The sequence below is a fragment of the Stigmatopora argus genome, chromosome 12, assembly GCF_051989625.1.
Source record: "Stigmatopora argus isolate UIUO_Sarg chromosome 12, RoL_Sarg_1.0, whole genome shotgun sequence".
NCBI classification, from domain to species: domain Eukaryota; kingdom Metazoa; phylum Chordata; class Actinopteri; order Syngnathiformes; family Syngnathidae; genus Stigmatopora; species Stigmatopora argus.
Window position 1 is genome coordinate 14,585,014 of NC_135398.1, and position 128,029 is coordinate 14,713,042.

The 128,029-nt window shown below is 39.4% G+C and overlaps 5 protein-coding genes across 7 annotated transcripts; 3 read left to right on the forward strand and 2 right to left on the reverse strand.

Moving 5' to 3' along the window:
• Window positions 1–9,777: 9,777 nt before the first annotated feature.
• klf17 (Kruppel like factor 17) lies at window positions 9,778–12,230 on the forward strand. The gene is made up of 3 exons (XM_077616355.1): window positions 9,778–9,965; window positions 10,082–11,066; window positions 11,494–12,230. The coding sequence occupies exons 1-3, from the start codon at window positions 9,885–9,887 to the stop codon at window positions 11,667–11,669; spliced, it is 1,242 nt and encodes a 413-aa protein (XP_077472481.1). The 5' UTR covers window positions 9,778–9,884; the 3' UTR covers window positions 11,670–12,230.
• Window positions 12,231–13,468: 1,238 nt separating this feature from the next.
• ppp1r35 (protein phosphatase 1, regulatory subunit 35) lies at window positions 13,469–18,234 on the reverse strand. Its single transcript, XM_077616269.1, has 6 exons — window positions 17,976–18,234; window positions 16,942–17,152; window positions 16,769–16,829; window positions 15,403–15,524; window positions 15,234–15,321; window positions 13,469–13,911 (listed from the first exon to the last, which is right to left on the reverse strand). The coding sequence occupies exons 2-6, from the start codon at window positions 17,122–17,124 to the stop codon at window positions 13,607–13,609; spliced, it is 759 nt and encodes a 252-aa protein (XP_077472395.1). The 5' UTR covers window positions 17,125–17,152; window positions 17,976–18,234; the 3' UTR covers window positions 13,469–13,606.
• Window positions 18,235–27,520: 9,286 nt separating this feature from the next.
• Window positions 27,521–80,779, forward strand: slc6a9 (solute carrier family 6 member 9). 2 transcript variants are annotated; one of them, XM_077614502.1, is made up of 14 exons: window positions 27,521–27,644; window positions 29,532–29,815; window positions 62,640–62,796; window positions 63,405–63,536; window positions 64,640–64,907; window positions 65,791–65,923; window positions 66,051–66,185; window positions 68,196–68,299; window positions 69,812–70,049; window positions 70,266–70,400; window positions 72,959–73,058; window positions 74,524–74,624; window positions 75,329–75,499; window positions 76,897–80,779. In XM_077614502.1, exons 2-14 carry the CDS (start codon window positions 29,786–29,788, stop codon window positions 77,137–77,139), a joined length of 1,947 nt encoding a protein of 648 aa, XP_077470628.1. In that variant the 5' UTR covers window positions 27,521–27,644; window positions 29,532–29,785; the 3' UTR covers window positions 77,140–80,779. The 2 variants fall into 2 exon arrangements, with proteins under 2 accessions (XP_077470628.1, XP_077470626.1); XM_077614500.1 differs by lacking the exon at window positions 27,521–27,644 and adding an exon at window positions 45,555–45,673 and having other exon boundaries at window positions 29,797–29,815.
• A 16,193-nt stretch (window positions 80,780–96,972) lies between these two features.
• Window positions 96,973–114,369, forward strand: lrrc24 (leucine rich repeat containing 24). 2 transcript variants are annotated; one of them, XM_077616078.1, is made up of 6 exons: window positions 96,973–97,361; window positions 107,372–107,449; window positions 108,684–108,866; window positions 110,778–111,056; window positions 111,158–111,326; window positions 112,580–114,369. In XM_077616078.1, the coding sequence occupies exons 3-6, from the start codon at window positions 108,708–108,710 to the stop codon at window positions 113,812–113,814; spliced, it is 1,842 nt and encodes a 613-aa protein (XP_077472204.1). In that variant the 5' UTR covers window positions 96,973–97,361; window positions 107,372–107,449; window positions 108,684–108,707; the 3' UTR covers window positions 113,815–114,369. The 2 variants fall into 2 exon arrangements, with proteins under 2 accessions (XP_077472204.1, XP_077472205.1); XM_077616079.1 differs by lacking the exon at window positions 107,372–107,449.
• Window positions 114,370–117,779: 3,410 nt separating this feature from the next.
• On the reverse strand, window positions 117,780–123,316 carry pigr (polymeric immunoglobulin receptor). The gene is made up of 8 exons (XM_077616091.1): window positions 123,189–123,316; window positions 121,439–121,780; window positions 121,254–121,335; window positions 119,672–119,913; window positions 118,452–118,572; window positions 118,223–118,308; window positions 117,971–118,020; window positions 117,780–117,894 (listed from the first exon to the last, which is right to left on the reverse strand). Exons 1-8 carry the CDS (start codon window positions 123,235–123,237, stop codon window positions 117,865–117,867), a joined length of 1,002 nt encoding a protein of 333 aa, XP_077472217.1. The 5' UTR covers window positions 123,238–123,316; the 3' UTR covers window positions 117,780–117,864.
• Window positions 123,317–128,029: the final 4,713 nt, after the last annotated feature.

The window sequence follows — 128,029 nt, forward strand, 5'->3', positions numbered from 1 at the left end:
CTCAGTATTTTTTAATTTAGTTTTTTCATTGTGCAGTTGTCAATTGTCACACAGTGGATTTGATTTCTAATGTATGCATAATTAATAACCACAAAATTAGAAGGAACTTTGATGACAATATGCTTCTACAAAAGTTTCAACAACAAACATAGTGGTGGTAAAAGTTTTTTTTTAAATGAATGAAATATTTCTAAACCTGTTTCCAATGAAGCCTGGATATTGTTTTTCATTCCATGAGTCACGGTAATCAGTGTCAGTGCATAAACTGAAAGACATCAGTAAATCCATGAAAATCCTAATCCCTTCACCAACTCATTAATGGACTGACAGACACTTAACCATCTGAGTTGCCTTTTGTCTTGTCTTTTGGGGAGGGTGAGAGGGGTAAATGGGTGTAATTGGCTGGGCTTCTCTGCTCAGGTGAAAGCACAACTCTTGTCTAAGGACACAAGACTGTCTCCGTGTGTCTCCAGCATGGCAAGGTCAAAAAGACACAGGATGTTTGGACCAACACAAACGCAGTCACACACAGAGCCCTCTTCACTCATGCTCAGCCGCAACAATCAGCCCAGATACCTGGGAAGGGTAATTATTTGCACTCCTGTCTGTCTTCCACGTTTCAAAACACTTAGCTGCAATGTCTGAGAAGAAACAGAAACTAGAATGGATGTCAGAATGAGCTAAAACCACCAATACTGTTAAGAAATCCTAGTTTGAAGCATAAATACCACAAAGTCACCTCTCATTTATATGTTTTTTTAATTGCAAAGACAAACAAATGGTAGTATAAATCATAGGATGAATCCTCAACAAAAGTGTCTGAAAGACCTTTAAACTTGAAAGCAGAGCCACCAGATTCTTTCTCCTTGAGTATGTAAAAAACAGTCATGTTATTTCAGCAACCAATATTGTGTGGGGGAAAAAATCTGTAAATCATTATTTGTCAGCATTTTAACATCCTAATTGACTATTTTTATATCCATGCGTGGCTTCGATGGAAATGGCACTCGGAGCTGAGCAACACAAAATACCCAGTGTTGCACTACAATATATGTATCCCTTCTTGACCTTTTGCTCAACCATGTAGTAAAGAAGCTGTCTTTAGTTTCTCTGTAGCCCGTACAGTAAAGGAGACAATAGTTGTATTTTTAAAGAGCACTTCATCATCATTTGACGCATGTAACCTTTCTTAAAGTTGAACAGGTTGGCTGCAATTGTGCCACAATTAGCGTGTTTTTTTTCTGATGAGTCTAACAAAAGGATAACAATGGATCCGATTTTGACCCTTTGGCGTGCGTCTAGAATGTCACGGTTAGTTAGCAGTAAGGCATCTAAGCCAATGAAAGACGAACTATATTAGCCAAGATAGATGAGACACTATGCACCCCCCACTAAAAGAGAAAATAGTGCACAGATTGCACCTGAACACATTATAATTCCACAGCAACCCAAAACCATTTCCCTGTTTTAACTCATACTACCTCCTGAAAAAGAAACCAAAAACTACCTTACGTCAGGGTTTGTGTTTATTTAGATGGTATTAGTTCAGTTATAGTTTTGGTTGTTCCCTTGTTATGTTGTATGTTGGGTTTAGTGACATTCTGGTTTGTTGTCTGCTGTATCTCATCCAAATTTATGTCACCAGCGATTGCCTGCTCTATGTGTGCTGGGCCAATCAGACATTTTCTGTTCAGTCTTGTTGGTCCATTGTCGCTCTCAGCACCTGGTCAATATCACTTTAGGTTGTGCTCCTCGATACTTGTTTTTTTTTTTGGCAACATTGTTTTGAGGATTCAACTCTATTATTTTTGTTCAAATAGGTTGGTGTTAAATAGTAATAATGAATCCTTGTGCAGGGCTGTGGCTTAAATTATTTTGTACCAGATTTTAAAAAAATCAAAGTTTCAGGGCTTCAGTGTGAGAAGGAACAAAAACTTTTAATGATAGAATGTAATTACAGCAGCTGTGTCATAACTAGACCAAAGTACTCAACAAGACATAGTTTTAAATCAGATTAGAACATGTGCAATAAAACTCCTTGCAAGATGCATGGTTATGAATAGATATGCTCGCACACAACTAGCTATACAGTGGTACCTCGTCATACGACCGCTCATCATACAAAATGCTCGTCTTACGGGGGAAATTTCGATCGAATAATTCGCCCGTGATGCGGTCAAAATTTTGTGATGCGACCAAGCCAGGTGGCCATGGCATTTTTTTTTGCATATCTTTCGTGTATAAAAATATTTACGAGCACCGGATGAGTTATTCAGACCAGGAAACGCACAACGCGCATGCGCGGGGAAAAGAGGGCTTTCTGGGTAATGAAGTATACTCGTGCACAGCTCATCTGCTGCATTTCCTGTTATTTTTATCTAATACGAGGAGTATTATATTACTTCTCGTTGGCTGCTCATAAGAACATCGGGGGCACTGGCTCGCAACAGCATCCCCGGTAGCAACTCTATCATGGGCGCCGTTCGAGGGGATGCGAACACAGATGCTACAAGCTAACAGGAGCCGCTAGCCAACCATTTTTTTCAATCCAATATCCTGTTGTTGGTGTTTTTTTCAGAGAGTTGGAACGAATTAATTTGTTTTCCATTCATTTCAACGGGAAACTTCCCCTCGAGTTACGAGAAACTTGTCATACGAGCTCAGTCCCGGAATGGATTAAGCTCGTATCTCGAGGTACCACTGTACATCTATATGTCTTTTTTGTAATATTTTTGTTTGTTTGTGTTTTTAATGCCGCCTCGTGGTGTAGAGGTTTACTCGTCTGACTTTGGTGCAGGCAGGTGTGGGCTCGTTTCCCACTGGTGGTGGTATGATTGTGAGTGCGTATGATTATTTGTCCCTCTGTGTGCCCTACGGCTGACTGGCGACCAGTCTAGGGTGTAGTCTGCCTTTCGCCCGAAGTTATCTGGCTTAGGCTCCACCAACACCCGCAACCCTTTCCAGAATGAGTTTGTGCTAGTTCCTCTTGTTTTAGCTCTGAGTAACTGGGTTTATTCCATCATTCCTCACCTGCTCGTCTCCCCCATAAGTGATATTTATTTCTACTTGCAACTCAAGTTTCTGCTAGCACCAAAAGGTGATAAATGGTGGTATCACTCAATGTCAGAGTTTTTGGCTAGATTTCTTCTTGTGCCTATTGAAAGAAGGCATACTCCAAGGGTGTCAGACTCGGGTTGGTCCGCGGGCCGCTTAAATGTCAACTTGATTTCAAGTGGGCCGGACCATTTTAGAAATGATATTTATATATTTTTTTTTATAAATGGATTAAAAGAACTGGATTAAAAGCCCTGAATATTCATGTTTATAGATCTAAAACAATGTTTATTTTAGCTTTTTTTAAATGTATTTTTAGATTTTAAAAAAGATTTTTGAACTAAAAACACAGAAAAAAATGATTAAAAAATGACAATTATTGATTTAAAAGGGGGAAAATCAGGAAATTTAATATACATCTATACTCTTCATTTTAATTTGATCCTAAAACAGAAAGTCGGCACTCATGATTTACTTTCCCAGGCCACACAAAATGATGCGGCGGGCCAGATTTGGCCCCTGGGCCGCCACTTTGACACACACATGTGGCATACTCAGCCAGTCACAAAGGTTCTATCTATATCAACATCTATTCTAAAAGGTAACACTCTAAACACCCAGCTAAATACAAAGCTGTTTGAGTGCCATCTACATTTCATGGAGATGACACAGCATTTTTCTGACTGATCCCAGTTGGTAAACAGATTGTATTATGACCATTTAAAACATGTTTTAGGGTTTAAGGAAAAAAAACAAGCTTCCACACCACACTTTTTAATCGTTAGCTCCAACTTCCCAATGTTGAGATAGTATGCATGATCACAATTTTGTTTGGACAACTGCAATGTCAGTTTGCATGATATTGTGTAATGATATTGCAATGTGTCTTAGAACAGAGTTATCAAACTTCAAGATCAGAGCCTGCCTAAACATTGCTAAATACAGTCCGGCAGATGTCGTGGGGAAAGCAGCTGTCAATCAATTTTTGAGACAGAGGTGACACAAGATGGGAAAATGGAATTCTCTATTTATTTTATCTTTGTGAGGTCAAGAAACACTGCATTCTCAGGGAGTATTTTTTTTTAAATATGATGGCGAGAGAGGGCGTGCAAATGAAAGCACACCCCTGTCACAAAAGTTTCACAATTGGTCAATCTGCTAGTAATTTGTATGGCATCTCACATTGTGGCATTACAATCAGAAATTCCAAAGTGCCAGTCTTCCTGCGACAGGGTCGTGGGTCAACTGAGATGCCGGATCAGTAGTCATTGAATATTTCACACTACATGAGGTGTTGGATATTTATATTACTGTTATATAATACAATTTAAGATGATATATAAACAATTGTTTTCTCACCATCCATTTCAAACACCACTTACCCTTGTCAGGGTCATGGGGTGGGGTCCTGGAGCCGATTTAAGCGGACTTTGGGCGAAAGGCGTATTTCAACCTAGACTAAATGCCAGTCAGTTGTAGGACACATGAATAAAGATGACCATTCACCCTCACAATCACACCACCACTGAGTGGGAATCGATCCCACGCTGCCCACACCGAAGTCGGGGAAAAGAACCACTCCACCGTTGGTTGACAATTCAATTATTCATTCATTCATTTTCTGAACCGCTTTATCCTCAATAGGGCCCCGGGGGTCCTGGAGCCTATCCCAGCTGACTCCGGGCCAGAGAAGGGGGACACCCTGAATCGGTGGCCAGCCAATCGGAGGGCACGAGGAGATGGACAAACATGCCCGCTCATACCCTACCTACCATGCATGTTTTTGGAATGTGGGAGAAAACCGGAGTACCAGGAGGAAACCCACGCAGGCCCGGGGAGAACATGCAAACTCCACTCAGGTCGATCGACCTGGATTTGAACCCAGGACCCCAGAGCTGTGAGGCCAACACGCTAACCACTCATGTCGCCGGGCCGCCTTGGTTGGCAATTTCTAATTATTTTTCGTAATTTCTTATTGATTTGTGAGTTCATCAAAAATTCTTACAACAGCTCTCATTATTTAAAACTTGTATTGCACTTTTTTTTCTTGTCAAACACTAATCCACACAAAACAGGTGGAACTGATAAATAGTCACTGGAGGTAGGAGTTAGCTGGAAAAAAAGCAATGGTCACATCCTCAATCTCTCTTGCAAACCTTTAGGGGGAGGGGAGATGAAACTGAGTCAAAAAGAAAAAAAGAAAGAAGCGAGACCGGTTTCTTCCTTGCTTAAAGTGCAAGATCTCGTCAAATAACAGCAGATAGACATGAGTTAAGGTTTTATGGACACAAACAATGTTCTTTTTGGAATTCTAAGCACCTGGGAACTGGGGTCATTATATTTATTTTCTAAATTTAAAAATATTGATTAAAAAAAATAAAATGAACGTTTTTTTGTTCATAATTCACAGATTGTTATGAGATCAGAGGGCAGCACAGCTATGTTATTGATGATTATTTAGTTCATATTGTAATTGCGTTTGTCATAAATCAACAGGCGGACAAGAAAAGGTATAGGCTGTACAATGCTCTTAAAGGCAAGTAGCTATTGAGTCCAATTTCAGCCAAAAAACAATATGACCCCAAGGAAAACACAAAAACCTTCCAGGAATTTTAGTATCCGCAGATAATACAACAAACTAGATTAAAATAACAAGTTATGTAACATCAATGCTAAAGATGACACAAATCTCTAGGCTGAGTAAGAACTATGTTCGTCTGGGGATTAAGACTAGTGATTCAAGGTGATCACTTATAAAACAAATTTACAGCAGCAAAGGTGAAGTTTGTAGTCTTCATGTGCAATTCACAAAGACACTTTTCAACACAAAGCTCTGTCTTACTATTGATAGAATTGCTTCACTGCAGAATACATTTTAGAAAATTAGTGTGGAAAGAAGAAACGTGCAATGAGATGCATGTGCTTAAAATAAGAGGAAATATTGTCATTCTTTTTGTGACAATTCCCCTGTATATTTTTGTAGTGTGAAACACGGGTAAAAATAACAGAGCCACAGAAACTACAATTAAAACAACAAATGTCCTGGCTATGGGAATAACCACTTGGACCCCCGCGACCCTTATGAGAATAAGCAATTCAGAAGATAAATAAATGAATGAATAGTATAAAACAGAGACGATTTTCCTTATCACAATTTGGTGCAACATTATTATTTTCGAAGTGGATATTTCAAAGTGACCCATGACCCTTGTGAGGATAAGCGGTACGGAAAATGAATTAATTTCAATGTGAATTTTTACTTATTATTATCATTACTTGTATGTCCGTACTTGTGTACAGTTGTGGTCAAAAGTTTACATACACTTGTGAAGAACATAATGTCATGGCTCTCTGCAGACCAGCAAAAGATAGTACAACAGTAAGTGTCTGTGATCAGCAACTTTTTCCACATGTTCAAACATAAATATAAATATATATATATATATATATATATATATATATATATATATATATATATATATATATATATATATATATATATATATATATATATATATAGCCATTATTTTGGAATTGGAAAATAGTGACAGTCACTTCAAATAAACAGTACCTCAGATAAACTACTCCTTGTTAAAATATGAACTCTTTCACACTGTCAGAATCAAAGACTAATTAATCCCACCAATACGCTAAAAACTGCTTGGTATGTGGTCACCTGATCTCATTAAGGTCATTGTTTATATCTTCATTAGTGCTGAACACAATTAAAGCATTTAGACAGCGTGAGGCGTCTGACTAATGGTGCAAGATAAACCTTTTAGCGCCACTAACTAAACACTAAGGTGGGACAGTAATCTTTTGTTTGATATAGCAAGTGGTTTAATTTGCACCCAGGATCATGTCACACTAAAAATGTGCTTTTTAGTTTTGTTAGTTTTTCTGTGCGTGTCCACATTATCGTGTCAAATTAACAATGTATTATTTTAGATGCTTGATCATTTAACCATAAATCATATAGGTTATTCATAGTAGCTCATATTTATTGGGTTATTGATCTGGGTCACTAAATTTCCATATCATGTTTCGGAAGGGCATCCGAGCTAACTACAGGCACCAGGCAGGGGACACCCTCAATTGGTGGCCAGCCAATCGCAGTGCACAAGAAGACGGACAATCGTTCATGCGCACACTCATATCTTGGGGCAATATAGTGCGTAGACCCAGCCTACTCTGCATGTTTTGGGATGTGCGAGGAAACCGACGTACCTGGAGAAAACCCAGACAAGCCTGGGAAGAACATGCAAACTCCACACAGTGAGGACCGACCTGGGATTGAACCCTCAGCCCCAGAAATGTGAGGCTGACGCTCTAACCACTCACCGCCATTTCTCTCTGTGTGCCCTACGACTGATTGCTGACCAGTCTAGGGTGGAGTTTGCCATTTGCTTGAAGTCAGTTTGGTTTGGTTTGGCTCCAGCAACCCTTTGAGGGTGCGTGGTATGGAAGGTGAATGAATGAATGAAAGCGTCCCTAATTGGTATTCATCAATTCACTAAATGCTGTATATATATATATATATATATATATATATATATATATATATATATATATATATATATATATATATATATATATATAATTTTGAATTGTAGTCTCCATGTTTCATAATATACAGACATTATGAAACAAGTATTATTTTTAATTCACAATTTAGGTTACTCATTTTATCAAACAAGTTGGGCTAAAAAGGGACCAATTATGTTAGTTCGACCAAATAAATTAATGTATTAATATATCCTGATGAAGAAACATAATTTTAGGACACATTTACCCAAATGGTAAATGGCCCTGTTTACCCAAATGGTAAATGGCCCTGTTTTGACCCAGTGTTTAACTTAAAATTCGCCTAAACTGGAACTATTTTAACCTAACTAAAAATTAAGGCTTTTGGCTTTTGGAAGAGACCTTTTGACTGGATTGTAAAAGTAGGTCCTGAGGCAGATATTGTGATGAAGTACTTGATATATTTCTTGAATGTAACAGTCAGTGCTGTATTGTTCTCCTGCTATCCAAATAAGTGTATTTAAAATGAAATCTAGTATTACCCAAATTTGTTTTGGATCATGCATACTCTAATTGCTGGTAGACAAGTGTGCATTTCCATGTTAAAAACAGATCACCCATTTGCGCAACCCCTTTTTTCACATCAACTATCTCATAAATAAATGATCCAGATTGCACTTTTCTGTAGCAATTGAAATATGTATCAATTATTTTACTGTTCAAAACTGGTGTGAGCTAATATGATATCAGATTTAATTTTTACATCTTATTAAGGTGACTGGAGACCGAATAAAGAATTTGTGAGTCAACATCCTTTTAAGATTTTAGGAGCAAAACAAAGTCTTAACCAAACCCATCTTTTATTTATTCTTGGTAAACTCTGAGGCAGTTTATTGTATCTATAAGATGGCATGCCACAGCTCTGTCTGACTGTAATCTTCAGTAATTGTGTTTAGAAAACACTCAAGCTGGACGGCTTCCTCCCTTTTTAGAAGAGTCACAAAGGGAGAAACCTGAGCCTGAGGTGGTTCTTTATCTCAGTCTTTCTGTTTTCCCCCCAGTTTTGTTTCAACTAACTTAAATCATTATTTTTTTAATCACACTTATGATGGCAAATGAAAAACTGTGATATTCTCCCCGAGGAGCCCAAGAATTAAAGTATTATTTGCTCAAATGTCTTAACTATTTATGTTTTATGGAACCAGTAGTATTTCCTGGCTATATCTAATGCATTTGCTTGGCAATAGACAGAAGTGTAATTTGTTTTGCATAAATTCCCAGTCAATTAGGTGCTATATAGGGGCTACTATATTTTTTTTAGTAAATGTGCCATTTACTATTACACTATATAGCATTCTATAACAGGTTGATTAAGAATAGCCCATTTTAGAAATAACTGGGATCAACTATCCCCTGCAAATGGTAGTTTGGAAAATTTTGACCAAATTAAACTATTAAACTAATAATTACAGTGGCCCCAAAAAATGTGATGCTCCTATTCATATTTTATATTACTGTTCTTCAGCTCTGTGTTTTAAATGGAGTGGAATTTATTTTAACTGACTGCTTTTGACTGGCTAAATTTAAAAAAAAAATTTAAAGTGTAATCAACCTAATGTTTTTTCATTGTCATTTCGAATGTTTTGTGTTCCCTCTCGACAAGCACTGGTAGGCCAACATTATCATAGCCATTACTGCGGGGGCTTTCAGAGCAGGAGGGGCAGGGAGGAGAAATAATTAAAGAAACATGTAGTCTTTTGTTTGACAGTCAGATTAACAGCTCGTTTCGATGGGCCTCTAATAGCGCATCACACATTCACGTCGATCAATTGGGGACAAATTAATGGCTTTGCTCGGAACAGGGGCCGGGGATTAAAAAAGTGATCATTCACAAGATATGGAATCAACCACACTTTGTGCCACTGTTATAGCGATTTTAACATGTGAGGCAAAAAAAGTAAAATCTTAATTTATTATCCTCGTGGCAAAAAAAGGCTCCTCTGAGTCGAAAGTGAAAAAATGAAAATAATCTGAAAGACGAAAATGATTCATCTGGATAAATTACCAGACCTGATTGAGCTTGATGTGATGATAAATTTGCGTTGATGGAAGGGAGGAGCTGTTGCCACGCCCCCCACCCCCAGTATGAGCCGAGGTACTTATGGGGTGCTCCGGCAAGTTATCCGGCGACCAAAAAGACGCAGCAACCCATGGAAAGAGGGGCCAATTTGCATGTTTTTTTCGATTTTTAATTCGTTTTTTCTTTTATTATTATTTTCCCGTTTGATCTGGATTGAATCGTCTGCATGGCTTTAACTGACCTGACGATGCCCACCACCACTGCGTCGTTTCCATGCTTCCAATCGATGCTGGGACCTTACAATAATGTAAGAATTCAAACTTTTGTCAGATTGTAAGAGTCGCTTACTACTACTACTACTGTGCAATTATTTTTACCCCTCTGTTTTTGTATTCTTTACAAATGTACAACTCTTCTTCTCAGCGACTTCAAGACGATGCGACGGGCATCCAAGTGGAATTCAGCATTGTCAAATCACCGGTTTTGTCCTCCAAAGACGAGGACGAGCTGGGCAAATTCTTGGACATCGATTTTATTTTATCAAATACCCTCGGCGCCGACAGCAGCGGGGACACGTCTCCGGTCCAGGCGTGCGCCTATGCCCTGCCCGAGTCCCCGGAGAGCTGCGGCGGCAGCTCGGCGTCGGAACGCGCTGATCGGCCTGCCACGCAGCAGCTCCACGACGACCACGGCGGGGTCCGATTCAACGATGCGAGCCCCTTGCGCAGTCTAATGGCGGAACTTTTCGCCCCTGACGTCGGCTACCCGCGGGAGAGTTCGCCGGATTGCGCGGACAACGCGGCGAGAGATGGCCGAGAGTACATGGAGCTGGGTGCGATAAATCCGGTGACACACTACCAGCCCTCACCGATTGGATGCAAAATTAAAACCGAGCCCAGAGGCCAGTCGTGTATGTTGGCCGGTGGGGACTTTATGGGGCCTTCTGCTTTCATGCACCCGCAGAGTCACCCGACAGGTTTCCTTCCGCCCACCATGCAGCAGGGACCCCAGGGGCGCACAGACTGTCGTTTAGTGCAGCTCAACCTCACTAGTCACCACCTCCAAAACAATTACTTGAGCAGCTCTTACCATTACGCCCAGCACAACATGCACACGCGCTTCCAGGGGCAGTACAGCATTCACGCGGAACCCACGCACATCCATCACCAAGACCACCAGCAGCATCAGAGGCAGGGGGCTTCCGCGCAAGGGGCCATGCTTACCCCGCCGTCCTCGCCGGCTCTTATGGATTTCTACGGGCAAGATGAGCTGGGCCTCATGAAGCAGAAGAGAGGGCGCAGGTCGTGGGCCCGAAAGAGGGCCGCCACGCACAACTGCGAATTCCCTGGGTGTGGGAAAACGTATACCAAAAGCTCACACCTCAAAGCCCACATGAGGACTCATACAGGTGAGCCCCGTGATTGTAGAGATACTTATCTCATTTTTATGAACCGCTTTATCCTCACTAGGGTCGCTGGGGGTGCTGGAGCCTATCCCAGCAAACTTCGGGGCAGACACCCTAAATTGGTGGCCAGCCAATCGCAGGGCACGAGGATACAAACAACCATTCACACTCACACTCATACCTAAGAGCAATTTAGTGTCCAATCAGCCTACCATGCATGTCTTTTTGGAATGTGGGAGGAAACCGGAGTACCCAGAGAAAACCCACACAGGCCCGGGGTAACATGAAAACTCCACACAGATCGACCGACCTGGGTTTTAACCCAGGTCTCCTACTATGAGGCCAACGCGCTAACCACTCATCCGCCGGGCCACCCTGTGATAGAGATACAATGTGTATAAACATAGCTTATCTTCCTGTCATCCCACAGGTGAGAAACCTTACCACTGCAACTGGGAAGGATGTGGATGGAAGTTCGCGAGGTCAGATGAGCTGACACGTCATTTTCGCAAGCACACTGGTCACCGGCCGTTCCAGTGTCACCTCTGTGAGAGGGCTTTTTCTCGCTCGGACCACCTGGCCCTCCACATGAAAAGACACATGTAGACTTTACACCGATTGCCTCATCTCCATTGATGTGCCTTCGCAAGCATTGTACATACCTGTGCATATGTTGAGCTAAATTATGACGGACTCTAGCCGCCTTCCAAATAAGTTATTGACTGTTTTGAGTGCCTTAGAGAGGGGCTGCACGTTGGGCAGGACCCAGAATGCTGCACTGTGCTGCACAATGTTTATTTTTTTGCTTCTGTTTTTAATATTAAAGATTTTAGATACCTCCTTAATTTTAGAAGCTGTATTTTTTTAATCAAAATTGTCTCACACTGACAAACATGACAAATATAACCATGTGTGCATTGTAGGTCAAGCCTAAGTTATTTTCATGAAGTGTGTATGAATCGGGTTCGGAAGTTAAAAAAAAGGCAACATTAAAGTCTGCAGGGAAATTATTTAATGATGTAATTTCTTTTACATTTTTAATCACATACATGTCCGGACAGAGGGACAATAATTGAAGGAATCAGTTGTTTTGATCTGCGAGTTCTCATTGTTCAAGAATACATGTATTGTATGCTCCAGGCTCTAATAAAAGTTTTTCAAGAAATAGTTGTGCGAATGTTTTATTCCCTTATTAGTGACTTAATATTATATTCTTAATGTCCACAAGGTATATTTTACCTTTAATGTTTCTGAGTTACAGCCTATACTTGTCGAAATAATGGTAAATTAAAACTACCATTAAAAGTTTTTCGCAAGAGAGCATGTTGACAGATTGTAAAATACTACCCTTTAGTGGTCATTGCTATAACGACATGCAAAGTAAGTGCACGTTCAAAGAAGATTGTTGATGGTGAAAGGACTGTTCATATAAGAAGTACCGATTCAAATCCTGCACATAACAAAAAGTAAATGATAATTTAAAAGGTAGCGTTTGTTCATTCGCCACTCCCAGTCAAATTGGATTGGACGTCTAGCGGCGTCAATGGCACTGAAAAATAAGCATTCACAGAAGGGCTTCCCGATTTATATGAAATGGACATGTATCGCTATCAATGGCATGCAATGTTACTTTCGGATGTTTTTATTTAACTTTTCAGGCATTATATAAATCACCAGAGCTTACCTGTTTGAGTTTACGGTCCACTTCAATATTCTAGCGGGGGTCGGTAAGTGGCCGTATATTGCCTTTCAATATCTGTGCACTACATGCCACTTTTTTTTCTTTAACATCTGTTTAGCGGTCTGACGGCTGGGTGGTTATGACGTTGGCCTCACAGCTCTGGGGTCTTTAGTTTAAATCCAGGTTGGTCCTCCTGTGTGGAGTTCTCCCCGGGCCTGCGTGGGTTTTCTCCGGTTACCTCCTTCATTCCAAAAACATGCATGGTAGGCTGGTTGACCACTCTAAATTTCCCCTAGGTATAAGTGTGAACATGAATGGATGTCTGTCCTGTCCCCTTGCGACCATTGTGAGGATGGATAAGTGGTTCAGAAAATGAATGAATCTTCTGTCTATCTTTGATTGATAACAGGCCCCACTTCATATTATTAACACGAGCAATTTAAAAAAGAAAACTGCTAAAACCACAATCGAATAAATAAAACAAGAACAAAAAGTTAGAACTCCATGATGACGAATGGCAGTCAAACGACAGTTGTTGTTGTGAGGCAGTGAAGGTATTTGTTGGGTGTAGCTTTGCTGCTGTTGCAGATGTACTGACATATTAGACTGTAGTCTAGTTGGTTGAAAACATACGTGAAAACATAGGCAACATTTTCAGCAGTTTAGTATGGACATTTTCACTCTGCAGTCATCACATTAAAAAGACAAATCCACTATTGAAAAATTACTATATAATTAACCTTTATTCAAATAATTTCACAGGTGTATGGTGTTCCGCACATCTATGCTTTTCAGCTTGCCAGTGACCAAAATAAGGACACATGCAAGCAGCTTTAATTGCGTAATGTAAATAAATAGTGTATTAAGGGGTGGCTTCCCAACGACATCGTCGTCGGTAAAGGTCAAATGTAGAGGAGCCTGGACGAGGTCTTGGCACAGGGGAGCTATTGCATCGCTCCTCCTCTACGGGGAGTGGCTTCTGTCTAAACAAGTCAGGGGTTAAAAAGATGACGAGTGAGGGGCTTGCCGCTGGTTTGTTATCAAGACTTCGGGTTGGTGGGGCCACATGCAACTTGTCTTTAACAGCTTGGCTTAATAGGTCACTCTCAGGTACATCCACGCTGACCAACGAGTTAAAAAGGGTTTGAGACCACGAGACATTTATTCCTGTGAAAAAATAAGAGGGAGTAATATTTAACATAACTATACTGCTTGTCAAATATTCCGTCTTAGTGTGAAGAAGGCACAGTCAAGGTGTGACACATGACAGCTATGTCATCTTCTGCACTTTGAAGTGAAAAATAACCACCTGCGCATACTGATAAAGGATCCAGAATTGTGACTACCGTAGGTTCATTGGTAAATTTCCAGCGAATACAGTGTGAACTGGCTAAAAACGCGGTCACAACTACAATAGGTCAAGGCATGTGTGAAAGGATCTTCGCGTGAGTTGAACCTCATCCCAATTTTTATTAAGTCAGAAATTGTAATAATCACATGAACAGTTAGCTGGCAAAATTCCAAATTAATGAATAACAATGATAACAACATTGCATATTTCTACTACAGTGGTACCTCGACCTACGATCAGCTCTACCTACGACATGCTCGAGATACGATGAAAATTTTGATCGAATAATTCGCCCTAGATACGATCAAAATTTTGAGATGTGACCAAGCCAGGTGGCCATCGCACTGTCTTGCCGCATCTCTTTCGTGTGTAAAATATGTCTACGAACACGGGGCGGAGCTTTGATGCGTTCGTTTTGAAGACTCCGGCTGAACGTGCGGGTGGAGTCAACCCGGTAAAAAAGATCAAAACAAAATTAGAATTCAGTTTTGTGTAGTTACATAAACGTATGTTTGAGTGTCTGTATATATTAATCCAAGTTAATTAAAATGTGTTAGTTCCGTTACGAGTGCATTATCGTGGAAAGATACCCCCCTCCCGTCTCTTTCTGTCCCTCTGTAACCTACGCGAAATCCGCCCAGTTTTAGTTATATTAAACACATTTTAGTACTATTAAACCACTCGTTATTTATTACTTTGTCAATATATGGCGAATTAGAACAAATTTAAAAAAATTCCAATCCAATATCCTGTTTTTGGTGTTTTTTCAGAGGGTTGGAATGAATTAATTTGCTTTTAGTTAATTTCAAAGGGGAAACGTTCGTCGAGTTACGAGAGGCTCGACATACGATCTCAGTCCCAGAACAGATTAAGATCGTATGTCGAGGTACCACTGTATAGTGTTCCGCTGGCTTGCTAACCAGGACAACATAGTAAAACAAATACAATTTCAATACAATACAAAAATAAAATATTATATTGAGCACGTAGTAAGGTAGTGAGTCTTCTTTTAATGGCTTCTAATTTCTTACTTCTAATCTTTTTATTAATTAAAATTTAGTATTCTGTTGAATTTGCCAGATAAAAGAGACATTTTTGTTTTGACTTTACATTAGCTTTCATAAAATAGTCAGGTTACCTTGTGTTGCTCTGTTGTTTATCTGTTTTTTTTTCTCCACTTTCTGTAAGGTCTCTTGAACAGCTTTGTGCGTGTTAAACTCTGCTTCCTGGAAAAGAATACAAATTGTAAATAAATGTTAACTATAATTTTATTATTATTATTATTTTTAATCAAAGCCAGAACAAACCTGCAATGCCAACAACTCTGCTTTTAGAGCCAAGGTGCTGTTGAGCTCCACTCCCTCAAGTTTGTCTGGGTAGTCATTTGACACTGCAGCTTTTAGCTCCGCTGTTTCGCTTGTAGCTCCACCTGTTAGAGAGGGGCTGCTAATTACAATTTTGGGTAATGTACAGTCTTCCCTCGATTATCGCAACATCACTTATCGCGAATTCACTTCTTTGCAATTATTTTCTGCTATTAATTATTATAAATATTTTTTTTATTTTGAAGTTCATAAAAATGTGAATATCCACACTGAAACTCGTAAGCCGAAGCCACTCTTGCTACTAGGATTTAGCACTGAAGAGAAAAAAAATGTAGTTATAATAGGGGTGACCCTACTTCGCGATTTTTCGATTATCGCAGCCATGTCTGGTCTAGATTAACCACGATATTCAAGGGATTACTGTACAGTGGTACCTTGACATACGAGTGCCCCCACATACCAGCAATTTGAAATAAGAGTAAAATTTGGGGCAAATATTTATGTTGAGATACGAGACAAATTTTGATATACGAGCATACAGCGGACGTGAGAGGCTGCTCATAAGAACATCATGGGCACTGTCTCTCTGCTCCCAACTCCCTCGTGTAATGTCTCTACGAGCACTGGGCGGAGCGTAGCATTTTTTCAGTGTTTTTTTTCCGTTGGTCAGTGCGAATGGCGTATATACTACTTCTCGTTGGCAAGTGGTCGTCTATTATCCTATTGTGAGGACATTTGTGTGCATCATTTTCGGGAATATTTTGAAGGGCAAACAACCCTTGACAGGTTGCATCTGAAAGTCAGGGTGGAGGCGGGGCAAATAGAGCCAACCCGGGAGAAAAAAGGTATAAAAATTGAAAACAAAATTAGAATTAAGTTTAGTGTAAGGTTAGATTAAACTTATTTTTGAGTGTGTCAAGTTCATTTAAATTTGTATATGTTATGTCACGAGCGCATTGCCGTGCAAAACGCCCCTCGTCCGTCTCTCTCTCCTCGCCGCCAAATCCGTCTAATTTTAGTACTATTAAACACATTTTAGTACTATTAAACCACTAGTTACTTGTTACTGTGTTAATAGATGGCGAATTAGAACAAATAAAAATGTTTTTTCCAATCCAATATCCTGTTTGGGGCGTTTTTTCAGAGGGTTGGAACAAATTAATTTGTTTTTAGTTCATTTCTATGGGAAAAGTTCATTTGAGTTACGAATACATCGAGATACGAGCTCAGTCCCGGAACGAATTAAGCTCGTCGTATCTCGAGGTACCACTGTATTTTGATTTCGGCTCCCATGGAAATTATCTCCCCCACTTTTGATTGCCGGCTGATTGCTGAGGTAACATCTTACTCTTTGGTGAAACGTGTGGCTCTGATATTACTTTCACCACAGCGGGCTCTTCATAACACACCTGAAAAGGCAACGATTACATCGTTAGTTACTAACAAACTGTTTTTCATGCAATCAGATGCATTACTTTTACGTCCAACATAATGCTGTCAACAATAGATATTAGTGGCCACCTTTGTCTTTCTGTTTTGTCCTCTTTGTTTTTTCGCATATTGTTTTGGGGGTTCCGGGGCTGGGCTGGCCAGGACAGACAGCTCAAGTTCAGGACAAAGTGCCAGTGGAGGTGTGGAGGAGAGGGGGAGCGGAGGTACTGATGGAGAAGGAGGAGGCGAGGGGAAGGCGCCTCTGCTGTTCATTCTGACAGCAAAATGCGGCAGCGTACGCCTTCAAAGGTTAAGGTTGAAATTATAACAAAACAATCTGTTCCATCAATGCAACTTTACATTGTAATCAGAGTGTACGTGGTTTAGGTGACTTTTCAGACGTTAACAATAGAATATCTAAAAAGTCTAATATTGTATATTAAAATGTTAGTAGGCGGCCCGGCGGATGAGTGGTTAGCCAGTCGGCCTCACAGTGGGCGACCTGGGTTCAAATCTAGGTCGGTACCTGTGTGGAGTTTGCATGTTCTCCTGTGTGGGTTTTCTCCAGGTACTCTGGTTTCCGCCCACATTCCAAAGACATGTATGGGAGGCTGATTGGACACTCTAAAATGCCCCTAGGTATGACTGTGAGCGTGAATGGTTGTTTGTCTCCTTGTGCCCTGCAATTGGCTAGCCAATCTGGGTGTCCCTCTGGACCGAAGTCAGCTGGGATGGGCTCCAGCACCCCCCGCGACCCTTGTGAGGATAAAGTAGATCAGAAAATGAGATGAGAGAACTGTTAGTATCAATTATGCTGGTCAACTCGTCATAAAATGTGTGAATATAATATTACACACGGTATGAGGTCTAACGTACGCTAATGCAAATGCAGTAGGTCTCATCTCTTGTGCTCCAATCAATTCGAAGCAATAAACAAGAGGGAAAATCTGTAAGCGACCTTGCAATTTTGTACCGACGGATTGCTTTTACACCGGGGCATCATCAAAATGTACGCCAGTCGTAAACTGAGAACCTTCATGAACATTCCCACTAAATTCGGTTCAAGATGATAACCAGGAGAGATAACGCCAGATAAAAGTTTAACTGGTGTTAACGAAGCTTACCTCAGACAGTAGAGCACAAGTTCACCCAGAGTTCGAGTAAAAACACAAACATATTCAATCCCAGTTCCGTCCTTTGTAGTGGCGTGTGTTGGTTGAAAACAGCTTTGAAATTGGTACCTTTTATGTCTATTAATAAATACTATTAGATCGTTGTTTTTCAAGAACGAAATGTACTTTCAATTTCCCTCCGTGTTGGTGCTTCTTCTGACGGCATTTCTGGCCCGATTTCTGGGCGCAAACACCACAGTGGCATCTAGTGGTACACTTTACAAGGTACACGCGTTACTCTTTGATTGTGCACAAGACAAAAAAAGGGGTTCTCTATGGACCTGTCTATTTCATGTTACGTTTTTGTAAATTTTCAATCATTTGGGTTATGGGTTAAAAGTTTCTTTAATTTTAAAGAAGTTTGCAGGTGTTCTTTTGCTCGGTTGTTCAGAAATGCAGATTGCAACATTCCATTAGTTAGACATTGATTAAATGAGACAAATAATACATTTAAATCGTCTTTGAAACAGGAAAAACCCTTTCTCGTAAAAATAAACGCAGTAGTAAGTTATTCTCATTTTCTTCACGGCACAGCTTATTTAAATAGACTTCCCTCAAAAATTGCACAAGAACAATTGGACGTTTTATTAAACAAACAAAGCAGAATACATTTTGAAAATTGCATTTTTTATAAATAGACTTCTCACAAAAATTGTACAAGAACAACTCCAGTGAAATTGGGACGTTTTATCAAACAAACAAAAACAGAATACATTTTGAAAATGGCATTTTTTATAAATAGACTTCTCTCCAAAATTACACAAGACCAATTCCAGTGAAATTGGGACGTTTTATTAAACATGAATTTAAAATAACAATACATTTGAAGATCAAATTTTACATGGATTTAAATCTACACACTATAAAGACAATACATTTATTGATCAAACTGATACATGTTATTATTCATTCATTTTCTGAACCACTTATCCTCAAAAGGGTCATGGGGGTGCTGGAACCTATCCCAGCTGACTTTGGGCACGAGGCAGGGGACAACTTGAATCGGTGGCCAGACGATCGCAGGGCACTAGATTGTCCTACCAGCCTAACATGCATGTCTTTGGAATGTGGGAGGATCCCGGAGTACCCAGAGGAAATCCACGCAGGCGCGGGGAGAACATGTAAACTCCACATAGATGGACCGACCTGGATTTGAACCCAGGACCCCAGAACTGTGAGGCTGACGCGTTAACCACGCATATAACCGGGCCGCTCAATGTTAAAAATACTATACACAATATTTGGGCAATAAAGAATCATTACAATTTAGGGAGATTCTTCACAGTCTACAGACGGGTCTTGCCACTGTGACCATATCATACACCTTTAATCATGGGTATTAATAGATTAAAAAGAAAACATTTATTTTATCTCCGCTGACGGTAGTATATCCTTGTTGAATGCATTACAGCCATAGCTGCCAAATCATGGGTGGAGTTCATCAGCATGGGAGTAGTAAGTGGAGCCAACTGTTCCCTCATAGCCATATTATCAGCAATAGACAGCTCAACAATTATTTACTTGTTTAATTTCACACTTGATGGTGAGCAAGCAACCCATTAGAACCAACAGCTTTGTATACAAACGAATTTACATAATAACATCCTTTAAAATAGTTATCAACAGCAGTAGTGGGCAATGTTCCCTCTAATTTTTCATATACGGCTATAGCCCCTGATAAACCGTCTATAACACGGGTGGGCAAACTATTCCACAAGGGGACGCAGTGGGTGCGGGCTTTCATTCCAACCTCTAAAGAGGAAACCTTTTCACAAATGAAGTACAGTGGTACCTCGACATACGATCGTAATCCGTTCCGAGACTGAGATCGTATGACGAGATTCTCGTAACTCGAGCGGACGTTTGCCATTGAAATGAATGGAAAACAAATTAATTTGTTCCAACTCTCTGAAAAAACACCAAAAACAGGATATTGGATTGGAAAAAATATTTTATTTCTTCTAATTCCCCATCTATTAACAAAGTAACACATAACTAGTGGTTTAATAGTAATAAAATGTGTTTAATCTAACTAAAATTGGGCAGATTTCGCCGACGGGAGACAGAGACGTTTGGGGGCGTGGGGGGTTCGTTTTTGTTTCCCACGACAACGCACTCGTAAACGGAACAAACAAATTTAAATTAACTTGGATTAATATATACAGACACTCAAACATACGTTTAATGTAACTTTACACAAAACTTAATTCTAATTTTGTTGTAATCTTTTGTTACCTTTGTTTTCCGGGTTGGCGGTTTGCCACGCCTCCAACCTCACGTTCGCTATCGATGGGCTGTTTGCTGTTGTACTACGTATTCCCTTCAAAAAATTCCGAAAATGATTCACACAAATGTCCTCACAATAGGATAACCCACGACCACTTGCCAACGAGAAATAGTCTTGTAGTACATTTTAGCGATCGCTCCGCTGCTCATAAAGACCGGCTCGCAACTCCGTCGTTGAAATGGCTCTGAACGCAGCCGCTTTGAACGGCGCCTATGAGAGAGTTGCGACCAGAAATATTACAAAGAGGGAATTGCGAGCCAGTGCCGCTGATGTTCTTAGGAGCAGCAAACGAGAAGTAATATAATACTCCTCGTATTAGATAACAATAATAACAGGAAATGCAACAGCTCAGCTTACCCACGTATTGATTGTGGGTAATGAAGTTTCATTCTGAGAAAGAGTGCCATTGCCTATCGGCGTTGTGTGCACGAGTATACTTCATTACCCAGAAAGCCCTCTTTTTGCCCGCGCATGCGCGTTGTGCGTTTCCTGGTCGATGCGTAGTAGAAACTCGTCTGAATTAATCGTTGTTCGTAGATATTGTTGTACACGAAAGATATGCAAAAAAGGCTTGGTCGCATCACGAAATTTTGATCGCATGACGGGCGAATTATTTGATCGAAATTTCCGTCGTAAGACGAGAATATTGTATGACGAGCGGTCGTGTGACGAGGTACCACTGTATTTTAGAAGTGCAATCAGTGGATTGCAGTCAGGTGCTTCATGTTTAAGCAGAAACCCCATTGGTTAAACTGTCTGTGCTGGATCGGTTGGAACAAAAATCTGCACCCACAGCGGCCCTTGAGGACATGTTTGCCCACCCCCCGGTATTTATAAATAGTATTTATATATAGTATTTATATATAGTATTTATATATGGTATTTATATATAGTATTTATATATAGTATCTATATATAGTATTTATATATAGTATTTATATATATAGCGGCCAGGTGATGCGAGTGGTTTGCGCGTCGGCCTCTGGGTCCTGGGTTCAAATCCAGGTCATGTCTGTCAGGCCCCGGACCAGACTGGTGGCTGGTTGTGCCTGCCACCCAATCACAGGCCCAGCCCCTAATCACTCAAGCGCTTCCAGGTGTGATTCATCAGCCAGTGAGGAGTAATTAAAGACACCAAGAACATAACCACGCTGCTGGAATGTCTATCTACTCATGATCTTTGCCCAGAAATCCACATTTTGGATTTATGTGGGGTGCAGCAGCAGCTACCCATGTTAACATTCCTGATCGCCAAATGGGAAAAGAGAAAAGTATAGTAGTCCCATAGTCTAGCTGCCCCAGGACCACTTGGACCTGTGTGGAGTTTGCATGTTCTCCCCGGGCCTGTGTGGGTTTCCTCCGGGTACTCCCGTTTCCTCCCACATTCCAAAAACATGCATGGTAGGCTGATTGTTGGACACTCTAAATTGCCCCTAGGTATGGGTATGAGGGTGTGTCCGATCCACTATGAACATTCACAAGATCAAACACAAGTAAAGCACACCGAGACAGATGAGTGAGATTTTGACGCTTCTGCAGAAGGAGAGTACGGAGGTGGTGGGTCCGACGACTCTACTCCCACAGCCGATATTTTACTTAGGGCAAGATTTCATGACATACAAATTCTCTATGACAAGGGACATACAAATTCCCTATTACAAAAATGCATCGCGACAGTGACACCGATGATGGTGGTGATACTGATGATGTTAAAGGCTACATATAAACATATAAACAAAGGACATACCCTATTACAAAGATGCATAGTTTTGAAACCGATGGTTGTGATGTGGTTGGAAGGTCTATATGACATGGCCATGACACGGATTGTTGGTGATGTCATAGATGTGAAACATTATTTGATTACTTTCAAGATTATTTCACAGGGTGCATGGTTGTCCGTCTCCCTGTGCCCTGCGATCGGCTGGCCACTGATTCAGGGTGTCCCCCGCCTCTGGCTCGGAGACAGCAGGAATCGGCTCCAGCACCCTCTGCGATCCTAATGAGAATAAAGTGGTTATAAATATCTATCTATCTATATATATATATATATATATATATATATATATATATATATATATATATATATATATATATATATATATATATATATATATATATATATATATATATATATATCAAGAGAGAGGGAGAGAAGGTGATACAAAGACAAAGATAGTTATGTACAGATGTGGCTAACTTAATTGAGATTTTAGCGCCACTACATGGTCAAAGCGCTTTTCACCTCCCTCTGTCGTCCTCTCACCCCACCTTCTGACCATCTGTACGGCAGCAGCGTCACACACATACATTCTTGTAACCTGAATCCGACTAAAAAAAGGTAAACCCCAAAACCAAAATCGGCATGCCAAAGCCTGACAAGAGTTATCTCATTGTGTGTTCTGCATCTATCACCTATCTCACAATTCATGCACATCTCCAATGATCGATCCACTGCAGCGACGCTCGTATGCGCAGTAGCCCCGGGGCTACCACACCTGTCTGCAAGATTGCATTGTTGACGCATTTATATAGCCACTGTATCGGCATTAATTCTGGTCTCATTTGAACCAATACGAATGGTAACTGCCGCTGACACGTCCAGCAATCAAGCCAAGGCGTAAGATCTCATTGCATGATAACAAAAGAATGAACAACGCCTATAGTCATTCAACCACCGAGCACGTGTAGCGCTTCACAAAGTGTTGCATCGGCTGTAATGCAAATATAATTGTAGTTTTGTTTGGATAAAAAAAATGCGGTTTATAACAGCAGGTTTTTGACAAATTGAGCCAATGGGCTTGATATGTCAATCGGCATGTAGCGGAGGATCGTCGCTGACAACGTGCGTGCGTGCGCGTGTGGCGATATGCTGCGTGTAATAACCATGCGCTCACATGCAGCTGCCCTTTCAGTGGCTGTCAGAGTTGTGAATGGAAGGGCTTGTGACAAGTTGTCCCGGCTCTCGTCGAGAGTTGACTACAGATGATGCAAGTTTGAACAATTATTGGCGAAAATTCGAATGGCATATAGACCAAGTGGTGGGATCGTCTGAAAAGTAAGATGACACTTTTGGTCTTTCACCTTCTGGTTTAGTAGGTAAAGAGTGATTTATCATTAAATCACTAGGTCGATTTTTATGTATTTATATTAAAAGAAAAAAAGTATTTGTGCATTTAGTTGTTTTATTCTATATAGTTGTGAATAGTGCTGCTTCGTTTTATGGTTCCACATAGGCAGATGGGTAGAGTGGATGATACTACTAAATGGATATTGAATGTCAAATGTCAACAGGTGTTACATGTGTTTCAGTGCTGAGGAACTTGCACAGTAATCCAAAAATTTACAACGGATAAACACTCATGTTAGATTGGGATTTTACATTTGGTGGTACAATTGAGTGAGTCGACTGATTACAAATGGCCTAATTGATTGCCTGCAACTTTTGGTGTACTGTTATAAAATTTTATTATTTAAATCCACATAAAAATTGAATAACAATACTGAAATGTTCAAATCTACCCCAGCTGACTCTGGGCAAAAGGTGGACTACACCCAAATCTGTTTTCCAGTCATTCGTTATAATATTATCACGTTGTGTAAATATGAGTAAATTAAGAACTAACAATAAGGGGCCTTGGGGGACCTAATGTTTTACAATTGGGAAGGAAGGATCCTTCCTCCTGATGATTGTCCAACTATGTCACTATTTTGAGCTAAGGCATATATTTCACATTGAAAACTAGTACTTGTAAAAAATATATAGCAAGATGTGGATGTGGATGTGGACTCCGGTTTCCACCCACATCTCTAAAACATCTACGACAGGCTGGTTGAACACTCTAAGGCATGGGGTGTCAGATGTAAAACAATGTTTATTTTAGCTTTTTTAAAATATATTTTTAGATTTTACAAAATGATTTTTGAACTAAAAACACAGAAAAAAATGATTAAAAAATTACAATTATTGATTTAAAAGGTGGAAAATCAGGAAATGTAATATACGTCTATATTCTTCATTTTAATTTGATCCTAAAACAGAAAGTCAGCACTCATGATTTACTTTCCCGGGCCACACAAAATGATGCGCCGGGCCGCCACTTTGACACGTGCTCTAACGTATGAGTATGGCTGTCCGTCTCTTTACGCCCGGCGATTAGTTGGCCACAAATTCAGGGTGTCCCCCAACAGGTGCCCATAGTTTTCTCTGGGTATTCCGGTCTCCTCCCACATTCCAAAAACAAGCATGGTAGGCTGGTTGAACACTCTAAATTGCTCCTACGTATGAGTGTGAACGTGAAGTGTTGTCCGTCTCGTTGCTGCCTGCGATTGGATGGCAACCACTTCAGAAAATCCCCTCTCTGCTGCCCAATGTGTGAATACATATATTATACTATTTTTTAAAATTGTCTTAGACCTGGCCGATAAAACCATAACGATAATTATCGTCAAATAAATGTTGTCAACATAATCATAAAAACTGTTGATAAAAGTTGATACTTTTAAAGAGCAATTACACCACCCAAACACCAGAAAAAACAGAGTTGCTGGTGCGGCATGAACACTAGTTCCAGACCAACGTTCAGTAGACAAAGAAGACGGTGAGGAACAGCCAATCATTTAGCAGCGGAGTTAGCAATAAAGCACCACATTCAGAGCATGCAAGTGAAAGGTCTGCAACACAGCCAAAATTATTTATTATAAGAGCATCACTTACTCTAAACACAATTTTGAACAATTAAATTAAATGCAATTTAATATAAAATTTAAACACCATGAACTTTTGGGGCTGATATCTAATTCCTGTAATAATAGAAACATATTTCATAACATTGTTATGTAGATCTGTCAAGTGAAACTAGGTTTTTAGTATATGAACTAGGTTGCTGAACTGGGTGGTCAAAGTAGGCTATGTCAACAGAAGTTGCACATGCATGAATGGTATTAGATAAGCACAACCCTAAGCAGGTGCACTCCCACCCCCACAATATCATTATCCACCCAGTGTTGTCTGTTCGTTCATATCACAAAGGACTTAAACAGCAAAGCTAAAAAAATTAGAAAAAATGCAAACAATTGGTAAAAAAAAAATTCTTGAGAAAAGTAAAAACAAAAGTTCTCTAGTGGTTATTTTTTTTTTTTTTTGCTGAATAAACTAAAATTCCTGTTAGTGGGAGAAATATACACCATTCATGTTGAAGGTGCCAGCTCATGGTGTAGAGGTTCACTCGCCTGACAGGGCCTGCGGGCAGGCGTGGGCTCAATTCCTGCTGGTGGAGGTATGACTACTATTTACTAAGCCATTAAAATGAATAACAAACACATGAAAAAACATTTTCTGTTGTTGTTAAAGGGCAGAGCGGTCGGGTGTATGAGTGGTTAGTGTGTTGGCCTTACAGTTCAGGGGTACTGGGTTCATATCCAGCCAATAGGAGAGCATGCCAATTTCAAAATAAAATACAGGATACAGGAAATGTATTTACGTTTCGGAGGATTTTTAATTTTCTGAGATTTTGTGTTTCGCAACTACAATTTCTTTCGTATTTTGGAACGATTTATTTTTCTTTTGCTCAGGTGAGGAGACTAGCTCAGGGTTGAACGGGGTGGAAGAAAAAAACTGCGACAAAGAATGACCTGAACATGCAATAAAATTATTTTAGTATCACTCATTCACTGATTTTTAATATGGAACATAACTCTTATACATTTGTCTGAGCTGAATAGTCACACACATTTTTCAGATGTATTGACTCTGGTACCTGATAGTCTAAAAGCCCAGTTTGGCACCTTGGTGTCTTCTTTTGATTTTTCTATGGCATACAAGGAACCTTTGTCACCCGTTATCCTGGGTGGCATATCCCACCCAACTATAGGTACTAGGAAGGGGAGACCCTGAATTAGTGGTCAGGCCCCCGCATGGCACCGTGTGAGGTGGATTGGTCGCTGGTCTTTTGGTCGCCGGTCTTTTGGTCGCGGTCTTTTGGTCGCGGTCTTTTGGTCGCGGTCTTTTGGTCGCGGTCTTTTGGTCGCGGTCTTTTGGTCGCCCGGACCGCGACAACGGGCGACCAAAAGAACGGCGACCAAAAGACTGACGACCAAAAGACCGGCGACAAAACAAGGTAAAACAACACGGTCTACGCATCAATAAAAGCCAACAATGGCCATGAGCAGTTTCACTGAGCCGACGTGTGAGTGTACCTATAAGAGTTTGTATGTACATGAGTTGTCCCCTTAGGAAGGTACGTCAGTCAGGGTCTTAACAAGTTCTCCAACAAAAAACAATAAAAGTCCGGGAAATTTGGAGCTTTTCTTTAGCCTAATAATTAATAGGGCATTAAGTATGACTAAATAGTAATTCGCAGTTTGTATTTAGGGAATTTGAGCAACGATTTAAATGGTAATTATCAATAACTTTCCGGGCGACCAAAAGACCGGCGACCAAAAGACCGGCGACCAAAAGATCGGCGACCAAAAGACCGGCGTCCAATCGACCGTGTACTGCATGGCACAAAGAGACAGAAAATCATCCACGCACACATTCATACCCAGGGGAAATTTAGTCCAACCAGCCTACTATGCATGTTTTGCATGTGGGAGGAAACCAGAGTACGCGGAGAAAATCGGGAGTATGCGGAGCAAACCCTTGCAAGGCCGGGGAGAAGATGCAAACTGTACAGAGGAATGTCTGAACCTTGGATTGAAACCTCGATGTCATAACTGTGAGGCTGACCTACTAATCACTCGCCCCAGTTACACCGTTCAGATCCAGTTATTTAAGGCAGTGATTCAAATGAAACCAGATAATTTCAAATAGTATGAGTGTTTCATGTTTTGTGATTCTCATTCAGTGGTACAAAATTAAGGCGATTATGAAAATGTTTACTCAGATTTTGGAAATTGCAAATTCTGAGAGGGGATTCCTGATGCTAAATACCTTGTTCTGTACTTTGTGTAACTGGTCTGTGAGAGTGGCAACGTGTGTGTCATTGCTTGTTTTCGATACATAATGTTGCAGTGAGTCAACTACACAGGTTAGTCATTTTATTTTTTATTTTTACATAAGTAAGATAAAAAAAATAAAACAACATTCCGTTAATCTTTGGCAACAAGAATGTCTCAGCGGTAACAAACACAACAAAGAGTTTTGTGTAATATCTTACAGCCACTCCTCCTGGAATTGTCCAATAGACTCGCTTCCACTCCACGCACATGCTTTGTGTACATATTAGTTGACCTGCTGCATGGAGCTTGTTCACTCTTTACCTCACTTTTACTATGTCACACTACACACTTAATGCTGAAACTGGTATCGTTCAAATACTGAACATTGGATGGTAAGACACAATCTTTCATCTTAATTGTTTTGTCTCTGAACATTCTTTGTCACTTTGTAGTATTATGTGTAAGTTGTATGATTTGCATTTTGGGGTTCATGGTGGTGTGATGTATGTTTTTTTTATACACAATATGTGCCATAGGGTGGTAGGTATATTTCCTTTTTTTTTTTTGATGACACTATAAGGACATTTTTAAAGTTTTTTATCCAACAGTGCTTTGACTTGTCAAATTTGAAAAAGCAGATAAAAAAGAACCTAATTTATGAATGCTGTAGTATTCAATTACAAACATTTTTATAAAAACATTAATCTGTTCATATTAATGTGCAAAAATAATATAAACCCAAGTGTTTCTGAAAGTAGATTAATTTGACATCTGTATCATTATGTAACTTTTTCACTTTTCGAAAGTTTTTTATCCAACAGTGCTTTGATTTGTCAAATTTGAAAAAGTAGATTCAAAAAAATATTTGAAGCTAATTAATGCTTGTGGTAGTATTCAATTACAAACATTTTTATAATAACATTAAACTGTTCATACTAATGTGTAAAAAATAATATAAACTCAAGTGTTTCTGAAAGTAGATTAATTTGACATCTGTATCATTATGTAACTTTGACTTTTTGACTCAAAACATCTTTGTTTCAATTATTAAATCTTTCTTGATCATCTGCTACTTTTGTTTCATAGCTTCTTCCTGTTACTTTGATTTTGACTTTAATCTTTACTTTGTTTACTCTATTTTGTTACTATTTTGTTACTCTATTGTTTCTCTTTATAAATCTGGTTGTAGTGTCCTGAAAGGAACTTTGGAATAAAATATATTATTTTCTGTATAATATATTCACCCCCCCAAAATCCTTGAATTTAGATTCAGATAAAAAACAGTAGATTTTCATGTCTCCATGTTATTAGATACATGAGAAACATGACATTTTGAAAGTACACAAAGAACACGTTAAACTTTATGATGATGTGTGCTTTAATGATCAAGGTCATCCCAAAACCTGTGGTGTTGTTTAAGTGGTGCGGCTGGTGTTTTCTATTTTATCTTATATATATCAGCAGTATCATTATGTAACTTTCACTTTTTGACTCAAAACATCTTTGTTTCAATTATTAAATATTTCTTGATCATCTGCTACTTTTGTTTCATAGCTTCTTCCTGTTACTTTGATTTTGACTTTAATCTTTACTGTGTTTACTCTATTTTGTTACTCTATTGTTTCTCTTTATAAATCTGGTTGTAGTGTCCTGAAAGGAACTTTGGAATCAAATATATTATTTTCTGTATAACATATTCACCCCCCAAAAATCCTTGAATTTAGGTTCAGATGAAAAACAGTAGATTTTCATGTCTCCATGTTATTAGATACATGAGAACTATCACATTTTGAAAGTACACAAAGTACACGTTAAACTTTATGATGACGTGTGCTTTAATGATCAAGGTCATCCCAAAACCTTTGGTGTTGTTTAGTGATGCGGCTGGTGTTTTCTATTTTATCTTATATATATCAGCAGTAAATGACTGCTCCAAACGTTGCCAAACATTGCCTTCAACAGTTAATCTCATTACACAAAAGGCTACTTTGTTAATGCAGCTGCTTTGCTACAACATGCAAATCTATTACTACGTGTTTCGGAATTCTATTTATGCATACTTTCTATGAGAAATCATTTATTCATATCATACAGTTAAGTTTGCACTTAATTTAATTTAGAATAAGGTCCCCGAAATGACCATGCATGTGTTTGGAAAGTGTTGCCTCAGTCTTGTCAAACAACCCCCCCTCCCCAACACCTCCCACCACCATCTGCCCCCAACCCTCATGCCTTGACTCACCCTATCCCTCTCTACTTGTCACATGGTCTTTTCACAGCATAGAAAAGTTTCTGGATTAGGGCAGAATTAACACAAAGCGGCGAAACCACCTCAGCTACATTCCCAAACAACACTTGAAGAGGCTGAGGAGGAACAGCGACCGGGAGAGTGACGCTACACGGCAAAGACACTCGAGCGAACTCCATCTCAGAACAACGTCCAAACTCTTTATAGTGAGCGACAGACAACTTCACCCGAGTGAGGGAGGGAGCATCACAGAGGCAGGGATCTTTGGCCACAAGGTCCTGAAGGATGGAAGAGAAGCAGGTTCCAGGGATCCTGGTGAGTTCAGTGATAATTTTCATACACTTCAAAAAGCAGTTAACAAATACCCCTTTCAGTAGCATTAAAACATTGTTTTTATCTGGTGTTTAGAAACTCCTGGATTCATTGACATGTACCTATGTCTTGATATTCCCATTAGATATCTGAGTTTTGCTACTGTTCATTTAAATGCTCAAACTGTGTCAGTGGAAAGGACTGCACTGTTGGTTAAAGCTAAAGATTTTTTTGTAGTGGTACACGGCTCACAACCTGCTTCGACATTCTTTTCCAAACAATCCATCATAAGAAAAAGATTATCACTGTATAAACCAAGACTTTAACACACTTTTGACATTCACTTTTTTTTAAGTTTAGCTTCTTTCCATGCTTTGTCAATTCGTTTCTTGAGCTCCAGATCTACAAATTAAATACCTACACACTTTTTGAATTTCACACAATAATGTTATCAGTCTCTCCTGCTTGCCTCTTCTTCTCAGTTCCAAATATTGGGAGATAGTAAAAACCTGAAGATAAGGTTTCTTTTTTCATAGCTTTTGGGGAGTGTGAGTGGATGATAGAACCACAATCTCTGACATAGTTGTAAACTGCTGGAGACCAAATAAGAGGAGTATCAAAGTTTCAGTTATTTGCTTTTTCCTACTGTATATGGACAACAAGTTTTGGGGAGCAAATAAAAAATGAAAACAATAGGAATTTGCATTTATTTAATTCATTAATCCTACAGATTGGAGTTAACTGAGGTAAATTGACTGAACTAAGGCCAGCAAAATTTAAATCCATACAAATAAAAAATCACATCCAATTCACAGATCTGGAGTTGTGATGTGAAGGCCAAAAGGCCAGTTCAGTAGTCTCAGTACTTTATAATTAGAACAAAGATGGATGCTGCTGTAAGCAAGCAACATACTAACGAACTTTAAAAGTCACTATATTTGCCAATTGTACCCCAAATATTATCAACTTGCTAAATGCATTTCTCTCTTACCCTGAGTCTTTGAAAACAGTAATCTGGCCAAAATGGCAACTTTGGGGAGGAGCCTTCATTATACTAATCATGAAATTCCCCCGGGGTAATTCTAAATTGACCCAGACTCTTTTGTGTTTTTCTGTTTGGTTCATGTTTTTTTCCTGTAAAGACCAGGCGTTGTAGTGTAGATGAAGTGTCAGGCTTTTCTCTAGTGAATACTACATACATTATATGATTATTCTACAACAACTCTAAAGGTGAGTGTGATTAACTTAATTTTGATTTTTTTAATAAACCACCTTTTTTTAAAGTATGCTTCAGGTGTGAGTATTATGTCATTATGGTTAAAGGTAATCGGTAGATTGGAAAGGTGTTTTGAGCAAAAGCAAACCTGACTACTTGTGTGATAATGCCATATCATTAAAACATTAATATGTTTAAAAAAAAAAACGGTAGCCGAGTGGTTAGCGCCTCAGACCCACAGTTCTTGCAGCTTAGGCTGGCTAAACACACTAAATTGCCCCTGGTATGAATGTGAGCATGAATTTTTGGCCGTCTCCTTGTGCCCTGCGATTGGCTGGCCATCCAATCAGGGTGTCTCTCCCCTGGTGCCCGTAGTTAGCTGGGATAGGATAAGCTGCGGCACCCCCACGATCCTTGTGAGGATAAGCAGTTTAGAAAATTAATGAATGAATGAGTTTATAGGGAAAACAGAGTGGTAAGACATGCCCATACACAAATGATTTGTGTTTTGGTTACGGAGTGCGTGTGTTTGTGTGTGTGTGTGTGTGTGTGTGTGTGTGTGTGTGTGTGTGTGTGTGTGTGTGTGTGTGTGTGTGTGTGTGTGTGTGTGCGTGCGTGCGTGCGTGTGTGTGTGTGTGTGTGTAGTTGCGCGTGCCTTCCTGTCACTAACTGGCACTGCATTGATGGCCTCTTTTTTCTCTGTTTCCCTTTTATCATTGGCCTTTTACCCTATAGTTGTTCAATTCTTAAAGCCGTTGATTTTATTTGTTAGTAGTTAGAGGTTTTTTTTGTTTTCGGTAGTGCTTTATTACAACCATTGATGAACCGATGAATTTACAGTTATAAATGCTCAGTGGATGCACCCATTACTGTAAATCTTGCTAAGACACAAGGCACAGCTTCCTGCTTGGCTGGTAGAGTTCTGCTGCCTCTTTTTCTGCTCAAACTTAATTCCTGTTTCAAAGGGAGACGTGCACCGTCAATCTTCCTCCACCAGTGTCTTTGACTCCCTTGGAAGCCACTACTTCCACTGAAGAGATGAGAAAATGGTGCAATGGCACAACCATTATAGCAAGGATAAACTCTTTGTTTGTTTTGTTTATTACTCTTGGTTGCTTATGTTTCTTCTTTTAAATTATTGTATTTCTTGGGATGTGTGAGTAGAAAAAGAAAAAGGAGTTAAACTGAAGCTTTGGTTAATTTCTGTGGTACACTCTTTTTCTTCACTGTATTACTTCTCGGTCTGTTGTCAGGTTTTACTGGCTGTTCTGTTTGTATGTCCGATTTAAGTTAGATTCTAAGTCCTGTAGCCAGTAAAAAGGTTTTATATTAAAAAAAACCTTGGGACAAATCACTTTTGTCTGTTTCGCCCTGTCGTAAGCTTAATGGTCACAAAAACTCTAAATCAATCACACTGTAAATATAACCCACTCATTGTCTCTCATCTTTCATACAAAATTGGGACACTTTTTAAAGGATTTAGTGGGTAATTTCTTTGAGGACTGTGGAAAGAATTAGGGAAATTACATTTGGTTTACTTACGAAAAATCCAAGTTATGAAACAGATTCTTTAACCAATTAATCATAAGTAGAGATGGAACTGTAATTTGAAATCATTAGTTTAATATAATTTATTGTATACAATTACAAAAAAAAAGATTAAACTCCCCAAACACAACTTTATCTGTGCATTTCAGCACCGGTTTCAGAGTGGCAACAATAGGGTTAAAAAGCCAAAGTTACATTTTTGCATGATCCTTTGTCTAGTGGAAGCCGAAAATGCAGCGCTTTGGTAGGCCACGAGAGAAAGTGCCTGAAGGCTCAAGGTTGTATGGGGAGTTCGAAAAAACGTTTTTTTTTCATTTCACGAATTAATTCACAGTTGATCTCTGCCTTGCAGCTCAGTAAATGCCACAATCTGTCAGGAGTGGCCCTTTTGGCCCTCCTGGGTTGCCGTTGACGCATACCGGCTGTAGCCAATCCATTGATTGCTTTCGTTTCCTGTATTTAAGTAGCGACGCGTCATCACACGTCGCCGGATCGTTCACTATCGTTCACTATCGATGACTATCATTGACTGTTGTTAGCGGTTGCTAGCGGTCGCTAGCTGTCGTTATTCTGTTGCCTCTGTCCGTATGCGCGCCGCATGCGGCCACGTTTGTTTCCACGCCTTGGTTGATTCATTAAAGGACTCCGTATCACGCTGAATGCCTCGTCCTCTCCTGCTTCCTGCATTTGGGTCTACCTACATCCCACGGTCGCGTCACACGACGCGGCGCGACCGTAACAGATGCCCCCGATCGCGCTGCGACGACCCAGCGACGCAGCGTGATCATAACACAATCGGCCTCAGAGTACCGTATTTTCACGACTATAAGGCGCACTTAAAAGTCTTACATTTTCTCCAAAATAGACAGGGCGCCTTATAATCCAGTGCACTTTATACAGTGGTACCTCGACCTACGATCAGCTCGTGGTACGACGAAAATTTCGATCGAATAATTCGCCCGCGATACGATCAAAATTTTGAGATGCGACCAAGCCAGGTGGCCAAGCCTGTTTATTATTGTAGCGGACTGTCTTTTTTTGCCGCATCTCTTTCGTGTATTACAGATATCTACGAGCACTGAACGATTTATTCAGACGAGTTTCGACCAGGAAACGCACAACGCGCATGTGCAGGCAAAAAGAGGGCTTTCGGGGTAATGAAGTATACTCGTGCTCACAACACCCATAGGCAATGGCACCCTTTCTCAGAATAAAACTTCATTACCCACAATCAATACGTGGGTAGGAGGTCGCATTTCCTGCCCCCCCCCTTAGCATGTTAGCTCCCGTTGGCGGAGCGATCGCTAATTCAAGACTACTTTTCGTTGGCAAGTGGTCGTGTGTTATCCTATTGTGAGGACATCGGTGTGCATCATTTTCTGAATATTTTGAAGCGAATACAACAGCAAACAGCCCATCGATAGTGAACGTGAGGGTGGAGGCTTGGCAAACAACTAACCAGGCCAGAATGAAGGTAAAAAAAATTAAAACAAAATTAGAATTCAGGTTATTGCAAAGTTACATTAAACGTATTTTTGAGTGTCTGTATATATTAATCCAAGTTCATTTAAAATTGTTTGTTCGGTTAAGAGTACGTTGTCGTGGAAAGTCCCCTATATAGACTATTTCCGGTGCGCGGTGAATGCTGAGATATATAAAACGGCGTTGCATTTCGGTTGAGCTCGATCTAGCACATTAATTCTATGTTCGTCGTCATTCCCAGGGAAAGTCTCAACTGTGGTCCAAGCTTTCAGGAAGGCACAAATTACTGACTCGATTAATGACGACTTTGGTGAGATGCCCACCTGTTCAACATGAGTTATTACGCTATTGCTGAATACTTTAACCTCGGAGAAAAAAAAAAAAAACGGTTGTTTATTCATGTTGGGAGTGAATGGAGTTGTCAGAAAGCTGATTTGTAATCTATTAATACAGTTTGGCTGACCTATCTGAATGTTTTGTTGACATTCCCTTTAGCGCAGCACCATCTAGTGGATGCATAACGTAACCCCAGCCTATACTGTTGACGCCGTATAATGCGGTGTGGTAGACCAGTGTAATGCGGAGCGATGCACCTTTAAATGCGGTGCGTCTTGTGTGTGTGTCAAATACAGAAATAGCACTCGTTACTGACACTGTGCCTTTAAATGTGGTGCGCCATATAGTCGTGAAAATACGGTACCACATTTTGGGCTCAAAAAGCCAAAATTATGTTTTGGAATTTCACCTGAACCTCATTATGCCTGTGACCGCCAAAAATTAACTCACGGGGGGCCTCAATAATGCCAGTGGTGTTAGGAGGTGCAAGAATGTTTTTCATCTGATCATGCTCAAAAACAACAATAATGGCTCATGCCAAGCTTATTCATGCGCATTACACTATATACTCAATCTAACAACCCTTCCCAATAAAACTCCAAAATAAGTTAGAACAGGAGCAATCCAACACACCCTTACTGTCAGAGCACGTCGCACGTTGTCTTAAATTCCAAACTTACAGGACTCGGCAAAGGCTATAATGCGTCGCTTGTTAAAATAACATTGATGGTGTCAGAGCGTTTTTTCATTTTCGTTGCCTCTCGCTATGAGTGTGACCGTGAATGGTTTTCCATCTCCTTGTGCTCTGCAGTTGGCTGGTAACCAATTCAGGGTGTCCCCATCGCCTACTGCCCCTTGGTGGCTGGTATAGGCTCCAGCACCCTCCGTTAACCTTTTGAGGATAATCAATACATACTCCTCACCTCAATGCATTTAAACCATTTTAAATGAATTGCAGTGATTTAGTAACACAAAACAACCACACCAAAAACGAATCACTAGTTGACATTAAATGTATTGAAGCTAATGTATTTAATGCATTTGCCAATGGACGTTTTGTTCTCAAAACTTTTAATCTAATAATTATAATAACTCATCACTCTTAACTGACCAAGTTATTTAGTGTTGTTGATACTAAATCCTAAATTAAGACAATTATCTTCATCCTTAGGCATTTTTCTTACCCTATTTGGAGTTGACCCTATATTACAACAACGGCAAAGAAAACAAGGAAATAATATTTGTAATTTCTTCAATAGATTTTAAATAAAGAAATTGTTATTCTTTACAAGCTATGTTATACCATCCAGGCTTATAGCAGATTTCACAAAGTCTTACTATTATTTTCAGCCTTCCTTTCATTGTCTTTCTATGTTCTCATAATGCAAGTCAATTCTGATATCATTTTGTACTCCTTATCTTTTGTTCCTTGTTTGATACATTCCCAGTAGACCCCCCCCGTTCTTGTATTTTTTTCAAATCTTTGCTTAAACTGTTTTCCATCTCTTCTATTATTATTGTATGTAGGCTGTAGTTGCCAATATCTTCTAAATTATGACAAGAATGGGATCTACAGTCTATACCCTGCCTCTCCCTATTTCAAATGAAAAAAAGCGATAAATAAATGTGTTCATGATATCATATATTATTGCCATAAATATCACGCAGCTCTCTCCTAGCCCTCATCTGCGTTTTACAGTGCCACAGTTATGAAGTCAGCAACACACACCAAATGTCACACTGTTGCAGTAGGCCATTTATTAGGTACCTCCAATCGGTTCCTTGCTTCAGGACACCTGAGCACAGCAACCCTAACCAGCGGGTGGACCTGAACTCATTGCTGTTTGGTCAGAGGACACAAATTTTAAATGAAATGATGCATGGCTTCCATATTTTACCAGATGATTTTTACTGTTGCTGTAATTGCACAATTCCTACATACCCCCTGTGTTTCACTTTTGTATATGTGCGTGGACGCGCATGTGTTTCATCCCCAGGGGACCATTGCTAATGTGTGTGCTGTAGGCTGTGAAGTGGATAGAAAAAAAAAAGAAATAGTGGAATCCATAGCTGAAAACCTCCCCCGGGTCATAAAACAAAACTAAAAAAAAGCCTAATGACATAATCCCCGTCACAGTTACTATGTTACAATATTCATTTAGTATACAGTACCAGCCTTTTACACATTACAATGTGAACTATATTTGTAGTAATCCCACTAACTGAAGTTGAATGTATTCAAATATCAAACTTCAATTATGGTAACCATTCAGTCCACAACAGGCTAATTTATTAATGTGTCTTTGTTTATATAAGACTCCCTTAGTAAAAATAAGATATGTTTATAGTTGTCTAGAGGTAAAACTACATTTACTGTTTTTTTTTCAATTTTGAAATTATGTAACAGACATATTGAGTTGCCAGTCAGCCAGTTCAGTAAACAGCAATGCTCAGCAACCGTGCTGACTGCCGCTGGAGCAATGGGGTAACAAACAGATGTGAATGAAGAGAGAAAGGTCTGTGCAGGCATTTGGGGGTTGAAGAGTCATACATTATTTGTTTGTCTGATCTCACCCACATGATCGACCAGCTAAATGAGGAGGTAAGCAAAAGCAACCTACCGCAAGGGTCAGAGGTAGCTGTGAGGGCAAAGGCACTCCTACATGACCCTGACAAAAGAAAAGGTTATCAACAGTGTTTCAGATCACAAGTACTACCCAGGTAATACCTGTAACAACTTACTATCCCACATGGCAAAGAAAGGAGGCAGCAGTAGATGGCAGAACAGGTCGGCAAACTTTACCTTTCAACAGTCAGTTGGTCCGTTCCCCAGAGAAAAGAAAATACTTGGAACCAGAAAACATTCTTCATATCTTAAATGAAATAGCCTAATATTTTTGCGGCTTAGTGCTAATGTTGTTCAGCAGCTGCACTTATCTTTCTATGAACAATGAATACCTGGTGAGGGTTTATACTGTTTTCAAATGTGTTATCAACAAGTAAACCTCATTCAGATTGGTTAAGAAATAACCAACTTACAATTAATTTGTCATTATCCATGCATTTGCCAATTAACCAGTACGGGTGCAATCCTTGGTTTGAGCTGAGAAAAAGTGAGAGAAAAAATGTTATAGCAATTTTTACTCACAAATTATGGGTGTGCGTTATACTCAAATAAATATGGTAATCTAAATCTACCTTAGCCTTGTTGGTTAGTCAGGCTTGAACTCCACTATAATCTCCACTTCCAGCCTGCTCAGGCAGGTTAAATTCTTATGTAAAAAAGCATAGCTGAGCTTATTTCATCTGTACACGTTTACTAAGGCGGCTGTGCAGGACCATCGTTACGTTAAGTATCACTTTTCCTCATTAGTTACTTCTTTCCTGATGATTTACATTGAATTGTAACATTTCTGTTTGACTAGTGGAACATTCATGATTCTTTTTTGTGTTTGTTCATGGATTCGTTTCCCACTCATTGTGAGTCTGAGTGGTTGCCTGTCGTGGCTTCAGACTATTGGTGGCCAGCTCAGGTTTTAGTCTTCCTTTCGCTTCAAACTAGCTGGCATAATCTCTTGCACACCCTGGCCCTGAGAAGGATAAGTGGCTGGATGGCTGTTCTTCTCAGTTGTGGTTTGCCATGTTACACACTTCATTGTTACCCTACCACATGCCCTAAAGCCACACCCACATCAATAAGACTATATATTTGGTACTCGGATGTTTCATCGAAAGACGTTTGGTCCCCGGACGTTTGGTCCCCGGACGTTTGGTCAACCGGACGTTTGGTCGACCGGACGTTTGGTAGAACGGACGTTTGGTAGAACAGGCGTTTGGTAGAACGGACATTCGGTAGAATGGACCTTTGGTCGCCGGGTTATTACTGTTGAAACCAGCTCTCAAAATTATAATCATGAGAGAGAGTGAGTTTAATATCTAAATATCTAATATCAAAATAATCACAGTAAACTCTCTGTCATAATTTGACAGCAAGCGAACCTGGCGACCAAACGTCCGTTCTACCAAACGTCTGTTCTACCAAACGTCCGTTCTACCAAACGTCCGGTCGACCAAACATCCGGGGACCTAACGTCTTTCGACGAAACGCCCGGTCACGTATATATTTACATATTCTCTTCTCCACTATTGTAATGTATTTTTCACACTATAAGGCACACCATAAAGATGTCAATTTTCTCAAAAGACGTCAGTGTGCTTTTAATCATGAGCCTAATATCTGTTATTTAATCATGGTATGACATTCCCTCTTGTGCAGCTCCAGCTACTAACGCAATGTGTAATGTAACGCCCCAACCAATACTTTTTTAAAAAACTTCTACTGAGCTTATGATGCGGTGCAACGTATATATGGAAACAGTTTTAAAGTTGGCCAATCTATTGAAGGTGCGACTTATAGTGCGGAAATTACACTACAGTTTTTAAGTTTGATAGGCCAACATCAGTTCACATTTCCTCACGTTAATTTCGTGATATAACGCAAATTAACCTCCTTATGATGACAGTTTTTATCATAGCAAAGTTTGAACATTTTTTAGAAGTCAGAATTTTAATAATACTGCTGACTCGTGGTGTAGAGGTTCAGTCGCCTGACTTCGGTGAGGGCAGGCGCAGGCTTGATTCCCGTTGTTAGTGGTATGTTTGTAAGGGCGTATGGTCGTTTTTCTCTCTTTGTGCCCTACGGCTGACTGTAGTCTGCCTTTCGCCTGAAGTCAGCTGGGTTAGGCTACAGCAACCCTCGCAAACTTTTCGAGGATGCGCGGGTATAGAAGAAGAATGAATGAATCTCAATAAATGCTTGTAAAATATTAGGCATGCATACCTGAAGTACTGACCACAGGTTGAGTCTATGCAGGTGCGTACAGCTCGCCGTCTTTTATTTTATACTCTTATCTTGTAATCTACAAATGTTTAAAGAAATTCTATTTTTGACGCCCATTTAAAAAAAAATCATTAATCGGAAATATCCATTAATTATTTTTCTAATACTTGAAGACCATGGAAGCTATGATGTATTTCTGCCTTCCCCATGCTTTGTCCTATTACAAGTGTGACAGTGACTTCAGCCACGTGTGTTTAACTTTTGTCACATGTACCTTGCTTTCGTTCCCAGCAATGGCCCCATATGTTTGTCAAAATGTGTGTGTTGTGTGCTTTTTCCAGCCTGATTTGCTCCCCTGCTTTCCCTCCGATGAGCCCCGCTCTCCCTGGGGGTCCGAGGCCGAAGCCTCACGCTATTTATACAGACCCAACAGCTGGGGCCCTCCCAGCCAAAGCAGTGGGGGTCGGGGAATGGTTAGAGAAATTATCATGAAACTTCAGGTTAAACCAAGCGTTGGAAATGTCTAACTGTTCACTTTTTTCATCCACTATCTTGTTTTACCAACCTAAACAACTCAAACTACAAACACAGATTGTTTTATCATCTTCCAGCACACTATAACACATTTTGTTCTTTTATTGATTTCAACAGTCAGCCTTCTGTGCAAGTTTCTTTTTTTTGTTACTGCTATTAGTTCTTCTATCAATGGCTTTGACAGAGCGTGTCTTGTTGCAAAACTTAACTCTGAAAATTTGTGTAATCACTGCTATAGACTTCTCAAGGCGAACTCGTCTTCATTTGTGTGTCGCCCATTCTCTCATGTCATTTTATCAAGTGAGCCACTCTTGAAAAGATCAGTCGTATGGATGCTTCCTTCAGTCAAGGCCCTTTGGTTGCAGTTGTTGGAAGACCTATCACAGGCAGGCTGGGCTAATGAGAGGTGAAACGATATTAACCTAATTGTTTTAAGGGACATATATGCAGATTGAGAAAGAAGTAATTAGTTTAGCTGCAAGTTGGCCTAATTTGAATTTGAGCTTTTGGTGTAAAAACAGGTTTTGCAAAGGATATTACTTGACACAAAGTTACGCAGTAAGGAAAACTGCAATATCTCTCTGAATAGAGTAGGATTACTGGTGACATGTTTAGGCTGTAGTCCGCCTTTTTCCCGAGGTCCGCTAGGATAGTCTCCAGCACGTTGTGACCCTGAAGGCTATCCTTAGCCTTTATTGAAAAAAAAATCATGTTATTGAACACTTGACTATTTTCTTTTTACAAAATCCCGTTTCCTGGTGACCTCACTCTGTCTCAATTGTGTTCAGTGAAAGAACACCGTGTTCAGATGAAATGAATGCTGGCTAATGTGTATAGTTAATAGGATAATGTTTAAACGTTATCATGTTTAGATTATGAAAGCTTGGCTAAAAATGGGCTTTCTGAAATGTGATAATTTTTAATAATTGTATATTGTCAACAAATTCTGGGTAAATGAAAAAAAAGTAGCATTTTTATCTCTGTACAGTGTTTCCTCAAAGATTTTTGGTGCAGAGGTTCAAATAACATTTCAGTGCAGATTTTATTTTAACAACCAATTTATCCGATGGCCCACTGAATGTAAAAAATAAATAAAATACGCAACAAATAAAGGATGGACATTAAAAACAAGAAACAAATACTTCTTTGAGGGGCCTTGGAATCAGTAGAACGGTTTGCTTTCTTCCTTAGAACAATGGATTTTTCTTTGAATTTTAAAGAAGCACTATTGTTAGGAAACATCGTGAGAGGTGACATCATATGTATTGTTGCAAATCAGTCAATAATGGCATTGTGTCTCTCAATTTCCTTTAACAATTGTTTCTAGTTTGTGTCTTCTGGTGTAATATTACTGGAAATGTATTATACTCATTGTTAAAAAAATGTTGACAGCCTGCCTCATTGGATGGCCTTTTCACCGTTCCTCTCTGCCTGCTTATGCTGGCAGCAGAACATTCCTGTAGTGAGAGAATAAAGTGGCATTATGGATCATTACTCGACTATGGAAATCGACATTTTTTTTGTTTTTTAAAAATTTGTTGAACAAAAATAATGTCTATATTGTTAAAAAAATAAAACGTTTAAAAAGATAAGCACTATCAGTGCAATAGAGAAAATTTGGGTCGCAGTCTGACGGCCTGTACTTTCCTGTAGGTTTCTCTCATCTAATCTCATCATCTCACTTTTCTGCAACGTCACATTCTTACCCTGCTCCTTCACTCTTCACTCTTTTTTAATGTTTTTCTTTAACAATGCTTTACTCCCCTCCCATCTAATGTTACTGTATTATTGCCTCATGTTAAAACATGGTTAGTTAGCCATGTGTGAACCTTTTTTTCTTACCCAACAATTCTCATTTGATTGTCTAAAGGGTTAATGATACCTGACCAGCGTGGTCTTGATAAGGTGTCTTTCAATAATATTTCAATAAGACCATCTGAAAAATGCAATCAGCAGTTACATAGTGATATGTATATATTGTTTCCCTAATGCTATCAATTTGTTTACACATGTTAGTCTCTCTGAGTTGGCACTGAAATAACTCAAATACTAATGTTTTTCTCAATTTTTCTATTGCCAGTTAATTGTTAAATCTTTTAATATCTCGAGCAAGTTGCGTGTTTCTTCTACAGACCATTTCAGTCTTGAGTTTGAGTTTGCTTCATTTAATTAGGAACAGCACATATTAATGAACATTTATATTCATGTTAATGAACATATATATGTAAGATTGTAGCCAAGGGCTAATTTCCATTTTTATTCTCTTGTGTAGGTTGTAGATAAACGATGACACACACACACACACATAGCACAGTTTTAGACAGCGTTGTGGTTGCAATTTTGTTCGTCTAACAGCCAGGCTTTAAGATGATTGGCGAAGAGGTTAGGAGATGGGAGTTCACGTATGTTAATTGGTATTGGACAGAGAAGGTGCTTTGGCTGAGAGCACTCTTTTGGAAGGGAACTACACAGTCACCTCTAGAGCCAGCGCTTGTTGATGCTTACCCTGTCTTCCACTCGCTCTAGTTCAACTTTCTTCTGGGAGTAACAGAAAAGCATATAGACGCATATAGATGTTGTGAAGACGGTTGGTTCCGAAGCTTTTTGGAATAAGTGTTTGTGTTAATAATTTTTATTATTATTACGTTTTGGATTATTAAATCGACATAAATCACCCATCTCATTTAGAAAGAATCTTGATCAGAATGGGTTTGATAGGTTTAGAATATTCCGATTAGGGTGTGTACATAAAGTAATTTTATTCTGATCAGATTTTTATTTCTGAATAAATGTGTCCATTTAAATGCAGCTAATAAACGGTTAATTGCAAGACAGTTACAAAATATATACACCTTTGCTGAGTTTCTCTGCCAATGACTTGGGAGAAAGTCTGGATGAAGATTCATTGCCACTTTCCAGCATGATTAGATTCAATCCCACTTTTACGCAAGACAGGTTGAAAACTCAATGCCGCTGTCAAGCACTTGCTCGATTACACTCTTGAAAAACAAGCAAAGGGGCATTGTTTTGTTGGAAACACAGATTAGAAGTAATTGGCCTCTAATGAGTGGCAGGCCCGTGCTATCTTTAAATGAAAGGCATTTGCTAATTGAAGAAGTGTTGCATCTACAAGACATTGTAAAAATACTGTTATTATAAAAGGTCGTGTGTGTACCTTGTGGTTTGCATTGTTTTTTTCATTCAATGCTTTAACCCATTTACCCTAATCTTTGTGGCTAATAACTACAGTTTTACCTTTTAATTAGTTCAAAAAGTGGTTGTATAACTTGGATTTTTTTTGTAATTACACGCATTTTACATGTAAAAGCTTTAATTCGCTTCAACCCATGATAAGATCCCCAATACTACCCTCGAAACCCACACACATGCAAACACATAACATAAAATTACGTTACATCTCATTTTCTGAAACACCTATCTTCACGAGGGTCGCGGGGGGTGCTGGAGCCTATCCCAGCTGACTTTGAGCCGGAGCCGGGGGACACCCTGAATCTGCGGCCAGCCGATCGCAGGGCACAAACAGACGGACAACCATTCACACACACTCATACCGAGGGGCAATTTAGTGTCCAACCCACCTACCATGAAGGTTTTTGGAATGTGGGAAGAATCCGGAGTACCCAGAAAAAACCCACTCGGGCTCAAGGAGAACATGCAAATTCCACACAGGAGGACCGCCCGGGATTCAAACCCAGGACCCCAGAATTGTGAGGCCGACGTGCTAACCACTCATCCGCCTGGCCGCCCTGTTAGATTTGATAAAATATCCAACAACTTTTGAACACTGATAACAGCACGTTTCTTTTCACTTGCACCATAACTTTTTTGGCCCCATAATGAAAAGCAAATAATGAAGCTGCATAAGCATACTAAGAAAATCGCAAGAAAAAAACGTGTCAGAACTCTGTTACGAATAAGGGTCAAAGGCACATGAATCAGGAACTCACCACTGGAGCAGCACCACCATGGTCCCAAAAGACCTCCCGGAAAGTGCGCTTTTGTTCAGGCGGTCGCGCTTATACCCTCGATAGCCGTTTCAACGGTAATAGCCAATGGGGGAGAAACTCTATCATGGCAATTAATTTTTGTGGTTTCATGTTTCGTAACTTTGAATTCCTCTTGAATCCAGAGACAAAATGTTACCAGCAAGGTTTTTCATAACCTGAATATTTTGTATGTTAGAGACATTCAGAAGTAGAAGCACCACTGTATGTATTTGCAAATATCAATTAGCGCTGGATGGATTACCCTTTTGCATATTATTATTTCACTTTACATAAGCCATAAGTCAGTCAGTCCGTTTGAAAATATGAACATGTAAACTCCACACTGGGTGTAGCCCATCTTTCCTATGAAGTCAGGTATTGGTTAGATTCCAGCTCACATATGTGGGTAAGCAAGAAAAAATATACGGGCAATGATGCCATTTGCGATTTAGTTTAGATTTGAGTCCATCTGTTTCGTAGTATGGTGTGCTGGTGCTAAAGCTTGCTTTAGATGGCCATGTTGTGACAGTTGTAATGTGCTTTACTTTTGTTCAATTTTTTTTTAACCCTCAATACTTTCTCGTAGCACACAGGAAATGGTGGCTGTATGACAATATATTCATTATAGTGTTTTTTCATGTTAAATGAAATTCAATACTGATGCCTCAGTGTTGATTTTCAGCTTCTTTTAAACACCTACTTATGACACCTAACTTTTATTTTATTTACCGCAGCTCGTCTCATACATTTATTGGTATGACAATTCGACGCCTGGATTTTAGGGCTCACATTAGCCATATGGTAATAGACAAGAACAATATGTGAGACAAAACAAGTCCAAATGGACCAGTTTGAATTTATAAGGGTGTAACTCAGTGAACATGTGGCACACAAGACCAAAGAGGAGAGCTGTTCTCTCAGTGTGACATTGTGCAGGGTGTTTGTGTGTTTGGTGTGCAGGGGGTGACGGGCGGGAGGCATTGGCAATGTCAGGTTGTAGAGACAGACGAGGATTTGGAAGAGTCAAGTGCCACTGAAAGAGAGGGTGTTGGTGGTCTTCAGAGCTGCAGCAGCTGCCTCTGAAAACAAGTGGATGAAGTAAGAGAGAAAGAGAAAAAAGCTTGAAAGAGGGACAGACGAGTGACGTCACGTTTTATTTTCTTCAAGTTTAATCTGTTGGGAGAAAGAGTAGAAAAGAGTGTTTGGCTGCAGCCCATTCTAAAAACATCGTATTTTACTCTGCTAATCAGTGTACAAGTTCAACACTAAATACACCCCACACAAATTCCTCCATCGTTTTCCTCTCTTCTGTTTATGCATTCTGCCAAGGTGCTGGAGTGACAATAGGCCATTCATTGTGGAGGTAGAGGAGAAAGACTGTGGATGTTTCCTGTGTCTTTTTTGTGAAAGGAGGGCGGGGGCATGAAAATAGGAGGAGGTGGATGTGGCGGAGAAGAGGACGGACGGATGCATATTCCTGAAACAGCGAAATACAACTGAAAAGGGGCAAAAAAGAAAAGTAAATCAATGAGAGGAGTGAGAGAGAGAGACTGGGGTGAGTAAAAAGTAAGAGGGTGATGGGAGGGAGAACTGGGATCACAGAAGGAGGGAGGGGAATGGGGGATAGGGAGAGAGAATGGGCTACCATGCCGAATGAGTGAGAGAGGCGGAGAGGAAGCTGAGCTCCATCCGATGAAATGAGGTGAAAGTAATTCAGCATTAATCAAGGCAGAGAAAAAGGGAGCAAATACTGTGTTTTCTACCCTCTCATTTACTGAGGACCTGAAAGGCAAGGCGTGAATGACGGAACCTACAAGGTCCAGCTGAGTAGCACCACTGGACCAGAGCATCACACCATGTCTGAATCGAACACCATTGCTGCTTCTACTGCGGACCAGGTCAGTTCTTGATGATCGATTTTTGGTGGATTTTTTTTTTCATTTTTACTTACATCAAGAAGCAGGTCATTTTTACACTCGGCACTAGAAAACACATGAAGGATCTAACTTCTATAACGTACAGTTCCAGTCAGAGGTGAACTGTGTTTAGATCCTAATTTAAAAGTAGTTAGAGGCAGTTTATAGGAGCAACCAACTTGAGTGTGTTTCTTAGACTATCAAAGAAATGATTGTTTTGCCTGGAGCTGCCTGGACAACGGTACTGGCTCCTGAAAGAATTGAATTCAACAAGACGTGCTATTGTCTACACCGCCTTATTTTTCGGTGATCATTCAGGAGGTCTGTGACGACTCAATACCCCCCACACCATGCGAGGGGGGAGACGTAGCTCTTTAAAAACCTGACCACGTGTGGCGGCCCTGAAAAGTTTTTATAAGTAATTGCAGTGGGAAGTCCGGGCTACCACTGTGAGAGATGGGACTGGTAAGGAAGTGGGCCGCACCGCCGTGTGTGTGAATGAGAGTGACAGAGTAGAAAAGTAGAAGGGTCCAGAAAAAGAAGATATTTATGCCCCAGTGCCCTCCCCAACCACAAGTTGCTATAAGCAAACACATTGGCACAGACGTCCTGTTGCTTTAGACGGTAGCTGACTTTGAAACAATTAAATTGTCCTCCCCGTTAAAGATAAACAGGTTATTTATGATATGCCAGTTAAACAAAACGTGTGCGTGCATATGTGTGGACCACACCATGTTGCTTTGCTATGCTTTAAGCCAAGTCCTTGTCTCCTGTTTCCGATGGCTACTGCCGATTGACTTAGCACCTACGCACACACTGAGGCATGTCTTACATGCATTTTGCATTTCAATAAAAAAGTAATATTTACAACGTTATATGTCCAAACATTGAATTTTTGATTAACAAAATTAAATTGGCACATTTCATTGTTTAGACAATTCTTACAATAGTGTTTAAAAACTATCAATATAAATGTAGTGTATGCTCACTGGTAAAAAGTAATATTGCGTATCTCATCGCAATCATTAGGGGTGAGAAGCGTGGATTCTAATAATGCCAGTTTTATTGATATGACTGCTATGGAACTCACATGGATGGTTGCTCAAGCGCTCTTTGCCCCTTTTCACAGTTCCTGAGTACCACACAGCAGATTTAGCTGTGCCTTCAATATTTGGATCTTTGGATTGTGGTCTAATATCTTTTTTGAGGTGCTGTATTTTAAAGGCTACCTGAATTCTTCTTTTCAAGTGGCAGTCATAATATTTTTCAATGTTCAGATTGAAGTACGTATTTGAAATTGTCGAACCAAAATGTAAGAAAATTAATACAATGTTATATGCCTAAAAATCTGCTAAATGCACTCAACTCCCTGACGTGTGTATTAGACCAGCATCACCCACAGTGCCAGAGATGTAGTTAAATTAAAATATTAAGCAAGGCTTGTCAAATAAGAAAGTTCTACATGAATTGCTCACATTGATTAGTAACCTCACAATATAAATTCATTTCTTATCATTCCTGTGCAATTATTTATGTTGTATTAATTCTAGTTATATTTACAATCTAAATTTAAATTGTCAAAATATCTCAGCGCTCTTTATTTTAAGGTAGAAAATGAAGATGACCTACCTGTATACTCCGATAATGATTTTTTTTTTGCATTCCTAATTTTGAAAGGGGGAAAAATATTGTAGCGCATGATGAAAGAAAATAATGAAACTACTTTGTCTGACTTCTAGACACTTAATGAACATAGATGCTTTCATTTTGAGTCTTTACTTACAGCCACAATCCTGTCAGTGGTCATACTAATATTAATTTCTGTTTTGGTTGTAATCAAGGAGTTCATTCATACATTTTCCGAACCGCTTTATCCTCACAAAGGTCGCTGGGGGTTCTGGAGCCTATCCTTGCTGACTTTCTGGCATGAGGCAGGGAACACCCTAAATCAGTGGCCAGCCGATCGCAGGGCATAATTAAGGAGTTTACACTTGAAATACTAATAAGTGCATTGCCGTCGCAATCATTTTAACGCTATTTTCCAGAAGAAAATACTAACTATTGATTGAGGCCTGTAGAAGGTAAACATGTTTCCAATTATATAAATTGCTAAGTCCGGCAATATTAACAGATAACCTCTCAGTGGCAGATTGAACTCTAGGTGTTGCGACAGTGGTCTGAATTCCTCCGAATTGTTGACATGCTTGACTAATAATTGAAATAATGAGTTGACATTGACCGGAACTTCATTTAAGTGAGGACTTGCGATAAGTTCTGACATCCTCCCTTTCGAATAAAACATAAAGTGAAACCATTAGAACTTAATGTCATCAGGGGGGCTAATTGCTCAGTTAATGCTTTTGCCTTTGAGTTGTTGAAAAAGTTTTTTTTTTAATGATCATTTTTCACACTAGACTCTAAAGCCACTGCAAATGCCACATTGCATTAATGTGTATCATTTATTCCCTATATTTACTGGTGTTCTTGGTTATTGATATTTTTAGGAACATAGCCGATCAAAGCCAATTTGACGGGGGGAAAAAAGCTTAACAGATTGACCTAAATTATTGGTTTGTAAATAAGAAGATTTTCTGCATCTCACAGTAGCATGCCAAGAAGATAATGTGGCTTATTTTGTTGAAAAGTACATTTTATTCCCAGCGATTCACCCAGTTTGGTTCCAATACACACCAATGTTCCCTTTTAAGAAAATAGGAACATGTACCAACTGCTTGTTCAAGGGATTCTGTCTGAAATTGTAATTTTCAGTGTCGTTGGTTGTGGAAGATACAAAATTAAAATTCACATGAAATAAAACTGAATAAAAATAAATTGGTCATAAAAGCTCCAAGAACAGGTAAAATACATGTATTCCCATCCCTTCCTTAGTATGGATATATATCATCATCAATATAATACAATAATAGTATGGTTGGTTTTTTACATTACCTTATGCCTGTGACTACTCCTTTATATTGAAAAAAAACTGCATAATACATATTCATTTTTTTAATCATTCATATAGACATCATCACATACATTTATTATATTATAGTGAAGAAGGCTCTGATCAGATTTTTAAGCTGCTGATTCTCGAGCCTGCCCTTAATCGGTGGCCAGCCAATCACAGTGCACAGGGAGATGGACAACCATTCACGCTCACACTTATACCTAGGGACAATTGAGTGTGTCCAACCAGCCTACTCTGCATGCTTTCGGCATGTGGGAGGAACCCTTTTACCCAGAGAAAACCTATGAAATCTTCTTCTGCACAGTGAGGACTGACCTGGGATCGAACCCACAACCCCAGAACTGTGAGGTCGACGCGCTAACCACTCGGCTTCCGGGGCACCCACATTGTAATTTAGACAACATCATACACAATATTTACTCTGCAAATAAAATAATTGTGCAACACTTGCATTGGTATCGCAATGCAGCAACTGTTCAGTCAAAGAAACGACAAAAAAACTTGGTTCCAGAATGTTTTTTGTAAGTTGAAAATTTCGCAAGTAGAGCAGTACTTTATATGTAAATTCTCAAATTACGGTCAGTGTCCCAATTTTGTATGAAAGATGTGAGAAACAACAAAATGATAGAAAATTATAAGAAAATTATTTATGTTATGTCTTAATGCCTTAAAATGAATAACAAGCATACAAAATATATCCATGTTGAAACGCAGGGGAACAAGAAGCTGACAATAGGCAACAGAGAGAGCACACAAATACACGAACACATGAACACACGTCTCATAAACGCAACATTAAGAATTCAAACAGCATCAGCGGAGGTGCTAGATATGCTGTTCCATGGACGTAGACACACAAAACAACGGTTCGACAGAACCTTTATAAATGCGCTTTCTTTAAGTTTGGGACACTCAAAAAGTGGCTCTCACCCCCACCAATTGCCAAGCGAAATTATATCTCCATTTATGTTTGTGTGGAACTGTAGTTAATAAAAACAACAAAAAAGTTCTCGCTGTATGTGCGCCCTCACTGGACTTCTGGGTATAAGAACGCTGTGCTCTCACGGACGTGAAACTGCACTGCTTTACATTTTTCATTTGGCTCACTCATTTGTCAGATTTCCGCTAATTGTTGAATTAGTGCGGGCTGCTTGGCACGGCCTCACAGTTCTGATGTTGAGGGTTTGATCCCAGGTGGGTCGTCACTGTATGGGGTGTGCATGTTCTTCTCAGGCTTGCGTGGGTTTTCCCACATCCCCAAAACATGCAGGGTAGCCTGGTTGAAACACTCTGAATTGCCCCTTGGTATGAATGTGAGCGTGATTGGTTGTCTGACTCTTTGTGCCCTGTGATTGGCTGACCACCAATTCAGGGTGTCCCCACCTGGTGCCTAGAGTCAGTTGGGATAGTCTCCAGCACCCTCCATGACCTTCGTGAGGATAAGCGCTAAGGAGAATGAATGAATGAATAACGCGCTAACCAGTCGACCGACGGGCCGCCCTCAGAAGATTTTTTCAAATTTTCCTTCATTTGGTAATTTGTATTTTTAGACAGGCCACTGAAAAATATTGTGTGCACTTCCATGCATTTTCAAGGACTGTGTGCAAATTCAAGCATTTTCCAAACTATGAAAACACCCGTAGGAACCCTTATATAAAATGAAATTGGTCCGTCTAGCATATCTGGATGTGGGCATAGACCTGAATACAAGACCAGGGCCCTATTTTTCAAGACATGGCATAAAACACAAATATATTTTCGTTTCAGTGCGGCCCATGCGAAATGTACTTTGGAATTTGGTACAGGGACAGCAAAGGTTTGTCCTTGCTGACTTGCCAGTGTCAATTTCGAAGAAAAAAAAAAGGTCTATGAAATGGCGCACGGAAACAATTTGTGCAAACAGACAGATATGCTGCCGCTCATGTGAGAGTGATGTTGAAATCTTTTTTTTCAAGTCATTTAAGGCACAGCTGTTATTACAATTTGAAGGACTGTCAGGTCGCCACTTGTCGTTATTGTTCGAAAACTGATCATCTTGAAACTATGTATGTACCATGGGCCAATATGTATCGATCCACAGAGCATGATTTTTAATTTGTATTGGCTTGATTAATGAATTGTGGAATAATAGTTAAGAGTGTCAATCGAGGGTAGCCTTCCATAGGTTATGGACTAGCCAGAAGAGGGCAGTGCCGAATGATTGTTGTCTGTAGGTTACGAGTTGCCTATAGGTGACAAGTTAGGCAGTAGAGGACAGCGTTCTGTCTGTAATTGTACCCACATACTTGTTGTCTTTGTATTTAATTTAAATTATTACCAGACACAGATGTAGTGATCCATCCATCCTCCTGACTTCCGTGCGGGCAGCGAGGGTCGGTGGTAGTGTAATTGGGAGTGGAAATGGTTGTCTGTCTCAGTGTGCGCCCTACGACTGACTGGCAACCAGTTTAGGGTGTCCCGAGGTCAGCTGGGATATGCTCCTGCACCCTGTGATCCTTACAAGAATCAGCACTCTTAACAAAAAATAAATATATGACCAAAATTGTCCCACTGGGTGTGCATATCTCCTATGCCAAATTCCAATAAACACAAGTAAACCTGCTCATTGGTCCTCTTCTCACCCTCTTCTCAAAGTACACACTTTTGCATGTACATGGATATTAACAAAAACTTGGTTTAATATGCCCATTCCACTACTTTATTTCCGTCTTTTGGTCATTTATTTTGCATTGTTTTAATTGTGGTCTGAATTTTTAGATCTTAAAACGTACAATACACCTCAATGTTATTACATGTTACTCATTATTGAAGTATAAATGTATTGATACACACCTTAGGACACACTCCTTGTCCCAGTCACTTAACACCAACGCAAACAACGTTAGCACGAACATGGCGACCTTGTACATAGTAATTCGAAAATCAATTTACCATGCAGGAAAGTAACATAGGAAAATACATCAAAGTACATCACTTGTCAAAGAAAAGTTGTGGAAATCTCATTTTCTCCATATTTTCACTTCACATTGTCATTACATCATTGTCTCCACTGGGTTAAGGCATTTCCAACGCAGTGTTGTTTTGGCAGCCTTTTTAATTTTCGTCTTAGTCTTGTGGACGCAAATCTTCATCTTTAAAATCCAAAGCTTTTACTCACCCCAAAAATTCCCAACAATTTTAACTGAATATTAGCCGACTAGTGCAAAGGATTTAGACAGTCCAAATACAGATTAAACGGCACACTCTGCATGATGAACTATGTTAAAATGTACTTCCCATAACATAAAATGCAGATGTTGGCACCGCATACAAACTAAAATATTTGCCTGAATTCAGCACTCCATTTACAACAAAATGTGAAAAATAAATAATTAGTATATGAATAATTATAATAATGAGGCCAACGCGCTAAGCACTCGACTATGGTGGTCAAGTGCTTAGCGCGTTGGCCTCACATTTCTGAGATCGAGGATTCGATACCAGGAGTTCGCTTGTTATCCGCTTTGTTTTCTCTGGGCTCTCCCGTTTGCCCCCACATCCCAAAAACAATCCATGCTTGGTTAGGCACGTTGAAGACTTTAAATTGCCCCTACGAGCGTAAATGGTTGTCCGTCTGCTTGTTCTCTGCACTTGGCTACCCACTAATTCAGGGTCTCTCCCGTCTGTTGCCCGTCGTCCACTGGCATAGGCTCCACACCATCCGCAACTCTTGTGAGGATAAGCGGCACAGAAAATGAATTAATACATTATTTACTGAATGAAATTTTATATGTTAAAATAACTTGTTACAAATTATGTTTGAATAAATATCACTGTGACGGACTTTCAGGTACCGTTTCAGATATTGTGGCCACCAAGTTTGTGGTCTCCCAAAGGGTCAATGCATAGGGTTTTTTCTAATTATATTTGAAATATAGTAATCATATATACTTGCGCTGTTTCCAACCAACCAAGTTCCGTTATAGCCATTGTTAATCAAAGTCACCGGACACGAACAAACTAAATACAATGACTAAATACACGAACAATGACTAAATACACGAACAATGACCAAATGTCATACATTGTGAACAAATGACAAAGTATGTCGCATTTTTTCTCATCAGACGAAAACTTGGAATCATCTCATTATATTACAGTTAACCACGACATGTCATGTCATGGAAAAATGTTCGTCAACTAAATATTTTCGTTATCGTCATTGCTATCAAACACACTTCTCCAATCATGCTTATTAAAAGAAACAGTTTGACTACTGTTTTTTTCTTTTTTGATTTGATTTGAGGTCATATTACGTACTATATTGTGGAAAAGTTTTATCTGAACATGAACTGAAGAGCTAAAGACAGAAATGCATCAAAGTTATATTCTAGAACAAAACATCATTCTGCTATTTACTTTAATGAATGTATTACTTGACAAAGCAGGCCTGACTACATAGTATATCTCAACTCAAATGCTTCTAAAATGGAGCAAATTATGAAAGCTAAACAGAAAATGTGTGTGTTTGTGTGTGTGTGTGTGTGTGTATGTGTGTGTGTGTGTGTTGAGGGCTGATTACGGTGGGAGGGTTGAGGGTGATGCAGGTGAACAGCTTGCGAGGGCAAACCACTCCGCGGGCAGAGTCTCGCGCATCACTTGACAGCCATACCCAATGAAGGCCTACGCACAAGTGAACTTATTAAGCAAATGAGTGAACAAGGCTAAGGGGAGGGGGAGTGTTGCAGAACTGTGTGGCCATAGCTTTAATGACAGGTCTCTCTGAAAACCTCACTCTCTGGCAGTATCAAATGCTTCCATTTCATACTACATACTGCTCAGTTTAATAAAATTGCAAGATATGTCTATGTCTCCAAGGCTGACCTAGCTCTTTGTAAGGGTCCAATAAATCAGGAGGTTAGACAATATTTGTTTATTTAATTTTGGTCATTTGAAAATGATTTTGAGGCTCCCATGATGCCACCATTTAGAGAAGATACAAAGAAGAAAACCTTATGCAAATTGCTATCATAAATACTACTACACATGATTGACTTTACCTGTGTATATAGTGCATGCAAAAATGTATTCTAAAGAAGAAAGAAAAAGGGTGCCCAAATTTTTGGAGCTGGGTTATTGTTTTTTAATAAATATTACACCCTTTCTATAAAATACATACATAAATCCTCCATACCGTGTATCCCAACAAGGGTCGCATAGGGTGCTGGAGCCTATCCCAGCCAACAACGGGCAGTAGGCGGGTGACACCCTGAATTGGTTGCCAGCCCAACGCAGGGAGCACGCAGACGGACAACCATTCATCCTCAGAGTCATACTCAGGGGTAATTTAGAGTGTTCAATCAGCCGACCAGATCTTAAATCCTTCCCTTTGTGGAAGGTAAACCAGAACTTCTGCATGCAATATTTAGTCCGCTAAATATCAGAAAATGTGCAAAGTTGGTCAGTCTCTGTGTCATTCTTGCATTCTTCCCCTACATGGAACATCACATCAAGGTAGGCTACATTAATGAGGAAGCTAATTTTGTCTCTGGTGTCTTAGCACATCTTTTTGGTCTTGGACATGTTACAAGTTTGAGTCTTACTTATTGTATGGGGGTGACACATGTCCTTATGCTGCTAATGACCTCAAACAGGTGCATCTGATTCAGAATAATACATGGAGTGGAGGTGGACTTTTAAAGGTGGACATGTCTTTGAGGGTCAAAATTCTAGCTGATAGACATGTGTTCAAATACTTATTTGCATCTCTATCACACAAATACATCGTTAAAAAACATACATTATGATTTCTGGATTTTTCTTTTTTGATTATCTCTCTCACAGTGGTCATGCACCTATGACGAACATATCAGACCCAACCATGATTCTTATTGAACTGACTGTGACTAACTATTCATTGCTACTTATAGCCACAATTGGTGGTCTCTCAGCTAGTGTGTTTGCTAATTGAGTTAATCTTGACTGCTGTTTTTCATCCCCATATGTCTTCTGACAGTGTACCTTTCTAAACATATACTAGACTTACTCATAAAGTTAGATATACTGACCTTGGGATCATTTTTCATCTATACCAATACTTTAATTTTTGGATTATAAGGGAAGAGTATTTCAGTGTATGTTACTGTGCAAAGTACCATCACAATCACCTCAATTTGTCCAATATTTTTCTACACTTACTGATGAATACTTAACAACAATCCATTATTTTTATCAATTATGATTACTTTGATCCAATCCCATCTTAATGTTTAATAAACCTACTTTTCATGTTTTTGGGGATGTAGTAAAAAAACTGAGAATATTGCGAGGTAATCAATTTCATTCATTCAAAATAAACAGCAAAAAATAATTTTTGGATGAGATTGCAGACATACTTTTAAATTCTTGTAGGCCATTTCAGGTTTGTAACTAAAACATCTGAGAAAAACAGCAGTTGCGTATGATGCTTTGTTGACTTATTTTCAGTTGAAATACACCTGAGCCACATTTGAAGATTACCGACTGAAGACATCTCCAGTCGTAACTAACTTTCTTTTTTTTTCATTTCATCTTCCATACCGGCCACCCTCAAAAGGGTTGCGTGGGTTGCTGGAGCCTAACCCAGCGCTCTTTGGGCAAAAGGCAAACTATACCCCAAACTGGTTGCCAGTTAGTCGTAGGGCACACATAGAGACAAACAACCATCCGTACTCCCAAACATTCTGCCACCAGCAGGAATCAAACCCACGCCAGCCCACACTGAAGTCAGGAGAGTGAACCTCTACACCACGAGGCCCTTAACTTCAACTTTCTGAATGAAAGTTCTACTATTGAGACATTTCTCAACCCTTCTAAGCCTGATGCCTCATCTATTGATTGTTGTCATTTAGCCAAGCAAAAGGATTTATTCAGTTTCTGTCCAACAGGATCTTTTGGTATGTCGTTCCCAATGGTGGAAGGTTGAGAAGCCAGTCTACACTGTCTTTAGGCCTATTACTCTCACATCAGAGCTTACTTATAAAGAGCGCTTTGAACAGTCTGTTTTTAGGGGATCCGGAGGGCTTTTTTTCCTGTAATGGTTGAGTGGTTTCAGTCATTGCAGACAGTGATGTTTACAAAATTCTGCAAAGGCTGAGTTACAATTACATGTGCCACTTTGAATAACTGATGCACCATCTTTGATTGGAAAATAAGATTTTTTTTGTAGTTGGTGATGTTCAACTTATTGAAAACAGTAATTTAAATATAGTGTCACATTTTTACCAAAGATGCTACCCATTTTAGTGGTACTGAATGAATCTCAGAGGAATATGTTCCATTCTTGACCTGCTCTATGATGAATTGCTTAATTAATTATTCTCCTATAGTAGTTTTCCTAAAATGGGTGGTGTGGATGCTGGAGCCTATCCCATCCCAGGTAACTATCGGCTTTTGCTCTGGTATGTTCTGAGCCAGATACAAAGTAACTTTTAACACTCACAATCACACTTTTGGATAATTTCAGCTTACCATGCAGTAGAGAGGAGACTTGAGTAGCCGGAGGGAACAAACAGATTTGAAGTGCACGTACAATCAATATTTTGTTTCTATTTCTGCTAAAATCTCAATCATGGGGTGATTTTGACCCATGCCCATTATGCCGAGTTATTTTTCTCTTCACATGTAGTTTTTGGATTGATGTTTCAGTGTGACATGAGAAGACACTGTGTACATTTGTCAACGTCTTTCCCTTAAAATGGATTAATCTTATAGAGCCCAAAAGTTACAAACCGTATTTTCTCGCACATAAGCCGTGTTTGTAACTAAAAAAATTATGACTGAATCAAGGCTACGTCTTATGTGTGCACAAATTAGACTTGGCATGCATGAAACTGCAAGGTGACAAAGACAAAATGCCATACAGAAAAGATGAACAGATAAAACGCTAAACACAATTTATTTTGACGTCTATGAATGAAATCCGAGAACAAAATAAACTGTATCTTGCATAAAACGTGAAAAAAACTCACTTGTTCCTGCCATTGCTCACTCAGGACGCCTCCATTTGACCTTTTACGAGTAGTTAAACGTGCTTTGACTAGCCGGACGTGAGTAGCCTTGATACATGTGTTCGTAGTGTTTACCATGTCAGCACATCCCAATATTGGTTAAGGCTGATTGAAGGTTTTGCGGTCGATCATGAAAATACCAGGCTTGATACCTCCGTAATGTGTATCTCATGCTATTATTGCAACCAGAGCCTTGTTGAAAACTAGACCGCTACGGACCCACTAATTGGTTGTACTGCTCACGTGAATTCCTTTTTGAATTCATCCTCGTGCAGGCTACACCCTTTCGGAAATCCAGGAGACAACACTTTCGATTCATACAGTATCTCAGAAATAACACGTGCGATGATTTTTCTCAAGATTTTCCCTTCAATGTAACACATTTGTACTCCATATTAGAACCATGAATATCGAGGTTACAATTGTGAATCAGGGGGTGTCTTATACGAGAGAAATCGTAAAATTCAAAAATTTTAAGGCAATTTTAAGGGTACGGTTTATATGCGGAGGCGGTCAATATTGACATATTTGGTTTCAAAGAGACACATGCTTTCTCAAATGAGGCTCAGGTGTTCTTTAAACAAAACTCGTCTTTTCAACGGGCCTTGACTTTGATTTTTGAATTTGTCACTTTGACCAGAACATTCATATTTTACTCTAATATACTGATATCAGCACAACTAAGTGTGTTGATTTTTAAGTTTTACAATGTTATAGTAGTACCAACTAAATTTCATTGACACTAAAGCGTTTGTATTGTTGTGAAATGTAAATAAACTTGACCTGACCGATGTACGTGTTTCAAAAAAGTAAACATTAACTCAAAAGGGACCTTGAAAATAGGCAAAAGTTGCTAAAACTAGGGGGTGAATAAGGCAAGGCCATGTGTGGTCTTATATAAAGCCCAGATGGTCCAAAAAAAAACGTGACAGAGAAATTGAGTCAGTGACTGGCTGACCCCACAGCTTACAGGATCCAAGACCATAGGCCACAGCACCTGGGTGCAAATTTAAAGGTCATTTGAATTGGTGAACATATAATGAGAAACTTGAAGTTTTAGTTTTGCCCATAATATCAAAGTATATCATTGTTCGGTCGAGTTAGTCCCTTAGCCTGGAAGCAAACACGCTTTGTTTTGACATTACTACATTTACCAACCAATTTTTAACATTTTGCATTTCTCCAAGCAGTTTTTTTTCTTTAGTTTTTGTTGTCAAACTGTTTATTTAGTTGCATTTGTTGCATTTACACATATTTTATATGTACATGCAACGCAACCTAAACTAGTCATTGGGCTTGCAAAACCGGTAACTGCTGGTTTGTGAATAAAGCATACAGCTGTTTTTGTTTTGTAAGAATACCTTCCCAAAGCTGTATTTTATTGTTTTCTGTATTTTCAACAATTTCTATAAAACATGATAAATTAAACTCCCATTAAAAGTCCACACCAACTTAATTACCAGGCATACTTTTTTATATTAATCTCAGTCGCTGTTGTTGTTTTAACCTTGCCACCCTGATATAAAGTAGCAAGGGGTTTGTGTTTATTTGTTTGACAGGTCTAAGCCTCATTACAAATCTTGGAATCCAGTGTGAATGAGATTGGAATATTTAAATGATCACAAATAAAAAATAAAAAAAACAGTACAAATGGTTTTAACTATTATCAAAAAAATTGAAATCCCTCTAGATGCAAAATATTGTAACACTCAACTCTCTAACTTTTAGTCTGCATAATAAAACCTAAATTTGTGTTTCATTATCATGTGTTGTAAAAATGTACCTAATTGTGAACTTTGTTAACACACCTAATGCCTAGTACGTATTCGGTTGTTTAGTTTGACACTATGGCTGATTTGTCTGAGCCGAAACATAAACAGGGCCTCCGTGTTCATACATCTGTGAGTTTTTTTCTGATAGCCAACTGTGACATACAATATATATTTATTGTAGAAAACTAAAACATCAGACAGCTGCACTCTCTCTTTCTCTCTCTGGCTTTTTTTTTTTTTTCCAAAATCAACTTTACACAGAGTTTGTGCAATCTGTAAACTGCTGCGAGAGCACATCAACACCGCTGTGAAAGGTTTCATTCTGCGCAATCTCCTCACCAACACGTGTTTGTTCAGCTCCCTGGTTGCGCCACCTGCTCTAAGATTAAAGGATGCTCAAGACAAGACCTTTCTCTATCATCACACCCCCCCAAAGAACTTTGCCCCCAAAGCACAGAACTGTTTTTTTAGCGGCTGGGGGGCAAAATCCTCATCACATACCTAATATAAAGCTCAAACCTTTAAATTATCTACTTTTCTAATCTACGTTGGTGGTTAAGTGTATGTAACATGAAAGGAATATGGCATTTTTTTAGCCTGATTGACACTTCAGTATTTTCTTTTTAAACAATGTTCACTTTTTTCGGATGCTGATCAGGAATTAAAAACCACCCTTAGACGTAATGATTAATGTGAATACTAAACGCAATGTATTGCAGGCTTATTTAAAATGAAAAAAATGAGTAATATTTTTTTTGCCTATGCATTTCATATGCTCCACTGAAAAAAAAACAGATTAATGTCTGGTGACAGGCGTGCTAAATAATGGCTTATGGTTTTACAGTAGTACCTTGAGATACGAGCTAAATGCCGTTCTGGGATCGAGCTCTGTGAATTTACTCGTATCTCAAATCAATTTTCCCCATAGAAATGAACTAAATACAAATTAATCCGTTCACATCCTCTGAAAAAACACCAATATCAGGATATTACAATGGAAAATCTTTATTTGTTCTAATTCACCACCTACTCACCAAGTAACAAATACCTATCTCGACGATATGATCTTCAATTCTGAAATGTGACATTATTCAGTATACAGAAAGAAGGTAGCGCGGAACGCAGGGACGAGAGAGAGCAAGAGCGAGTGAGAGACAGACAGAGAGAGAGAGAGCGAGAGAGAGGCAGACAGAGAGAGAGAGAGAGAGAGAGAGAGAGAGAGAAAGACGGGACAGGAGAGAGAAAGTACAGGAGAGAGACTTGACGGCAACGCGTTCGTAACATAAACTTTAAATTTAAACCCCACCAAAGATGTTCATGTATTCCACTGCGGCTTTCGAGCCGAAACATCCTGGCTTCTCCATGCCTCACAACCTAGTGTTTGTGTTTTAGAATTATCGGACCAGCGACAACTCGCTTTGAAGGGTTTCGCTGGTGTCTTTTTCAGATGCTTGCTTTGGTTTCAAGTCCATGGAGATTCCGCTGGCTTTTTCGCAGATTATCGACTCAGTCGCACTATCTCCAGTAAAAAATGCAACCAGTACGGCCCGGTGCTCGTAGATATCTTTACATGAGGGAGATGCGGCCAGAAAGACAGAGTGATGCTGTTCATATAATCAGCCTCATACACGGCGAGCCGGACAACCGCATCGGGAATCATCTGGTAATGTCGTATCACAAATTTGACTCGTATCTCATGGCAAACATTTGTTGGGACACCCGTATGACAAGGCATTACTGTATACACACACCTAACCCACTTCAAATATTCTCACAACAATTAATTTTGATATATTTGCAAAACCCATGAATACATTCAACCTCCTGAAAACTCATGGCCCATTGATAGATAGTTTTTAAAAATATTCAGCACAGTTAGCCACATCAGATGATTCCCATGGTGTTGTGCTGACCTCTAACTCAGGCATAAGTTGCGCTTTACTGTTTGCGTGCCGCAAGTCATAAAAGCCTTGCAATAACCAAAGGAGGAGAGTGACACAGCTGAACAGATCAGGCCAGCTAGTTTCACTCAGGAAATTTTACTAGTAGGTTTGATGTTGATCTCGCATGAAGTGACTTGCCTGGACCATTAAAACAATGAATACTGCTGTCAACCAGAAAACATTTCAGCCAACTGTCCAGCATTATCGGTTTGTGCAGCAGGACAATGACCCGTCGGTGGGGTTTAAAGTAACTAAACGTTTTGGAGTGGCCAGTCAAAGTCCAGACTTAAGTTAAATAGATTTGTTGTGGTATAACCTAAAATGGTCAGTCCTTCCCCAAAAACCCAATATAAACGAGTTAATTGATTTGGCAATCTGAAAGATTTGATTTTGATAAGTATGTTCAAAATAGGCGAACTAGTGGTTAAAACATCCACCTCACAGTTCTGATGGTGTGGAGTTTGCATGTTATTAGGCTGGTTGAACACTCTAAATTGTCCTTAAGGTATGAGTGTGAATGTGAAGGGTTGTTTGTCCCATTGTTCTCTTAGTTGGCTGACAATCAAGTCAGGGTATCCCCTGCCTATGCCCAAAGTTTAATGGGATAGGCTCCATCACTCCCGTGACCCTTGTGAGGAAAACAAAAATGAAAAATAATGAATGAATGTATGACGAATGAATGATATTCCAGATGGAAGGCAGCAAATACTTCTACAAGTATACCTGGAGCTATACAGGAGGCGAGGAGAGGGTATCTGCTGGGTAATCTTGTAATCAGGATGTCAAGACCATATGCTCAGGGACTTGTAAGTTGTTGACATCACTTTAGATTCTGTCTGCTGCAGTTGATTCACCTCATACTAAACTTACAAATGAAAGTCCTTTCCTTAAGAGATCAATGAACAAAAATACTTGATTTTGTGGGTTTTCTCTGGGTGCTCTGCCTTCCTCCCACATCCCCAAAACATGCTTGGGACGCTGGTTGAACACTCTAAATTGTTATTAGTTATAGGTATATGATCGTAAATGGTTGTTTGTCTCATTGTACCTTGCGACCGGATGGAAACCCATTCACCTTGTATCCTGTCTATTACCCGTAGTTGGCTGGGATAGGGTCCAGCACCTCTGCAGCGCTTGTGAGGATAAGTGGATCAAAATATGAATGAAAGAATAAATAAATTCAATATGTACTTCTAAAATTTTTGAAATGCCTATTGCTTAACTGAAGCAAAATGTGCTTCCATCCTATCCCTCCCTTTTGACCTTTCAGATTTTATTTAATTTTTTCCTTTTTTGTTCATTTTATTGTTCTTTTTTTTCTCTGTATGCTCCAACCACCAGTTTACGACTTAAGACATTATGATTTAATACCTAGTGGTATTTACATCATAGTGCAACGACAGTAATCAAATGAATTCAAGTAACCTCATGGTCTTAGAGCAGTGGTTCTTAACCTTGTTGAAGCTGCCAAACCCAACCAGTTTCATATGCACATTCACCAAACCCTAGTTTAATGCAAAATAAAACATGATTTAAAAAAAAATAGATATATCAATTCCTCGCAGCACTGATTGGCCAAGCAATGTCACACGGTCATCTGCAGGCAGTGATGGTCAAGCGGGGCATGTTATCGTGAATAGACATGATGAGTCGATGTGTCTTGACCTCCGCGGCAGAGGCTCCACTGAACCCCTAAGACCAACTCACCGAACCCTTAGGGCTCGATCGAACCCAGGTTATGGATCACTGTCTCAGAGGTTCCTTCGGGTAACTTCGGTATGGCCAGGTTTGATGATTCCTGCTGGCGGCGGTATGATTGTGAGTGCAAATGGTCGTTTGTCTCTCTGTGTACTCAACGGCTGACTGGTGACCAGTCTAGGGTGTAGTATGCTTTTTGCCCGAAGTCAGATGGGTTGGGCTCCAGCAACACTTCCAACCCTTTTGACCATGTGTGGTATGGAAGATGATTTAATGAATAAACAAATTCAATTCACCAGTAATGTGTTTTTAAAATGCATAAAGCAATTACGTTGCTTACTTCTGTATGTTACTTGTTCACTGAGTTTTATGGAAACTGGTGTTTTTGCGGAATTTTGCCCAAACGTTAAACAAACAAAAAGGATGAAAGCAAATAATAATCCACTTGGCAGTGACGTCTCAGGGTGTAATACAATGGGTATAACCTATCCAATTTAACATTAATATGATCTGGCCTTTATTGTGATTTTGTTACAGAATGGAGCAGTTCCAGGTGAGCCGGTGAATAAGGATGAGAACTCTCGGAGAGGGAACTGGGGAAATCAAATTGAGTTTGTCCTCACAAGCGTTGGCTATGCTGTGGGTCTGGGGAATGTTTGGAGGTTTCCTTACCTCTGCTACAGAAATGGAGGAGGTAAGCATTTCATCACAGAAGTTATTTGACGGTTAGTTACGTGTGTTTTAACGCTGAGGTCTATGTACGTATGTGGTTATGAAAAAATATTTGAGTGAATCTTTTAGACTTGATGATTTCTTTAGTAGCACACGGGCTGAGAAATGTGATTTCTCATCTAAAGTGACAAAATCGTGTGCATGTTCTTGATTTCTGTATATAAAACCTGCTTGATTGTTGTTTTTTGTTTTGTTTGAACTAGCAGTTATACATTTTCTAGTATTTATTTCTGCTGCTTATTTTTCAATATAATAAACATATTGAAAAGAATTACTTTATTTGACTTTTAACTTTATTTTACTTTTAAGTAAATACACACAGGTCAAAATTGACCCTAACACCAAATATGTTACTTTAGTTCATATTATTGGAACAACAATATATAAAACTATGATAATTTAACCGCTGTGTTCTAATACCTCTCAGGAACGGTCTGGTGGCATAACAACCCTATAATTATGTGAATTTTGGGGTGCATGTATTAAATATTTAAAACGAGTATGCTAGAATTCTCTTGGGTCTTGAACGTCTTTCTTAATGATGACTAAATCGTGAATGTCCTTTCTTAGGTGCCTTCATGCTACCATACTTAATCATGTTGGTTTTCTGTGGCATTCCACTCTTCTTCCTCGAGTTATCCTTCGGCCAGTTTGCCAGTCAGGGCTGTCTGGGAGTTTGGAAGATTAGTCCAATGTTCAAAGGTTTGTGTGCTTTTAATGTATACTAGACTTAGATTTCCCGGAAAAAGAAACAACTGTTTGTACGGTTGACTTATATTTGTAGATCAAACAACTTGGAACCAGAGCTGGGTTTAACAGAATTTTTTTTTTTTTTAAATTCTGCTTTTAATTTGAATTAAAATATTTGGTAATAACCTGAGTATGTTTATAGATTGTTCCTGTGACACAAGCACATTGGCTGTGGAATAATATTTTGTTTAAAATATTTAAATCATATGAAGGTGTATTGGTATTGGTACATACGTTACTTTCATAAACATCCTCTTTCCAAAATACTAAATATTGTATTTCTTATGGTAGTACATTACTTTTGAGTTAAAATCTAGCTAATGCTACAGCTCAAGGGTAGAAGCAGCCGAGTTTAGTGCATAATTCATAACAGATTATTATATTTATCATTATTATTATTAATAATAATAAAATTATGGATGGTTATTATTAATATTAGTATTATTATCATTATTATTATTAATAAATGTATATTTTAATAACCAGCACATTGCCATGTTTGCCAGATAAAGGGAGAGAGATCATCCTGACAAATCAAGTTTTAACATAAGTGCATTATCAACCATTACAATCAAGCAAGATAGTTTTACTGTTAAGACAAACATTACTGTACATTTTATACAATTTAAACTGCATTTTTTTATATTCGACTAGAACATATGCTAATGATCTCAGTCTTCATGAAAAAAAATCCTGGAAAAGTAAAATGTATTTTTTTTTTAAGAGTAACCAACCTCCTACAATGTTTCAAAGTTTGCAAAGGATGTGGCGAATGTTTGGTAAATGTAAGGTCACTTCCTTCTGTTGTATAGCCCAAGGTTTTGTTTATCCAACTATTCATTTCAACCACTGAAGTCTCAATTCAGTGGCATGTCAAGAGCAATAACACACTTCTTTGGAATTAAAAAAAAAAAAAATGCATTTTTCGGCACAAAAGTGATGCTTTTTGAGTGATCTGCAATTTTGATCATTGTAATTAGTGCTTATTTTCTAAGTCTTTGAATGTTTGTAATCTATCACAATTTAGCACTTTTTTTTCCTTTGTTCTTCGGCAGGTGTGGGTTATGGCATGATGGTGGTGTCCACCTACATTGGCATCTACTACAATGTCGTTATTTGCATTGCCTTCTACTATTTTTTCTCATCTATGACAAATTTGCTACCATGGACATACTGTGACAACCCCTGGAATACACCTGATTGCAGTGGAGTTGTGTCTCAAGGAAACACCAGCATGGCTAACGTCACCCACAGCGTGGTGGATGGAGTCATTGAGGTAGTGAACCGTACCAAAAGAACCAGCCCAAGTGAGGAATACTGGAAGTAAGTCCCATCAAAAGACCATTTTGAATCTTGAATCATGTCTGAAACTGGTTTTGAATCACTGCTCAGCCCTTCCTATCTAGACCTTCCATGGTCTGTCAGTGCTTGTATGTCTACCAAAATGTCAAAGACATGTTAAAGTGAACACATTGTGTCCATATATACCCTCCAATTGACTGGTGGTTAAGGTATGTTGACTTGAGTAGGCACTAATTTTCCAAACATTTGAACAATTTCCTGCAACAGAAAGGTAAAGGTGCTATCTAAAAAGAGTGTGACTTGGTTGAAGTATGTTATCTGTGTAGGTTTTGACGGAAACAGTGCTTTCAAGTGAATTTGTTTTGTGATTGATTTTTGAGGTTTTGAGGGGACACCTTGAATGCTATTTGGAGCCATAATAGGATCAGTTATGCAATTCTTTTTTTTTGAATTGCAAGGCCCAACATGCACATTTTAGATAAGATTGGTTTCCATGTACTTTCTCTCCAGTGAGCATTTCAAAATTTTGATCAGATGCCTTCAAATTTAGGAGCTTTTATTGAATTTTGAACATCTTATTTATTAAATGATACACAGGAAGTTTTAAATAAGGGGCCATTTCAGGACACTTTCTTTTTTAATAAAAAAAGATTTAAAAAGTTTACAGAGGTGGGCAAAAATTCCATATATATAAATATTCTGATTAATTGAACATATGTTACAAACCTGACAAAACTACATTAAAAGTTATAAACATTTAATTCAAATGTTATTTAAATGTGAGCTTTTGGTGACAAAAAATTAAAATGAAACTGTAGTTGTGAAAAAGTATAATCTGGTCAGTATCGAGCAACACAGTTCAAAGGCTTACATAAAAAGGCCCATGCGTGTTTTTTTCCCCCAGACATTATGTATTAAACATTTCTGATGACATTGGAAACTTTGGAGAAGTGCGCCTTCCCCTACTGGGATGTCTGGCTATATCCTGGGTGGTCGTCTTCCTCTGCCTCATCAGGGGTGTCAAATCCTCTGGAAAGGTCAGTTAAACATCTTTGAATAAGGGTAACTTCAAGAGAGATCGTAGTTGGATCTAATGAACACAGACTGAGCAAGTCGACGCTGTTTTTCAGAAGTCATGAAGTTCTTGTGTTCATGCATTTGCAGGTGGTTTACTTTACAGCCACATTCCCATATGTTGTACTGACCATCTTGTTCATCCGTGGGATTACGCTGGACGGTGCCATCAATGGCATAATGTATTACTTGACTCCACAATGGCAGAAGGTCCTCGATGCAAAGGTATTTTTTGACTCGGCATTTAAGTTTTTGCATAAGAAGTTTATTTGCTTTGATCATGTTGTGTTTCTGTTATGGTTATTACACAGTCGTTTGACAAACTCTTAAAGACAATCATATTTTCAATTCTGAAATAGAAATACATTTTTGGTGAAAGTCATCATTTACTTAATAGCTTAAGAACATCAATATTTAGCGGTAGTTATAGTATCTAATATTAATTAAGAAATTAAGATTTATTGGTTTCTTTTTGTTATCAAGCCTGCTCGTAATATGCTTGTACCAGCCATGAAAAATCCAAACATCTGTCAGACTGGATTTTTACACACTAGTTAAATTATAGAAAATTGTCAAACAATTTTTAAAAATAAACTTTCAAGATGCACACTGGTCAATAAGTATTGAAATTGTACAACAACAAAAATTTACATTTTGCATCAGCGTTCTTAAAAAACAATGACATAACAGACGGACAGTATCCGGAAGAGAGCGTATGACTCAATGTAAAAAAAAGTAGGTAGATAAGAATACTTGTTTTGTTGGAATACAAAATTGAGGGTCAGAGGAGCAAGTAGGTCCCGAAGAACATGGGGTTTTACCATGAAAGTTTAGACCGGAGGCTGAACCACAGCTCCTATCACTGAGAGAAATGGGGAGAAACAGGAGAGCCCTATAAGAAAGCGTCTTTATTAACATCACCTCTACTAAATGGTAAATATATTACATTCCTGAGCACTGGCTCTAAAAGCAGCTTGGCAATTGAAAAACGAATAATTTATCATCTGAGATTAAAACCAGTATTTCTTCCTGGTGTATTTTCTGCTATGCCAGCATCCCCATAAACAGAAGCAAGAAGATATATGCGCTTAGTAACCTTACCGCAATTACAAACTATAATGTACGGAGCTATAGGAAGACATTCATTCATTCATTTTCTGCACCGCTTATCTTCACAAGGGTCTTGCCATACGCAGTTTCTGGGTATGATGACAATTAGGCTTTTTGTCGAGTCAATGATGATGGCAAAGCCTATGTCCGATTATTATTATTATTATTATTGAGCCTATCACAGACATCTATGGGCACCAGGTGGGGGACGAACTGAATTGGTGCCCAACCAATCACAGGGCACAAGGAGGCTGAAACCTTTCACGTTCACACTCAATTTAGAGTTTCCATCCAGCCTGCCTACCATGCATGTTTATGGAATGTGGGAGGAAACCATAACACTCAGGGATAACCCACGCAATCCTCGGGAGAACATGCAAACTCCACACAGCAATATCTAAACCCGGGTTTGAACCGTCGATCTCAGAAATGTGAGGTCAACGCGCTAACCACCCGTTCAGCGGGCTACCCTAAGGAAAAACAGTGGAAGCAAAATTTTGACAAAGTGGCAAAAATTGATAGGGTCTATTAGAAAAAGTGTTGGTATCAAAATCTGACAGACCAGATATAGTCTAGTAATTTTGGTTCCTGTGTCTCTGTTAACTATGGCAGCTAGCTCACATGGTAACCATCCAACACCTCTATATTTTAATGCAGTATAGCCTAAAAAACAACCCAATTGTCCCTCATTATTTGTCACTTGGTCAAAGCAGTCTTCATTAAAATGTTTCGATCAAAACAAAGGAATAGTGTTCGTGTTGTTACGATTTCCTACACAACAGGTATTAAAATTTTTCCGATAATATTTATTTCTTGAGAAAAAAACAACAACTAAAACACTGGTCGCCACAGAAATGTGAAAATAAATGGAAGAGGACGTATGACATCACCCGGGAGCAACTCTGGCAATTTGGTCAACAGTACAATGGGATTAAAGCATTTTTTTTTGCCTTTTTTGGTTAATTTTACAAAGAAAAGGACTACTGGTTGTAGTAGCTCAGTAAAGTTCAATCTATCTATTTAGTAAAGTAAGCCCTAAGGTGACAGTACAATTTTGAATAAAATAAAAATGACTGTTTTCCAAAACCTTTTTATTCCGTCATCTATTCGTTGTGTTTTTTCTAGGTGTGGGGCGATGCCGCTTCACAGATTTTCTACTCCCTGGGATGTGCCTGGGGCGGTCTTATCACAATGGCTTCCTACAACAAGTTTCACAACAATTGTTTCAGGTATTTTGAACTAACCAGAAATTTCACTTACACAACACAAGGTCTTTTGCTTTAATATCTACACAGATCCAATTTTAAAAACTACATATTTATACCAGTAGTTGTTATAAGAAATGTTAATCCTGCATTCTGGGTATAACAGAATTTTCTCTTTGTATTTTGTATTAATTTTGAATCACACCATGTCGAAGTAAATTGCCCTACTCGGCTACATGTTGGAGGAAGAGAGTTCTTTCTTCCTACTCGGATTCGATTAATTTCAGGTAGTGAGAATATTGGTTATCTGAATGCAGTCTGAACAGTCACTTTGAATGTGGGAGGAAACCGGGGTACCCGGAGGAAACCCACACAGGCCCGGGGAGAACATGCAAACTCCCCACAATGGACATGACCGGGATTTTAAACCCAGAACCACAGAGCTGTGGGGCTGACACGCTAACCACTCGCGCCTATATGTAGACATATGTATAGTGTATCTATAGAGCATTTTACAGCTAGTGGAGCCTTATATTAGTTTGTCTAATCATTTACTCATTAGAATTAATAACCGATAAAACACGACTTCTTGAGTCTAGAAATTTACTTGGAAAATGAATAAATTTTAGATCATAAAAAAAATATTTCACTTGTGTTTGGAGCAATGGAACCAAATTTGAGATTGGGTAAAACAATAAAGAATTGACTTAGCCTGGGATTTTTCTACTTCTATAACTCCACCTAAAGCAAAAGTAGTCAGAAATGAATGGAGGTAGGGAAATAAAAGGCCCAATTTACTAACACTATGTGGGTATCTGGGGAAAAGCTGAGAGGGTTCAAAGTGGGAACAAACTTGAATCTATCTGTGCACAAAGCTGTATGTACTCTATCCTAATTTGCTTCTGGGGTATCATTCTGATGAATTTCCCTACTGCTGCAACATCAATCGGACTAGCAAATGAGAAGCAGTGCAACAATCTGCGGTTAACCTTACTGTTTACAAAGAAGTAAAGTAGTCTCACAGTAGGTCTATTATTCCTAACGGTGGGTACAAGAAGTCTATAGGCACCCCTGTTAAATAAATGCCCGAAAGTAAAGTGGTGTGTTGTTCACTAGTTTGCCAAATTTGGATTATCTAAAAAAATGATATGTATATAGTGTGTAAGTGTGTCTGCTGTCTGTGCCCAACCATACTCCACTATGCACATTTAAATTCGCCAATGCAGTAAAAATACTCAATGTCAACAGATTTATGGGTGTGCATATTTAAGCAACCAGAGTATATTAGGTTCAGTTTTTGTTTTGTTTTTGCCCTGTAATAAAGTCTTAGTTTTTCTATTGAGTTGCAGAAATTAAATGTCCCAATAAAAGTCGAGGTTATTTGAAATTGTCATCATTACAAAAAAACTTTTTATATCTGTGAACATTTTAGGGAAGGCTATATCATGTGCTATGTTTCAAGTAAGTGCTTTATATGCAATGAATTGTGTTTTATCAGACATGTAATTACCGTCCAATTTATGTTTTAATGCACAGAGACAGTATCATCATCAGCATAACCAACTGCGCAACAAGTGTCTATGCTGGCTTTGTAATTTTCTCCATCTTGGGCTTCATGGCACACCACCTCAACGTGCCCGTATCAGAGGTTGCAGACCATGGCCCAGGACTGGCATTCGTGGCATACCCAGAAGCCCTCACTCTCCTTCCCATTTCTCCACTGTGGTCACTGCTCTTCTTCTTCATGTTAATCCTTTTAGGATTGGGAACTCAGGTAAGGCTTGAAAAACATTTTACCTATTGCCCTTTTTTTCTCTGGAGGCCACATAATATGTGAGTCACTTTTTATGTTGGGAATGTACAAAGGCAGTCTACAAAGTAATGACTACAGTGTTATTTCTTTTGTCAGAAAGAGACTTTTAAAATGATAGACACTGAACAAGAGACATATAAATGACATTTTCTCAATTTCATTAATTTGTTGATTTAGTTCTGTTTGTTGGAGACGCTGGTGACAGCCATTGTTGATGAGATAGGCACTGACTGGATCATGAAGAACAAATCTGTAGTTACACTGTGTGTGGCTATTGTAGGATTCCTCCTCGGAGTTCCACTAACAACTCAGGTAAAGATAAGATATTTACTACATTATACTAAATAAATGTAAAATTGTTATGTTTTGCTTGAATATCATTCAATTAGTATATGTTTTTGGCGAAATAATCAAGATCTCAAAAGGAGTCAAAAATAGTATCCATTTCTTGAGTGTTGATGAAGTAAAGCCCTTAATACTCTTCAGTCAACGTTATATTTGACTGTTTATTTTAATGGATCTTACATTATCTTTCTGCTTGCCCTTGACACTTTTGGAACAGAACCATTCTCTTCACACCCCCTGCTCTCTGTATGTGTCAGTCGCGTGCGGTCGATTGGTCGCCGGTCTTTTGGTCGCCGTCATTTGGTCGCCGTCTTTTGGTCGCCGTCTTTTGTTCGCCGTCTTTTGGTCGCCGTCTTTTGGTCAGCGGTCTTTTGGTCGCCCCGACCGCGACAACGGGCGACCAAAATACCGGCGACCAAAAGACCGACGACCAAAAGACCGGCGACAAAACAAGGTAAAACAACACGGTCTACGCATCAATAAAAGCCAACAATGCCGTGAGCAGTTTCACTGGGCCGACGTGTGAGTGTATAAGAGTTTGTATGTACATGAGTTGTCCCCTTAGGAAGGTACGTCCGTCAGGGTCTTAGCAAGTTCTCCGAAAAAAACAATAAAAGTCCGGGAAATTTGGAGCTTTTCTTTAGCCTAATAATTAATAGGGCATTAAGTATGACTAAATAGTAATTCGCAGTTTGTATTTAGGGAATTTGAGCAACGATTTAAATGGTAATTATCACTTACCTTCCGGGCGACCAAAAGACCGGCGACCAAAAGATTGGCGACCAAAAGACCGGCGACCAATCGACCGTGTACCTGTGTCAGTCCTCTGTCTCGTGAGCGGCAATCCGCTTCTTTCTGAACTCGAGATTACGGAATTAGTAGGTGACCTTAAAGCATTTTTGACCAACTTTTTTCAACAAAGACAGTAGGGAAAGGAGAGCCTGCTTTTCTGCCAGTACTCATCCAGCTGGGTACACGATGGATTCCTTGGGTGCCTGGAAGAAAGTGTGCCAGGCGCATATTTACATCAAGCATGTGGAAGATGCCAATCTGATTGAACTGATAGTGGTGAGATTCACGGTAAGTGGAGTTGGTGGAACCCAGACCCAACGTTGTTTTCAACGGACATTGGCGGCGTGCTCTGAATGGGATCAGCTGCCTAAATTGCTTGAGGGGTCTGCTAGTGCTGCTGAGGTGCAGATAGGAGAGCTTACCAAAGCTGGATATGGTGTGTGACCAGGCTGCTCGGATGAACTGCAAGATGAAAGTGGCACTTGACCTGAGAGGGATGCCAACTAGCCATGGAGAAGGAACCTGTCATCAGAGAGGCCAACAAAGACACGCAATTCAATGAAATTGAGCATTGTGGAACCCGAATAGAGTAACATTCATATTGCAACAGAACAACCAATCTAGTCTTAGAAATGTTTAACTCCTGGAAAGGAGTTAAAGCTAATCTGCGGCTCAGCGCCCCTCTACCCTTCCCCACCACAGTGGACTGAAAAACCCTGTGATTCATGACTGAATGTTCAATCTCCCCACCCTAATCACCAATGGGGGGATATGTGGATGTGGCGCATGCCATGTGAATCGCTGCGCCTACCCACATTGTTGTGACGTACCCTGGTCCAACCCTGTTCGTACTTTATATGGTGTCAACATTTTCATTTTGGTGTCTAGTGTATCTGTGCATTTGATGTCTCTTTTTTTTTACGAATCTCTCATTCTCAACCCGAAAGGTCAAGGGTACCCACCATCCTGTGACCGGACATTTTGTCGAAAGACGTTTGGTCCCCGGACGTTTGGTCAACCGGACGTTTGGTCGACCGGACGTTTGGTAGAACGGACGTTTGGTAGAACAGACGTTTGGTAGAACGGATGTTTGGTCGCCGGGTTCGCTCGCTGTCAAATTATGACAGAGAGTTTACTGTTGATATTTTGATATTAGGTATTTAGATATTAAACTCTCTCTCTCTCATGATTAAAATTTTGAGAGCTAGTTTCAACAGTAACAACCCGGCGACCAAACGTCCGTTCTACGAAACGTCCGTTCTACCAAACGTCCGTTCTACCAAATGTCTGGTCGACCAAACGTCCGGTCGACCAAACGTCCGGGGACCAAAGGTCCGGGGACCAAACGTCTTTCGACGAAACATCCGAGTACCCCACCATCCTACCTTCCCCATTTTTTTTCCATTTCACACTGTCCGAAGCGCTCTACGTAGCAAGCCGGCAGGAAGCTCAGCCTGTATTTCCATAATGTAGTATGTGATGTTTTAACTGTCTCAGTCGGGCTGTTCCTGGAACACGTTTTGCTACACTTGTTGTAATGACTTACAGAATTCATTCCATTATCATTGTGTTGTTGACCAAAGTTAATGTGATATATTTATTCATGAACAATTGGAGAATGTTCTGTCAGATAAGGAGAGCATATGAGAAGTATATCGTGATTATCCACTGCCATGTACATATTTTACTGTTGAGGAGAGCTGTTATGACACATTTTCTGTTCATGTCTACAGGCAGGAATCTACTGGTTGCTACTGATGGATAACTATGCTGCAAGTTTTTCCCTGGTCATTATCTCCTGCATCATGTGTGTCTGTGTCATGTATGTTTATGGTAAGGCTCGGAATCAACACACATTACAAGTGTTCTTAAAACTTATGGGATGATAGTGAAGAAGAAAAATGTCTTCTCCTGAAGTAGAAAGACTATGTGTAGTAAATATAGGTGCTCGTTGAATGCCAATACAAACAAAAACAAAATGAAATGAAAGGTTGCCATGACAAAAGTTCAGTGAATAATTATAACAAAAAAGATGGACGATGCTACGCAAGATGCCGGTAAATAGAGGGAAATATAACAAATCAAGGGCCAAAAACATTGAGCTAAGAAACTCAGACGTCGGCCTCCTTGTACCATAAAGTGAAAAAATTGGACACATAATAGGCACGTTCTAATTAAAACACACACACAAATTTAAACACTGAGATCATGTATAAAATGTTGGGTTTGATGGCCTGGTTTCTTTGAACATTGACAGTTTTTACATTGCTATCGAGAAGTCATTTTTGTGAACAGTCAACAATAAAAGTTAAACTTGAGTGATTTCTATAGCTTGGACATGGCTGAGCCACAACCTATAGTCCTTATCTTTGTAAAATAAACCAAAGAAGTGCAAAAAACAAGCATTTCGCTATTTGCAAGAAAGACAGAGTTGCCACGGACGGATGGTCTCTTCGTGCAATGCATTCTCTCCGTTTAGTTTCATTACTTTGGTAAATGTAATGTTTGGTACAATCTCATGTTTTGGGGGACTTAATTCCTCCTCTGACTCTTTCAATTTTGTATTCCAACTCGTCGCACAATAACATAACATAACACAAAATACTAGTTTAAATACTTATTTTCCATTGAGTCATACACGCTCTCCCGGATCCTGCGCAACACCGATGTCATCAGTTTCTAACAATGTTGAGCCAAACCAATACACATCAATTATTTTGATCGTACTATTTCAATAGTTATCTATCTAGGTGAGTTCTATAATTTATTTTTTAAGACTGTTTGGCAAGATTATATCATTTAACTATTGTGTAAACATGTGATAATGTGACATCATATATGCTTGTGTTTGGTAGTAGAGCAAATCGTGGGAAAATGTCTTGTTTTTGCAGAGTAGCCTAGTACATGTTGACAAGGACTTATACCTGCTCTGATGTGGCTTAAATTCTGATTGACTCTTGGTAAATTATCACTTGTTACGTATGTCTTCAAGGCCACTAGCTTGTTAACAGTTTTTCTTATTCCCAAACGGGTCCAATGAGGTTTGTGCTGTCATAGAAATCAAGATGCATTGCATTTTCAGTGTGCAACTACACATTCAAAGAAATATAAATAACATGGACTGTGTTTGCTTTGTGATCTGCCAAACTAACCTTTTGGAAATGGATCAAACCTAGATTTATGCTACTCATTATAACACACAGCACATTCATTATTTTGTTGCTACCATTTACGTTGTCACCTTAATTGTTTTTTTGCATGTATTTTATTTGAATTTTAAATCACTCCTTTCCTTCAGGTCACACTAACTACTTTAAAGATGTTGAGATGATGTTGGGGTTTCCTCCGCCTCTCTTCTTCAAAGTCTGCTGGAGGTTCATCTCCCCTGTCATTATCTCTGTAAGTAAACACTCACAACAAAACACCATCTACATACTGCCAAAGCATTTGAGGAATATGACCTATATTTTGAGCTAATCTGGTGGGCTTTGTTTCCAATTGCGACTTCAGCGCAAATCTTTCTGACGGGAAAGTCTGCAGCTGCTATCAGCAGAATTTCCCGAAAACGCATACAATGCTCGTCCACTAAGCTGTTGGACCGACCAATACATGTATTGTTGTGGATTACTGGTTAGATTCTAGGCCTATCCCTAACTCCAGAAGTCCCTGTGAACTACTGTCCAGGGCTGCCACTGATTCTGAAAATTTGTTCCCAACTACAAATATCTCTTAAACAATATCATTTGTTTTTTTCGCACTTTTACTGATTCATCTTTAATGTATCAATTAATCCACAATCTGTATTTCTTATCCTAATGAGACTCACAGGTGGGCTGTAGCCCATCCCAGCTAGGATAGATAGTTATGTAGTACAGCCTGATTTGCTTGCCAATCAGTTGTGCTTACCAACGTGTACCACACATATATATATATATATATATATATATATATATATATATATATATATATATATATATATATATATATATATATATATATATATATATATATATATATATATATATATATGTATATATTTATTTATTTTTGTTATATGCACCGCTCACTGATTTAATTCACTTGCTTCTCTTTTGTCCTCAAAGTTCATCCTGGTCTTCACAGTTATCCAGTACAAGCCTATCACCTATAATGACTATGTGTATCCTGGTTGGTCTTTGGCCATTGGCTTCTCAATGGCGATGTCGTCAGTGATTTGCATTCCCATCTATGCCCTCTACAAGATCTCCAGGTCCCCTGGGGCCACCTTCAGAGAGGTAACACAGTTTAAATTGTTATAAAACCTATTTTATCTCGCAATTGTTATGTAAATAGAATAAATGATTGAAGATTTTTTGTAAACTGAACTTTACCTGCTCTGATATTTAATGACTGATCAAAACACACCTTATTTCATTGGATATTATTTTGAATAAATAAACACCCATTTGTAGGGCGGCCCGGCGGCACAAGTGGTTAGCACGTCGGCCTCACATCTCTGGGGCCCTGGGTTCAAATCCAGGTCATGTCCATCTGTGTGGAGTTTGCATGTTCTCCCCGGGCCTGCGTGGGCTTTCTCCGGGTACTCCGGTTTCCTCCCACATTCCAAAGACATCCATGGTAGGCTGATTGGACACTCTAAATTGCCCCTAGGTATGAGTGTGTGTGAATGGTTGTCCGTCTCCTTGTCCCCTGCGATCGGCTGGTCACCGATTCAGGGTCAGCTAGGATAGGCTCCAGCACCCCCCGCGACCCTTGTGAGGATAAGCGGTTCAGAAAATTAATGAATAGGTTCCTTTTGAGATGGTAAGCCCCAAATGGTGTTGACGTGTCTGCCGGAGCTCTCCTGAACTTTCTTGTTCAAAAAGTTTTAAAGTGGCAATTTTTGGCTAGCTATACTTTTTTATTTTGTCTATTTGGTTATATATTGATCCTGTGTACCAACCAGAGACAAATGGCTTGCAAGTCTCTTATGATTACAACTTTCAAAGCTTCCTAGTGTGCACAAAGGATATCTAAAAATTACATCTCTATAGTTATACTATGATCTTGATAAACGTCTATAATATTTTCACTATGATATAACGTACTTGATGTTCATAAATATTTCACGTCACCAACTGATTTTAAATACAAACATGTTAGTTTAAGTACTACACGTTTTGTTAATGATGAAAACCCATAGTGACACAGATACAATATCAAAATAAGAAATGTACTGAACATTTACCAGTTAAAATCAGACATTGGTTTGAATCTTTTATAAACATATTTGCAAAAAATGGGGGGGGCTTTACACAAAAGATGGTGCCTTGAACTGAGAGACACAGCCTTAATTTCTTATCTCCATTTTTTGTTGATATGACTCATATTTATTTAATTCAAATAAACTCTTTAGCTGCTATTGATGGAGATCCAAACTATTTAAACTGAGAAAGTTGGCAGAGATTGGTTGTGAGGGTTGTAATCAGCAGAATGACAAGAGACTATATTTGAACACTTCCTGAATGATCCTCTAAATCAGGGGTGTCCATACCTGTCAACCTCTGCCGATAACTGCCCTTATAAATGATTATGATTCCCCTTACAAACCCCCAAAAAACCTTACAAACACCGTACGGTGTTTAAGGTTTTTTGCCACTTTGCACTAAATCTTCCTCCCTTTTTTGCTCAGCGGTTGAAGCATGCCTGTCGGGCACATCCCAAGTGGGGCCCAGCCTTGAGAGAGCACCGCACTGGCCGTTACGCCACCACAGCATCCGAAGAGACTGTAGAGTCTCGTCCATTCAAGGAAAAGGTTGAGCTGAAAGAAGAGCTAAGGGAGGAGGAGAATGAGAGGAAGGGTGACTTATGCCTCACCATCCAGGGAAGCAATGGCTCCACCAACACTCACAACAACCCAAATCAAAGTGCATAGATGCCATCCCCTCTCTGTCATCCACGACTGATGCCATCTCCCCTTTATCCCCTTTCCTTCCTTCTCCACTATCCACACCACACTTTCCCACAGTCATTTGTGGGGAACATCCCTTTTTGCTGGAGACCTTTACATATTGTAAAGGCTTATTTTATCCATCCCAACCTCCTATAGCTACCTGTGTGTTACCTTTAAGGGAAAAAAAAACAAGGCACAAAGAAAGAATAAATTGGGTCACTGTCCAAAAGAAGTTTGTATGTTTATGTATGTGTGTTTTTAATGTGTTGCACATAATTTAAATAATTCTGTTCCTTTTCCGTAAAGGTGTTTGTAAAACATGTACCTGTGTATGCCGTGTTCATATGCAGTTGAAGCTAAGGCAGATTGTAAGGCTGGTTGTGTTGGGCTTGTAGCAGCACATAGACATGTACTGGCCATCTTCTTATGGACCTGCTGATTCAAATTTACTGTATAAGGCTGGAGAAGATATAAATACGCACTAATTTACACAGGGGCATTCATTATACACATTTTACAAGCAGTGACCTCACGCAGAGTGACTACTTTATTGATTTTCTATTTCTTACTCATTTGAATTACCATGAGATATTGAAAACAAACTGAAGCCTTCAGTTTAGTGATTGACTGAAAGGTTTTTTTCGTTTCTTTAAAAACTCTAACCAGTATCCTACTTTTTAAAAAAAGAAACACATGAAAACATCAATCAGTATCCTACTTTCATACAAACAGGCAGATACTATTATAGCACACAGTACATCAACATTGAAACAAAAAAAGATATAACATGGTTTGCTAAAATTTGGAATAATTGTGGTTTGCCTTGTGGGACCTTGAATTAAGTAACTAATTGAAATATAGTATACAGTCCCCTCAGTCTACGGACCACGACTCATTGGATTTTTCCATGTACAGTATTAGAAGTAATCAGAAGTAGGATCTCTTCTTTTGTCTTCCAACAAACCTTTTTGTGTGAAATGCAATGTTGAGATGTGGATGGGTAAGAATCCTGAGCCAAGGAGATTGCCAGTGAAGGCATCATTGGGTTGTATATCTTGTCACATGTTGCATAGTTGTAGCCGTGCCCCCCATTTGGTGTGTTCTGTGTTCAAGCAAGTCTGCACAACTTTATCATGTTCTGAAGCTGTGATGTGATCTTTCAAGCAAAAAAATGCCAGCTTGTTTCCAGAACAGCCAGCACAGAATTGATCTTTTTATAATACATGTTAAATGTAGTTAAATAGTTTTGTACTAGAAGTATCATTTAATTATCTCACCTTTGATATAGTGTAGTCATTTATTATAACGGCAAGTGTTTATTTTGCACTTTTTTTAATCAGAATGGTATCTATTCTTACTTGTTCATTCAGATTTATTTTGGGACATTGTGAGATAATTTTTTTTTAAAAGAGTAAATGCATGGTTTGTCCTGTCACAATTTAAAAGAAAAAAAAGACAAAATCATAAGTACACTAAGTGTGTGTTTGTTTTGTATTTTTATCTGTTTTGTGGACACCTAATTTCCAGTGACACCAGTTTAAGTACTTTCATTTGTGCATATGACAATAAATTAGCCTATTCCATATTCACAGACATAATGGTCGAGTGAGCGGGTGCAAATTCATATACAACACTGGTTGAACACTCAAAATTGCCCCTAGGTATGAGTGAGGATGAATGGGAGTTCCCCGCCTGGTGCCCATAGTAAGCTGGGATTGGCTCCAGCACTCCCCACAACCTTTATGATGATAAGCAGCACCGAAAATGAAAGAATGAACCAACAGTAGAAATTTGAGTCACCAGTCAATACTTATAAATCAGCGGTGAAAATGAATGCCTCAAGATTTTAACACATGTTTTATCCCCATTGGGCAATTTTTCATTGGCAAATGAATGATTTTCTTCCTGGATCTGTCTCTGTACAGTAGTCCTTTGTGCTTGCAAGATTAATTCAACAGTGCAGTTGTTCAGTTTAACCACAAGATGGCCTATGTTGACACTCATGGCAATGAAAGCACAATTACTGAGATCTAACAAGCACACTTCTATTTCTTGCCTAGTTTTGTAAACAGGTATAAAAAAATAAAAATTTAAAAAAGCCACACTGTTCCTACTATTATTAATAGTGATGTTTAAATACTTCCAATTGATTATTCTAAATCAAGTGCTCTTTGGGACATATTTTGTTGGAACTGTCAAGTCTGTCATCGGTCAAATTTTGTAGGCTTTTTTAAAACATGTTCCCTTGTCCTATTTGTGCTAAATACACTTCTCCGCTAGCTCACACTCTTCTTACCTTTGTACAGCAATGTAAAAATGAAACGTGCCTGTTTATCTTTTCTTTAGTTATAATGAGCAAGTTAATTTCTTTTTTATTTGTGAATTATAGTTGTTTAATGTAGATGTCATGTGTCATGTGTACTGCATGTAGTGGATTAGCTTTTACTGCTGATTCTACATGTAGAGACAATTTAGTAGTAGTGTTAATATAAATGTACCTCTAATCTAAGGTTATGGTAATCAAGCCCATCTTTAAAATCTATTTTGAACTGAGAAGATAAGCAAACATATTTTATCTTTAGATTTGGATTATTTTTCATCTGTGTTTAATGACACTACTTTTTATTATTTCTGTTTATTTCCAGAAAACATGATTATAGCAAGCTGATATTATACGAGTATTGTCAAACAAAAAGCTTTGGATTGAAACTTGAACTACAGAAAAAATGGTCAGTGTGAGCTCTGCTATAGACAGTGGTTGCCGCATCATAACTTTTGTTGGTTTTATATATGTGTGTATGAATATATATATATATATATATATATATATATATATATATATATATATATATATATATATATATATACATACATACATACATACATACATACATACATACATACATACATACATATATATGTTCTACTTGTGGTAATATCTTAACATTGACAGTGGCCACTGACTACCACAGCAATTGCAAACCTTCAACCTGTTAAAAACTGAGCAAACCAAACACCAAATAATAATAATCATATTAACATAATGTATAACAGTAATAATTGATTCATGAAGAAAGATTCCACAGCTTTCAGGACCCATTTTTATTTTTCAGTATGTGCTATTTTCTGCATGAGGTAAATATATATACTGTAGTTCAGCGTATTATCCTTTAATGTGATGTAATGTAAAGTTTAAAAAAAAAGCACACTGAGATGTGGAAAGTTGATAATATTGTACAAAATTTGATGCCCTTTTCCTGATATTGTCATTTGAATTTACCACTAATGCAATGTTTATCTCCTGAAAACTTATTTTAAATGTTATTTTTTACAAGCAAATGAAAGAATTGTGTTTTGCTTATGATAGCAAAAAATACTGAAAGTGTGTTTTGGGAACTGATGTTTTGTTACAATGAGTAAAAAAGCACAATGGATCATTCAAGAGGAAATACACAGGAACACAGTTCTTCTGACACCTTCTATCATATCTATCTAACTACGTCTGTTCTTCTTGTTCGACAACCTTTAGGGCCAAATTACAATGAAATGTCTTAGTCCTGTCAGCTGTATATTGTAAAACTGTTAAATTACATTGATGAATAAAAATCTATTTTAAAGATCAGCATTTGTGTGTTTTTCTTGAATATATCATGTGATCCACATCAATTACATAGATAACATTCAATAAACAAATACTATCAATATGGCCACATCATATTACATATGACACTCAAATTGGACTGGATGTTGATTGCTGTCAAGGCTATGATGACTCAATACCAACTTTCCAAGTTGAAATGGATTTGATGTCGATAACTGTCAATAGAAGTGAGTTAACAGCTATAAGCAACAAAATAATCCATAGGTATAACGATATTCCAAAATATATGTAAGTATATTTACACTTTTGAAAAAAAATCTCCACAGCTTTCTATATCTGTTTCAACATGTCTGGATTTGACCCCTCAGCTATAATGTTAAAGGTGAGTAGTGCAATGTAGGCTGAATTTAAGTTTCTTCTTTGGGCCATATTCAAACATATTTTAATCATCGCCAAACCTGGGTAGCGGTTGTCGTTTGAACACCCCTGATAGGGTGTATAGGGGTGATGTTCGCTGTGAGCCACTGGTGACGTGCGTCATCACTCCCCCACCATTGTACCTTTTAATGAATATAAATGGAAAGGTATACTTTGGAACAGCTACAGATTGCCCTATTTCAGACTTCCTGGTTTAGTATAAACATCAGAGATGCAGTCATTTTAGAGCTTATTAGGGTGTATTTCTAACAGTTTCTCAAAATCCAGCCAAAATCAGAGCCACATTAAAAAAAACGTTCTAGCTTGTCAATGGCAATAATTTGCTCTGATTTACTAAGGTAAATGTTGTGTTTCAAACCATTCAGTCAGCTTTTGGTATAGCATACCAAGGTTTTTTTTAATAAAAAAATGTGATTAATAATATGAAAGTGTTTTTTTTAAGAAAACATTTTTGTTCTGAAAGTAGCCAATGTTTTTTTTGTATCCTTGGGCATTTCTGATGAATTCATGTAGAAAATCAAAAAATTCTAAAGAGTTCACATACTTTCTCTTCCCACTGTACAGTAAAATCAGTTTTTATTTTTAGTACTCTACCTTTTACACAGGCAACAAATAGGTTGATTTATGATTGTCCGACATCAGGATAAAAGATTGCACAGAGAACTAATTCATCTTGGCCAGCGTCTAGCCATCTGAATAACAATAACAACTACTTTCACCAACCTTATTAATAAAAGTGTCAAATTGCTGAGTCATATGCTACGACTTTGTTGGATACTTTATTGCAGGACCCAACAGTGTAGGTGGATATTTTCTGTGGACTTTGCTGATATATTCTGTTCTGTTACGCAGCAGTGGCACAGACTTCCCAGAAGTCGACATCTTGTAAATAAATGCTACAATGATCTTGAGGCTGCAGAAATTGCTTTCTGTCAGTAAATCTGAAAACAGTCAGGTTGATGTCCTCCCTATAAACAGATATACTGGCTTGCATGTGCACGCACATGCAAACACACAATGTAGTGCCACTCAACTGCTATGCATAAGAGACTGTGACCGGACGTTTGGTCGCCGGACTTTTGGTCGCCGGACTTTTGGTCGCCGGACGTTTGGTCGCGGACGTTTGGTCGCCCGGACCCAAACAACCGGTGACCAAACGTCCGGCAACCAAAAGTCCGGCGACCAAAAGTCAGACGACCAAAAGTCCGGCGACCAAAAGTCCGGCGACCAAAAGTCCGGCGACCAAAAGTCCGGTGACAAAACAAGGTAAAACAACACGGTCTATGCATCAATCAAAGCCAACAATGGCCCTGAGCAGTTTCACTGAGCGGACGTGTGACTGTATAAGAGTTTTTATGTATACATGAGTTGTCCCCTTAGGAAGGGACGTCAGTAAGGGTCTTAACAAGTTCTCCAACAAAACACAATAAAAGTATGGGAAATTTGGAGCTTTTCTTTAGCCTAATGATTAATAGGGCATTAAGTATGACTAAATAATAATTCGCAGTTTGTATTTAGGGAATTTGAGCAACAACTTTAAATGGTAATTATCAATAACCTTCCGGGCGACCAAACGTCCGGCGACCAAAAGTCCGGCGACCAAACGTCCGAGTACCATAAGAGACACTTCGCCATTATAGCCAACAAAAGGCATGTTGGAGGAAATTAGGTTTTCAAAGTATCCAGTCAGTCCACTGACACTGACAACATCTCCAAGTTAGGTCCACAATGCACAATTTCCAGTGTACACAATGTTGGTAGTGTGCTGCTTCCTCTTCCTGAGGAAAATATCCACTATACAGGAGAACTGGGTCAGTGCGACTCGAAAATGGAGCCAAAATGGCATAATGGCCACCAGCAGAGGATGGACGAGACTGGCCAAACAAAAGTCAGTTTTCTTAGCATTTGTTTTCGACCTCGTATCTACAATGCCGGGTGCTCAATTTTTGTTCTGGAGGGTTTTTCGAAGACAGACAGAGACATACAAGACATACAAGACCAACTGAGACTCAGGGTTATTACCATGTGGCTTTATTGCAAGAGCAACAACTTGATGGCTGACCACTGTTTAAATTCTTTTCCAGCAGGCAAAAGTGGGTGTTAATTTGAATATGAGTGGGAATGTCTCAATTTAAAAGGAAATTCCATAAATATGTTCTCTCCTGTGGCTAGCTTGTCCGGGCAATTGGACTGTCCCACTCACCTTGGGGTCAAGAGCAATGTTCCCTCTATTTTTTTGTTTGTCTGGGCAGAAAGACAACCTCCCTGAGCACACTGAGTACCAGTGTGAGCAACATCATCATTGCTCGCTATGGGCACACACCAGTATCACACCTGCCGTAAGCGGGTGCATGTCTACTACACATAAATTATTTAGTAATAATAAAATGTAATGATTAATATCTATGAATGGGCGGCCCGGCGGATGAGTGGTTCGCTCGTCGGCCTCACAGCTCTGGGGTCCTGGGTTCAAATCCAGGTCGGTCCACCTGTGTTGAATTTGCATATTCTCTCTGGGCCTGCGTAGGTTTTCTCTGAGTACTCCGTTTTCCTCCCACATCCCAAAAAGATGCATTATAGGCTGATTGGACACTCTAAAATTGCCCCTAGGTATGGGCCTGAGTGTGCATGGCTGTCCGTCTCCTTGTGCCAAGCGATCGGCTGGCCACCGATACAGGGTGTCCCCCGCCCCTTGCCCAAAGTCAGCAGGGATAGGCTCCAGCACCCCCCACGAGTTCAGAAAATGAATGAAAAAATATCTATGAATAAAACATCTTCATAAATGCCATTAGAATATGCACAAATCCGACTTAAATTTTACCTTATTTTACACATCTGTCCTCACTTCTCATTCTCGTTCAAATGACTTTTCTGCTGAATGTTGAGATAGTCAAGTTTCCATTTACATGCAATATTTTTCCATGATTTTGCTTTGATTTATTTAATAAGGGATAGCACATATTAATGAACATATTTATATTCATGCCAATGAACATATATTTGTAAGATTGTAGCTGAGGGCTAATTTCCATTTATAGTCCATTGTGTAGGTTGAAGACAAACGATCACACATACTAGACACACACGCACGCACGCACACAACCACACACAGCAGATTTAGACAGTTCTCATCTGATTTCGCCACTTGTTCTTCTATTTGCACAGTAAAGTATAAAGGAATGTATTAAGAAATATTAAAATGTAATTAAAAAAAAGATAGAAGGGCTGTAAAACATGAAAAACATAAGAGGGGACAGAGCTACTGCCACTGGCTGCCGCATGAACGCCATCATGAGGAAAGAGGAAAAAAATTTTTTTTTTTAAAAAGTGTGGATTTTATTTTGTGCGCACCATATGATTGCTGCTGCGCGGAGAAGACGAGAGTAGTGCACAATTGCGCACGCGTGCAGCTTAGAGGGAACATTGGTCAAGAGCAGTTTTATGATACTGGTCCCCTGCACACTGATTCCAGTCTCAAAAAAAAAACACCCGGGCCACATCCAGAAGTCACACATATGTGTGACCAGCTACGCAACCCAAGTAACAATACAAGCAAGAAACTGCCCTCTCCCCAGCCACTTCATCCAGCTCTTCTTACCCTAACCCAAGGCATGCCTGAGCAAGCCAGGAGATATAATCCACCCAGCACGTGGTTGAAGCACCTCACTAGGAAGCCATCGGGGAGGCATATTGATCAAATGCCACCTCATCTGGCTTCTTGATGTAGAGGAGCAGTGGCTCTACTCTGAGCTTTTCCTGGGTGACCGAGCTTCTCATCTTATCTCTAAAAGAGGTCATGGATATACTGCTAGAGAAACTTATTTTGGACGCTTTTTTACGGGATCTTGTTCTTTTGGTCATGATCCAATGATGAGGGTAGGATCATAGATTGAACGTAAATTGACAGGTCCTTCTTCACCACGACAGGCCGATACAAAGTCCTTATCTCTGCAAACGGGCATCGATCTGACTGTCGCTCACCTGCACCATTCTTCTTTCATTTATATAGCCGACCCCGAGATAGTTAAACTCTTCCACTCATGCCTCACACAGAGAATATTGGCCACCTTTTCCTGACTCAGGACCATGGTCTCGTATTTAGAGGTGGTGATTCTCATCGTGAGTGCTTCACACCTGGTTGTGAACCGGTCCAGTGAGAGTTGAGGATTATTTCTTACTATTAATTACTACAAAATATGAAAGAAAAAATACCAGAGATGCAATACTAAGGACATGTAACTAGAACCTCTCAATGCCTTGGGTGTGACTTGATATTCTGTCCATAAAAGTTATATACAAAACCAGTGATATAGGGCAGCCTTGGTTCAGTCCAACACTCACTGGAAACGGACTCGATTTACTCACGGACCAAATTATGACACATGTCATTTAGGGATTGGACCCCCTGTAGTAAGGGTTCCGGTACCCCATTCTACCGGGGGCTATCCTGGGGGACACAGGCGAACACTTTCCCCAAGCTCAGTGAGAGTTGAGGATTATTTTTTACTATTAATTACTACAAAATATGAAAGAAAAAATACCAGAGATGCAATACTAAGGACATGTAACTAGAACCTCTCAATGCCTTGGGTGTGCCTTGATATTCTGTCCATAAAAGTTATATACAAAAGCAGTGATATAGGGCAGCCTTGGTTCAGTCCAACACTCACCGGAAACGGACCCGATTTACTCACGGACCAAATTATGACACATGTCCTTTAGGGATTGGACCCCCTGTAGTAAGGGTTCCGGTACCCCATTCTACCGGGGGCTATCCTGGGGGACACAGGCAAACACTTTCCCCAAGCTCACAAAACACAGGTAAACTGGTTGGGCAAACTCCCATGACCCCCCATGAACCCTTCTCAGAGTATGAGCCTCTCCAGTATCCCCGAATAGACCTTCCCACCAGGGAGGCTGAGGAGTGTGATCCACACACTCCAGTCCCATTTTTAAAAAGGAAAACACCCACTCCTGTCGGCCAATCCAGAGGCTTTGTCCCCAATGTCTACACAATGTTGCAAAGGCGTGTTAACCAAGACAACCCCACAATATCCCAAGTCTTTCGAAACTCGAAGGAAGAGCTTTTTAACCACCTCAGTGACTTCAACCCCAGAGATAGGAGAACCCCCCTCAGAATCCTCAAGTTCTGATTCCACATGGGAAGTTGTGTCATTTCCATTACCAGAAGAAAAATAAATAAATCCCTAAGCCCACATTTACCACAACAGTTTTTTGTAGATTGTATTGTACAGGTCTCACAAATTGCCCAATGTTACTTGCCCATAGAGACTCATAAATTACATTTTAATATTAAAGATGTGTGTGGGTGTAACAACAACAGGATGATACTCATTGTAATACAACACAATAACATTTCTTATTGTCAGTAGTTTATATATATCCACTCTGCAGTTGTTTGACAGCAATATAGAAGACAGAGTAGGGCGTTTGCACAAGTTTATTGTTTGAGAAATCAAATATTGATTCAGAAGATTTTTTTTCTGCCATAAACCTTTTTTTATTTCTTACCAGAGAAACCACTATAAACATGAAAGGCCTTTAATAATTTGTAAAGAGAAAGCTTCTGCTCTACAATTGATTAAGTTCAAGTCTATTTGTTAAGCACAATTCAGACGCAAAGTAATTAAAACACTTTAACTGCCAATGTAAAATCACAAAACATAGGAAATAAATACAATCACACAAATAATTATATAGATACATTAAAACACACATAAATGAAAATAGAAAAACACCCTTACATGCCCTACTAACAGAGCTGTCTTTAGCCTGGATTTAAAAACTGACAAAAGTTGGAGCTTGTCTGACATCATAAAACAGGCCATTCCAGATTTTTGCTGCGTGAAATTGAAAGGCACCCTCCCCACACTTATTCCAAGAAATGGCTGTTTCTAGTCACCACTCCATGAGCTGCTCAAAATCTGAGATGGTTCATATGGTTTTAGCATGTTAGAGGTGTATTTACATGCAAAGACAAGTATTCAAACAGTGCTGTCTTGAAAAAAAGTCTAGTAGTGGACTAATATGGTCATAATTTTTAAATTTAGTCAAGACTAGAGCAGCAGCATTTTGAATGCACTGCAGCTTTTTCTGAGCCTGTTCAGAAGTGAACAGGACATTATAATTGTTTATTCAGTGGGGTAAAACATGTGCAATTATTGCCACTAATTTGCTCTGGACACTGACTCTGATTTTAGTAATCTTTTTTCTAGGTGGTAAAAAAAAAACTTGTACTGATTTATGTGGCTGTTGGATTTTATGTCTAAGTCCATGCTTACTCCTAGACTTCTAACTTGACTTTTAACTATGGAAAACATTGCCTCAAGATGACTGACAGCTCAGTGTCATTGGTTCTTTTGGCTGAAAAATAATAACACTGCTTTTTTATGAATTCAACTGGAGGAAGTTGTTTTGCATCCATACACTAATGTGTCCAATCTATTGGCCCATCTTCACTGACTTTAGACAGTAGATCTGAGTGTAATCTACACAGTTGTGGTAAGACACACTTTAGCTCCATTTTAACTCAGGCAATGGAAGCATGTAATGATTGAAAAGAGAGAGTCCACGTCACGGCCATTCAACCGTCTGGGACAAAAATACCAATTTGAAGAAAGTGCATTCTGTTCTCAAGGTAGAGTCTAAACATCTTAGGGTTTTGAGTGGATTTAGTGTTTCGGTTCATTTTGTGTTTGTGCCTTAGTGTGTCTTGTTCTTATGATTGCCTATTGATTGCAACTGTTGTCACCTACTCCTTGTGTGTCGTCTACCAATTGCCTCTCCTGTCACTTTCCTGTTCCTCATTGTCTCGTTACCCTCTGTCTGTCTGTATAAGCTATAGAGAATGTTGCGTCAAATTTCCCCGTGCTCTGCTTAGTCGTCTTTACCTGCCCTCGTAAATTTGGTTTGTGCTTTTGGTTTGCTACTTTGTCTTTGTTTTACTGATGTTAGCTGGTACCCGTTGTAATGGATATCTGCCTTGTTTTGCTTATTCCTACGTTTGGATCCCCAATTCTTTTGGAACTGTAATGGTACGATTGGACCAATTAGGGACCAACCGGGAATCGTTCAGCATCAAACTGCATTATGTCCCCCCTCTAGCCCACCTCCTCACCCTTTTGGAGAAGGATTTTTCAGAATGTGAGGAAGGCCACAATTAAGTAAACGTTGTCTCTTACACAGACTCCGATTTTTATTTTATGCCTTCATCAAGACCTTCATGAATCCCTTGATGTTGCCATTTTTGTCCTCCTTCCATCTTAAATGCAGCCTTCCAGTTCAATATGCTGTCATATACACATTGAAGGATACGGACCAGTAGGTCCTGAGAATTTGTCTTGACTCCAAAAGGTTGGGGAAACAGACCGTTCATCACCTTAATGGAAGAGTATTGATTGTGGTGCAGGACCACGCTACCCTGCTGCAATAGTAATGGACTTCCATAGAAATCACAAATGAAAAGCCGTCAGGGAATAACCAGGAAGAGAAAAACACTGTTGTCCTGCTTGTTTGCACCTATGTTGTTTGTGAGTGTGTCATTGTACATGTGCCATTGTTTGTGTGTGCACACTTGTGCCAGCGCTTTTTCATTCTCGATGGAGAACACAAAAGCGAAAGCACACTATTAAATGGTCCATTTACCATACATCTTATCACTTTTCTCATTACCTGCTGTGGTATTCGACGATTGAGTCAGTTTTTATTGTGTTTGTCGTTCTTTAGCGACATCGATCTAACATTTTTAGTGATTGTAAAAATGTTACCAGATATGAAATTGAGTGCAATTGCATCAAAGTACATTTAAGTTCTTAACATGGTAACATTAGAGGCAATATTGTTATCTTTGAACTATTTATTTTTACTGGAAAATAAAGTTACTCAATGTTTTTTTTGTTGTGTTGCCACCTAAACCTCTATATGTATTTACTTCTGGGCCTATTTATGGTAGTTTATGCCAATCATTCAACAAAATCCAAATAGCATAAATTGTCGTCCTTTGGAGAACATTTGACCACAATCTTGCTCTTCATATTTTTTTAGACTTCCTTAGACTTGTAGATTATATAGCAAAGTATTAGTAAGGGAAATTTATTTTTTTGCAGAATTTAACAAAACGTAATTCTGAGGGCCTTAGACCACATTAAAATGAGCAAAACAATTAAGAAATAGAAATACAAACAGAAAAAATAATACATTACAGTTACATTAAATCAGGAAAATTGTTAACAACAGTGTTTTGAGGCCTGATTTATGGAACTAACTGTTCAAGCACACAACAGACCTTCAGCTAATTTGTTTCAAAGGTGAGTATTGCAACTTAATGCTCCCTCACCCTGCTTGGTTCTTTTTCTTGGAAGAAACAATATACCGCTTTGAGACCACCGGAGTGTAGATGCTTCTTGCGGGTCAAATAAATCAAAAATGTATGTTTGGCCCAAGGCCATTAGATGTTTTCTAGATCAGCAGTAGAAAGATTTTACAGTCGATCTTTTTATTTACATGAGGCCAGTGTAAACCCTAAAATGCTTCAGTATATTTGTATTTCTAAGGACTCCAAGAGAAGCATTTGGGATTAGGTGCAGTTTCCTGATTGATTTTTCTGTTTAGACCTGTGTAATTACACAATTGCAGTGTTTCAATCTTGTATAAATGAATGCATGAATAAGTTTTCCGATGTCTTGTTTGGAATGTAAGACCTTTGATTCTGTTTTCAGGTTATATTAGACAGATTTAGTAATAAACTGTCAAAATTCCTTTTTTTGTGTATAGTAATGTCTGGAATTCTGGCTTGATTTGTATTAGTCACTGCCATTGAGGTAAATGAGTACTGATATTTGTCTTTTCCCTTTTTAGAACAGAAATAACCAACCTTGTCTTTCCTGCGTACAGCTGGAAAAGTTTCGGGCACATCCATTCATTGATTTGACTAATACAATGACACTAAGCGAGTATTGTCATGTGGGGTACTGAAATGTAGAGTAGTGTGTCTTCTGTGTATGTATGATAGAAGATGTTGTATTGTTCCATAATCTAAGTGAGAGAAAGTATGTACGTATAGATTTTAATATGGAGACCAACTGTGTCATTTGCGGCACTGAGATCCAGTAACCCCAGAATAGATGATTTGCTTGCCTCATTGTTCCGACAAATATAATTTAGACACCAATATGCACATATCTCAGTTGTATACTGAGGCCAAAATCCAGACTGAAATGAGTTATACATTTTGTTTTGCATTGTATAAGCTGGAATTTGCTCAAAATCCCTTTCAATGATTTTCCAGTTTATATTTTGGGCCCCAGCCCTTGGCAAAATTCCCTTAAGAATTGCCATTCTGTCTGTCTGCCATGCTCAGAATCGCCCTCCCATATGCACAAAGAATGATTTGCCACGCACAATTTCACATCGGGCTGTGGCTAATGCTAGTGTTACACTAATCCCCAAGAAAAGAAATGTTACTATTAGATTTGTCTTAGTTTAGGTTCAGTATATGTCTGTTGGTTATTGTATGGAGGGATTGATATATGGTTTTCAACGCCAGGGGGAGGATTAACAGCACTGGTGTAGATGATTGCCTTATCTGACTTCATGTTCTTCATGTCTTTTTCTTCCGGCTACAAACAAATAAAGATGTGTAATGCATTAAATTTTCACAGTCATGTCAGAGAGTATGTTACTGAAACCAATATACAGTGGTACCTCGAGATACGAGCTTAATTCGTTCCGGGACTGAGCTCGTATGTCGATATTCTCATAACTCGAACGAACGTTTCCCATTGAAATGAACTAAAAACAAATTAATTCGTTCCAACCCTCTGAAAAACCACCAAAAACAGGATATTGGATTGGAAAAAATGTTTTATTTCTTCTAATTCGCCATCTATTAACAAAGTAACACATAACTAGTGGTTTAAAAGTAATAAAATGTGTTTAATGGGACTAAAATTAGACAGATTTCGCGGAGGGTAGAGAGAGGGACATAGAGGGAGGCGGGAGGGGCAAGCGGGGGAGACTTTTTGCACCGGTGAATCGTAATATAACTTAAATAAATTTAAATGAACTTGGATTACGATGCAGACACACTCAAAAATAATTTTAATCTAACCTTACACTAAACTTAATTCTATTTTTGTTTTACATTTTTATACCTTCTCCTAGCCGGGTTGGCTGTTTGCCCCGCCTCCACCCTCACTTTCACTATCAATGGGCTGTTTGCTGTTGTATTTCCTTCAAAATATTCCGAAAATGATGCACACAAATGTCCTCAGAATAGGATAACGCACAACCACTTGCTAACGAGAAGTAATATATACTCCTCGTATTAGCGATCGCTCCGGCATTTGTACTGAGTGACGGGAAAAAACACTGAAAAAAATGCAACGCTCCGCCCAGTGCTCGTAGATATCTGTTATACACGAAAGAGATGCGGCAAAAAAGACAATGATAAACAACCTCTCATGTCTTGGCCACCTGGATTTCTCGTATCTCAAAAATGTTCTCGTATCTAGAGATAATTATTTGCTCAATATTTTACTCGTATCTCGAAATGCTCGCATGTCGGGGTGCTCGTATGTCGAGGTACCACTGTATTGGACTTCTTTGAGCCGTAACCCGCTGTTCTTTTGATCATAAAATACACCGAAGTATCCCAATTTGCTGTTGTTCACTTAGTTGTGCTGATATCAGTAACAGTAAATAGATCAGTGGTGGACCGTCAGGGCCTGCAAGGCCTTCTCTGCTGGCCAAAAACATATCTGAATCACAGACTGATGTTAATTATACTTTGTCCATGAATACTTATTAAATAATTCCAAATTGTCTGCCAGATTGCTTGAATTGCTTTTCCCCTGGTTTCGCTGCTTCCAGATGTGTTTTCATATTTAAGCATCTAACCAATCACATTTCAGCCATTAATTGTTGCCAGGGTCAGAAATCTGCCTTGAGGCCTTCACAATCAGTTCTGCAGGCTCTGCTGCATAAAACAAGCGTCGATAAAATTGTTGCTTTAACCAATCAGATTTTGAGTTGGCGACACCAAAGCCTTCTCGCAGGCTTAGGGATACGTCATTGCCTTCTCGCAGGCGTAGGGATACGTCATCGCTTTCGCCAACTATGATTGGCTAGTGATAGAGTGGACTAGCGAGAGCTACCAAACTGTATCTGGCGCGAGCTGCACAAGCAAATATATTGTTGTGTTGATTTAATAGTGGTTTTGTCAACCCGCAATGGCTGAAGCAGGAGGAGAAATTGATTTGTTTGCAAATTTACTTTCAAAGCCATTTTCAAGATGGACTTTTCAAGAAAAGCTCGACATCATTAAGAAAGGTCGGACAACTCCGAAGCAAGAAGGCCTGTCACAACCGGGAACGGACATTTGCAGCCCTAAATCGAATAAAAATGTACTATGCCAGAAATAAGACAGGACAGGCTCGACTACCAGCATTAACTTCGATGGCGATAGAAAATAAGGAGGAAAGAAAAGAGGATGGATTTTTAGTGAGTAAAATATGGCTATATTCCTAAATAATATTTCAATTGTATGAGGTTATCATTGATGCTTTTTTCTGTGTCACAGCTGTAGCTGCAGTAAAGGTTTTATAGCCATAAAATAGTTTTTGAGGGTTGGATTGATTCAGATATAGAATTGAAGGCGTCGGTTTGAAATTACCGGCCTGCCACTGGATTAATGAACATTCATATTTTACTGTTACTGATATCAGCACGACTAAGTGTGCTGATTTTTCAATTTTACTGTAGGACCAACTAAATTTCCTTCACACTAAAGCGCTTGTATTGTTGTGAAATTTAAATCAACTTGACTTGATCTACGGACATGTTTCAAAAATGTTACAATGAACTTAAAAGACACCCGACGGGCTAACCACTCAGCTGCCGACCCACCCTGTTAACAAACACATTTATTTGATTTATTATTGCCAGATGAGAAATTATTTATGTTTCAATCGATATGGTTGCTTTAGTTTAGATTCAATGCAGTAATCAAAGTGTGACTAATTTTGACGCATTACAGATAAAGACAGCAAAGCAACAAGAGGCAGAACATCATATTTTTTCCAAATCAGGAGATTTAAAGTGGGAAACTATGCCTATTTAAGTCTCCCTTTCTAATAGCATGGTGACTCAATGAATGGAAAACAACTTGTTTGCAAAGTTTATGGACCAGTTTATGTGCAAATGCAGTTTGGAAAGGACCCCCCTTGCATACAAACACGTGCTGCGTTTAGGAAACTGAGATGTGAAGATGAAGGACTGTATTGTAGACATTTGAGTTTGATGTTAATTATTCTAATGTGGGTCAAAACAAACTCCTGGGGATAGGAGGACCTCATTAATATCAAGCTCGAACTCACACGCTGTACTTCATGCTTAACTTCACAAGACACAATTATAAACAAGCTGTAAATCCTCAGGCATCTGAACCTTTTTATACAAAGCAACACACCAATCGTGAAACATCCAACCGATGATCAAATGATGAATCTATTCTTTATCTGGGGTAGAGCTTAATCATTTTAAAGTCAGTGCAAGCAGAAAGTCTTTTCTTGGCATTGGCAGGTTTTTCACAGTGAAGCTTGTGAGTCAGTACACTCCACATTGGAAGGAATGACCTATATCGTCATTTAAAACTATATAACATATAAAAGCTATTTTCCAATTACAAAAAATGCTTTACTGATTAAAGAAACTAGTTTTTGATTGATCAAAATTTTTATTATGAGAAAAAGAATGGAATGATTTTCAAAATGAACCACGCTGTAATTCTCACCTCACTCACCTTCCATACCGCCCATCCTCGAAAGGGTTGCGGGGGTTGCTGGAGTCAGTCAGTCATTGGGCACACAGAGAGAGAGACAGACAACCACTCACACTGCCACTGAGTGTAACAAATAACTGAAGAAAAGTTTGGGTGCGCGTTATACACGAATATTGGTGAAACAGCCCGTTCTATTGGCCGGTGCTGAAGAACTCAAAAAGAATGGAATCACTTGTTTGGTGAATCTGATGATGATGAATCAGACTTTGAACAATTTTAAATATTATCTCATCTAATTTTCTGAACCGCTATATCCTTATTAGGGTTGTGGGGGTGCTGGAGCCTATTCCAGCTGACTCTGGGCCAGAGGCGGGGGACACCCTGAATCGGTGGCCAGCCAATCGCAGGGCACAATGAGACAAACACCCATGCACACTCACACCCATACCTAGGGGCAATTTAGAGTGTCCAATCAGCCTACCATGCATGTGTTTAAAATGTGAGAGGAAACCGGAGTACGCGGAGGAAACCCACGCAGGCCCGGGGAGAACATGCAAACTCCCAGGACCCCAGAGCTGTGAGGCGGACGCACTAACCACTCGCTCCACCAGGCCGCCCATTTTAAATATTTTGATGATGAATTAGACTATAAGGATTTAAAATTGTAAATTCCATTTGAGAATTGTGTTCATACTGGTAGTTTGTTTTACCAGGTTTCCGTACCATATGTTGTGAATAAATGTTGTCATGGCGACATGTGTTCAGCATTTGCCAGTTACCGGTACCGGTGAATCCTTGATGTGGGCTGAGAAAAAGTGAAAAAAAATATTAGACCAATTTTTAGTCTCAAATTATGAGTGCGTGTTATACACGAGTGCGTGTTATACTCGAATAAAAATGGTAATGAATATTTTAAGATCAGTTAATGAAAGCATGTTCTTTCCAATACTATTTTTTTTATCAAATGCATGGGGAAAAGGAGGTTTTGGAACTTAAATAGCTCAAAATGACTGCCTGTTTGAACTAATTTCCTATATAGAACAGGGACTGTCTCAATGGAACATTAATGGCTCGTGAACTGATGAAGTAGACTAATGGAAAAATGATTGAAGGAGCTGCTACTAAGTATTTGCCTCTGGGAAAAAGATTTCTTTCAAACTCAATATTCACAGAAAGATCCCTTTAGAAGACAACGTACATTAGAAGCAAGATGAAGAGTTTGGCTGCTGCTTGCTGAGCTCATCATAGATGGTTGTTTGTGTCTGTGCCCACCAGTATTCTGGGCAACAGCCACATCAATACAGAAAAAAGTAGTTCTACGTATTTTGCATATCGGGGGTAATCGGTACCACAGGCTATGAATTGTTATTTCTGCCCATATTCTGCTAACTGCTCAACACAATATTATTGAGCAACAAGGTTCTGCATGACATAGAAGACACACTGGTTGCGATAAATCATTATCTAGTATGCACACTCATTTTCAGTGTGAATGGAGCACAATAGCAAGTCAGTCAGGCAAGGAGTTTTGCATCTGTAGGCACCAGCCAGGCAGCAACCTTTCATAATTAAAGACCACATCACAGTCTGTGGTTTATTGAATCCTTTCTGCATAATTTCTTCATTCATAACCACATTATGAAATGAATTTTATATATACAGCTGGTGGGATGTCAGTCATGTTGGTATTATTCTTAATGTCTAAGATGTGTCCCAGTTTTTCATTCCCTTTCTACATAGTATTTGAATTTAGCTGACTTTTATCGTCCAAAATGTTTATACAGTGGTACCTCGTGGTACGACATGCTCGTGGTACGACGAAAATTTCGATCGAATAATTCGCCCGAGATACGATCAAAATTTCGAGATGCGACCAAGCCAGGTGGCCATGGCACTGTCTTTTTTGCATCTCTTTCATGTATAAAATATATCTACGAGCACTGGGCGGACTTTGCATTTCCCCACCCGTTTTTTCCCCCACGTTGGTCTACATTTACATACAAGGTAAACAACAATGGATCGGCAGAGTTTTGCAAAGGAAAGATCTGGAATACACTCGATAATCAGACATGGGGAAGCGGCAAGTTCCAAACAACTCTTGATGCGTTCGTTTTGAAGACTCCGGCGGAACGTCCGGGTGGGGTCAACCCGTAGAACTAAGGTAAAAAAGATTAAAACAAAATTAGAATTCAGTTTTGTGTGAAGTTACATTAAACGTTGAGTGTCTGTATGTATTTATCCAAGTTAATTTAGATTTGTTTGTTCGTTTACGAGTGCGTTGTTGCCGTGGATACTATTAAACCACTCGTTATTTATTACTTTGTCAATATATGGCGAATTAGAAGAAATAAAACATTTTTTACACGAGTGCGTTGTTGACGTGGATAAAGTCCCCCGAACACCTCCCCCCGCCTCCATGTGTATGTCGCTGTCTATATCCCCGGCGAAATGCGTCTAATTTTACTTATATTAAACACATTTTATTACTATTAAACCACTCGTTATTCATTATTTTGTCAATATATGGCGAATTAGAAGAAAGAAATAAAAAATCCAATACAATATCCTGTTTTTTGTGTTTTTTCAGAGGGTTGGAATGAATTAATTTGTTTTCAGTTCATTTCAATGGGAAATGTTCGCTCGAGTTACGAAAAGCTCGACATACGATCTCAGTCTCGGAACGGATTACGATCGTATGTCGAGGTACCACTGTAGTTCTTCATCTTCACGTTCCATTTTTGAAATTATACATTTGACCAAATAACTTATTAAAGCAGTTGTACAGCTCAGTCCCAACATAATTTGACAATGCCTGTTCGAAGGAGGGGGTGTTTGGGGGCTGAATATGGGGCATGCTTCTTCCTTTTCTTAATGTGGATTATCGATTTACTGTTTCACACAAACAAAGAGTAACGCTCCAGGTTGCGTGGGATATATAAATCTCTGCTTTCAAATGAACGAGGTGCGGAGGGGGTTAGGAGAAATAATGCAGCCCACCCCCTCTCTTTGACGCTGGGAGAAAATGAACTCAATACAAGCTTATACACTTAGGTTCGTTATAACTGCAAGATAATATCAAATAGTCGACAAGATAAGAAGGCAAAAGGAGGAAGGAAGGAGGAGGGAGAGGGGGAGGATGCAAGAGTGAATCGACAATCTCCAGGACTGACGTCCGGCTTTGGCGCACATCAGCTGCTTTCTCTCTGCGTTCCAAAGGACAAGCTCCCACTGTGCACTGTGTGGGATATAGTCGCCAAATCAGGCAACACAACAGTGCTGCCTGCACGGATTTAAACGGGATTTTCTTTCCTCATCAAGCCTGTTTTTCTTGGATTTTAAGCGAGCATCTCTACACGGGGAGAATCGGTAGGTTACAGTTGTATGGAAGTGGCATGGGAAAGTGTTACAATGGGACAGATTCAGACGGTGATGGACGTGTAATAGGATCGTTGAGCATTCAGTACCAACTGAACAGATCTGATTTCCCCCGGCTTTATATTATTATTATTATTATTATTATTGTTGTTATCGTGAGTGTTATTTGTATTATTTTTGTTATTGTAATTGGCATGTCAAAACTACCCTGTGCAATATCACAATATGAGGAAAAATCTAAATTGCAAGAATTAAAAGGAGCAAACATATTTTTCATTGACAAAACAATCAGAAATAAGTGTACAAAAATATTTTATCTTTAGGGTTAGGCTACTTGTCACTTGGCTGGTACCCTTTTGTACCCTTGATACTATAGTATAATGATGCAGGTAAACTAAAATCTTTGAACGATTTTCAAGCTGTTGCAATAAAATTCATGATATATGCAATGTGCCTGGGTGCAGGTTAATTGGTGGTCTTTCAATCTTTGAAATAGAGGAAAGAAAATGTTGAACTACAAGCAAACTAATTCAAACTTGTGACATTTTTTACTGTAGCAAATGCTACCAGCCTTAATATATACATCCAATGACCTGTGTTAAAAGCAGCCGTGCCTTACAAAAGTAACCCATGAGGCAAAAATAAAATGTATTGAACAGCAAATGGATCTCATTGAAGCGGTTTTAATTGTCAAAAATGTTAGAGCAGCACAGTGTTGTGCTCAATCCATAGCCTTTATAAATTGATGGGATTATACAGAAATGCAGACGGAAAGCAAAGTGCAATTTAGGACCCTTGGAGACAGTAAATGTTCTGATAGAAGGTCATGTTTTCTCATTCTCAGCATTAAGTGGTGCCATTTCTTGGCTAATGTCACCGTTGGTATGCATATGACTCTTCTTAATTGCTATTCAAGACATGGAGATAAGGCCAAACAGTAGGCCCATGGATAGGATCATGTTTATATAACTCATAAAATGCATGGAGGGTGGAATATTAGGGGGCAAATCGGTTTTATCTAACATGGACAGATCGTTACTGCAGACAAGTTGAACACTTATGCCCAGAGATGTCAACATTTTTCATGCAGCTCTGTCTCCAAGGCAGTGATAACTGAAATCGATGATAGCTATATTGCATGAAAGGCCAATTCTCCAAACATTCAAGTATGAAAAGATCAATTCCTACAAGAATGGCAATAAGGAGAAAACCACTTTTCACCGTTTAAGGTAGGCAGCATAACTATTCAGAAGCTAAATGACAGTATTAGTTGATCTATTGAACTATTCAGAAGCTAAACGACAGTATTATATGATCTACTGTATGTTTTGCAGCTACTGTTATTTCCTTGGCAACCTGGAGGTTCAATTCATTTCGACTCAAACTACTACTGAGCACAGTATTGTTCTTACCATATTCACTGAAATGCTGTGGAGTGTAATGGAGTTGCCATTGCAGAATAGGTTTCTCTATAACTTTTGGACAAACATTGCACACGCTTCAAATTGCTGTTTAAATAATGGCTGCTCTGTCAACAGAGAACACATAAAGCCATATTTATAGTTTAAATTCAGCTAGTTGATACTGCACAGCAATGCTTGAGCTAGAATAGAACCAGGAACGTATATAAATTGGTCAGGGTATAAAAATGATAGGGATTTTTTGGATTTTTCAAAGGAGGTGGATGTAACCTCCCTTCATCTATCTTCCATCCTGTCAGATGTCATCCATCAATTACAGTCAGAAACGCTGCTGCTCTGACAACGATGAGCACATAACAACAGGACAGATGGAGCCGTGTGCAACTCCACTGATGAAAAGTGGGAAGAATACAAGAATACAGATCTTGTTGACCCGCAAATTCTAGGGAGCGACACATAAAAAGAAATTGCTTGTCAATCATTTTAAATGAAAAAGGTTCTCTATGTCAGAGAAACTTGAGGGATTTGACATTTAAACAAAGAAAAATCTATATCACTAAGGCGACTGTGAGCTCTCTTTAAAACATAAAAAGGACACTTCAATTATGGTTCATATAATGTATGCTATTCAAGATCAAATTTCGAAAGAGATGGCGACTCTAGATGAGCTCAGAACAGTTGACATTTTATGATGTATTCTTTAAAAGCATATGGTGACGAGAACATTGGCGTACTGAAAATATTGCATGCCTACTTGAATGGATTGTTTATATGTCAAGGTGTTCGGGGGAGTCATTCATCAAGACTTCAGCGACACCTTGTCTTAGGTATAACAATTTGCCAAACAGACTATAATACGTGTTGTTACTGTTCAAAGGTAAAAAACTTTAGTCCATATAACCTGAAGAAAGCTGTTGAATGAAATGAAGTTGCTGGAATCTTTTGAAAAACAACCCCTTTCCTTGCTCAAACCAGCCTGCAACATCAAGTCAACATCATTGACAATTAGGCTTTTGTTGTTGATGATGACGACAGGGCCTATGTCCGATTATTAAGAACAACAACCATAGCTAATTTATGCGGTTTAACTGGATATACATAGGTCTAGTTGTGGTCCCATTGCTGCCGTAATTGGAGTTTGTTTTTACATTTTTCACATTCAACGATTAATGAAGGTTAGGTTCCTGACTGCTGAATGAAATCATTGATCACATGAGTGAAACATTGTATTCGTCAGTTGAAATTGGTGAAAAACATGACCTCTTCAACATAGTACACATTTCTTCCTCATAAAGGATACATAATAGAACATTGTGGAACGTGGTCCTTTTTTGTTCTTTCAATTTATTAAATTAAGCATTAACTATATGAGTTTAACTTGGTGTAAAAGGGTACAAAAATATTGGCGTCCCGATGGTAGAGTAGTTAGCACATCTTCTTTACTGTTCTGGGAATGACGGTTGAAATCCCGTTGGGTTTCGATCTTGCTGTGTGGCGCTTGCATGTGCCTGTCTGGGTGTAATCCAGTTCCTGGTCACATCCCAGAAACACGGTGGTAGGCTGGTTGAACGCTCAAAATTGCCCAACGTATGATTGTGAGCATGAATGGTTGTCCGTCTCCTCGTGCACTACGATTGGCTGTCGACTAATTCAGGGTGTCCCACGCCTGCTGCCCATAGTTGCCTGGGATAGGCTCACGCATCCCAGTGACCCTTGTGAGGATAGGCAGTACGGAAAATGAATGAATGTGTAGAAAATATCTTTCTATAGTTAGTAACATACACTAAGAAGATGCCTGCTTTATCATACAAGTACCTCACTCTTTCAGATAAAATTAGACAAATATATACTGTATTTTCTCGCATATACGCTGTATTAGTCGCAAAAAAATGATGACTGAAATGAGAGTACGGCTTATATGGGCACAAATTAGACTTGACATGCATGAAACTGCAAGGTGACAAAGACGAAACGCCATAACACAAGACAATGCGGCCAATACGGTCATTAAAAAAATGTATCTTGCATAAAATGTGAAAGAACTCACTTACTTGTCCCTGCCATTGCTCGCTTAGGGCGGCGCCATCTAACCTAGGGTTGGCAAACTAGACCGCTACAGACACATTTCCTGGTTCTACAGCTCACGTGACTTCCATTTTGAATTTGTCTACGTGCAAGCAACACCCCTTCGGAATGTGCAATACAGTAGACAATCCTTTAGACTTCAGGGGTGGGCAAACTAGTCCACAAAGGGCCACAATGGGTGCAGGTTTTTATTCCAACCCATAAAGAGGACGCCTTTTCACCAATCTGGTGTCCTACAAGTGCAACCAGTGGATTGCAGTCAGGCGCTTCTTCTTGTTCTGCAGAATCTCATTGGTTAATGTGTATGTGCTGGATCGGTTGGAACCAAAACCCGGACCCACAGCGGCCCTCGAGGACCAGTATTCCCACCCCTACTTTAGATTCATACAGTATCTCAGAAATACCATGTGAGATTATTTTTCCTAAGAAGATTCCCTTAAAAATTAATACATTTGTACTCCCTTTTAAAACCATGAATATGGAGGTGAAAATTGTGAATCAAGGGGCGTCTTAGAAGAGAGAAATTGTAAAATTCACTGATTTTCAGGCAGTTTGAAGGGTACGGTATATACGTGGAGGCGGCTAATATGCGAGAAAATACAGTAGTATATATTTTTAAATGTTTATTTTAGCTTTTAGGTCTATAATTTCAATTTGTCATATATTAACTATAAATTATTGCATTAAATCAATCTTGACTGCAAAGTAACAGTGAAAGTACTGTTTTTACTGGTTGAAAGGAGCACAGACACGACTGGTGTAATATTGCACCCGCAGTAACAAATCAAACACGGGGGTTTGTCATCCCACCTCGCCTTGGCCTTAGTATGTTTGTGGACGAAAGGATACCGCGAGACAAATAATTTAACACGTGTCAGTCAGGCCACAGGGATGAGTGATCAGGAAAGAAAAAGGTCAGAAAAAAGGGGATAGAAAAATGATGGAGGCTTCTGGAGAAACCATCGAGCAACTCCAGGAGTGTGAGAGTCACAGAGAGAGAGAAAGAGAGAACAAGAGTACTAAAACAGAGACAAAGTTTCAGCTGCAAAACAAGTGGTAATGAAAGGGAATTTCAAATTTGTCTCCTGGTCATCCCTTAGTTCTTGTGAGTAATTTTGCAGATGGAATGACATCTTGTAATTCTATGGAGCTTTTTGCCCAAGCTCACAGGAAGTGTATTCTTGGCTTTTGGGTCCTTTGAGCTGACTTTCTCTTCATCATTAGAGTTACCATAACAACAGATGAGGCAGACCAGCAGCAAAGGCAACACAGAGACATGAACTTTGTTTTCGCCCTAAGCGCTGTGGCTGTCAGCTAAATTCTGAAGCATCAACATCTTGCCTACACATTCCCTTTCATGCTCACACTCATACATACTCATTTTATCCTTTAATTTCCAGTGTGTGAATGTTTACCATTGCTGCCGTCATCATTGGAGGTGTGATTATGCATTTGAAAACAAGTAGAAGATGGAAAATTGTTTGCCAGCCAGGAACATAATATGAATTTTGAAATTATTTTTAAAAATTGGATCATTTTATTAGTTCGTATTATAATTTATATGAATAATTTAGCAATACAACTGTGTTCATTAATTCGTTTAGCATGATTTTCTCTTTGGTTTTGGTTTGTATGCTGCTTAAAATGCAACAATGAAAGAATTATGTTTGAAAGGTATGATAATAAATGTAAATGAAACTTGAAAAGCTGTACAGGCCTTCGGATAAAGTATTTTTTCTGTCTTTACATGCACTTATATAATTTCCAAGTTACAAATGACTTGGAATGAATTAGTTTGTGCACCACTATATGATTGCACAAGAAGCACACTCAAATTACTGCCTAAAATGTAATTTTGACCTTTCGGTCTTAAAATCTCACTTCCTTTGTTCTTGTTCTTCTTGGGGAGGACCCTCACTAAAATTGCTACCCCTCTGTTCTTTGTGGACAGTTCAGGATGAAATTTGGGGCGAGGGTCAAAATTACATTAAGAATTAAATTTGCGAATCAAACGGCTGATTCATTGATGACTGAGTGGCTAGCGGGCACCTCACAGTTCTGTGATCAAAGGGGTTGCTGGGAACTTAACCCATCTGAATTGGTGGCCAACCAATTGCAGGTCACGAGGAGACAGACAACCGTCCACGCTCACACTCATATTTTGGGGAAATTTAGAGTGTTCAACCAGCATGCCATGCATGTTTTTGGAGGGAGAAAACCAGAATACCAGGAAGAACATGCAAACTCCACACAGGAGGACCGACCTGGGATTGAACCCAGGACACCAGAATGTGGTTTCCTCCCACATTCCAAAAGCATGCATGGTAGGCTGATTGGACACTCTAAATTGCCCCTAGGTATGGGTGTGTGTGCGTGGTTGTCCGTCTCCTTGTGCCCTGCGATCGGCTGGCCACCGAATCAGGGTTTCCCCCACCTCTGGCCCGAAGTCAGCTGGGATAGGCTCCAGCACCCCCCGTGACCCTAATAAGGATGAAGCGGTTCAGAAAATGAGATGAGATGAGAGATTTATTCATTTTATTATTTTATTTATTTTATGACAAAATGTTGCTCTCTTCTTAACCGAGCACAGCTTTACAAAAGGTGCCCCATAGTGGCTTTCCCTTATATAACTTTAACCTCAAATCCTTCTATTACAGGTCACACTGTCAGTAGACAGATACAGTTGACCTCATTTTTAATAGCAAATAACAGAACTCGATGCAAAAACATTAAAAGTGGTGAGAGCGGCTTAGCTAACAAGCATCTGATTGTGCAGATTACGCATGTACCATAGAGGATTACTGAAATTTAAATGAACAAATGGACCTCTCCCTACTGAAATCCCAACATCAGGATGACAAAGAATGAGAATACAAGCTGGAGTATATATGAAACAGAGGAACAAATACCATAACAAATTGTACAAATTGCCATCATCTTATTTTTGCATTGTGTTGTGCAAGTATCCAACTTTACTAAGAGTACTAACGCAGCAAGACATCTTTTGCCTTGATATTTTGCCATGCATCCAGATAATTTCTGTGCCAATTGAATTGAATTGAATTGAATGCTTTATAGTCATTATACAAGTATAATAAGATTTAAAGATTTCACCAAGTAGTGCACAAATAACAACAACAAACAGACAAAAAAATGATAAATAATAAATAAATAAATTTGTAGTCCAAGTGAGATCAGTAGAGGAAAGCGCCTTTGTTCCATCTGAAGTCCAAGTTGAGTTCCATAGTTTTGGAGACGAGCGCCAAGTTGTTGAGAGTACCACTCGCTGAGTCTGTGGACTTGACAACAAACAAACTAATACATAGATAATCAATATTTAGTAATGTTAAATAAATAATCAAAAAATATATAAATAAGTGGTCAACATATTAAATAAGTAGAATAAGTAGTAGTAATACATTTTTAATAGGTCTTAGGTGCAGAACTTGATTTGCGTATGTAGTACCAAAACCGGAAACCGTGGATAACCACCCAGATCCGAGCACTCTTCCGGGCCCGAGATGCAGCCTTCAGACAGGGCACTCTACAGCGCAGCTCGTGCCAACCTGAAGAGAGGCATTGAGGCTGCCAAAGCAGACTACAAGGGGAATATAGAAGGGCAACTTGACGACGAGGCAGAGCACACAGACCCTCACCAACTACAGAGGCCAAGCTGCAACTCCTGCGGACTAAAATGCGGCACTGGCAGAGGACCTAAAAAACTTTTTTGCTCGCTTTGAGTCCCAAGCCCACCACCTAGTCACACCACCTCAACATCCAGTACATCTCACACCAAGCTCGGGAAGAAGCTCCACCCCAGTCATTGTGGAGGTGGTGGATGTGAGACGTGTGCTCCGTGCAGTCAACCCCAGGAAGGCCACAGGACCGGATGGAATACCTGGCAAAGTACATTAGGCTTGTGCTGACCACCTATCACCAGTCTTCACAGACATTTTCAACCTTTCACTAGAACAACCCTCCATCCTAGCCTGTCTAAAATCGTCCACCATCACAGTACTCAAGAAGTCACCCGCCAACAATCTGGGCGACTACCGCCCAGTAGCTCTCACACCAATCATCACTATGTTCTTTGAAAAACTGGTACTAAAACACACCCTACCTTCCATCCACGACCCGCATCACTTTACATATCGGCCGAATAGATCCACCGAAGATGCAATAACCTTCGCTGCACTGAGCCATTGTCTACATTAAGGGCTCGGGTAGCTGACGCCTGCCCCAAATGACTTGGGGAAGAGATGCAGTACACCCTGAACTAGTCTTGGGTCAGGAGGGAGAGCACTCAGACAATAAGAGTCAGCATAATCCAAAATTTCGATACACCAGCATAGAGTACAGTACAGTAGCTGTTAAAGTCAGTGTATACTTTACTAAATTCAGTAGAATTGACTCCACTGAGGCACAATCCGTAGTTCTTTTCCTCGTAAAATTAGTCAAATAAGCGCAAAGCACAGTTCTAATCCCAGTTTAAAGCCGCAACGCCAGATTCAGTAACCTGAAGGGATGTAGCGGAATGTAGGCTTTTATGCGCGTTGCGGCCTCATTCATTTATTTTCATTGCTGTGGTGGCCAGGGTTTTAGTTTTCCCCAAGAAATTCAATCATTTTACCGGAAAAAATATTAACACGTGTTGTGCAGGAAATTGTTCCAATACAAATACTGCCTCTATTTTTTTTCTGTCCGACCAAACGTTGAGCTGTGTGGAGAGCACATAGAAGAGGACCAGCCGGGGGGAAGTTACCTATTATGTTGTTTTGATCAAAATATTTTACTGAAGACTCCTTTGGCCATGTGACAAATGATGTATTGTCAATGAAGAGTTGTTAACTAGGACATGGGAACCGAAAAAAAATAGGGTTTAGTTGAGGCTTAGATGCTTAGATTTGACATGTCCAGCTCTCTTTTTTTTCTCCCAGCCACTTATGCTATGTTGTTTGAACTCGTATGTTACAATCTCCCTGGAATCATGTTCTTTAGAATTTATTAACTCCTCTGGCCCACTTTAAATTTTGACTCGTCGTACGATGAAGACGAGTCTCGACTACACTTTTCCATCAAGTCATATGCCCTCACCTAAATCTTTACCTCTGATTTCGCTATTGATTTAAACTATTTAGAGGACTTTGTATGCATATCACACGATCTCAATGTTACTGCTTTTCCCAATATAGGGCTTCCAAACAATAGTATTCAGGGAAGATGCATACTATCCCCGTGTATATTCTTAGCCTAAAGCATTATTGGAATTTAAAGCAATTCAATTCTCTCTATTTTTCTCCCCTCTCTTGCAGATGAATAGAGCGTAAAATGTTGACTAAAACTTTAAATGACAGGCCAAGGCCATGCTTAGAATTACATTTTTGTACTTGGTCTATTCAATAATTATAATCCTCTTCTTTCTGAGAGCAGAGAGTTCTCTCTGATGACTGACCAATTTGCGTAGGCCATATTAGATCACTGTAGCCAGGCTATCCATATAACTCTTTTCATATTAATGTTATCCAAACGAAATATAAATTATTACTCATTCTCTCACTAGTCCAATTTTTCTTTAAATAAGATATGGGCTACAATATTACATTGCTGCTCTTAATTATTGTGCCACTACAAATAGGACTGCTTAATATCAATTTAATGAGTAAGAATATGATGAAGAAGAGCTGAAATGTAAATCATATAACCATGAAAACCAATAAACGTTTTCACAAAACACCTTTTGCAATTTCTAGTGCCCAAATTCATCTCCGCTGTTCAAATAAATGGACATGCAATTACTGTGATCCTTCACCACTTCGCGCTGAAACTCACAAGCATACTTCCCTGTCTTCCGCTTGCCACTTAGAAAATGGCGGAAGATAGTGGACTGTCACTCAACTTAGCACCGAGAAAAAAAAAAGGCAGAAAGCCGGCGGTGCCAGTCATTTTTATCTGAAAACAGAGGTTACTGGGTGGCCAGGAGCCTTTGTGAGGGTGGATTTTTTTCTCAAAAATGCGAGCCGCAGATGCCATGGCACTCATTGAAAAATAGAGCTCGCTCAGCGAACTGGATGGCAGGGAGCATGGTATGTCAAGAACAGCATTTAAATAATACCTAAAGATTAGAACCCAATTTTTTGAATATGTAAACAAATAATAAATATAATATTATACCCACCACAATAATACAACCACAACTTCAAATTATAATAGGCACACTGACAAAAACTCAAGAAACAACTCCGTGACAAATGAGGGCGACACAAGAATCAGGAAGTCACCGCCAGAGAATCGACAAGGGTCATATCTTGATTCACTAATTATTCATTAACGTGATGTCTCCTCGGCTAAACAGGACGGCTTCAAAGGCATGCTAGCCTTGCACATACATGGAGCCACTGCAAGTGGGAGCCCAGGAATTCAACTACATGAAAATTCAAAAAGGAAAATATCAGACACAGGAAGATTGTTGTAATGTCTCTTGTGATGCATTTGCAGGTGCAAGAGCTGATGCGTACTGCGCCCGAGACTGAATAGGTATCAAAGAAGTGACCCTGTGTGCATGTTGTGAGTGAGGTGAGTGGCAAGAGAGCCTGTCTTGCATGCTAAGTCCAGAGAGGGCTCTCAAGAGGAACTCTTTTAAATACTGCTTTCTCAAAGTATCTGCACTTGAACTACGCTTGATTTTTTATGAGTTGGACAGCTTTACGTATCTTGGAACAGTAATATTCTTATCAAAGTGTTTCGTAACCTGAAAACTTTCTATGTGGAAGCATTCATAAGTAGAGGTACCACTGTATTACACACAAAAAAAAAAAATCAGTTTTAATGTTTCCACTTACAATATTTTCATATTTGCACAATTTTTTTCTATCAAACTGTACCAAAATTACATATCAAATCATTGTCTTGAGAAATTAAGGACCTCTGGGAGATGAAGACTTAAAAATGGACTGATGCTGATGATTTCATAGGCTCAAGGGAATTACTCCATGGTTCGTTGGCAATGATGGTAGAAGGACAACACTTGCCAAACTAACTCACCAATCAAACTGAATAAGGAGTACAAGCCAGAATTGGTGGATTCGGTTTATCGCAAGTTCCGTATAAAGAAATGAGCGACTACTGGTGTGTGGTGCCTTTTCATCTGCCTCCTTACATTTTGCTGAGTAGCACAGTGTAGTCTCCCAGATCGATTTATTCTGCATTTATTGTAATCACCGAAATCTGGAAATGACCTATGTTCTTGAGAGCAAATGAGTGAATTCATTCTTCCAAGAGAAAGGCAAATCACCATATTGTGGTTTGGAATCATACTTAGTATTTGGCCGAATATATTTGACCATTACAGGTGACAATAACCACATCCAGTTAATCATTATTTGTACATGTATCTTTGTATACCATAAAAGTCAATGAGCTAAACCAGGGGTGGCCAACTTCGGTCCTCGAGAGCCCCTATCCAGTCTGTTTTCCATGTCTCCCTCCACCAACACACCTGAATAAAATAATCGGGATCGGTGTGAAGCTTCTGGACAGCTTGCTGATGAGTTGATCATTTGATTCAGGTGTGTTAGAGAAGGGAGATATGGAAAACACACTGGATAGGGGCTCTCGAGGACTGGACTTGACCACCTCTGATTTAAACTGTTGGTTATGACCTTGTAATAAAATCATTGAATGTGAGTGGTTAGTGGCCGTGGTAGTTATACTTCAAGTGTACAATACATTTTCATGCTTGTTTTCAATTACAGAAGAAAGGACATGTGACGCATTGAGTTTACATGTTTTCTTTCCCCATTTTTACCAGCACAACTGCAGTTGTTAATCCACCATGGTCTGCTGGCTGTCCCCACTCGTCTTTGTTATCATCGCTACACTTTCCCAACCTTTAGTGGGATGTCCCTCTGGTTGCCGTTGCTACAGTCTCACTGTGGAATGTGGCTCCTTTGGAATCAAAGAAATTCCACAAGATGTCCCCACGTTCACTGAGGTCAGTTGGCAAGTGTAATTGACAGCAAATCTTTAATAGCATCTCATTAATATCTTATCTTTTGAAATCTCGGTGATCCATGTTCTAATGTTAAATTGATATCATTGAGGATAATCATTTTGACAGAACCATCTTGGGTATATGCCTGAGGAAGGGGCAATCATTGATTCTATCCCAGAAAGTGAGCCTCTGATAATCACTCAACAAAAAAAATAAAAATAAAAAGCCTTTATTGTCATCATACACAGCTGCCTATAACGAAATTGGTGGTGCTACTCCACAAAGTGCGTTTTCCCAGTAAAAAAAACATAAATAGTAATATAAAAGTATAAAAAGTCACATCTCGGCTAGGTAAATTCTAAAATATTGCACAATCTAAGATATTGCACATTGTTATTGCACACCCCGAAGTTATTGCACTGAAGGGATTGTGTGTCGTGCTAATGCAAGTTCAGAGTCCTGATGGCTATGGGAAAAAACTGTCCTTAAGTCTATTTGTCCGTGCTTTGTGAGACCTGTAGCGTCTGCCAGTGGGCAGCAGCTGGAAAAGGTTGTGGCCAGGGTGGTATTGGTCCCTGACAATGTTCCTGGCTCTGCTGAGGTAGTGAGGGCTGGCAATGTCATTCAGTGAGGAAAGTTTGCCTTGCAGATGTTAGTAAATAACGATAAGATTGAATAAACAAAACACCAAACTGGAGAGCATAGTGCCGCTGCACCCGTGCCGCCATCTTGCCATATTAGGCAAGAGGTTTAAAATTCACTCATTCATTTTTCGTACCGCTAATCCTCACATGGGTTGTGAAGGATTTTGGAGTTTATCCCTGCCAAGGTTGGCCAGTAGGCAGGGGAACCCCTGAATTGGTTGCCAGGCAATCACAGGGCACAACATTGAGACAAACAACAATTCTCACACACACGCTCACACTTAGGTAGAGTATTCAATCAGCCTATCATGCATGTTTTTGGGATGTGGACAGACACTGTAGTACCCTGCAAGTCCGGTGAGAGTATGCAAACCACCACCACCAGGGATTGAACCCTCGATCTCAGAATTGAGAGGCAGACGTGCTAACTACTCCTCGCTGTGCTGCGCCGTGTTTAACATTAATGGGTCTTTTCATTATAGATAACTTCAGACACTCAGCATTAGGGCATGTGATGAATATTGATGAATTAGTTATCGAGTAATTTATTCCATTAACCTCAATCATAAAGTCTCTCTTGTTACACGTTATATTATAAAGCCTCTTTTCTTTTTCTCCCATAAGTATAGTTGAATTAATACAAAATTTGCCCATTTTGGAGCAGTTCGATCATCTATTTGTTCTGATTTGCATTTCTAATTTGAAGCAAATGAATCATCTTGGTTGGAAAAAAATCACTTGTAGTTGACAATTTGAAATGAAAATATTCAAAATATAGAATTAGCAATTGAAAAAAAATTGCATTGAAAAATAGTTCTATTTTTGGAACAATAGTGTTGACTTTGACGTACCACTGAAAAAAACATAACTCATTCCATAATTAATTACCGCTTGCCCTTCTGGTTCAAACTTCAAATGGATCTCGATCACTTTCAATCGCATGATCATTGACTGCCACCTTGCCCCGTTCCAAAGGATTGGACATCTATCATGTCATTGGCAGTCAAAAAGTTAATTTATCCCTTTGACTGATAAATTTAAATGTATTTATCACAGTAATGTAATAATGGGCCTGTTTCCACCTCAAAAACTGTTTCAGTTTACATCTGTACCTCGGGAAGAAACTGCAGAATGCATTCGGCTTTGCAGAACAGACAGATCTCATAGTCTGATGCCGAACAATTTCAGATGTCCTACATATATCATGTATAAAATGCCACCATTCATTGATTGATTTGATTTATGTAATGCTATTTCTACCCTACAGACATTGTTCCTTCAGGATAATGCTATTGTGCATATCCGTCTTCAGGATCTGACTCGGCTGGACAGCCTCCATTACCTTTACCTCCAGAATAACAGCATTTCAGCCATAGAGCCAGGAGCATTTCTTAGCCAGGGCCAGCTACTTGAGCTCGCTCTGAATGGAAACCTCATCCATCTTGTCACCCCAGAGATGTTCCAGGGATTGGAGCATCTTCGGATTCTCTATCTTGCTGGCAACCAAATCACTCGATTACAGGATAACACATTTAGGGGGCTACAGGTGGGAACGGAACTGAGCTTTTTTTGTCTGTGAAGATTTGTTATTGATTGCTTATTATGTTCGTTCTTATTTTGCTCACTTCGAATCACATGTCATTGCAGCGCCTCCAGGAACTCCATTTGCAGGAAAACAGCATAGAGGTACTAGGAGACAAAGCTCTGTCTGGATTGTCATCTCTGGCTCTTCTGGATCTTAGTCAAAATCATCTCCACACTTTTGCAGCCTCATCACTCAAACCACTTGTCAGTCTGCAGGTGCTACGGGTCACAGGTTCGAATGTTAGAAATGGAAGAATGGTGTGCAAGTCTTGAAATGAAAGATAGTGATTACAAATGAGTCAGTTGCACAAGTAAAATTACAGATGTATAATTTTCATGTTGATCTTCACACTAATGCCTAACTTCTACTACACGATTTAAGGCCAATTTTAGTCTCACAGAAATGTCATGGAGAGTCCGTGACAATCATGGCGGCTATTTTAAAGCGGTCATGATGCCTTTTGTACTGTCACCGATCCACCAACTACCAATCTGGTGTCTCAGATGACTCACGGTGATGCCATAGGAAATATGGTGTGAGGTTTAGCTTTGCCACATCTTACTTGTTCCTATAATTTTTTGATGAATATTAATTAGTAATAGTGCGCTAGCTGCCTCCTGGTGTAGAGGTTCAACCCCCGGAACCCTTTCGAGGATGCATGGTATGGAAGATGAATGAATGAATAATAGTGTGCATTCTCTCGTATTTTCTTTTAATTTTGTTTCTGAAAGTAGATTTGATACCTACACATCACCTCCAGACCAGAACACAGTTATTTTCTTCGACTACACAGACAAAATAAATGGTGAATGAGATTTAAACACATAGATTATCAATATATTGTAATGGTAAATAAATAATCAATACATAATACAATAATTGGAATAGATAAATAAGCGGCAGCCCGGCGGATGAGTTGTTAGCGCGTTGGCCTCACAGTGGGGGACCTGGGTTCAAATCCAGGTCGGTCCACCTGTGTGGAGTTTGTATGTTCTCTCCGGGCCTGCATGAGTTTTTTCCGTGTACTCCGGTTTCCACCCACATTCCAAAAGCATGCATGGTAGGCTGATTGGACACTCTAAATTGCCCCTAGGTATGAGTGTGAGTGTGAATGGTGGTTTGTCTCCTTGTGCCCTGCGATTGGCTGGCCACCAATTCAGGATGTCCCCCGCCTCTGGCCTAAAGTCAGCCGAGATAGGCTCCAGCAACCCCCGCGACACTAGTAAGGATAAAGCGGTTCAGAAAATGATTGAATGTCTCCTAGACAATAGCTTATTATTCTCAAAAATACATTTATTTTGCAATTACAGATAACTAGAGTTAATTGATCTATTTCTCAAACAGTAGCAATTTTAAAAAGTTGACTGTTTTACTGCCTCGTTCTGTGGCCCATACGGACTAAAGTTAAAAGTCAGACGGATGGAGGGTGAATTTTCCTTCAATCCAATATTTCTCTTTTCTGTCTTTGTTGTATAATCCACCAGAAAACCCATGGCGATGTGATTGTGCTCTTGGCTGGCTAAGGACATGGATCAACGAGGACGGACAACGGCTGTTAAGCACTGCCGAACAGCGTCGCCTAATGTGCTCGGAACCACCCCGTCTTTCCCACCTAAGTCTTGGGGAGGTAGCTCCAAAAAGCCTGGTTTGCATCCCGCCTGTTGTACAACTTGAGCGTAGTCATCTAACCGTAAGACTCGGGGAAAGCCTGAGAGTCTCATGTCAAGCCTCAGGATATCCTCAGCCTCAAGTGACTTGGAAAAAATCTTCGAATGGCAAAGCCCAATTGTCCCCACGAGGCTTAGTTCAAGAGCTGGGACCCAACGGTGAACTTTTCCGACCTGGTGTTGGAGGAGTTGTGACGGCCCTCCCTAGCAGTGGGGTTATAAAGATGGGTGAAACCAACGGGCTTGTGCGGGGGACTGAGGAGGGAGGTGAGAGAGACAGTTTTGACCCAGATATGGGCAGCGGCATGCTCTTTCTCAGCAATGTGACAGTTTCACATGCGGGTCGCTATGAGTGCGAGGCATGGAATCCTGGTGGTGTGGCAAGGGTTACATTTCATTTAGCGGTCAATATGTCCTCATCCTCATATTCGTCACCATTTTGGCCTTATTTAAACACACACTCATCAGTTTCGTCGTCATCCAATTCTTTCTTCCATCCAAAGGTTGTGGATGTTAGCCAGGAGCCACTTTATGAGCAAGACAGCATGGACTTTAGTGCTCTTGGCCCAGCCACACAGACTGCTATCGCTGTTGGCATCTCCTTACTAGCACTTACTGCTATTCTACTCTTGATTATGATTTACACACGGCACCAGCAATACCACAAAGAAGAAGGGGAATCCTACTGTACCAGCAAAGAAGAGAGCATCATCTATGTAAATGATTACTCTGATGGACCAACTACTTTTGCACAACTTGAGGAGTACAGCGATGACCATGGTCATGAGATGTATGTGCTTAACCGAGCTAAGCCAGTTGGGTCCGCCTCATTGAGTTCTCCCATGTTCGGAGAGTTTGTTCCCCAAAAGAGGCTGAAAGAGGCACTCCTGGATGATCAAGTGATTCAGACCCTTTCCAGATCAGGGCGGATGGAAGTTCGAAGGAATCCTGGAGATGGCGGTGAGGGGCCATTAACCACTGACCCAGAGGAAGTCTTCCTCAGTCAGAGTCTCATTTTTGGATCACAGCTTGCTTATGAAATCCACTGCTAAGGGGTTTTGCTTGAGTTCATGCATTATTGTCTTGCTTTATCAAAACTACGAGAGGAAAACAACATGCAATGATAAAAAAAAATTTTGATAAGAGGAAAAGAAGGGACATTACTTAGTAATTATTTTTATTGTGTAAGATTGGATGGGTCAAATACCAATTCAGCCAATTGTTCGCTGAATCAACAAAAAGAGCGGCACATTGAGGAAATATGGTGGTTAACAGTATATTTCACAAGCATGTGAAACTGTTAAGCAATTACTGTACATTGCGCTCAGACATTGTGTAGTGAGTGTCTTTTGTGTAAATATAATGGCAGAAATTCAGATACATTTTTGTGGTTCTTGCTGTAAATATTACCGATCAACATTCAACAACATTATAAACTGTATTTTTTTTTTACCCAACTGGTAATATACACTTTTACATTGTTTGTAATTCAAAGTTTGCTGGAATTAATGCCATTGACATTTGTCTGTAACCGCCAATTGACTGTAGTGTGAATAGGTCACAGTGCTCTGCAGTTTCTACATATTAAAATGGGTTTTAAAGCATAACATGTGTGGTTCCATCTATCTGTGTTTTTTTTCTGTTCTTTTCTTATGTATTACTACTGCTACTGTAATGCCACTTTGAATCAACTTCCAAATAAATACTAGTGCTGCATTCAGTGTTTATTTAGCACACCTTGCATTTAATTTAATTGCTTTGGATTGTTAATAAATTGGGAATATAAGTGAAATCAATCAAAGGCAAATCCATTATAGGTCCGGTACAAAAAGCTTTTGACTGACATTTCAATTTGACTATTATATAAAAGGGCACTGCTTGTAGGCACACTGTTAAACTCTATCACAACATCAGCAGGCAGTGACAGTGATATTGGGCTATAGAAAGAATATAAAAACAGCAAAAACAAAAGGCCATTAAAACCATTGCTCGGACTGTACTATTGTACAAGCTGTTTTATTAATTTATTTACAAGACTTCATGCAATGCCAATGTGTATCCACCAAATCCCTGCTTCGAATGGTTGTCATGGATGCAATGGATTTATTTGTACCGGATTAAGACCGTTGCTTTGCTTGTTTTTTCATTGTGGTTGGATGGATAAGAAAAAAACAGTAATCCTGCTGTAATCATAATAACCCCGCCCCCCCCAAACCAGACGTGGCCGCAATAATCGGAAAACCATGAAGTAGTGTTACCCTACCTTACTACATGTTTTCCCGCCTATACAGAAATACAAGTACACAAGTACATAAATATATATATCTATATATATATATAGATATATATAGATATATCTATAGATATATATATTTATGTACTTGTGTACTTGTATTTCTGTATAGGCGGGAAAACATGTAGTAAGGTAGGGTAACACTACTTCATGGTTATATATATATATATATATATATATATATATATATATATATATATATACACACACACACTGGACATCTGAACAGCAATCCCAGCGGTGCCTCCAAATGTTGCACCCTGTATTTACTTGAAACACGGAGAAATAATCACAATAGTGATTCGTTGTTGCTTCCTCAATCCAACTTTAATGGTATGAAGATCTCCCGTGTTGGTCAAGGTACGCGCATCAAGGCATCAATAATCGAATATCGATATACATCCGATCAAAACTAATTGCACATCACAGACTAGATTTCCGATGTGCGTTGTGAGGCATTGTGAGGAGCGAATGGGCCTGTTTTTAAAATGGCCGCTTGAACGATTGCCGCTACAACAGGAACCAAACTTTATGGCAACAGCTTGGGTCAACCATCTCAGGAGCTATTCATTTGGACTTAATATCCACTGTGTCCCTCGGTACAAGAGATGTGTTCTGTTGGTGGTGTTAGTTGAACCTTTTGACAGGGAACTGATGTACCCAGGAGACGTTGGATTCCATCTATCATTGGAGCCAATACATTACCATGTGCCGAAGAGCTCTAACTGTGACAGTCAAAGTCATAGTTTCACAAGCGCGATGGCAACAACACGTTTTTGAATGAACTATGCCGTAGCTACTACGGCCTTGTGTGGTAAGTGCGTACATTTGGACAATCAATAGATTTCGGAACAAGTCCCCAAGCAGCATAAGGGTGTCCTAAGAAGGGGTATGGTCCAGCACCCCTTACTTCCTAGTAAGGGGTGCTGGACCTACAAGAGTAGCAGGTTGATGCATTGGCACATTCAACGGTTACAACTTGTTTCCACACCTAGAGGGAGCTGAAGTCAAATATACAGGCGGAGATTCAGGGTGCAATAAGAATGCCCACACCTGCATGGCCCTCTGACAATGAGAAATTCAAAATTGCAATACAGCCCAAGCCAACTTAGGGGGCATTGAGGTGAGCCCAATATCTAGTGGGCGCTTCTGGACATCATCCTCATTCGCTGACGGGGAGGTTTCATTTGACGACCTTAGAGACCAGGCTTCTTAACTAAGAATTGATCCACGAGGTCGCCATCCAAATCATTTCGTATCCAAAATCCCTGTCCTCTCACGCAGGTGATGAACACATGACGGAGCCTAACATTACAAATTCAAGCAGTGTATCGCCAGGGTCTCATGGGTGTAGACCCATCTTGTTTTTGCAAGTATTTACCACCGGGCTGAGGGGAGATCTGTCTCTGCCGAAGAAAGTGCCATTCATTTAGGCAACTCATCACAGGAGATCAATTTCTTTTCTCAGATTCCTCACCTTGGACCTGCTTATCATGGGTGACTGTGTCAGGGGCACTAAGTCCCAGAGAAGAGCTCCTACGATTAATGAGATACACAAACCCCTCCAGCACAATAGATTAGAATACTAGAACAGTATCACCATTTATTCCCATTGCACATGTAAAGGGCAACTACATTCCCTTTCAGGTAGAGCCTGTCAAGTGAACAGAACACACAAATGTAGATGGATGGGTTGCCTGCCAGGTCACCATGGAAGGCTCTCTGGGTCATTCGATAAGAAAGGGAAAAGATAGGAGGGTATGATGAAAGGGATGATAAAAACTCCCTCGCCTGTAAAGCAGACTGCACAATCTAGAGGAAAAATATATATATTCAGAAGCAATAAGAAAGATTGTTTGGACAATTTCCAATGTTGGGAGTGTTAAGTCATGAGAGAACAGAACGAGTTATTCCAAATGATAATAAGTACAACGTGTATAAAATGAAAAACAATAGTACATTTCATCTGTATCCAAAATGTATTTATTGAGCCACACTGTTAAAAAGCAGATAACATATAAATTTTTAAAATCTGCAATAAACATGATACAATAACCCTTTTTCTATGTGGTTTCTCATTTTATTCTTCCATTCAGTAAATATTGAATTAAACCTATTTGAGGTCCTTGATGGCATATTTTTCATCCTAATAACAAAATCCATCCTCATCTTCAAGAAAATGCCATTATTTGGTAAAAATAAAAAGATAAAAAAGATAGGGTTTTAAAATCAGTTTTATGTTTTAACTTAAAGGATGTTATTGGCGGCGATCAACATCAAATCCATTTTGGCTGGGAGGGCTGCCAGTCCTCCAATCATATTGGGTTGAACGCCTATCGCTGTCAATGACAGACACGATGACTCAATACCAGCTCTCCAAATTGAAATGGATTTGATCTCAAAATTCATCAATGGAAATGAATCAGTCACGGGACACAAGCAGCAAAATTCCAAAAGTAAAATTACATTACAAAAGAAATGTATACTTATATTTACATTTGTTCCAACATGTATTGACCCCTCACCTACTTGAACTACACTGTTTATGTGACTATCACCATCGAGTGTTAAAGCTGACAAGTGCAATTTAAGCAGAATTTAAGCTTCTTGTGCAGGCCATATTCAATGATATTCCCTTTATTTGCTGTGCGCCAATAAAAACTGAGTAGCAGGGCCTAGTTTGGAACCCCTTGCTCTAGCCAGTCACAAAAAAATAAACAAAAGAGCCAGTCACAAAAAAATAAACAAAAGCATGCTTCATGTTTCAATACACTTAGAAATCTGACAAATTCTACTCCACCATGGCCTTTTAGTTTGGGAGCATTATCCCTTTGTCCTCCTTTAAAAGGTGAAAAGAAAGAATTGAATTTCATCATTTGAATGGATGTATTAATATGCTATTCAAGAGGACTTACCATGTGTGGTGTTTTCATCTGTATATTTTGTCTTTGCTTTGGAAACTGGTCTGTAATAAATATTAACACCCTTATCAATGTTTTACTACAGTCTCATTAGTGTAGCTGGTGTACGCTTAGCCCATTTTGAGAACAAACGCAAGCGTGCAGTTTATATTTTGGATTGTTTGGCCTTTGCAGCCTTTTCCTCTTGTGGCTTAATGTGCAATATTTTTGTTGTTGAAATTGGGATGTGAATAAATGTCAACTTACCACGTTTCCACACCCTGGTTGTTAATATGGCCAAGGCAACAAGCAGCATGAATGATGCACAAAACATCACCGACTCCACAGTGAAACTAAAATGTGGATACACAAACACAGCTTGTTCAGAATAATGTCCAGCTTAGAAGAGAAAGGATGATTGAAATAAACATCATGTAAATTTTGCAGCTACATTTAGTGATTTTCAAATAAACGACTGTTGCAGTCACAATCTCACATTTGACACTGCCAGCCATCCTTTGTGATGGGTTTAGGAGCAGCTACATCTACAAACGACTGATTTGCTGCTGCTGCTTCTGCTGCTGCCATGGATGTCACAGTCACTGCTGCGGTCGTTGCTAGAAATAAGAACATTTAAAATTTATTTCGAGCACAATGTGAAAAACTTTGTGTTGTGTTGAAATTACTCTGAATTTCTAAGTGCTGCTACTCGTATTACTTGAATGAAACATTTAACTTACAAACCTGAATAATGTTTTTTTTCTCTTCACCTAGCTTTCACCGATTTATTTGTTTAGTATGTTTTGATTTGGTTTGATCCGCTGTTACCCATCACATTGTTACACAGGATCTGTCTTTATATGCTCCGTCTTTCAGTGCAATACTGGTTGCATCATTGTCAATGTCTTGTTTGTTCCTGTCATCTTTCCTGGTTTTGTCATGCAGGTTTTTCCTTGCAATTTTATTCTTGGGTGCACCTTGTTGTTCTATGAAGGCTTTTTTGTTAAATAAACACACTTATTGCTGTTGCAAAATGTAATTAAATCAGTAGAATGGTTATTGTGAATAATGCAATTTGCTTGGTTAAGAATTATCCATGTAACTATTGAAATGAAGTACCGGTCATACATTTAAATAAAGCTAGTGTTGGTCAAAAGATAATTTGACATTTCCATTGCAGTGAGAAATCAATATTGTAATTTGAACTAAGAAAATCGGAATCAGGTGTCAAACAGTTATCACAGTAATTCAGGCTTCATGTCTTAAAGAGTAAATACAAAAATAACACGCAAACATAGCACAAAGGCATAGCAGTAAGTAATCCATAGTGTCAAGTGTCATTACTGTAGATAAGAAGTGCTTTATGTTTTTTTATTATTATTATTACCTAAGGTATTGTAAAATATTGTAAATAAGACTGCTTTACAAGACCTCATGAACAAAATGAGGATGAAATGTGTTTCTTAGCCGCCTCGTGGTGTAGTGGTTCACCAGCCTAACTTTGCTGCAGGTAGGCGCGGGCTCAATTCCCGCTGGTGGCGGTATGACTGTGGTGCGGATGGTCATTTGTCTTTCTGTGTGCCCTACGATTGACTGGCGACCAGTCTAGGGTGTAGTCTGCCTTTCACCCGAAGACAGCTGGGTTAGGCTCCAGTAACCCCCGCAACCCTTTCGAGGATGGGCAGTATGGAAGATGAGATGAGATGTGTTTCTTACTTCCACTCGAACTGGTAGTTGATGGCCGGTGAAAAACTTGAACATGGACTGGAATTTTCTCTTGTCCAACAGCACACCAGTACCACCCCATATCTCTCCTATGCAGGTTCTTTATGGTGATCGTCAAAGTCCCAGTTTTGTCATCATTGATGGCCACAGATGAATCTTCATAGGTGCCTTCATTGCCTGTCATCAGGCAATTGTTCAAGTCTCCACTCCTACACCACATCTTCTCACTCTCCCTGTTGGTAAAGGACAATTCAATCAATTCTGTATTGTAGGCATTAACTCATGCGTACAAGTATGAATATGCTTGTCACAGATTGCATATTGTCTTAACTTTCATGTTAGAGCAATTCTTGCTTTGGGGAATTGGCAGACTGCCCTGTACCAAGATGGGCGACACATGAATGGCATATGCACATTTGAATTTAACCTTGACAGACAGCAGAGGGGGGATTGATCATGTTATGGGGTTCTTTTTCATTCAATGGAACACAGGACCTTGAGAGCCCCTATCCAGTTTGTTTTCCATGTCTCCCTCCACCAACACACCTGAATCAAATAATCGGGATCGGTATGAAGCTTCTGGACAGCTTGCTGAAGAGTTGATCATTTGATTGTGGTAGAGGAGGGAGATATGGAAAACAGGCTGGATAGGGGCTCTCAGGGACTGGAGTTGTAGGGTGAGTACGTCTGCCTCACAGTTATGAACTCAAGGGTTCAGACCTTTCTGTAATTGAGTTTGAATGTTTTCCCCATGCCTTTGTGTGTTTTCTCAGGGTCCTCCGGTTTCCCCCCACATCCCAAAAACATGCATAGGCTGGTTGAACAGGGTTGCCCAACTCTGGTCCTGGAGGGACACTATCCAGTCTGTTTTCCATATCTCCCACCACCAACACATCTGAATCAAATAACCAGGATCGTGATCAAGCTTCTGGCCAGCTTGCTGATGAGTGGATCATTTGATTCAGGTGGGTTGGAGGAGGGAGATATGGAAAACAGACTAGATACGTGCCTTGGAGGACCGGAGTTGGGCACCTCTGCTCTAGACTGTCCCTAGGTATGAGTGTGGAGTGTGAGCATGACTTTGTCTATCACAGTGGTTCTTAACATGGGCTTGATCGAACCCTAGCAGTTCGATGAGTCGGTCTCAGGGGTTCGATGGAGCCTCTGCCACGGAGGTCAAGACACATCGACTCATCATGTCCATTAACGATAACATATCCCGCTTGACCATTACTGGCTGCAAATGATCACTTGACATTGCTTGGTCAATCAGTGCTGCGAGGAATTTATATCTTGAATTTGAAAAAAAAACATATTTTATTTCACACTGAAGTAGGGTTCGGTGAATGCACATATGAAACTAGTGAGGTTCTGTAGCTCCAAGAATGTTAAGAGCCACTGGTCTAAAGTATAGGAAAAAAACAAAGATTCTTTACTGCATATGCCCTGCGATTGGCTGCACTCAACCAGTTTGGGTATACCCCACCTCTGCTCATTGTTGGCTGAGATTGGCTCCAGCACCCCCACAATCTTTGTTAGTGGTTCTGAAAATGAATGAATGTATATAATATACCTGAATTTTGGACTGTAAAGACATTGAACTGTGACACTGCGTCCCTCTTCTTCACCTACTCTGCCATTTTTAACAGACATTCCTGGAAAAAGCACATTCTAATTGTCTTACTGCCAAAAGGTATATAAAAGGTAATGTCATTAAAGCACTTGATAATATTAAAAAGGCATACATGCTTAATTCACCTGAGATTACTGTGACGTAAGTGAAAGAATTGACATCAGCTTGCCAAAATCCACCAAGTTCCACACCACACATGTACCAGCCAGAATCCTCTTCTTTTAAGTTCTGCATTGTCACTGTGAAGACCTGCTGGATTGGGTCATCAAAAATACTTACTCTGTCCTCAGTCTGGCTATCAGAGACGGGGTTATCTGTACGGGCCAAGCTTGTGCAGAATTCCCTCATCTTTCCCTTGCACCAGTACTTAACAGAACTGGCATACTGAGGCTCATAATGACATGGGACGAGTAGTGAGTTGCCCTCCATGACTCGAAGCTCGGCGGCCATCAGCCCACCAAGAATGCCTGATGGACAAAGGAATTGCAGTTATTTCTTGTGCTGTTTCAATTTCAACTTTGAACAGTGGTGGACGTCAGGACCTGAAAGGCCTTTTCTGCTGGCCTAAAAAAAATATCAGAATCACAGACTGATGTTAATTATGTTTTGTCCATGAATACTTATTAATAATTCCAAATTGTCTGTCAGCTTCCTTTCATTGCTTTTCTCCTGGTTGCGCTGCTTCCAGATGTGTGTTTTCATATTTAAGCATCTAACCAATCACATTTCAGCTATTTGTTGCCAGGGTCAGAAATCTGCCTTGAGGCCTTCACAGTCAGTTCTGCAGGCTCTGCTGCATAAAACAAGCGACGATAAAACTGTTGCTTTAACCAATCAGAATTCGATTTGGCGACCCCAAGGCCTTCTCGCAGGCGTAGGGATACGTCATTGCCTTCTCGCAGGCGTAGGGATACGTCATCGCTTTCACCAACTATGATTGGCTAGTGATAGAGTGGACTAGCCAGAGCTACCAAACTGTATCTGGAGCGAGCTGCACAAGCAAATATATTGTTGTGTTGATTCAATAGCGGTTTTGTCAACCCGCAATGGTTGAAGGAGGAAAATAAATGGATTTGTTTGCAGATTTACTGTCAAAGCCATTTTCAAGACAGACTTTTCAAGAAAAAAAAGCTGGACATCATTAAGAATGGTCCGACAACTCCGAAGCCAGGAGGCCTGTCACAACCGGGAACGAACATTTGCAGCCCTAAATCGAATAAAAATGTACTATGCCAGAAATAAGACAGGACAGGCTCGACTTTCAGCATTAGCTTCGATGGCGATAGAAAAGAAGGAGGAAAGAAAGGAGGATGGATATTGTGTACAAGTAAAAATGATTTTTGGTGAGTAAAATATGGCTATATTCCTAAATAATATTTCAATTGTATGAGGTTATTATTGATGATTTTTTTATGTGCCGCAGACTTTGAAGAATAGCAACGTTGCAGATATTAAAAAGTTCATGAATGCCTTGCCATGAGGGAAGAAAAGGGAAGTGCTTTGGCAGTTTCAGTTTCATTTCTCTTTTATCAAGAAGATTCAACTCAATCTTTCGCCAAAAGTAGATTGAGTCCCCACATTCTTCTTTGAACAAATAAACAAAACAGACTTTTGAGGACTTATAAAACAAAATGTGAGATATACTACACACGGAGTACTGCAAGTTTTTATTTTTTATTTTTTTATTTTTTTAATGATCGCCCACCGAACTAACGTGGAATGTTACCGACTAGAAGATTTTGAAATATCTTGTACTCCAGTTTATTGGACTACGGAGGAACGATGTATCCTATTCTTTGCTCTTTCTCATCACAAACGTTTCTTTCAAAAAATTAAATAAATAAAATACTGACACATCACAGTTGTTTTTTTTACCTGGTATCCATGGCAACAAGTTGAGCAAAAGTCGGTTAACAAAGTACATGTTTCAATTGGTGGTGATTTTCGATCCTTATTCCTTTCTTCTCCCGGTTCTCAGTTTTCTGTGTGCTATTTCAACACCACCCTGGTCATGTGACCATAAGTTGGATCAAGATGTTGAATGTGTTAACTACAACAGTGCCAGATAGGTTTGAAGAGAATGCACTGTCATTGTTTCAGCTTCAAAATTATTAATATATTAAGTAGGATTGTGAAATATGCTGTTGTTTACCATATTTGTTCAAGGTTAACCATGTTTCACAGGTTTAAAACTTATGGATCTCCATGGTGTGCTACGATACCCATTATTAATGTACCAATGCGATGCTCAGTGTGGGCTCCCCTATTTTTCCAGGATCTTTAAGTACGTGTTTTCAGTACTATTATGCTTTTTGGCTGCTGTAAATCAAACAATGAGGCAAAGATGTCCACTCACTTCTTTAGAAATTAATGAAAGTAAAAGATCATCATGTTATATCGAAAACTTAGCGTATGTATCTTGATTTCAATACAAAACAACATTATTTATCATTTTCACGTTACATTATATGTTGCATGATTTTTACTGGTCTGAAATAATTGCGCTATGATTCAGCATCAAATGGTATCCTCAAAAATATCTTTAAAAAAGTTGGATTGGATCATAAATCAGAATGTCACTATTGGGGCCTAATAATCATGAGCCCCCTGTTCTTCAAGACCTTAAGCTTAAGGGGTCTTTAAGAAGACTTCATCCAATGTAAGCTAAGAAGTCAAAGTAAACACAATTTCAATTTTTATTCTTCGTAACTATAGACACCTGGTTGTTACCACACAAGTGTCCCTGTAAATAAAACACAGTTGACCATAAGCCACATTATTGTAAATGGGAGGGAAAAATGTGGCTTATAGTTTAAAATTAAAGTTTTTACAGTACAGGCCAAATGTTTGGACACCTTGTCATTCATGACAATTTACATTTTTGATACTCCCTAAGGGGCGGCCCGGCGGATGAGTGGCTAGCGTGTTGGCCTCACAGTGGGGGACCTGGGTTCAAATCCAAGTCGTCCACCTGTGTGCAGTTTGCATGTTTTACCCGGGCCTGCGTGGTTTTTCTCCGGGTACTCCGGTTTCCTCCCACATTCCAAAGACATGCATGGTAGGCTGATTGGACACTCTAAATAGCCCCTGGGTATGAGAGAAAGAGAGACAGAGAGGGAGAGAGAGGGAGATAGGGAGAGGGAGAGATCAATATAGTATATTCTTTTTTTCTCTCGGTGTCCAAACCGCGTTTCCACACAAGGTTCGCGGGGGTGCTGGAGAGCACCTAACTATGGGCACCTGGCCGGGAACACCCTGAATTGGAGGCCAGCCAATCGCAAGGCACAAGGAGACAGACAACCCAACACGCTAATCACTCTTTCATGCAAAAAGGAGCCCGGTGGACGAGTGGATAGCGCATCAACTGGTTGGTGTGTCGGCCTCACAGTTCAATCCCGGGTCGGGATCTTTGTTTGTGGAGTTTCCATGTTCTCCTCGGGATTAGGTGGGTTTTCTCTGGGTACTCTTGTTTCTTCCAGCATCCCAAACACATGCAGGTAGGCTGGTTGAACATCTTATATTAGTTATGAGTCTGAGTGTGGATGGTTGTCCATCACCTTGTGCCCTGCAATTGGCTGGCCACCAATTCAGGGTGTCCCCACGTGCTGTCCATAGTTGGCTGGGATACGCTCAAGCAACCCCCATTATAAGTGGCACGGATAAAGAATGATTGGATGAATTAACACTTCTGCATTCACCTATTGTTGATGGTAGGGTTCTCTAAACATGACTGAACTTAAAAATTGAGGACTCCAATCATGCTCAAAGTGAAGGCAACTTAAGGCTAGGTGTGTTTGCGCACCAAGAATTGACATTGATTGAAGACAATTGACGAATGCCGATAAAATATCAACCATGATAGAGAATGTAGAAACTAAATAATAATATTATTAATGATGCTAGTGGTAGTAGTCATCAATAATAATAATAAATGCCCAATAAAAATTATCTTTAAGGATTCATTGTTAAAAAAGATGATGATGCATGCAACCACACAAATATTGTCATTTCAAAACCAGCAAAAAAATCATCGTGGCGTTTACAACCTCATGAAAGCCACAAGGGGGCAGCATTTTGATTTTTAAAACACATTGCGCAAAATTACGTTGCAGCTAAAAGAAAAAAGATGCGATAATTATTATGATAATTATTGAAATTCCAAAGACATGTAGCCTTGGAAACATTGCATTTCATATTAAAATGGTTTTAAAAAATCATTTCTCTTTTGTTCTATCACTTAACGTACTGCATAAATATTGTGTTCGTCTCATTAAATACTAAGAGTTTTAGTGGGTTAGTATGGACAAACCTCAGCTCATTGATTCAAACACAAGATAAACAATGACAGGAACAAAAAAAAACTATCCTGACAACTGTGTGTTTATGTGTTTGAATGAGTCAATGGTGAGACATTATTACATTAGTATTACACCAGCATTTTCAGATAAGAACATAGGATTTTTATGGTGGAAGAGGCAAATACATATCGTGAGGCTTCAAAACATTTTTTGTTCAAACTCCACTATTTCATAATGAAAACTTCATATAAAAATGACAAATTAGAAGTTTATGTGCTTTGCTTTTAGTGCTCATCTACAATTCATTCATGCATTTTCAATGCCGCTCATCCTTGTCCAGCTTGTGGGCTGCCGAGGCCTATCGCAGCTGACTTTGGGCAAAAGGAAGACTGGTCGCCAGTCAATCATTGGGCTAATCTACCATTATGTACATTAAACCCATAAAGTTATTATTAGAAATAGAAAAACAAAGCTGTATAATTAGTAGTTGGAAAATGTAATTAGTGGTTAACCAATCCATGGGGAACATACAATGGGCAGCCACTGTGAAACCCTCTGGATCCAATCCCAATATTGAATCAGTGAATATGCAGTAGGGATAACTGACAATAACTTATTTGATTGTGGGAATGTGAGTATATTATGTGGACCAGTGGCGGAACAGATCTGATCAGGGGCCGGGGGTGATGAGTATGACACATGCCCTTTTAACCCATACATATGATACATATGTTCATTCGTTTTCTGAACTGCTTTATCCTCATTAGGGTTGCAGGGGGTCCTGGAGCCTATCCCAGCGGACTCCGGGCCAGAGGCGGGGGGACACCCTGAATTGGTGGCCAGCCGATCACAGGGCACAAGGAGATGGACAACCATGTACACTCACACCCATACCTAGGGGAAATTTAGAGTGTCCAATAAGCCTACCATGCATGGAGTGTGGGAGGAAACCAGAGTACCCGAAGGAAAACCGCGCAGGCCCGGGAGAACATGCAAACTCCACACAGGTGTACCGACCTGGATTTGAACCCAGGACCCCATAGCTGTGAGGCCGACCCGCTAACAACTCAAGCCGCCGGGCCGACATGATAACAGGTCTTTGTATCATCCTAAATATTTTTTAGTCCCTCCCCTTTACACCCACAAAGCCCCTAGGGCCCAGTAACGAGCCAAGAACACCCCCCACCCCTCAAGCTCTGCCCCTGCAATGGATCTTCTTGCGGTGGGCCTTTGTCTATTGTGAACATTATTTGCCTTTATCCGATTGGATATTGCTAGGCACTTCAACCTGCAATTTGTATAGTTCATCCTATAATGATTTTTTTTCTTCAAGATTCTGATTTGCTTGCTAGCATTTTATTGGCTGCTGCATTCTATCAACAAAATGCATGCTAAACAGACTTGTTTCACACATTAAAAGAGAGTGAGTTTAAGTTAGAGTAAGGAATTGCAAATATTCATTCGGTCACATTTATTTGTTAACTTTTTCTTATCCTCATAAGGGAAGGAAGTATATATCTCAAACTTTATACAAGGAAGGGCACAAAAAAACGTCTTCCTGGGCGGCCCGATGGACAAGTGGTTAGCGCGTCAGCCTCCTAGTTCTGAGTTCGAGGCCCAGACCTTCCTTTGTGGTGTTTGTATGTTCGGGTTCAGTTGTTTGGGTTTTTTCCAGGTACTCCTTGGAGCTGGGCGATAAAACGATAATGATAATATACCGTAATTACTCGAATATAACGCGCACTCGAAAATAACACGCAGGTATAACTTTGGGCCAAAAAAATCTGGAAAAACGCAGTACTCGAATATAGTGCGCACCTAAAATTTCCCGCTGACGAAAATCAGAAATCTTACCTTTTTTTCTTCGTTTCACGATTGTTTTGTTCAAACAAATTTATTCATTAGAATCCTTCAAATGAAAAGTTCCTCTCTCTCTTTGTCTGTCCTCTCATACATCTCTTCGTTGAGAATCCTATCAACGTCCACGCTTCCTTCATCCACTTCCTCTTCCTCCCACAACACATCATCCAATTGGCTTTACGAGATGACGTAAAATCCGTGCGTCAAAGTGAGTTTGACAATGCTTTTTTCGATCGAAAATTTGTAATTTATTTTAGTTATTGATTATAACACTGAACTGAGAGAGGGTGAACTGAGACGGGTACGAGGCTAGAGGGGGGCAGTGGTGGTCTCGGCTTTACGAGATGACGTAAAATCCGTGCGTCGGCTCTACGAGATGACGTAAAATCCGTGCGTCAAAGTGAGTTTGACAATGCTTTTTTCGATCGAAAATTTGTAATTTATTTTATTCAATTCAATTTCAATTCAATTTATTTGGCAAGAAAAAGCACCAGGCTAAGGGCCATGTAACAAGACACAAAAAAAAAAAAAAAAAAAAATTATAAAAAAATTAGTTTT

What these genes read in the sequence shown, in the direction of transcription:
- klf17 (XM_077616355.1), top strand. Translation starts at nt 9,885, where the DNA reads ATGGCTTTAACTGACCTGACGATGCCCACCACCACTGCGTCGTTTCCA. An exon ending in TGCTGGGACCTTACAATAAT is followed by an intron (nt 9,966 to 10,081) that starts GTAAGAATTCAA and finishes TCTTCTTCTCAG; the next exon opens with CGACTTCAAGACGATGCGAC. An exon ending in CCACATGAGGACTCATACAG is followed by an intron (nt 11,067 to 11,493) that starts GTGAGCCCCGTG and finishes GTCATCCCACAG; the next exon opens with GTGAGAAACCTTACCACTGC.
- ppp1r35 (XM_077616269.1), bottom strand. Translation starts at nt 17,124, where the DNA reads ATGAACAGCAGAGGCGCCTTCCCCTCGCCTCCTCCTTCTCCATCAGTA. An exon ending in GCCACACGTTTCACCAAAGA is followed by an intron (nt 15,525 to 16,768) that starts GTAAGATGTTAC and finishes CCTCTCTAACAG; the next exon opens with GTGGAGCTACAAGCGAAACA. An exon ending in AAACAACAGAGCAACACAAG is followed by an intron (nt 13,912 to 15,233) that starts GTAACCTGACTA and finishes ATTTTTTCACAG; the next exon opens with GAATAAATGTCTCGTGGTCT.
- slc6a9 (XM_077614500.1), top strand. Translation starts at nt 45,632, where the DNA reads ATGTCTGAATCGAACACCATTGCTGCTTCTACTGCGGACCAG. An exon ending in TTTCACAACAATTGTTTCAG is followed by an intron (nt 68,300 to 69,811) that starts GTATTTTGAACT and finishes TTTAATGCACAG; the next exon opens with AGACAGTATCATCATCAGCA. An exon ending in TCTCCCCTGTCATTATCTCT is followed by an intron (nt 74,625 to 75,328) that starts GTAAGTAAACAC and finishes TTGTCCTCAAAG; the next exon opens with TTCATCCTGGTCTTCACAGT.
- lrrc24 (XM_077616078.1), top strand. Translation starts at nt 108,708, where the DNA reads ATGGTCTGCTGGCTGTCCCCACTCGTCTTTGTTATCATCGCTACACTT. An exon ending in ACACATTTAGGGGGCTACAG is followed by an intron (nt 111,057 to 111,157) that starts GTGGGAACGGAA and finishes ATGTCATTGCAG; the next exon opens with CGCCTCCAGGAACTCCATTT. An exon ending in GCAGGTGCTACGGGTCACAG is followed by an intron (nt 111,327 to 112,579) that starts GTTCGAATGTTA and finishes ATAATCCACCAG; the next exon opens with AAAACCCATGGCGATGTGAT.
- pigr (XM_077616091.1), bottom strand. Translation starts at nt 123,237, where the DNA reads ATGTACTTTGTTAACCGACTTTTGCTCAACTTGTTGCCATGGATACCA. An exon ending in CTTTACAGTCCAAAATTCAG is followed by an intron (nt 119,914 to 121,253) that starts GTATATTATATA and finishes CTTTACCAACAG; the next exon opens with GGAGAGTGAGAAGATGTGGT. An exon ending in GATGGCTGGCAGTGTCAAAT is followed by an intron (nt 118,309 to 118,451) that starts GTGAGATTGTGA and finishes TCCACATTTTAG; the next exon opens with TTTCACTGTGGAGTCGGTGA.